This window comes from Mchenga conophoros, linkage group LG11 (assembly GCF_057382185.1).
Source record: "Mchenga conophoros isolate Kocher_MC1m ecotype Shallow Benthic linkage group LG11, M_conophoros_male_GT1.1, whole genome shotgun sequence".
Classification (NCBI taxonomy): domain Eukaryota; kingdom Metazoa; phylum Chordata; class Actinopteri; order Cichliformes; family Cichlidae; genus Mchenga; species Mchenga conophoros.
The window spans coordinates 20,910,735-21,054,913 of record NC_140536.1 but is presented as its reverse complement, the minus strand read 5'-3'; the positions used below and the strand labels follow the sequence as shown (position 1 = coordinate 21,054,913).

Below are 144,179 nucleotides of genomic sequence, written 5' to 3'. Positions count from 1 at the left end.
TGAGAGAGGAGCTGGGGCTGGGGGCATCACTGGAGCTACAGGCCTCAGTCTGGTTGAAGGCCCCTTCCAGTTGCCGCCGCCTCTGGATCCTGCTGTACTCCTGACGGAGGTTCTGGAAGATTTGCTCTGCGGGGGGCAAACAGGAAACAAGAAAAACAGGATTAAAAACTTACTCACACATGCTCCCAACACTGAGACATTTGATCGTAGAAATGATGGTCAGTGTAAATTATCTAGAAGTATTTGATGCAAACTTTAAATGTCCACATTTAAATAGCAGAATAAGCCAACTTTTGTTTTTCGCACATAGATTTGTTCCAGGAAAAAACCCTGCTTATTTTCATTAATCTGTTCTGTTGTTAAATTCAAGATCAACCACAAAGCAAAGTTAATATAATCCAGCAAAAAAACAAAGAAAAAACAAAAGAAAAAAACCCAGGAGAAAAAAACAAAAACAAACACTTTCCATGTGTTCTCTGTTAGCCAATATAGGCTAAAATATTGACAGAAGGAACAGATGTGCACTAGATTGACATTAATAACATGACTAACACAGCTGTAACACATACACAGCCAAACAAGGTCTTTTTTGGTTTTTAAATCTTATGACTATCATTTTCACTTCTCTTTCATACAGTTTCCATAATAGCAGTGTGTGAAGCCAAGTTACAACTAGTGCAAATGCTCAGACCTAAACAGCAACAGAAATCACTTCTTTACCAAGGTACCCAACCATTGTCCTTCTATAGTCTGTTTAGCAGTTTTTGTGAAAATGCAGTACAAAGTGATTAGTATTGTTGTACAAGCTGCATGAGTCATGCATTTTTAGCCTAAGAGAAACATAAGTACAGTAACAGGCCAGCTATATACTGTGCATCTATAAGTCAGTCTTATCAAAAAATATTACTTGGCACTAGGGCTGGGCTATATCATACCGTTCACGGTAATACCGGTGTAATTTTGGGCAACGATAGGAAAATGAAATATCGCGATAGAATATGGGTAAAAAGCGCATGCGCAGTGCCTTTGTTTACATACGCACATTGCGGCGACGCAGAATGAGAAGAGCGAAAGCGGATCATAAAATGAAACTTTTTTTATTTTATTTTTTTATTAGTAATATAAACATACAAACAAAATGCACCATATATTACAGATTCAGAGAACAGATATTTCTTACATATTAGCAACTTTCATACATAGTGAAAATAAAATATAAAGATGGGGTCACATAATTTAACAGGTTATTAACTCACTAAATCAAAATCTCCCATAAAGGAAACAAAAAAAGCAGCCTTTTTCTTTTTAACTAAAGTCAAAGATTTAACCAACAAGTTTAAGTCGTTTTTCCAGTAAGCTTCGTAAAATGAAACGGATGAACCAAAACTGGTTTGTAAAAATGCTGCAGCTTCACTGGTGTGGAACTGGTTTAGCTTTCGTCCGTCAGATACACAACAAAGCACTATTTTTGGTAGCGCATGCTAGCGGGCCGGTATTACCGTATTGTTTGGAAAATACGGCGCACTTAAAATCAATCCTTTGATTTTTCTGAAAGTCGACAGAGCCCCTTATAATCCCGTGTGCCTTATGTATGAACTCTGGTTGTGTTTACTGACCTGGAAACGATTTTATGTGCACGGCGCTCGAAAATCTGTCAAATGTTTCAGTACGACTTTGCTGAGCACCGCTTGATGGATTGTCGGAGCATTACGGCTATCGTAGGCAGAGTGATACGTACTGCGCTTAAACATAATATTACCGTATTGTGTGTGTATAACCTCTTTTTAAGTTTTGTGCATATTACACATGGTTATGCTGAGGATGTGTCGGCCAGTTTCCACTGAAATGCCTTTTGGTTAAACTGTCAGCGAGGAATTTGCACTGTTACATTTTTATATAACTTTAATGCACATAAAAAAACAGCTGCTTGTTTAAGTGAAAATACATTGATGGGTTTTTTTTGCACTAATAAAGTTGTGGAGTTGTAAAGTATTTTGTCTGGTGTCAATTATATTGTCAGTTATATCGTTATCGCAAATTTTTAAATGTATATCGTGATAAATATTTTTGGTCATATCGCCCTGCTCTACTTGGCACCAGTATATTAATGCAAGTAAGAAAAATGTGCTGCTTTTTAAGGTTTACCATCTGACACTTTCAGGTTGTTAGTTGGACAAAATAATCCCAAACACAATACCTCAAGTTCACCTTGACATGAAAGGTAAAAAAGTGTCACACTCTACTAATTCATGGATGTCCATCTCTTCCTTAAGTTGTGTCACAACAAGTAAATTTTGTTCCTGTACAGTATCTAAGAACTTATCGACTAGCACCTTTCCTCAGAATGAAGTCTATGTTAATCTGCTGTCCAGTGTTAAAAACAGCTAATATCATGGCCTGCATGCTCACATAACAAGTGGCGGGGTGGGGTGAGATCTACACAGGGGCCTGAAACTGAGCTGATAACAGAATATAGAGAGAGTAAAGTTTTCTGTAAGTCGAATAAGATAAAGTCTCGACACACTCTGCATCTCTATATGAGGAAAAGTGCCTTGTTTATTTTGGCTGGGGATAGAGTAAGAAGCCATTCTTTCACTTCAACCCACTCATCAATATGCTTGTTTAGACCTGAGGAGACCCAGAGGATTTACTGCGTTCTATACGGTTGTGCGGTGAACTGTTGTCCTCCGAGATGCATCCTCCTGTTGGATGTAGTCGCGCCTCTAAACCCTCTGAGCATAAACACCATCAGACCAATCTAGAAGGCACTTTTTTGTTTAGCGACTAATAAAACATCGTCACTGCAAACAGAACAATGTCATCTTACAGGCAACAGAGGCTCTGCAGCTTCGTATCAGCTGTATGAAGAGAAAAGGGATGTGGGACAATGTTTAAGCAGATCACTGTTTTGATGCCATTTAAAAACCACTGAAGTTGAAGAAGTTTGACAACAAACTGCAGAAACGGCAAAATGCTGAAGCTGTCCTGAAGACAAATCAAACATCAAGTTATATTAGTTGCTGAAAAATAAAGTGTGAAATGAACTAAACATTCAACAACCTGGCAGGGTTTTATGGCGGCCCAAAAGTAAAGGATGTGCTGAAAGGAAAAAACAGAATTAATAATTTTTATCATGGCAAACTTAATTCTTGGAAGCCAAAAGAATAGCTGAAATTATTTTTTTAGCCTTTACTATGAGTTATACCAAGTGCCACTTGGTAGATCTACAGATCTCCACGAACCAGTTTACTAGGGGAAACCTTCCACTTGTAAAGGGAACTCAAACTGACATTTGATCAAACAAAGCCTGCATGAATATGTGTGAGAAGACAAGGCCAGACGCTTAAAGTCAAATGTGTTGAAGAGTTCAAATGGACTGGTTCTTATATAGCACTTTTCTAGTCTACTTCAGCACTCAAAGCTCTTTATACAACACAACTCATTCACCTATTCATACAGACAGTCATATGAGTGCTACTTTTTATATCCAAGTACTTTCTAACATTCACATTGACTGAACATATATGAAGACTGAACTTGGGGTTTAGTACCTTGCCCAAGGATACTCTGGCAAGCAGACTGAAACAGCCAGGGATTGAACCACCAACCTTCCAATTAGCCGATGATCCACTCAACCACAGTCACTCCAAAAACCTTAGCCATTTAATATCATCAATTAAGAGTATCAGTGAGAACACAATCCTCTGAGTGCATGCTTTGTATGCATACAGTATCCACTGATCACTGGTCTTTTCATCTAAATGACAAGTGAAACCCCTCTCCTGCTGTATGTCACTTAAAGCTTTGCCAACTGCCAGTGCCTCAACAGGGTTGCTTGGCAACAATGACCCTGCCACAACTAGACCAAGCAATCAATCACAGAGACTTCCGGAAGCCAGAGCAACACTGTAGAGAAGCTGAAGGGCTAAGCAGTGAATATGCAGAAGATCGGCTAGACATGGACATGGTGGAGAGAAAACAAAGCTGGCTCACTTCATTTTACCCTCCACCCGTAAAGGGCGGTAGGGGAGGTAGGTTTCAAATATCTCGAATGTTGGGAAGTAGGTTGTGATGTAAGATTATACTCTCCACGTCCACGAGTTCACCAGCATCTGCTCAGGTCAGAACCACGTAAATATTATCGCACAGTAAGCACGAGGGTCTGTGCAGATGTCTGTATGCCTGTTTGTTTTTTGTGACTCCACTGACATCCATGTGCCCCAGGTGGTGGACTTCAAAGAAGTCTAACAAGAATGACTACTCTGTCATCAGGTCTCCAGGTAACCATGTCCATAAGAGAGTATTACCAAGGCTTTACTGGTAGGGAGGTTTCTGATGACTAATTAACTAGTCATTTAACATAGAGATCAGACTTTCTAACATCAGACTACTCAACTAATATAAAACACCCAAAGCATTCAAAACACTAATTAGTAAAGTTAAAAAACAAAAGCAGTATTTTGTATGTATTTTTTGAAGCTATCCAAAACCTTTATTTTTCTTGTTAATCATGTTTTAAAAGTTGCTGCACTTTGTGTCACATATAATGTAGAAAACACAATGTGAGATTGGTTGGCAGAGTTTAGCTAAGTAGAAACTAGTTACATGCAATACACTCTCATTGCTTCCATCTCACTCATCATGCCAATAGTTGGCTAGTGCTCTGCCAGTAAAAACAAATGCATTTCCTTGTGTTTGTAGCTCTGAAAACACTAGTATGGAGTTGGCCCCTTCTCCCTGCAATTCAGAAAACATAGGTGCTGTTCAAAATTTAGTAGCTCCAAGTCCAACATCAACAGCTTGGCTGCCTAGTGACGGCAGACACGCCAATTCACAGTATGCAAACAACAACAACCCCAACTACAGCGGGTACTCAGTGCAGTACTACAAATCAGGCTTTTGGATATTCCCAGAACTTTGATATTTTCTTTACTTCAGACTTTGTGAAAAGTCTTAACGACATATAACTACAGCATGTTAAAATGAAAATAATACACTACCAAGATAATGTGGTTTTTTTTATTGTCTATACAATGCATAAAAATAACCTATAATACATTAAAACAAGTAAAGAAGAACAAAAAAAAAAAAGGCAAAAATTCTCTATTTATTCTCTCTTAATATTTAATATTTGCTCTTATAGTCTGCACTACAAGTTGTTTTGATATAGTGACTCTGGTAAGTGAAAATGGTGTGGGGATCTGTTTAAAGCGCCTACATGTTTTGGTAGCAGTGTATCAATGTAATTGAATAAAATCACCATATTGGTACTTTTTCCTACCAATACTAGCCCTTTTATGTCTATGCATTTAGGTCAGTACAGACACTCTGATAAATAGGCTTCATTTAACACCAGTACAGAGTTTACTCCTGCACAGAAACACAATGGCGCCTTAACTACATTCAGACTGTGTTTTGGTGCATAGTCATACCCGAAGACCCATTCTGAGCCAGGAAAGACCCTGATATATTGTCTAATAGTATGCTAAATGTTCTTTTTTATGGTTATCACTTGAACTATGACCTGGGAAGCTTTCTGCCCAACCTATAAATTAACAGTGCCACACAGTTTATCCTTTTAAGTAACGCCTCTCAAGAAAACACTCCGCTCATTTGTCATCTTCGGGAATTTCACAGAAGTACAAGCCCAGACTGGCAGAGGAGAAGAGGTGTCCTATCTACAGTATGAAATGAAATTGCTTAAAGATCCACTGGCAACGTCCAATCCTGTTTTCTTGCCTTCTCGTCTGCACACGAGAGAACCTGACTAGCTGGAAAACATGTGCGGGTAGAGTTGGGTGGGAGGGATGACAGTTGACCTTTCGTTAAATACAAAGCTGCTTTCGCTTAGCACACCACATCAGAAAGGCAGCCTTGCAGAGCTGCTCCCATGGGAGGCCTCTTTCAGGGAAGATGAGCTTAGTATCAGGTATCTGGACTTTGTGTCTCTAAAGCAGGAAAATCTTCATTACTCCAAGCTCCTGAACTCTAATTCTTTTACAACACAGCCACGCTGTAATTACAAAACAAAATAAACAAATCAGCAGAAGAAGAAAAAGACTGTTTTTAACTGCCCCGTCTTCCCTCAAAACGAAAAACACTCCTTCCTGATTCTTTGGCTAGTTTCTGCTAATATTTACAGAGATCAAACACATTTCACAGCAAGCCAACCACCATAAACACCTGTATCTATGAGGAACAGGGCAGCTTCGCCTCATCTCTGACAAATATCATGCACTGCCCCCAGCCTCATCATACAATAATGTGTACAATGAAGCACATTTTTTCCTTACAGTCCAGACAACAGCAACAACAGAGACCCCTTTGTCAGAGATTGCGTCCTAACCAAACCTCAATGAGGTTTAGATCAACATTTTACATACAATTTCAGTATAAACTAATGTAACCCACACAAAGTACTGATGTAGGGCATTAAAAAAACAAACAACCCAAAAAACTGTTTTCTTTGCTCGAACTGACCATGAGGAAGTGTTACTGAAAGTAAATTCATGGTACCTCATTTATGTCCCTTTGCATGAGTCCCCCAAAGTGTTAACATTTTGTTGCGTTTTTATGAGAAACCGGGAGCATGAAAGCTAGCTGAAACTCCATCTTGAATCTTTTCAACAGAAGCTCAAATGTGTGCATTTAACCTTACTGCACAATGAGATTAGTTCTTATTTGATCATTTTTAAACTTGTCCTACCTTTCCACACAAGTCAATTGAATCCCAAGTTGCTGTGCACCATGAATTTATGTTCCATAGCACACGCAACAAGATGATCAGCCCATTCACACTTTGAATTTAGCAATTTGTGACAGATGACAGCAGTTCATTGAAGAAGAATTATAGAAAACACCTTGCATTATTGTTGCACTAATAAGCGCTGCTGCCTGCAAGCAGTAAAATGTTCAGTACATTTTTGCTATACATATAATTATCACAAATTATCACCCAGATGGTTTTCTATAGCTGTGTCCAAAACCAAGGACTGCATCCTCCTGAGGACGCATTTGTAGACCGATTAGGCTGTCCAAATTCGTAGACTCCTCCGAATGCAGCCGACAAATGCGTCGTCCTTTTCCCCGAATTTGAAGGATGGGTTGGGTGTGTCCTTCGTGGCCCACCATATCCCAGAAATCATAGCGCGGCCCAGCCAAACTCCAATTTCCGGCAATGGCGGCCGCTACTAAGTTTTAAAATTACTCTTATTAATCTTTCTGGGTCACAAAATAAACTTAACATATTTTCAGTATTTCAGTATTATTTTCAGTATTATTATTTCAGTATATTACAGTATCTACCCAAGAGGAACTGATAGCAAATGGAGGAAAAGTACCCAAAGGCAGACACAAGTAGAAGTTCTATATTAAGCTTTAGCTCTTATCAGTCATACATATTAAGCCAATCAGGAAGCAAATGTAGGTATTTGCTCACTTGTTTCCAAAACTTTCTATTAGGTCAGACTGAGACATAATCCTGGGGTGTTTAAATTAAAACTGAAAGCTAAATTCCAAAGAGTTGTGTTCAAACAATACTAGACAAACGTGCAGCCCAGCAGGCATACTGTGCAAACTGGGATTAATGTTCTGATGAATACAACCCTGACTAATAGCATATTTCTTTTTTCGAATATCACTCTGTTTTAACATCATCCATGTTGCTGTTCCAAGGAGGAAAAGAAAATGAAAACAGACATGCACACCCACTCAGTAGTTAGGTCAAGTAACACAATCCCAGCAAGAAACAGCAATAATAGCTATAATGATCAAGTCAAATCGTGTTCCAGCTGCTTAATAACTCAAGTAAAAATAATAATTAAGCCTTTTTTTATTAAAACTACTTCATGGAGGAGACAACTGGGCCAACAACAGTGACCTGGTGAATTTGATTTTCTCAGTTCTGGTAATTTTACTTTTTTGTTTTATAGCTAAAACCTTTCTAGAGAGTTCCAAACTGTTCAATAAGGAGTAAAAGCCTTGAATTTCTACATATCAGGAGCAGTTTTTGGGGTTCAGTATTTGCCAAATGATAGGCAAAAAAGAACACTTTATCTGCCTCCTGAGTCACATTTGTGTTTAAATCCAAAAAAATCTAGGGGTTTATAATTGTGTGGTTTTCTGCAAGTTAGAGAGCTAAATTAATCTTGCAATCTTTTTTTTTGGCAGAATTAACCGATTGATTAGGCCTCATGCTGCCATCCTGCCAAATATCACTGACTGGCACATACATTAAGGCTACTTGATGCAGTGGATATACACAAGCAATTAGTCTGGGCCTATTTGTGCACCCCACACACCCATCCAAGACTCACAGTGGATGGAGCTGCATTTTCAAATCAATGGGAGAGTGAAGTACAGGCATAAAGGAAATGAACAATGCCTTCCTCCATGCCTGAGGAGGAAAAGAAATGGTTGTGGTGCATAATGGTAACCCCCACCTCAATACAACACAATTGTGGCACTCTGGCATTGAAACTAAGGAACATTACCCAGGCACCTCCTAATTAATAGTCTGCAATGATGTGGCTGCTGCTGTGATGCCATTTGTCTGCAGGAGAGCCAACGAGCAGGGGTTAAAGAAGAAAGATCTGTTGAGTCCTTTCAGTCCAGTTTTAGTTAAACGAATTAAAGTTTAATGAAATATATTAAATAATTGAACGTGGTAACACGGCTGAAGATTGTCTGAGCAAAGCTTGTAAAAGGGCGTCATGTTTATTCAACTTCCCCTATCGCCATAGACTGTTTGAATTAGCCAAGCGAACAACTCTGGATCTAATTTTTTTTTTTTCACGGACAAAACAAATTTAGCCAATGTAAGCCAGCTCAGCAAAGAATAGGACGAAAACGGAGAGCTGCAGTGACGCCACAAGCCCCATACTTACAGAGTCGCTTCTACTTTTCGGTGCCTATACTGATTCATTATGATTGGTAACGAGATCTGTTCTGGTAAATCAGCGACGACATTCCCTTTTCCTGACGTTAGCTGAGGTAAGCTAACATTTAGCCTCCAACCCCCATTCAAGTAGCTAGCTATCCATTCCACTCCACCCAAACCCCCTCCCCCATGACACCCACCCTGAAAGGGAGAAAAAGCCGTCAAATTTGGTCTAAATCCATACCTGGAGTGAGCCTGTGTTCGCCGCCAGTAGCCGGAGGAGACATCGAATGCGCCGGGCTGTCGACCGCGGGACGGAGGCTGCATCTTTGAGGGGACGGAGTGCTAGAAGTCCCCGGTAGTGGATTGCACCTTCTCCGCTTGGGAGACTGGGGACTGAGGAGGGCCTCAAACTCCATCGACCGCTTTAACGTAGCTCCACAAGCCATTATAGCTAAACAAAACGGAAAATAATAAGCAGGAAGAAAAACGACCCGCAAACGCTGGGCTTTAAACACTCGTGTGTGTGTACGTTTAACGTTCCTCGATTTTCTTCTTCGCCTTTCTTCCGCTCCACAACAACGGATTTTCTTCTCTCAGTAGTAAAGCAACTGCCGACCCTGCCTGCTGAATTTTTAAAACGTCACAAAGCCAGAGCCTACCATTACCGGAAATAGGGGGGTCTTCAAATATTTACAACGAATCTTTCTGTGTTTTTTCGCAGATTTGAAATGTAATTCTTATCCAGAATTGCTTTTGTAATGTCTTGATTAATTCTAACTAGATTAATTTGTCGTTTTCACTTTTTTAATACGGCGCTTCTAGGCTGCGTTTTCCGGCTGTCTTACCCTGTTGTTGATGTTGATGCCGTTCCCTTGAACTTAAATTCAAGGTTCACGAGACGTCTCGCCGTAGAGTTCAGGTAAATTAGGTATTTTAAAAACGGACCCCAAATTTTTTACCGACATATGGAAAAATTTAGATTTAATATTTAGGTTAGGTTTAAATAGGTTTAATAATTAGGTTAAGTAACAGTTTAGAGCATAAATTCTCTACAACTGAGCTTTATTGTCACACACACACACTATCTATCTAAATTTAATCTGCTATGTCTTGCATTCAAACATTTGCGCACAGAGATAGTTTGCTATCTGATCTCTTAAAACACATCAGTGACCAAGCACAGACTCGGCAATAAGTAACCTATCCATGATTGCATTAGTAACTTTGGCAAGACTGAAAGAAAAGGTTTAAAAGGTTTACAAGATAATACTGAGGCCTGCTATGATATGTGGTTTGGAGATGATGGCACTAACAAAAAGACTGGAGGCCGAGCAGAGTTGAAGATACTAAGACTTTCAGTATTGGAAATAAGTATATCAGAGGTATAACATTAGAGAGGCCAGGCTAAGATGGCTTGGATATGTGCAGAGAAGAGATACCGAATATGTATTGGAAAAGGCTGTTGAACATGGAGACAAAAAGAGGAAGACCACAGAGAAAGTTCATGGATGTAGTAAAGGGTGAGATGGAGGCAGATGATGATGACGTAAATCTTTAAAAATGTATTAATTTCCTCCACTGTTGTATTCTTCATTTGTTTATTGTCAAGTTTCCAATCATTGTATTGCATTTTCCTCAACAATATAAGAATTTTATAAATACCACCTGATTGTATAACACTTTCCACCAAATCTTTATAAAATAACTTTATTTGTTTATATATTGCAAGGCTATAACTTTAGACTAGTTTAAAATGAATGTATACATATGATCATCCTTTACATTAAATTTTTGCTAATGATTAAAATTTTAATTTGATTAAATCGATGGCTCCCAACAGTTCCAGTTTTGCTTGGAGTGACAATAAAGCTCATCTTATATCATGTAAAAGAAAATGACCAAGAAATAACCATTTTGTTTTTGCATTCTTTTTTGCAGTTCTCATTTTGTCTTTCCTTTACAGCTGTGTGTTTTCATGCTTCTCTACAACTCACTCCCTTAGAGGTGGGGGTAGGTTTACTTCAGCTTGAGGTAACATCAAAGGAAGGCAGACTTTGATTACCAAGAATTGTAAAACCGATTCGGCTCTTTATAAACGCTTTGGTTTCAGTTAGGCGAAGAATAACAGGCAATTTTTTTTCTCAGCGTTTCAGAAGTCAGATTATGACACGAAATAATCAATCCTAATACTTCCTGAAGTAACCGAGATTATAATTTTTACAGTAATTGTGTAGCCCTACTTTTTGCTGCTGTAGTGAGAAAAATTAAGCCACATACTCGTTCCGTTCACCACCTGCTGCTATTTCTTCTCCAATGCAGTCATGTGCTTTACTGCTAGCTAATTTCACAGATTGTCTTCTGTGGTAGAGAGCGTCCCTTAAGTCATCCTAAAGACAGATACAGAGATGGGCCCACTTTATCAGATTAAAGAAATGTACTTGTGTAATTTGCTTTAAAAAAGATACAAAGAGTCGAGACCAAGTGTTATTTTTAATAAGTTCACACAATGGATGAAATAGGTGTTCTAAAGTCTAAATCAACAAGCATCAGCTCTGATTATCTACCTCTGTTACGCTGTGTGTCACTGTGAGTGTAACTGCATATCAGTGTGCGCTCTACTGCAGCTGCCAGCTTTTACTATCGCAAAGACTGTTCTAGTGTCTGTGCTCGTTCTCTTCCTAACATCTGCTCCATTCACCTCTACACACTGCTTGGATTTGTGCAGTGAGCATTGTGTGAAATTCTGTGGGGTCCTGGCATTCATGTGCAGATTGGCGACCCACTGCTTCCTCTGTTCCTGCGTGCTCTGGGTCATACACTGAAAAATAAAGAATCATGCTAGCAACAAATGGCAAACCCAAAAGTCAGCAGTTCAGTTCACGGAACCAGGATTTCATGGAATGCTAAAGTAGTGAGAGGGGAAACATGGAGGTCAAAGGTAAATGACCTCTATATGTGCTTAAATATTAGTAACACATAGTAGCATACATTTGTACAAAACAATTTACTTAGTCTGATTGAGTGCAGAGGTATTTATTTCCATTTAAATCTTTTGGGTGCAGTTATTGCAAAATGCTGAAAAAAGCTCCGTGTGTCCTCTGTGTAACTATCATTTTCTATTTTAAGCATATTAACTGGTAATAACATTACGGATTAATGGTCAACAACATACTTTATAATCTCTTATAATTAAAGTAATGTGTAATGGTCACATTGTAATTCCCAGGGTTTGTGTTTTGTTTTGACAAGTACTGTTATCATGTGTTGTTTACTTATTTACAAGCTTATTCGCAATTACAATAAAAAAAAAAGCAGTAAGTGACATTTCCTTGTATAGACAGATTTTATCCTGATCTACAGTGATGGTGTTGATCACTAGCTAACAGCTGTCGTGAAAACAAGTGTTTCACGAACTGTATTGCTTCTCTTTTATTTTAACGTTCAGCTTCCTTCACTTTCTCATGGTCAGCTGGTGACTGTAGACCATTTCTGAAATGGAGTCAGGTCTGGTGGTTCTGGCCTTGGGCATCTCATCATCAGATAAAGCAGTACAGTTGTCTTCTGCAGAGGGTAGTCCATGGCTTGAGTCTTCTGTGAGTTTTTTACACCTTCCCTTGCAACACAGCTTTTGCAGCATCCGCAAAAGAGCAATTCTTAGTTCTCGAAAGCGCAGGGCATACAGCAGTGGGTTGACTGAAGAGTTGACCAGACAGAGGGTGCTGCAGAAAGCAAAGGCTCGCTGTTGGTCTCGGGTCAGGATCACTGAGACATCTACTAGCATGAAAGAAAGCACAGGAACCCAACAGCCCACCAGTATGAGCAGAATCAGGCCAAAGGTGCGAGCCAACCGGATATCCATCCTCATGCGAGATTGAGCTTTTCCTGCTGCTCCCTGGAAGCTGGTCATTGAGCACTCATGGCGGTGGGCCTTCCACAGGATGAGAGCATAAGCCCCCAAAATCAGAACCAGAATCACAAGGACGAAGCTGGTCCAGAAGGCTTGATAGTGCTTATTGATGTATGGAAACAAGTTTGAGCAAGGTGGAGTAAGGCCTGTGGAACACCTCCAGCCCATTAGAGGTAAGAAGGAGAGGAAGATGATTGTACTCCAGAGAATCAGAAGGCTCAGCAGGGCTCTGCGCCGTGTCAGCAACACCTTGTAAGTCGAGGAGTGGTAGATGCAGATGTAGCGGTCCAGAGCAGTCAGCAGTAAACTTCCCACTGAACCAGAGAAGGCCATGGTGACACCGCCTAGCTTGAAGAGGTAGGCGCCTGGGCCATCTTTGAGATGAAAGAGGTGAAAGTGTAAGAAACTTATGGTGAAGAAACAACTGGCAAAGACATCAGCCAGAGCAAGGCTGCCAATAAACAGATAGGATGGCCGCTTTCGCAAGGTGGCTGTGCTAGCAATCACCCCAAGCACAAGAACATTTTCCAGTAGTGTGACAGGGCCTGCCAGGAAACAGATGGTGCCGATGGCTTTCCTCTCTTCGTCACTCAGGACCATGTAGCACGTCAGATTCACACAGGACTTGTTAACTAGGAGAAAAACACAATCAGTACCGTGACAAGTCTTAGCTGACCAGTCAACTGTACATACAGATGTCCTTTTTTTTATATAACACAGAACTGAATTTTACCATTAATGGAAAGCTGCATAGCTATTGTTGATGAGATATTACCTGTGTGTCCATGCTCTACAGAAGTAGCTTTCTCCCCGTCCGTCATTCCAGCTACTATAATTAGGAAATGAAGTACAAAAAAGCTGTAACAAATGTTACAAGTTATTTATGAAGCACAGATGTCTCTACAGAATCTGATCTTTCATTCACATCTTTATGTGTTAAGATTCCGTCACTTTGACGTATGTCACATTAGGTTGGACGGGACAGGTAACTTCCCGTGGTGAAACAAACAAAGCAGAAAACGGGATTACTTTTTTATCTTGTTGTCAACATTGAAGCTGGAGCTTAAAGGGAACATAAACGTCTCTGAGTCAAGACAGAAAGTCATTTAGAGGCCAAAACAAACACACGATCATCACAGTTTCAGCTGATGATGTTACGGGAGAGATAGTCGCCTGGTAGAACATGGTTTCAAGCAAGCCATAAAACACTTTGATTTTTACTGAAGGCTGAATTGAGTTTAAAAATACACAGAGATCTATCCTTGTGCCTGTTATGTTAAAAAATAAGCCAATTTTTCATCATGATATGTTCAGTGTTATAGTGAAATTTCAGCTACTATATCTCTAAAACATTTAGCTTTCCCATTCATGTCAGGAACATCTATGCACATCACATAAATGTTTATCCCCTAGGGTGGATACTCTGCATTATAAAATTATGTAGTTTTTGTTAGCTGGCTTTTTTTGAAATATTTCCAGACTGCTGTTGCGCCGTCACTGTACAGGAGCTCCATGTTGGTGCCCTCTTGTGGAATCAGAGGAGACTGTATTTAGTCGTTTTATCAGCGGGTGAAGGTCACAGTTGAATTAAATGATCTCCAGTGAAGTGCGTCGCCTGTATGCAATCAATAGATTAAAGGGTTTGTGGAAAGCTGAGGCAAAAACATTACATTGAAGTAAATTATGCTGTTATAAATGAAAAGAACTGCCTTTAAATGTTTGCACAAAGTGGCTTAAGATTGAGGATTTCTTTGTTCTTTTTTTTTTTTTTTTGGCGGGGAACAGCATGACTGATGAAATACAGAGGGTTTAATCAAAATATTCCTGAAGCAATATATTTCTAGAGCAGCTGATAAACACTCAGAAATTATATAAATATGATTAGGTGTGGTATTGTTCCAATTATACCACGCTATACTGTTTCCACTGTATCTGTGACACGGCCATGTGAAGACTATAAAAATTGCATATGTATGAGGCCAAAGGAAGCACGTATTGAGAAAGATCCTTATTGAGAGACATTTTATGAACATTGTGGTGACATGTGCAGCGTCGTGTGGCAATAACCCCTTGAGTCACTTTTGCGCCTTGACACATTGTTACAAAAGATCATGAACCCTTTGGGCAGAATTGGAATAAAAAAAGAATAAAACTACTATTTGAAGTCACTCTTCTTTTATGTATTGCAGGAAACAGAGACTTTATTAAAATAAGTCAGAAACAGCAGGTCAACTCTCTACACATTAGATTAGAAATATTGCAGAAAGCATATTTTTTTCTAACAATTTCACACTTGCAAAATGCCACTTAAACCAAATTGCTAAATCTCATATGTAAGAGAAAAATTTTAACTGTGTTAAATAAAGTTATAAGAGCTCACCTTCTCTTCTTTCTTGGCAAACTACTGAAATATCTGATTTCCTGCCTCTTAGCCGCAGAGCTGAAGCTGCATGACACGCAAACCAGCAGACGTGAGTACTGGTGTGCATGTGAAGGGAGAAGACAAGGAGGGTATAGCTGTGATGACATGAGGGGGCGGGAGCTGCTTAGACGACATCTGAGATAAAACAAAAACCAAGCCCACTTTTTGATCAATTATCCACTCTCTGTCACAAATTCCAATTTTCTTCTGTTTGTTTTTTTCCGTAATATTTTCTTAAACAGAAATAGAGATTACCAGTAGATCATTCAAAGATCAACCCTTTTGAATTTTGAAGTCTCTCATATATTTCAAGTATGCTTCATGAGGTTGGACTGTGGCGAAAAGCCAATAAGATTATTGAGTGTCAGATATCAAATGTTAAGTGTAAAAAGCATGATCATAAAAAAAGAGGAAGTGGGCCATAATCACATTGGGTTTTGCAGCATATTTTGCAAGTGCCAACAGCTTCTTATGGTGCCTAAATATCTCAATAAGAGAACTTTTGTTATTTCTAACGAACTACCTAAGGTCAAGATTGAACTGTCCTAGTCAATGTGAAGCCCTCTTTCAATTAGATTATTTCTATTTAAATAGCAATTGTTTTCCACCTCTTTTTGTTATTATCTTCTACTCATATTCATCTGACAAAACAGCATCTATCATAACAGAAATATGTGCGTATACCCTGTCCCTGCAGGATCACTTAGTTAATGCTTTACTCCAGGGGTAGGCAACTCCAGGCCTCGAGTGCCGGTGTCCTGGAGGTTTTAGATGTGTCCATGATCCATCACAGCTGATTTAAAGGGCTAAATGACGCCTCAGCATTTCTTGAAGTTCTCCAGAGACCTGGTAATGAACTAATCATTTGATTCAGGTGTGTTGACCTAGGGTGGGATCTAAAACCTGCAGGACACCGGCACTCGAGGCCTGGAGTTGCCTACCCCTGCTTCACTCATTAATTCTATACTCATAAAACATTGCTTGAAGGATTAGAAGAACACCTTGTTGCAGTTTATAGAAGTAAAGGAATTGTAGATAATAAAAAGATGGCTTTAATTCCTTGGTTTTCTTGTTTGTCCTGCAGTAGACTGCTGACTTGCCCAGGATGTACCTCGCCTTTTGCCCTATGAGAGCTGGGGTAGACTCCCCCCCCAACATGAGCCAGGAATTGGATAAGTGGAAGAAAACAGATGGTTACTACAGTATTGCGACAAACCCGTATAAAGATTTTTAGATGTAAAAGTTGGCATCCTGCATTTGGCTGGCACACATATTATGACAAATATGGTGCAAGAACACGGAACAGTTAAATGTGGATAGACATGAAACGTGTATTCTGCACTCACAAATAATCTTGTCACGATCCTGGGTCTTATGACCCAGTGTTTTGAGTTTTAGTTTATTTTGATGTTTATAGTATATGGTTAAGCTCATTAGTTTTTCTATTTCATTTGTTATTAGATTCCCCTTGTGTCTTCCAACCCCTGTTAAGTCTCCCTTGCCCTTCATGTGTTTCATGTCTGTGTCTTACGTTGTCAAGTGCAGGTTTGTCATGTCTGCGTCTCATTATGTTTCCTGTTTTATTTTGCAGAGGTCCGATGTTCCTATGTTCAATGTTTTTAGTTTTGCTCTCCTCTTGTGATGTCCTTATGTTCATGTGTGTCAGCTGTTTCCCCATGTGTTTCCATTTCCCTCATTATCCTCCTGTGTGTATTTAGTCGGTGTGTTCTGGTCATTCTTTGTCAGGTCGTCTGTTGTTCACGCCATGTTCTTTACACCAGGTGTTTGTTTAGATTTCCCAGTTTAGATTTGTGTTAATTTTGCTTCAGTTTGCCTTGCTTTTTGTTTGTACCTTTTACCAGCCTCGCTTTTTGTTAACATTCAAGTTTTGTTCCCTGTTCCTTGGAGTCTGCATTTTGGGTCCTTCTTGTCAATTCATACAGTCTGCCCTCGCCAGACTGCGACAAATCTGTTAGGAAATAAAAGTTGATTATGTTCATCTGGGCGTAGTGTTTTCAGTGGTAGAAACGTTTCATCACTCATTTAAGTGACTTTTTCAGTCTTAGCTCACTCCAAGTTCCCCCAACTTTATAAACAATGCATCTGCACAATGACTGAAACTTAATGAACAATGGGCTATGAGGTCAGTTCCTTGATCATTAATATGCAAGTTCTCATGATCAAAGACCATTTACCGAAGGCCTCTACATTAAAAATGCTACTTTTGGGATTTCCTTACCTGGATGATTGAGCATTCATCAAAACCCGTACAACAGACAACTTTATAGTTTTTTCCTCTGTGTGTGTGTGTGTGTTGCAATTCAATAAATCTGACTACATGTTTGATTTTTGATCCTTATATTTCACCACCAAATTCATTCTAATGTGAGCCACTCTACTTTGACAGGATTTCAAGTGTCCAGTTCAGCATTTTGAAATTGAACTAGTCAAATACTATCTGCATAGTGATAGCACTGACTCACTTGACCTGAAACCCTTTTATGTGAGTAGTCCACTCGCCCATTGTATTGTAGTACTGGTGGCAGTACATAGGGGGCAATACTAGGCAACCCTGATTCAGTAGGCAATATGACTGAGTCAGGAAACTGGCCAAAAGCATCAGACTAAAGGTGACAAGTTAAAAGTTTGTTTAAAGATTATTCATTAGAGATACAAACGCAACAAGCAGTCCACTCAGCAATGAGGTCATTTAATTTAGATTAAGTCCCATGTGGTAAAAATAGGCTGCATTAGTTTGACAACAATTTAATCAGATCTCTAAACCACATACCCGAGGCAATCTGAAATAAATTAGCAACCTATTTTAGCATTTAGAGAAAATCATGCGTCGGTAACTGGGTCTGACGAATTTAAGTAATATATCAAATTTCATGAAGGAAAGGAGTTAGTGTTCTACTACATGACTGTTTTAAAAGAAAAGGAAACAAAAAATGTCTCGCGGAAAGGCAGCGATATCTGGTGCACGGGCTGTGTCTTCTCCTACTTTGACCTGATAAAGTCAGCAGGACAGAAAGCAGGAAATGTGATTAGGAGCAGGCAGCACAGCTTCAATAAGATTTCTACTCGCTCACTGTCTGTCCAGGTGCAGCATAAACACGACAGACAACAGGGCAGACTAAAAGCTGAAATGTTCAATTATCTGTTGAACTGCATCATCCTGTTACACAATCCATTTTTAGAAATTGCCTTGGACACAAACATCAGGGCCAGCTCTGCTGCTTCAGACAGATTTGGATTAAATCCATTAATCAAATTTCCGCTCCTCATTTCCAGATTGCCAGACCCTCAGGGAGCAGTATCAGTTCACTGACATGAAGAACACAGGAAAAAATTATCAGGCAAAAAATCTAATTACTTGGATGCTTAATTCTTTAATCATGCTTAATTGTTTACTTTGTTTTTGTTAAATGAAAGGCTTGACTTCTAAATATGGAAATGAAACGCACCAAATGAAAATTGCAAAAGCACACAGATAAATCTAAATCTCTGACTCAAATAGCTTTCAATTACATCGTCATGGGAAACGGGGTGGAGTGGGTGGAGACGTGTGTCCAGGGGGGATTTGTGACAGAAGGATAGCAGCAGGTGATGTATGGTTTGGGGACGATTTGAAGATGGAGGTGGCAGAGCTGAAGATGCTGAGACCTTCAGTGGGAGTGACCAGGATGGATGGGATTATTAATGAATTCATCAGAGGGACAGCTCAGGTTTGACACGGTTTGGACATGTACAGAGGAGGGACAGCGAAGTGGGTTGAAAATGGAGCTGCCAGGCAGGAGTAAAAAAGGAAGATTCACGGATATACGTAATGAAGGAGGACATGCAGAGAGTTACATTCAGGTTCATAATGTTTTGGACAATAATACAGTTTTGTAATTTTGCCACTGTTTGTGTCTGTGCCCCTGGAAATTGTGCATATCACCAATTGTTTCCTCTTAGTTGCAGCTTGTTTATGGGTCTCTCTGCCTTCATATTAGAAATTAAGGCAACTTATAGCATCTTTATAGTAACCGAGGAGCATGCGTCATTAGGTTCAAGATCACGTGACTAACTTGGCCATTCAAGATTGCCCAATTTCTTTATGTTCTTTATGTCTTTATGTACTCTTGGTTTGCTTTTGCAGAGTGTTTTGGGTCGTTATTCATTTGTACTGTGAAGCACATTTTGACTACTTTTGCAGCATTTGGTTGATCTGAGCAGAGAGTATAACCCTGTGCACCTCAGTCACATCAATAAATACTAGTGGCCCAGTTCCACCGGTAGCCACACATGCCTACACATAACATATTTCACAGACAGATCATGAGCTGTTCCTTTCTTTCACCATACTTTTATCTTGTCATCATTCTGATACAAGTTCATTTTAATCTTTGTTGTTCAAAACAATCTTTTTCACACCTGTATAAAAATGGCTGTACTTCTTAAAATACATCATAAATTAAAGATTAAACTGTGCTCTTCAATCACATTTTGACGGTTCGATTTGAAATGTACTGTGCTGGTGTACTGTGACAAAATTACAAAAAAAAAAGTGCAACTGTCTAAAAATGTATGGACCTAACTGTATGTTTATTGCAATAACTGAGTGAGAGAAAGATATCAATTAATTATGACAAGGACAAGGATATTCACTTGCTTAAAAATTGAAATTTAACAGACAATCTAGAGCGTTGTTTACTTTCACTTCAACTGGGACATGATCAGGGTTCTTTTTGAGGGAATACGAAATATGAAAAGTGATAGCTACAATTTTTAATTCAACATGAGAATTATGAATGCCGCAGGAACCTCGATGGAGTTCACAGAGATATCTGTTTATCTGTAAAGAGAATATATATTTTAATAGGTCACAGCCACATCCTGTAGCGTTGACCAGACTTCCCACAACCCACAACTGCGTAAGTTCTATTTGTTTCTCAACAAGAGAATTAAAAACACAGCTCTGCTCTCAGGTCTGAGGCCTCTGACCTCTTCTGTGCCAACAGTCACACTCAACAGTCTTTTAACTGCAGTCATGCTGAAACGTGCAGAAGTTTCCTGTTGGGCCCTTACCCACCACTAACCGAGTCAGTTCAGCAGCAAATTTTATAAGAAAGAATAACTCCTGAGCAAGTTAGTGCACAGCTGAACAAGACGATACAAGGCCAGCCTATAACCAGGATCCCACTCCGTCAGTCACAGGTAACAAAGCGCCTGGGAATAGCATACCTTATCATAGTATAGGATTAGGACTACATATATGTATTGATTTGTGTTATCTATTTAAATTGGGTCACTGCAGTGGGTAGGTCATCAGGCTCAACGCCCCTCAGCTTATGTTAGCTTTGCTGCACACAAGGTCTTGCATTGCATGAATACAAGAGGTCATTTGTAATATGAAAATCTGAGTTCATAAAACTTGGATGACTCATTTGTAGTGTTGTGGAATTTTCTGTAAAAAAAGGTCTGCAACACTGTCAGCTGTGGTCAAGCTATTTTATTACTGCATGCATGCAGGAGAGTGAACACGCACATCAAAACATCACAGGTCTGAGTTACGAGCGCTCTGCCCTTGGGGTGTCTCAGCTCCTCTTTTATACCTTCACAAACAACTCTCTGTATCTTCCCAGTTACAACAGGTTTCTGTCCAATGGGCTGTTTCTGGGCAGAAAACAACTCCCACTATCTTTTCCCAGGAAGCTCTTGGCACTGGTCATCTTGGGAGTTTAGTCCTTCTACGCCCTAACAGTTAGCAGATAACATAGTGAAACGTCGTTAAGCAAAGCTAAGCAGTTTTCACAAGGTCATGCTGACACATACACATACTCCATCTAAGCATATGCATAAGCACTTAAATACTTTAAATGAGAATAATAGATATTTTCTATTAAAATAGTGAATAAAAATGACACCTGCCATGCACATGCATGCAGATGCAGAAAATTCTAATTATTGGATGATAACCTGCACTTGGTGTCCCTGCCCCCAAAAAGTAAAATGAAACCCATACCCGTGATTGCAAGGAAGTCATTAATAATTCAGAAATCATGCACTGCTATTTCTGGTGTGGTGATGCCAGCATTAGTCGAAACAAATAAGGAGTTAAATGTATTTGTAATTTAAACAGCTTGTTAGATTCATAAAGCTGTAAAATAATACAAGTGAATTGAGCCTTTGCTCATGTAATGACGGAAACTGGGAAACCTGAGAAATGTTGTTGAAAACTGCCATTATTTCTCATCTTTTTTGTAAATCAGTGGTCTGTTAAAAGTCACATTTAAAAAAAAAAAAAAAAAAATATATATATATATATATATATATACACACACACACACACACACACACACATATATATATATATATATATATATATATATATATATATATATATATATATATATATATATATATATATATATATATATATATATATATATATATATGAAAATAGTTCTGTCAACTACACGTCAACAATAACTTTTTCATCTGAAAAGGTATTTTTTCCTGTTTGGTTTCAGTGGTTCATTCCAAATATGCTCTGTGGGCATTTTTCACAGAAAACCATCTGCGGCTGGCACATCTTCAAAAAAAAAAAAAGTGTTATCTGAGTGTACCAACTTCATCTGCGCACTGTGGTGCTAACTAAATAAATCTTAAATAACAGTAGGGATGAGAAGGACCTCCAATTTAATGTGCCTGTTTTACCCAAACCCACTTATAGATCAATTTCACCATGGGTTTCATTTTAATATTTAAATTCTGTAAATTATGTGTTACTTTTATAGCATATTAAGTTTCTTTGTTAAGTAACTAATGTACAAGGTTTAATTTGAATATGTTTACTGAGTGTACAGATTTTCTTTATATGTGTTGAACTTATTGCTGAGCTGTGTGAAACTGCTTCTGTACTTTCCCCACTTCCCTTTGTGTGGGCATATGACAAACATTTTGCACCATTCAAGTTCATATTCATAACTTCAATCACTTGTTTGTAGGCCAACAGGACTCTGTAAACAATCAGGCCAATAGATAATCTGTAATTTTGTTCTTTTTCTCTGTGTGAGGAAAAAAGTTTCCATCCAACTTTCCAATTGTACACTATCTGTGTGACGTGTTGACACTGCTTGGCTTCTGCAGCCAGTCAAATATGGCGAGTAGTCCTTTCCACCCCCCCATGTGTTTCTAGCGACCTACCCAGTCTCTGGGTGACCTACATAGCTGACTCTTGATTGGCACAGCCCCATTTCAGAGATTACTTTGCTTTGGGGAGTGTCCTGCCTTGCCATGGCCTTCAGCCTTCAGCAGCGTTGTGCAACTCTTTAAAAATCCAGGCAAGAAAAGAAGGCAAGGCCTCGATGACACAGAGCGATGACACTTAGCCCTGCCTGCGCTCATAAAACCTACTGGAAGACTGCCATGGAAGTCAAACCTCAAAGTCCTTTGAAAAGATTGGGAGGAAAAGTGAGACCAACATCAAAGGGACAAACAGGGTAATATATGTAATATAGCCCCCCAACCCTTATTAAGACCTCCACCCAATGAATTTAAATAAAACAAAACACTTTTGGGATGGACAACCGCTCATAGACATTGTTATTACAGCCTGTTGCTGCTGTGTCAAGTGGGCATAAAAGGGGTTAACCTGAAAAAGCAAGAAATGTGATAAAACAAACCAAAACAGTTTCCTGTGGCACAAACCTCAGTAAATCTAAACACTGGACGTGTTTACAACCTAACCGAAGGGGTAGCGGACATGCTTGGTGTCTTGGTGTTACATAACACTTAACTGCCTCTATGCTCACTCTAAACCTTTATGTAATGTTTTACGTGCCATCTCGGGTATTTCCTGTCTATTACGTTAACTCCCAGAGCCCGAAAGTGGTGTTTTTTTCCTTCTTTATTTCACTTCTCTCGGGAAATACCCGAACTCCAACAAAGGCAAGGAGAGGAGGGTCGGCAATTAACGTCACCAGTCTGGCAACAGGCAACTTGTCGACTGCCTCTTCGATGATTGGTTGTTTATTTCGTAGTCGCTTTATGATTGGTTAGATTTGCGTTGCAAGGGAGTACATACCGCTGCTGTAGAGTCCATTTTGTCGCAATTCTGAGTCGGGAGAGAGAGAAGTGAGATCTCTTCACCGGCCTTTAACACCAAATAAGCTTCGAGAGTGACGGATTTGTAGGAGATATAGTTTGCTGTGCTTCCTACATAGTCCGTAGAGGGAGTTTAGAAGCTAACTGTAAATTCTTTTCTGACGAAAGGCTTTAACAACCAAGCCTGAAGAAGTCGGTAAGAAACAGTTTTGTACCTCGTCGCCATATTAAACCGAGTTTCTTTGTTTTGGTTCTGTGCCAAAGTAGAGCGTCCTAGATCATAAAAAAAACGTTAGAATTTGAACCACTGGATTTGCTAATTAATTAAATGATCCTATATGAAGGGTATACAAACTATTTCGTTTTATTATTAATTTACTACACAAGAACAAGGGAAAAATTGGCCGCAGTTTAAGCCCAGCCTGAGCAAACAGGAGTGGGCTATGATGTCGCACTTTTCTTACATAACATTTTCGTGTGATAATCGCTATAGATTACAAGTTATATGCAAGGTTTTTATAAATGTAATGGCGAGGAAATGTCATTTTGTCGGTACTTCAATGTTATGTAATAGAATATTTGAAGAAAACGTCAGTTCCCAGTCACACGTCACAACACTGTGAGCGCTATTGTTATGTTGAGTCCTGTCTATTTAGCATATCTAATGGACGTTAAGTCCTGTCAAGTTAGCATATCTGATAAGCGTTTTTTGTTAATGCCCTGAAGGGTCGGCGACTTCTTGGAGTATCGTGCGCCGAGGTGAATTGATGTTCAGCTCGGCTTCACGAGAAAACAACGCTTATTGGCACATGAAAACCTCAGACCCTGCTGGACACAAATGTGCAGCGAGAGGTAGACAGAAGACTACTTCGAGGACCTGGGGCCCGATTGGAGGAGAAAGATTGAAGAGAGACGTCTACTCGGTTAACTTTCTGACAACAAAGAGGTGAGCTGGCGCTGTTTTCCTGGTGTCCGTGTGGGGGATGGGCGAGCCTCGCTGTCTGGTGTTTCTGCACGTAGTCTCTGTACTTGTTTTTATTGTGATGTGGTGCGCCTGTGCTCGCGGTTGGTAGTCAACAACTTGCGCTGTAATTGCATAGATTATTAGCGTGAATAGAAATGTATAACCAGAGTTTATTTTTAATAATACTATTCTCACAATTTAGGTGACACGTAGAGCAAAAGCAGTATGGGAGGTGGAGAGAGGTACAACATTCCAGTTACCCACCCTGAGCGCCCTTTGGCCAAGAAGAACCACCAGCTTGGCCGGGCAAAGCAGCGAAGCCGTGACCAGAACGGAGCAGCTGCATCCGTAGGGGGGGCAGGGGGCCTTCACCACCACGGCCACCGACGGAGCGAGAAAGGCGCTGCCTACCACAGGTCTCCAGAGACACGGCAGGCCGTGTCTGCAGAGAAGAATGCTTCTGTCCGTTTTTCCACCAACTATGATCAGAACTGGGAGGGTGCAGTGTCTCATCTCAACACACTCCTGGCAACCCAAGGCAGCCCAAGCTATGCAGGGCCTAAATTCAGTGAGCCACCTTCACCCAGTGTTTTGCCCAAACCCCCTAGTCACTGGGTGTCTTTCCCTATCGGCTCCTGTGACAACAGGGAAGTTATGACCTTCCAGCTCAAGAGCCTCCTGAAGGTGCAGGCCTGATGGGGGTGATACCAGTTCTTCATTTAAAGAAAAAAAATAAGCCAATGCATGGACCCACCCACCAGGAACGCCTCAGTTCTGTAGTATTTTTAGCTCTTTTCTTTTTCTCTCCTTTTTTTGGCTGACCTTCAAAGTTGGTGGATGCTTGACAGGAGCAATGTTTTGCAATTCCTGTTTACCATCCATTTTAAAAAAACTGATCATTTAAAATTTACAGAATTGCAGCCTTTAGCGGAGTTTCTGTGACTATGACAAACTGGATATTCTTTGTACTTATGTTTTGTTTTGTTATTTTTAATCTTGGCTGCCAAGGCAGATTGAGTGTGCTTTTTTCCCCAAACAAGGATGGTAACATTAGTCAGGTAAATTCCCATCACTTTTACGGTCCACTTCTTTGGACAGACATGGTGTTTCATTTATGTTTCTATGAAGAATGATCTTTGGAGTTATCTCCTTAAGCTTTAGGTGCTAAAGCAGGTTCATATTTGTAGCAATTTTATTTCTTTTAATCAAGGGCCCACTGTTGTTTATATATCACATTCATTGTTTGGCTAAAGAAGGCACTCAACTGCAGTTCTGCAGGGAAAAAAAGATATTTTACAGGAGATGAGCTGTAGTGTAACTACAGGTTAATGGTATAACCTCAAACGAAGGGTAGTAAGAGACCATGGCACACTGGCTTTGGACCACCAACTCACGTACCCTTTTTTACTGCGCTGTGCGCACATGCACTTGGAGTTGAGTGTGTCCAAGGTCTACAGCACTCTTATCATAGCATTATTTTGTATAAGTGCTTTCTGTTGTGGTTGTTGAAAGATGTATAATGTGCTGTGTATAACCAAAGCAATGTTTTGCTTTTCTTTTTTTGGACATTTGGGCAGAAGGCAGTGTTGCCATTTCCACCTGCCAACTCGAAGTGAATGGTTTGACGTCTCCTTGATCACCTGTTCTGATCAGTACCGTTACTGCTCCTCAGTCTCTGCCTCTTCAGGACAGTGCCTGCAGCTCCAACATGCGGAAGGGGGCCTTGCTTAAATGTGGGACTACTGAGTTTTGTTTTCTCAAAAAAACCCCACATTGCCTGGCCCTGTTGGCTGTATGCTTTTGTGCACAAGGCGAGACAGAGCTAAGGAATGTTTCTGAAGAGGCCCAAGCGCCTCAATGTGAGACAGGAGGCTGGTGTTTACAAATTAAGTCTCAATGGTTAACTACCCCATAATCAACAGACACTTGCTGCCTGTTGTCTCTTGCACTTCTGTCCCTTAACCTTCTGCACTGCAATCAGACTGTTTTCTTTTTTTCATAAGTTACAGGCCAGGATGCTGTTCAATTAACGGAGGCGTAATTGACTATCTTCTATGGATTCTCTTTCAGTTCTCTGTTGAGGCTCTTTGCTTTCCCTTTGCAGAATTGGAGCCATTCATGGCCAGCTTAAAGATGACAAAACAAAGTATGAAAGCTTGTGAGTTCAAGAGCCATGTAAATAATGAACTGTATAAAACATTTGTAGCATATGTACATTTGCAGGCCAAGTTTGTGGCCTGTTTGACAAAAGTATTTTTAGTAATAACACTGAATGTATGAGACATGCTAAGGTCATGTCTTGACTTCAATACTGAAGAATATTTTTGTTAAAAAAAAAAAAAGCTGCCTATAGCATCTATCAGTACCCCTATACTCTGATCTTTCCAGAGTTATTGCACATTTTTTATTGTGTATTGTGCAGTGTAGGTTGAAAGATGCTAAATGGGAAAAACAAGTAAAATAGAAAAAAAAACTCCCAATTGGACTCTAGGAGACTTGCATATGTATAGATTTGAGTTGTGAATGTGCTTACAATGGTGTGTAAGCATAGCACTTTTTTATTTTGTTTTATTTTTTACAAAAAAGAAAAACTGTGCCTAAGTTAAAACTCATACTGAAACTGACCATAATCATTGGTGGAAATTCCCAAGTTGACCAAATATTTTCCAGACATTTTCAGTTCTTGGCTGTTCTTCCGCCTGCTGACAATTGAAAATGTCTATTATTTTAATTACTGCCTTTTCTTGGTTCATGTAAACCTTTTTTTCTTGCCCAGACTAAATCATGCATGGCAGTCTCCATATTCAAAATTTTAATCAGTGAATTGGCTTTTTAATTTGTCCCTCGGATGAAATGTCACCAAGAACAATGAAATGTGCCCTGTTTACAATTGGTGTTAATTTGTTACAAAATGTAAAACAAGAAAGCACTCTTTGAATTGATGAAAAACTTGAACGAAAAAAAAAAAACCTCAAACAAAAAATTAAATCCCCTCCCCTACCCCCCTACTTTGTGTTTGAGTATTTTTGACTTGATATAGTAACACTTGTTTGACACTACCTTTACAACACAGCTTGTTCAACTAGAGCAGTGTAAGAATGTATTTATTGTCAAAAGATATCAGGTATAACAGTTTAAACAAGGGAGTTACTTAGGGACACGAAAAACAATTGATTCTTATCTTTAGTATATTATTACATAACAAAATGACTCTGGGTACCAGCTGTATCAGCATATCTTTCATTGTCACAGCAATTACAATAACTATAGTATACAAGTTGGCCTGCTGAAATTAAACCAGACCAGGGCATGTTGTGAATACTGGCAAAGCAGGCCTTCAGTTTAATTTAACACATGTACACAAAAAAAAAAAAAAAAAAAAAAAGCAGGAGCCAAATGTGCTTTTCTTACAAACATAACAAAATTGTTTATTTACCTTTGGCAAGAGATTCCTCCGTATTCAAATAAATGAAAGCAGGAAGCACAAGACTCCTTTCACACATGCACACCTTTCTATAAATACAACCTTTTAACATGTCTACTTGCACCCTGGTCTCTTCATAAAGGTCACAACAGCAGTTCTTAACACAGTTGGACCTTGAAGCATTCAACTTTGAGTGCATGCAGTTACATTGATAGATAGTGACGCACAAAATCATTGCTCTGCATGAGTTCCATAGCTCACTACAGTAGTAGCTTATATCCAATCTTTTTTTTTTTAAATTTACAACTTTAAGGTATTCTTCTGTTACAAACTTTCCCAATCCAGAAGGTAGCCTTCTCTCTGTGTGGGAGGGAATTGGTGCAGTTCTCAGCAGCAAGAGCAGGGAACCAAATGTTATACACGCTAGAGTCAATACTGATAATGCTTGTAGCTACAAAAGCAAAAAATCTTGTGCACACATACTGTGGTTCTCCTGTCACTGCTGCTTGTACGTCTGGGGGGAAAAAAAAAAAAAAAAAAACCTGGGAGGAACGTAACAGAACATTATTAACCAGTTAATTAATCATTAACCAGATTAATGAAGCCAACAATGTGAAGTAATGCATGTCCAAAATGGCTAGAGGTGAACATTAAACAGAAACCTCTAGAGAAACATAAACAGGGCTTTGGAGAACAGTCTGTCAGTGGCCTCCAGACTTGCGTCCAGCCCAGGACCTGGAGCGAGAGCGTGACCGGGACATGGATCTAGAGTAGGAGCGTGATGGGGATCTCCTGACAGACTGTTTCTGGGATGGGTGGAAGTCTTCGGCAGGGCTGTGAGACCTGGACTGGCTCTTTTTACCTTTTGGTCTTGACCTGGACGCTGATGGGGAGCGGGAGGTGGAGTGTGAGGCCGTTTCATGGTGCGTTCTGTGGTGGTCACTGGGAGGAGCTTTGTGCCTATTGGGATTATCATTACAGTTACTATCATTACAGAGTACAGTGCCATGTTTATATGATTACTGAAATACAAGAGGACAGAAATGAGCCCACTTGTTATTTTCATGGCTTCTGCTTCTTCTGTGTCGGCTGTAGGATCGAGAGCTGAAGAGGGAACAAGAAAACAAAATTGCTGAGTTACTGTACAGTTTGAGTGAATTACTTTATATCCTTACAGCATGGCTTGCCTACATACAAGCAGTATATGGCTTCCTCTTTATTACATAAATTGTTTCCTGCAGAAACTGCCACGCTCGGACATCGTCCAAAGTTTCTGTGTACAAACCTGCAAACATCATGCCCTCTCACACGCTGCGCATGGCCCACACAATTACAGGAAACTACATTTATGGCACATGTCACAAGCAGATCATAACTAAAACATAGTCACAAATAAATATTTCACAAGAGGTGGTAGACTCACTCATGTCAGCACATAGAAATAAGTGCACAACAGCCACCAGGCACACAGCACATTCGTCTCAGAACACTGCAGAGTGTACAAGCTCTCCTTTAAAGTTAAATGACAGAGGGGAGGAACCACAGCAGGAACTGGTCTTATTGTGATTGGTCACTTTCAAAGCAATGACACTCCAAACTTGCTAAATGACTGCTTTAGTTAACTGTGTTGCACCAAGTTGCAATCAGCCAACAGCATGAGAGCCATTTCAGACTGTGTTCACTTACATTTTGGTAAATGAAGTTCACAGAATTGTTTTGTTTTTGTTTGTTTGTTTGTTTTTGTTGTTTTTTTTAAAATGTAATGACAACTTTCAATTAATTTAATATTTAAATGTAAAAAACAAACAAACAAAAAACAGAATTCCAAGGAATGTATTGCATATCAGTTTGTAATTATGAGGAAATTAATACTAAATATAGGCTCTACTTTAAAGTTCCACCAGAGAGACGAGTGATACACCCACCATGTTTCCTCAATCCATCATTCACCCATCAGTTTTCTTTACCGCTTATTCCACTCAGGGTTGCAGGGGCAGGATATGAAGCCTATCTCAGGGTTGAGAGGTGGGCTATAACCTGAATAGGTCCCCAGCTCATCATGAGAATAGCAAGTTGCTAATTTGCATAATCCAAAATTGCAAGATAGTCAACCGAGCAATTCTTTGAGGGATGTTGAAAAGCTGGTTAAGCTCTCGTTTCAATACCCTTGACATATTAAACAGTTATAAACGTAAAAGACAGTGAAAGACAGAAACCCAAACTCAAGTCAGTCACAAGCTAGTGCACTCCTAGACCAGAGTCTAGATAAATGGGAGGGTTACGTGTAGAAGGGCATGCAGTGTAAAAACTGTGCCAAATCAAATAATTTTAATGTGGATCTATCTGCTATAGTTAAAAGTACATTTGTGAAAAAGCCACATTAACCGCTTGTTACGTTATCATTAAAGTAGTGGCCAGTCGCAATAGCTAATAATCAAACAAAAACGTTAAAGTGAGGGATAAGAAGAAAATGAGAAAAAGTCCTGCCTGTATAACGTCCTAATTTAACAGAATAACAATTAGTTATGTCTAAAAAGTGTTATGTTCGCAAAATCCCAGATTGAAGCTGAGAAAACAAACAAACGAAAACAACAAACAGTCATATATATACGTAAAATTCTGCCAGCCCCTGCAGTACCCCACCCCCACCCTTTGTATTATATACGTGAATACATACATGTAAACACAAAAGATTTCTTACAGCAGGCAAGTTCTGACAGGGTTGTAGCTCCTGGATTAGGTAGATTTGATGTGTGATCATGTGTATGTTTTAATGCATGTTTTTGTCTCAGGTTTTGTCACAAAACAATTTCAAAGCCAAGTCACAGCTGGCTAAACTAAATGAGACATTTTTCAAAACATTTTTGTAAGTAGAAAAGTTAAAGTTTGTCATTTTGTCCACAATTGCCTACAGTCTCTCTTTAAACCACTATTTTCTCTGCTGCAGTGTGCAGCTCGTTAGATCCTCAGCTCTGGTCTTCAGATCTAGTTCAACAAACCTCTGGATTCTCTGCTCGGTTCAGCTATTGTTCCCCTGACACTGCACAGCCAGTAACCTGTGTCGTTCTCCATTTGTCCATAATAAGTTGTGACTCACTGTCCACAGGCTGCTACATTACTGATGACAGGTGGCTAATGTTGCTATCATTTAGTTGCTAATAGTTAAACGGCAAATGTTAGCATGTTAACATTTATGATAACTCCAAATTCCTGAAGTGTTGTTCAATGCTCTCCGGTGGCAAAGAGGGCAGCTATTGGCCCTTCTATAGCTTGACCAGCCTGTGAAAAAAAACTTTTATTTTTATATTATTAAATATTGATACAATTAATATAACACTGTATATTTTATGTTGTGGATTTGGATTGCATAACGTTACTAAAGCTTTGATATAAATATGGGTTACTAAACCCTATGTCCCCATTTCGTTGAGTCACCCCTGTTGCAGGTATTGCTCTGATATAAAGTAGGACAGCTGCTTGCAGCTTTTAGATAGCTGCCTAATCTAAACATCTTATCAGACTAAGCTAACAGCCCATCTCCATATTTTAACTTCAGTAGCTTTACTGTAGATTTTCCTTGTGGAAAAAACAAAAATGAGGATGACTACAGAGTTTGCTTCTCTTCACGTTGAAGGCTTTTAAACAGGTGGTTTGATGGAGAACTCCCACCAGCTTTTTCCAAATAAAGGTTTTAATAATGCTTGCAGGAATAAGTGCTGCTGTTTTGCACACTAGAAAATGTTTGCTTTAACCCCAGCTGAGCTCAGCATCTCAGTAACTGCTCTGCCTCTGCACTGTCTACCCACACAGAGCAGAGGCAGAGTGCCAACTACCCACACGGCATCTCCCTGATAAACTATGACAGCATCTTCCCTGCTGCTGTTGTGTTATCCGTTTTTTTGTTGAAAAATTGGGGGCTGCTTGGGCTCAATGTTGTAATATTTTTTTAATTTGCACATGTGCGCCAGATATATTTCTATTGCATATTTATTTTTAATACAAAACGTGTGTGAAACGCTTGCACTTACATAATGACATCTGAGTGCTACAGAGTTTAAACAAAGCAGAGAAGCAAAAAATTTGCATTGAGAATTTTATTTATATTCATGTTACTCGAATTGTTGCAGCCCCAGTATGTACACACACGTCCCCCCCCCCACTCTATTGAGTCATAAATTGCCCCTCCATCTTTCCCCTTTCTTTTTTCCTCCTCCTTTGCAAGTGCCTGCTTTCAGAGCTGCAAACATCCATAGAGCACTCCTTCACACTCACTACATTTATATAATTATGTTTTTGGTGAACTTTAATGTCTTATATTCCTTAAAAGGCGTAAAAGTTGCCAAGAACTCACTCTCTAGGGCTCTCAGACCTCCGAGGGCGACGGTCAAAAGAAGGGCTCCGGGACCTGCGGCGATCATAACTGCGACTCCGTGATCGTCTTCTGCGGGTATCCCGATCATCCTCATAGCGAGAGAAACTGCGAGGGGAGTGGCGCTCCTTGGCCTTCATCTGATTAGGGGCTTTATTGACAAATCCACATCAAAAGGTTATGTAACAATACAACACATTTCCCAAAAGGAGATGGTGCAGTTAAGCTCAAGTAGGAATGCCAATGGGTCATACTCTTGCGGTCTCCCTGTGCAAACTGGATCTCAATCTGGCGCCCGCAAACCCATTTACGATCCAGGTTGTGAAGAGCATCTTCTGCATCCCGGACATCTTCAAACATGCTGGATTGTTAAGGACTTTTAATTTGGAAAGGTGGAGCTGAAAGCTGCACGCATGCAATAATAAAAAAAAAAAAAAAAAAAAAAAAAAAAAAAAAAACAGCAAGCAGCTGCAACACAAGTAAAATAAAAAGCAAACACACAAAAAAAAAAAACACCACACAGCTACTGGATCAGTGAGGCCAAAAATGTATAAGAGTAATTCATCATCTCAGCATATTTCTTTCATTTATAATTGACCGTCTTCCGTAATACCAACTCAAATTATGTAACATTAAAAATAGGCCCATTTGTGACTTCAAATTGTGAAGACAAGACAAATACTAATGGTGATCAGATTGGGTAGGATACAAAAAGTCTGGCTTGTTACCTTTAACATGCTTGACCTTCAGCTTGATCTTTATAGCCTTGGCAGAAGAACTTGAGGTTTCCTGCTTGTCTTTGCCCAATAAACACTTTTCTTTTCCTCCCTTTGGTAGACAAATGGAAGCCTGGAAGCTCTTTTTTGTCCTCTTTGTATCTTCATGCTTTTGCTCTGTCTTTATTTTCCAAATTCCACTACTGCTTGTCGCCTGGATGTCTTTGGCTTGAATCTACTCTACAACCGCCTTTCAACTTTCTTTGGTGTGGGGTCTCCATACCTGTATCTTTACCATTCTGAGGCAACAACAGAAGAAATATTGGTTAGGAGTATATTTAATGCTAGAAGCATTAAAAAAACAAACAAAAAAATCAATTACATTACAAAAACTCCTCTTAAAAGGGAAATATTAAATCAGGTGTTACTCAATTCACTGCACCCAACAGATCAGAGTTGATGCTTTACAATCCATTAGTGAAAAAGTACAAACATAAACTGAAAGAATAAAGGATATTGAATGTAAGCAAATCCTCTTGGTCGTCGTGTATAGAAGTCAAGTGGAATGTAGACATCTACAATAGGCCCATAACGACCAAACTCACGCCGTAAATCCTCTGGCCTAAAGTGTCATGAAATAAGCACATTTATTCTGCTGGCTACCATATGAATTTGGCTCGAGTCCAGTGTGCAGCACATACACAAGAGTTGGCGCCAGCAAAGCATCGGACATTGCTTAACAGCAAATAAACCGAATTACTTTCTTACTCATAAGGAAGTTTCCTCATCAGGACATTTAAGGTGAATTTGTGCAATTTAACCAGAAACTGTCTTTTTCACATATTCATTGCGGCCATAAAACCCATATATGGCACTTTTCACAGAAGTGATTTTTTTATTTTGTGAAATCAACCACACTTAAAAATCTACTTATTATCTTTAATAATAAGTACTTTAAGTCATACTATTCACATTTAGGCCTCTAGATTATCAAACAGAACTCATTACGCTAATTTCCAAATACATTTTTTATTTTAATCTTGGCAGCAGAAACAATGTAGCACAAAGGCAGTTACACCTTAGGGATACCAATGTCCCCAGTTAGGAAGCATAACCCATTGTGAATCCATTTGACCTGATTTGGTGCCAATGTTGTAGCTGGCATCATGACATTCGTCATGGCATCTCCAGGCTCGCTCACACCTGGCACATGTACTCACTGTGGACTTGCATCCGTGAAGACAACGGGCTAGTTCTAAGTGTTGTCTGGTAATGCCAAACACAGTGTATGGCATGTGAGCACATGTCTTACTAAAGGATGCCCTACATAGTCTTTGGTCAGAAACATACACATGAGCAAGGCTCTGTTCATCTTCACACAAAGGAGCAGATACTGGTCCTTTTGCTGGGTCAATTCCCTTCTATGGCCCCGTGAAACTCCCCTGAAGGAATGGGCTGTCTTCTGGGATCGCCTCAACAGTCTTGTGGAGTCAGTCAGCACTCCTGACTGTTATTCAGTCAGAATAATACCAATTCTATTTGAGGGACTCTTTGGAAAGGATACGCATTGGCTAAAATTTCAAAACACTCAAAAGACATTCTGTTTAAAATAAAATTTAAAATGCCTTTACTCTCATAGCACAGTCAAGCAAGTGCCTGAACTTTTTGTTTAAGCTTAAACAGCCATGCCCTGAGGATAAAGGCCTTTTGAACTTAATTTGAAAACAGAGCACCTTGAAGTGCATTGAGATCCCTTCCACTGTCTTAAGCCTGTGCTGGGAGACAAATCAAACCTCGTGACAGGGCTTAAAGATGTGCAATCCTGTAAGAGGTGGACTATCTCTGTAACTCGAATGGACCACAGTCTTATGATGTCAGCAATGACATGGGCACCAGCAAAAAGTAAAACAAGAAAATAAGTGAGAGGGGATATAGAGAGAGAGAGCAACGGTCTGTGGCCACCACCTTCAAAACCCATTCTGTCGTATTGTTGCCTCTCCAGTCCACCTGTTATCACTTTCACGTGCACCAAAGCAGATAAAATGAATTCACTATTTATATGCCCGAAGTTTTAATTGGCTGTAATGTTCAAGTGTTGCCTTAATATTTTTAATTATTTTTTTAATGATAGGAAGGACATAAAATTAAATTCCATAATTAAAAAGTGCATAGTGCAAAAGTGCGTAAACTACAGATATTGTAGTTTACTTGCAGGAACTGCTGCTGTCCAGCCTTTAGTTCAGTTTCAAAGACGTATTTCAGTCGTTTATTTTTTTTGTCCCCTCAGACAGGTCAGGGTGTAGCGTTAACTTCAGTAACAACACGAATGTTTCAGCTTCTTATTTCTAAGTATTACCAAATATTACACGGTTGTGTTGTCCGTAGCCAGCTTCTCTGTCCGGAGTCGCTCTCTGACCGTTAACGTGAGTTTCCTAATGTTGATGATGACATCACGTTGACATGTTTGCTAACTAACTAGCGTCACATTTAGCCTGACCATGCCTGCTTGCACGCCGGCGGGGTTGAAAGTAACAACGTACCTGGACTCGTCGGCGATGTTTCGGACAAAAAGAGATGTATTCGGAGGCCTCAGGTATCTCGCCATTTTTCAGCGGCCCGTTGCTACTGTAGAGAGGCCGTGAATTCGTGTATTGCAGCTATCTGTACCGCAGCTGAGACAGGCTACGTGGTCAGTCAGAGCGCTCTCTCGGCACTGCGCATGCCTAGAAGTAAAACACGACGGTCTCTCTTGCTCTCTTTCTCAGACCTCAGACAGGGATATCAAACTGACAGTTTACATTGTGGACCACATATAGGCTACTTTGAGCATAATTGGATCAGTGAAACTCCCTCTTCCTGTGAATGTAAAGAGGTTTAATTGCATTACAATTAAGTAGCAAACGAAATAAGTTTGTCAGCACGACTGGAAGACTTAAATGTGCAAAATTAAAGAAAAATATTTAGTTCATTACTGAGACTGTCATGTAGTTATAAAGTTTTTGTTAATTCAATGTCTTTTGAATCCACAGAAATTCCTATGGTATATAACTGCCATTTAATTGTTGATCTATTATTTCATTACGTTATTATTGTGAATGGCCAAAGGGAGGGTCCTCATCAGCAGGAAATGTAATACAGTTAAAAGTCTAAAATCTGACCTTATGTGTGACAAATCTGTTTCATACTGTCTGTGATTATAAGAGAAACATATGGCAATCACAGAGTCCTGAAATTAAATGTAATTCCCTAAAAGTTAATGTTTTAAAATATTTGCCAAAATTTCCCTAAAATAACCTTATAAGCTTAAAGCTTCCTTAAGTTTTCACCTTAACCTTTCCTGATTTATAATTACTTTTTTATTTCATCAAACAGAAGCCAAATCCCCACACTGACCATAGAAACTGATTTATGCCTGCTCAAGCCCCCAGAACTATCCAAACCAGTATCACGGCATAGCGTGCATTAGACCCGCTAGTCCACTAGAGGATGGTGTGGACGTCAAGCCACAAGCACATTTCTCAATATAGCCGACATGGCAAACACAACTTTTATCAAATGCTTCTTTGCATGGATATCTTTTGTTTACCTAGTTAATATTTTATAAAACACGTTAGACACAGAAAAAAGGCCTCACAAAGCAATGACCTTATTAAGACCATTGCAAATATAAGGGGACAGAAATATGACACACGCTGCTCTTTTTAATCAACACTTTTATTTAAATAGACACTGCTTTTTTCGCTGCCAAGTTTATATCCGTTTGCTCTTTCTGATGAGAGTTGTCGACCCAATGGTCAAAGTCTGAAATTGGATAAAGAAAAGAAAACACTTTTAAATTACAGACAATATTAAGATTATAATCCAGCAAATAGTTTGTTTGGTTTTTGATGCTGCTACTGTCTGAATTCTGGTAAGGTGGACTTTACCTCAACTATCTCTCCTCCTTTGAGCTCTTGGACGTGGTGGAACCTGTCAGTTTTGCAGACCAGTTTGCCGCCCTCAATATTGACAATGCACTGCAGAGAAGTGGAAGAGACAATACACATAAAGAAACCCTCAAAACAGACAAGAAAATGAATTTAAACCCTTCACATCTTCAGGCCCACTAACATGTCATTTTATTTTACTTTACTTTTCCAGTAGGAAGAGGAGTATTCTTAGACACAGATGGCCGAACTTTAGTCAAACAGAAGCAGCAGATGCAGCAATAAGTGACCAATTTAACAGTGGTACTGTTGCCATAACACAAAATGGGGCAGTTTACTAAATATGAGTATGATTCACGAATAAAGAGAATGCAGCATTTTTTTAGTCTCTCAAAAGTTGCATCATCCTGAAGTAAATTAGCATTCAAGATAATATTTCATATAAAAAAAGAAGTTAAATAAAAATGAGTAACCTTGATCTTCTTGCCGTCCATGGTGGTGATATCAGCCTCCTTGCCGATGGTAAACGAGTTGGTCACGGACTTTCCGGGAGTCTTGGAGGTGATGACAAAGTCATTGCCACTCTGCTTGATCTCAGTGATTGGCTTGACGTCCTTGGCCACTTTGATGACATCTTCTGCGAGCTCTGTTAAGCAGAACACATGTATATTGTTAATTTATGCACAATAACCTACAACTTCAGCTACTGAAAATAATCGATTTTTTTCTTTACCGCCCAGCTTTTTTCTCACCCATGGCCCTGAGGAACTCCTCATAGTTCTCCTGAGCATAGACCTGCCACGTTCCACTGAAGTCCATGTTGTTTAGGTCTGGCTTCTCCTTCACTGAGGTGGCGGGAGGCTGAGGCAGCTGTGTGAAGCTCAACACAATGTGGAGATTGCTAGCGTATGCCCCACCTTCTTATACTTGATGGTATAGGGCTCCCAGTGCTATGTCTAATGAGTAACAATGTCCTCTGAAGTAATCACATGTTTGAATAACCTGGAGTTCATTTATACCTATGTGGCGACACAGCGTTCACCAAAGGTCAATTCATATTGGTAAATTTAGTAAATTCAGTAAATTTAGCGTTTAAGAGCTTCACTGGTGTGAAAGATGTGCAGATCACACATGGACTTAGCAGTAAAATGCATGCCAGCCTATTTCACAGCTTGACTATTTTGATCCTCATTAGTATTATAAAGGAACAGCTATTCTTCTTTGAGGCTCCACTTGCAATTTATGACAAAGGATCTGAATCAGCAAAAGAGCACACAAACAAAGAATCGAACCTTTTATCAGAAGGATATCAAATCGTAGAGGAGTTTAAGGATGAAAAGAAGAAAATGCTAAATGAAAGCATTTCATAAACATGACTAATATGCAGACCTTAACTGAACCTCATTCACGTCTCCAGCCTGCTAATGTAAATCTACCACTCTGAGGTAAAGTAGAAAGGTTAATGACACTGCGGACTGTTTGCTTCCAGAGTGGAAAAGAAATCATTCATTGCAAAATCTATTTTAGAAGTAATCCACTAGAGAAAAATTGCTGTAAATCCCTTTATTCACTACACACACACACACACACACACACACACACACACACACAAAATACAAATCTGCTTCAACAGAAACTAAGATCAGAGTTTAGGGTTTTTCAAAAGCACTTAAAGCGAGACTTGTTGAAACTGTCAGCATGACCAAAAGCAGATAAATGACAAAATGCAGTCCAAATTCAGTGCTAGTGGAGCAAGTAAAAGCCAGCAAACTAGCTCCGTAATGTCAATTACATATCATATCTATATGTATCTAATTGCTTACAGAAAATGCTACCATTGTTTACTGCAGAACACTGGCTACTATAGTGGTATTTTATAAGATAATCAGCCAAAAAGAGTTTCATTAAGCAAAATACTAGACACATCAAATAAAGTAGAAGCAAATCCTGGTGTAGAGGATACTGTGGTTTGTTTGCAGGAAATTCTCAAAAGTAACATGTGCGCAGATCTTGGTAAACCCTCACTCCCTGCAGAAATATCGATTTTTGACTCAGTTTGGAGTCCTAACTCAACTCCACTGCATTAGCTGGAGGTTTCTCCCCATGCTTGTAAACACTCACGGTCACGTCAACCGTTTCAGAGCCGTACTTGTTGCGTACAAAGATGCTGTACTTTCCAGAATCTTCCATGTTGACATTGTTTATAGTGATGCTGCTGCACTTGGGCGCCTTAGTGATTGTAAAGTGATCCTGGCTGAATATCTCCCTATCGTTACGAAGCCAGAAAATCTCTGGGGCTGGTTCGCCATCAATGTAGCACGTCAGACACAGAGACTGAAGAGAAGGAGCAAACAAGATATGAAATGGCAGGTCACAGAGAGAAGCACATATGCAAGATTTAAACAGTTATTGTACCCTGCCCTCCATAATGGCTACCACATCAGGAAGGCCTTTTGTCACTTTAGCCCGATCTGAAACAAAAAGGCAAAAATAACTCTCTGCTGGCATATGATATAGAATCTTTTAATCTTTGCCACGGAAAGAAATGTCCTGGGATTAACACATAACCTATCACTCACTTTTCTCTGCAATGGCCAGCTGCCTGAGGGATGAAAACAAAGGGTTAGATCAAAATGAACTGCACAGTGTCAGGAAACGATAATCTGTTTTCAAGTAAAACCTCTGTCTTTTGGAAAACTGTTCTGTCAGTGTCAGTAAAAGCCTAGATATCTCATCCAGTGCATTGGGTGTAGCACTTACTTTAACCTCTGGTGCTCCAACAGAGCGTCATCAAAAGCTGTTGGATGTTTGAAAAATAATCACAATAAAAAATCTGGGGAAAAAACGATCTCACAATCTAAAACCTTTAAACTAAAATGACATTTGCACTCACCTTTTCCCGACAGGTCAAGAAACCGTTTGTGTGTCTCTTTGCCATCAAACATCTCCAATGTGTATTTTCCTTTATCGCTCTCTGTTGGGTTGAAGATTTCAATCCAAACCTTCTGCATGCTGCTGCCAGGCTTTGTTCTGGCTTCCTCGTCAATCCTCTTCTCTCTAAGCATGGAGAAGAGCATGTACACAGTTATGTACTGCCGTATATTAAAGTTACTATATAATACAGTTATGTTAGATCAGTGTGGCAGCCAGTGAGAAATGATTTCCTTTACATCACAGCTAAAGCATTTTTAGCACTGATTAGTGCAAAGAGACTAATGAAAAATGGAATGGCGTTAAGGAGCCTTTAAAATATTATCATTTGCTGTTATCATTGAATGATCCAGCAGGGGGTGCTAGCAGTTTAAGAATTTGAAGGCTGTTTCCAGGCTATGTTCTTTGTAAAGCATATGAGGAGGATGAATAGGATATTTTAGTGTGCAGATTTGCATGTACACATCAAAGACATCAAGGCTCTTTTATTTTTAGGTCTTTAACATGTAGCTGTTGAACTTTATTAGACGTTTTACAGCCTGTTCATGTAAGGGAAGCAGCCTCAGACTTTCCCATAAAAACAAGTGTTGAGGTAAATTATCACGCAGTGGTAGATGAAGTACTCGGACAGCGGTACTAATATCACAGTTCTCCATTACAACGTACAACTATTACAATCCATTACACTGAAAATGTATTTATGGCATAAACAGAGGTTAATAGAGCAACTTGTTTCCTTTTACTGCTTTGCTATTGATGTGCAGGATAGATATATATAGAGATGTATAGAGAAAGTATCAAATTCTGGGATTTAGGAAGAAGATTCATCTTATTTTAGATTAAAATTACTTCATTATACATATATATATATACATACACATACATACATATATATATATATATATATATATATATATATATATATATGTCTATTTTAAATTAAATTATATATATATATATATATTTTTTTTTTTTAATTAAATTAAATTATATATATATATATATATAATTTAATTTAAAATAGACATATAACTATTTAAAATAGTTATATGTCTGAAGCAGGTATTGGATGTTAGATCAGAGAAGTGTTCTCTTTGTGAACTCACTTGAAGTACCAGCTGGTCTTCAGGAAGCTTATGTAGTATTTAAGTGAGCAGTAGAGCTTGAAGCCTTCACCGGTGCTCTGAATCTTCAGTGAGCTGGCTGATATCGCTATATGGGGGTGGGACTCTCGATTAATATAATAGCACATTTTGGATATATTTTAGCAATTCAAAACAAAGTGTTTGTTATCTGGGGTGCTCGGCACAGTAATATTCTGGGCACGGAACAGCTAATCAACATGGCTTTCAGGTGTATTATCCCCATCCCGACACAGCTCACCTGATGTAGAAAACAAGCCATTGGCACATTTCACCAAGATTGTTCTTCTGAATACGTGTCACTTACCGCACTGTTTACTCAGGTGCTGGAGAAGCTTGTCATACTCTGCAAATTAAAAAAAACAATCATCCATATTCAAATAGATTTTTATATTTTATTTTAAATGACTAATTTCCATGATAAATCAAATAACACAAAAAGCAGTAATATTTGTTTGGCTAGAAAATCAAGTATCACCTTCATCCAGCAAGTCCAAGGTGCTCACATCTTCTCCTCTCCCGTCTGACACCACAGCTCTGTACGAGCCTGCCTCTTTCTTTGTAACCTGAGGGGGGGAAAAAATCATCTACTGTGTAAAAGTTAAACATATTCAGAACATTCACCATTTAGTATGTGATATCTGTGAGAACCAAATATTTGATTAAGAGGCATTTCCAGGGCAAGGCTCACTTCAAGGTGAATCTTGATTCATCTCAAGGTTAAGACTCATGTAGACTTAATCCTATAAATGTCAGCTGTCACTCTGTTTATCTCCTTTCGCTCTCTACATCAGCTACAGTGTGATGATTCATACTTGCCTTATCTGAAAATAGAACAGGACACAATCATTATGCATACCTGTGGGATAGTAAGCACGCTGACCCCTGTTGATGGATCATACGCAACCTGAGTCACCTCCAAACCATCCTTAAACCACTTGAGAGATGTTTCCTTTTTTGCATTTGTCACCTGCGTCAAGAGAGATAAACAACACCTGTAAAAACAGCACAAAGTGTTCTCAAAAGTTGGTGCAAAAATTGTGGGTCCTTTCATCTTGTTTGGGTTATGTTAGTATTTTAGCTTTGGGTTACAAGGAGGCTCATATGTTATTATACTGTCACATTTCTTTTCAGTCACTCTAGACTGCCAAAATCCATTCAAGTTAGAGTTATAGGAAGATAATTATGTGCCTAAATAATTTCAGTTTTAATGTAAGAAATTGGATAAACTTTCAGGGACTGCAGAGGTTGAAATGTTCCTTCACTCTTTCTTCACAAGAGAATACAAAAGATGGTGACGATAAGAAGTTTCACATTTGCATTTGGAAGCTGTGGCTATGAAGTCTGTAACATTTGGCCAAAATAGCTCTCAAGTAAAACAGGCTGTCCAAAAATGCAAAAATAAAACAAGTCTGCTACAGAGAAACAAGAACAACCAATGTGGCCAGACAAACAGTTCAGTTAGTTCTGATAAAAAAAACCCAAACAAAGAATGATCACCGGTGAATTCAGCCACATTAAAAGGCAGAGAGGTGGTTCATCACTGAATCCTTTAAATGATTAAAAATGACCTCATCCAAACAAACATTTATCCAAATGAAGAACACGATCCAGGAGGTAGGCACACAATTTATCAAAGGCTACATCTGCACTAGAGCAAATACAGTGCTTAACAAATGTAGTAGAGTACTTATCGCAAAAACAAGAAAACACAAGTATTCAAAAAATTTGTCAAAAACTCATTTGAAACTAAAAATCGTTGTTTTTTTATTTGGCAAATAAACCATTTATATGTTTAATTTTATGTTCATACCCACATTTGAAATTAGAAAGTAAAACATTCAACCACTAAAATGATTTTTTTCATTCAGAAATGCAAGTAAATAACTGTAATTTGGCATTTTAATAAAAAAAAACAATTTTTAAGCTTTTTTTCTAAAACCAGTAATTCTGAAAATTCATGAATAACAACAAGAATTATATTATAGCATTAAAAATATCATTTTAGTTTGAGAGCTTCCACAGACTGGTAGATGGAGATCTACAGGAAAATGCTTTGGTGCAGCTGTGGCATAAAACTTATATTGGGTGATGATCTAATACATTTGCAATTTATGGACAAAAGTATTGAGCCACATCTTTGAACCACATGAAAATATAATATAGGGACCTAGCCATATATTTTGCCTTTGTGGAAGAAAAGACCTCACTTTTCTTCCATATAACACAATCAGCTGTAAGTGGTATTATTGTAACATGGAAGCTTAAAGGAACCAAAGAAACTAACTATTAAAGCACGTGGTGTCCTACTGACCCAACAACTGAGTTTCAAACCTCTTCTGGCATCAACATCAGCATAAAACTCTGTATTAGGAGCTTCATTGCATGTGTTTCCATGGCCTAGCAACTCCTGTGTATCCCAGTACTTTTGTCCACATTGTGCTTATTAATCACTACGAGGTGAAAACCATTCATCAGCTAACTGATGAAACAGGCCTCTTTGGACAGATTAAAGTGGAATGACAGAAAGAAAAAGACGAGAAGGCTTGGAACAGCTCAGACTTAAAATTGTTGATGTGACAAACATTAGTCAATAAGTGATAACAGAGTTAGCATAATACTACTAAAATGGTTATAGTAGCACTATTTTCTGGTGGTTAGTATAAATGAGATATGTCAGTATTCGGACATATAATATGTAAAAATATAAAAGTACCTTGCACTTCAAAATTAATTCACAATCCTCATTTACACTCCAGGACAAGAATTCCTGGAAATAAGGACCTTGGAAAACAAAATAAATGATTATCCATCCATACTGATCATTTAATTTATTCAAAACACATCATTCATAACAGTATGTTCAGTACACGCACAGTGGTAGGTGTCTGAAATATGAATTATGGTATGATTTAATCAGGAAACATACTGCAGGAAAGATTTCCCCAGCTGGTTTTTCTTTTATAGCTTAGTATTCTGCTTGTAATAGACAGAACGAGTTCTGTGGACTTTGGGTCTCACGTGGACTTTGAATAGTGGATTTGATTTGAGATATTCTGTTTACACAAACAGACACTGGGACATTGGCCTCTACACACAAAAGAGTTTTAGAGCAGAACCTCTCGTATCAGGTCTCAGAGCTCAGGTGATGAAAACAGAGAATTCAGCGGCACAGGAAGCTTCATGTATGCAACTCTCTAATTTTAATATGTTTCTTCAATACAGCGATTATGAACGCCTGTTGCAACTATTAGCTTTCACCTTGGAATGAGATAAAAAAAAGTCTTTTAAAGCAACAAGGCATCACTGAATGAATAAGATCAGTTCACAAAGACATTTCTCAGCATTAGGGCAAACAATCATCATAGAATATCTGCGCCACTGGCTGTCGTGATGGTCCTTGACTGTCGGCTCTGATTGCATTAGTTGTTTTTGATGTGTGGAAGATTTCTTACCAGTCTTCCTCTTGTTGTCATGTCGGATTGCATCAGCCAAGGCCAGCGTCTCACGAAACTCTGACAGAGACACAGACAGCGTCAGACTGAGTGCAAGAATGAACCCAAACAAGATCGAAATGACATTTAATCAGATGAGAAGTGATTTCAACCTGTTGAAGTTGTATTTATACTATAAGGCAGCGGTCCCCAACCCCCGGGCCTCGGACCGGTACCGGTCCGTGAGTCGTTTGGTACCGGGCCGCGAGAGTTGAGGCTCAGGTGTGAAATGTATGGTTTTCAGGGTTTTTATCGGTTTTCAGCGTTAGTTTGTTATTGTTTTTATCGTTAACTTGGATTTCCTGGGTCTTTTCATGTGTGTTAGGAATAAATCTTCTTTTTTTCGGTACCGGTACTAGTTTTATTTTGTTGTATTTATCCGCGACACCTTAAAGGCCGGTCCGTGGCGCAAAAAAGATTGGGGACCTCTGCTGTAAGGAATATAATATCTGTGTTTATATATCCTTTATCAATATAGACACACATGGCACACATCAGCAAATAAAATCCAATTTTTACATCTAAGCACTATTAAATAAATCACCTAAAGCTGCACGAAACAATATCAGCAGACATTTTTTTGAATGCTCTTTTGCATCACCACCTTTTCAGATCATAGCACGTCAATTTCTCTCCACAACCAACATGTTCAACAAGTTTTCCATTTTCTTCCACTTCTCGATGACCTGCGCATGAGGGTAAAACTCACTAAGTGGGGGTGTGGTGTAAAAGTGAAGAGAAAATCTGGAATCAACAGTTCCCATTAGCTTTTTTGAGCTTTTTATTTTTGCAATGCAAATAATATAAGTTATCTGAGATGTTTGCATCATTATTTTTGTATTATTGTTGAATGGTTTTCACCCTTTTATGTGTGTTTCTGTGTTTCTAAATTATTAAGGGAGGGAGATGTATTTTAGTTAAGGCTGCATTTTGGGTTTTTTGCAGTAGCGTGTTTATTTATTCATTAAGTACCTTTTGTGACATGCCTGCTTTTCTGTGCAGCTCTTCCTTGTTTATCGGTCCTCAGATTTAGCACTACTCACTTAATATGAGAGAATGACTTACTTTTATCCACAAAGACCAAAGTGAACTGGTTCTTGGCGCGGCCGTCTCTCAGCTGTGCCGTGTACGAGCCCTCATCCTCTTGAGAGAGCTGATCAAACAGTATCTCCACCAAACCTTTGGCCTTGTCAAAGTTGATCTTGCGGTGCTGCAGAAAAGCAAACAAATGTTGCCACACATACAGCACACCCATCAGCTCAGATGATCCCAGATGGCAGGTGAACGTGCTGCTTGCAACTACCCTATAGATGGCTCCTCGTACAGAGAGAATACATCATGAAACAGTCACATAAAAGCATCTGAAATGCCATGTGCACACTGAAGATGAAACACTTCTTTTTTTCTATAACACATGCAAACACGCAAACAAACAGTGACACAGAGAAAACAGCCTTTGAGCTCATTTTCACGGCTTTTATGCTCATCAAGATAAGTGTATGCCTTGCATGTTGATAGGCCTCAGTGGTGGATGTGATTTGTGATGTATGGCAAGCCTAAGGGCCCTAATCAGCTAAATGGCTTTTGAATTCACAAACCTCAGCTGTGATCATTTAGAAATAATGTGTAATCAGTGCTGTTCAGATGGAACTCTGATATTGGGAAATAATGGAATAAATGAAAATGAAATACAAGCGATAAATGGAAGCTGCTGAATATAAAGCAGCGGCAAACAAACCAGGGCAAAGAAAATGTAGCTGACAGAGTTGTGAAACCGCAATAAATATGCTGCCTTGTATTTGTTTTTCTCTCTGTGCACACATCAATGCACGGTTCAATAACTACAATGGCAGCACTGATTATTCTGTGCTCAGTGTCACAACACATATAAGTTTGTTCACATTCAGTTTATGTTCCTTTATGATTATAATGTTTCTTTATTTTAGGCGGTCTGACTTTGAATTGCACTTTTACATTTTCCATATTTGGTCTCTCATTACATTACATTACAGTAACATTACATTAGTTTATCAATAATAGGGTAAGGATCTTTTTGAAATAGCTTTTTTGCTTCCTTGTTTTTGTTGCAAATAGTTACTGAGACAGAAATTTTCTTTCTTTCTTTTTAAACCCTGACCCTTATGTGACATAAGGTCCAAGTCTCCATGACCCTGGATGGATAAATAGTTAAAAAATGGATGTGTGTGGATATACACTATCTGTGCACTTTATTAACTGGACCTTGCCAGTGCGTGGTTGGGCTCCTTTTCACCTTCAGAACTACCTTGATTCTTCATAGCATAAACTCAACAATATTTTGTAGACATTTCTCAGCGCTTTTGGTCCATATAATGCAGTTGCTGCAGATTTGTTGGCGACACATCCATGATGTAAATCTCCCATTCCATCACATTCCAAAGGTGCTCTATTGGCTTGAGCTCTGGTGACTGGGGAGGTCATTTAAGTACAGAGAAGTCATGATCATGTTTAAGAAACAGCTTGAGATAAAGAGAGAACTGCTGAAAAGAGCCATAAGAGGATACTGCTGTAATAAGGGAAGGACATGGCCAACAAGTGTTCTTAGGTAGGCTGTGGTGTACCAAGTGGTTGTTTTAGCTACTGTTGCCAACCTATCAGCTCAAAGCAGTGTGGCCATTCTCCTCTGACCTCTGCTATCGACAAGTATTTAGTCCAGAGAATAGGCGCTCACTGATATTTTCTCTTTTTTGGACTATTCTCTGCAAACCTTAGAGATGGTTGCACAGAAAGCTTTCAGTAAATCAGCAGTTTCTGAAATACTTAAATCAGCCTGCCTGGCACCAACAATCATGGCCACATTCTAAGTCACTTAATGTCCTCGGGATTCCCATACGCTTGTTTGCCATACACCTGGGGTCATTTTCGACCTGAGAACAACACAAGGGTTTTAAATCACGTTTCTTCATCAGTCTGATGCTCAGTTTGAACTTCTGCAGGTTTTCTTGACCATGTCTACAGGCCTAAAGCCAGTATATTGCTGCCATGTGATTGGCTGATTAGATATTTGCATTAATGGACAGGTGAGTCTAATCAATTGTCGGGTGAGTGTAATATATTTCAACTAGTTGTGTCATAGGAAGGAAAAAGGAACATTTTTCTTAATATACCAGATTTCAAAATTTCAAAGAGCTATTTCTTCTTGCACTAGAAGGTAACATTAGTTTATGTTATTGTTTTAACTACAGATTTACTATCCTAAATTATATTTTCCTGAAGAACATTGTCCAAATTTGTTTCATGTGCCTTGCCCAGATGTTGGCTCTTTCCCCCACATTCACCTGAGCTGATTTTTCTCCTAGACTATGTAAAATTAGCACAGCTTCCAGGCCTGTCTGTAGCCGCGCACACCTGCTCTTCATCTTTGTTGATAGCCTCACCATCCTGCATCTCAGGATGTTCGTTTAAACAGTAATTGCTGTTTTGAATTCACACTGACTTGTCATAAACACAGATGCTTGCACCTACACCTGATTATTTTCGCCCGGTAGGGTTTCATGACATCTGCAAATTTCCCACGTCGTGAGCATGAAAGGGGGGAATTTTCAGCAAGCTTTGATGTCACTACCTGGGGATTCAAATGTATTCTATATTACGTAGCAGAAACGGAAAGCTGTAAATCTGGTTTGTGGCCACTTGAAGAATCTGAAAGTGTGAACAAGCATGTCTGTACAGCATCACAGATCATCACAGATAACCCTTAATTTAAACCATGACCAAATTACTGTGTAATTAGTGACATGTTTCAGCATTTCATATCTGGTAGTTTGTTTTACACGCCCAGAAATATGGAACCAAATCATTCAAAAATCTCATGACAACACTGAGCTTTTAGTCAAACTGTCCAAAAACCTCCTTCCTTTTCCCAATCACGTCTTGATCCTGATTGAAAATGTCATGAGGTGTGTCAACAAAGATGCAAAAAAAATTTAAGGACTTCACAGAAGAGTCTTGAATGTGCAGAGAATCCAACTGTACTTAGACTAGACTTCATTTCTAATCTGGGTCTGCTGTGTTGGATTATGGGATACCGATATCTTTCGTAAAGGATGAATCACCTTATTTTAATGTGATGACCTCCTATTATGGCTTTCATGCAAATATTTCCAAGTCACTTCACTCAAATAAGATGTTTCCTAGACAAACGAGATCACAAGTGACCTCTACTCACTCATTTCGGCAGATTGTCAAACCGAATTCCTCAGATATTGATGTGGGCTGGCCCAAAACTAACCTGGCACAGGTGATATAAACTGCAGTTCAACACTAATAGAGTAACCTTCAGCAGCTTAAAAAGTGGCCCATTGGCAGATTCTTACATTAACAACGCTTAACCATTTAAAGGTCAGCAATGGTAGTATTTCTCAGGGTTTGTGAACTCCTCAACTCTCAAATTGGCAAGGACACAGGATAACCAGATCAGTGGCTCTTACCGGCGTGCTGGAGATTTCCCGGTCATTGAAGATTAGACGGAGCTCAGCTGCATTACTCAGACTCTCAGTTTGAAGCCAAAGCCGTACACTGCCTTTCTCAGAAACCTCCACCTGCCAGGCCGACTTCAGTGCAATCACTGCCAAAGATAAATTAAAGGCAGATTAAGTGATCAATATGTCATGAATAAATACTAATAACACTAATTCCAGTGATTAAAATAAGCTGATAGCACAATGTGAGCTCTTCCTCATATATTATAATGTCTTAGCAGTACGTACGCGGATTTCTGACTTGCCAACTGAGTTCTTTGAGCCGTTCAAGATCTGGAAAAAAAAAAGTCCAACAGAAACTCAAGGTTAATTATAGTTTGATCTGAACACTGGTTACATAATGCAGTTGTATTGTCAAAGTACTAGTGAATAGTGCAATAGTTGAAGATCAAGATCGATTGAGACCATCTGCTTTGCTGGGCGAGTGACCTTGTGGAAGTGGCTGTGAGCAGAATAATTACTCGCTTGCGAGAAAAGCTTGATAAAGCTTAAAATTAAAGGCTCTGTATATTCCTGCTGCCGTCAGCTTCTTCAATAACGCAAGAGACAACTGAACATTTTTCATTCTGATGAGTGTTACATTTAGAAAGGGGCATGGGGTGCTCGCAAGTTTACCACTTTACCTTCAGCTGTGAAATCGTAGCTGGACGACTGCTGGGGGTTGTCGCTCATGTTCACTGTGTAGAGACCCAGGTCCTCCTCAGAGGGGTCTGTGAAGGTGAGGACTGACCTGACAGACAATGAAAAACAAACGGATGCATGTACAGAGATGCTGAAGCTGTCTTATTCCACCACATCTCAAACATGCGCTATTGAACTGAGCTCTGGTGAATGAGATGATTTGAGCTTTGTGACATGGCGTGATGTCCTACTGGAAGCAGCTATCAGAAGATGGGCGGGCTAATGCTGTTCATGCCAAATTCTGACCCACCATCTGTATATCGCAGCAGTAATCCAGCCTCATCAGACCAACACTGTTTCATAATCTTCTGTCTTCCAATGTTGAGCCTGTTTGAGTCCTGACCTCAGTTTCCTATTCTCACGAGTGGCACCTGGTGTGGTCTTCTCCTACTTGAAGCCTATCTGGTTCAAGCCTCGTGGTGTTGTGTGTACAGCGATGCTCTTTTTTATACCTCGGTTATATCAAGTGGTTCTTTGAATATGAAACTGAAATGCACCGAGTCTTTTTTACCTTTTTTAACTTCAAACACACTTTCCCGTTCATAAATGCTGTTAGACATTTTCAGAGAAAAAATAATGATTGCTCCACATTGCACATGAAAAACCTACCTATTCGTCTTGGTTTCTGCTCTCACTCTCCCAGCACCAATTGGGTCTGTGTAATTTTTGCTCCAGAGGAATTTGCTCTCATCGTTCATCTCAGCAGCTTCGTATCCCAAAAATATGAAGCCATCATCATCCACACCAATCTCAATGTTTTTGGTGCCTGAGAAAGAGAAGCCTGCTTAGAAGGGGTCGTGTATTTCACTTTATTCTACAGTGCTTCTGGTGTTGTAGCAGCATACGACTATATAAGTAATAGTCCATTTAGTGGCACCAAATTGAACATAGTGCATATGTTGGATAGTGCATATTTTTCACTGCTTGGGTGTACAACACTATCCAAAAGTCTTGGTCCATTCCTCATTTATATTTTGCAAGGAAAATGAGAAATAAGGGCATGAATGTATTGAAATGTGTGAATATAAATGGAAACACATTAGATAAGGCAAAAGTTTGTGCAATTTCAGGGAGCCTGAAAAATCAATGTTTATTCTCTTTTAAGCAAGCTTTAGTGTGCTTTCTTTAAGTGGACTTCAGGAATACTTCTATAGTGACTTTCAAAGCTCTTTTTTGGATGTTGGCTGCCTTTTGATGATCCCACACTGCTTCAATAATGTCCAGGTCGGGGCTGTGGGAGGGCTGATCCATGACTGTGTTCCACTGTGTGTTTTCCTGTCCAGGTGTGCTTTCACAGCATTGGCATTCTGTTCAGGATCATTGTCATGCTGAAAAAATTAAGCTATTGCCAATCAGACACTCCATGGTGGTTCCAAAGTGCAGTGATTTACACATTAGCATAACAAATGAAAAATCACAGTTGGAATTTGGGACGAGACATACACCCCTTGGGGGTTCCATAAGGAAGGACATCTGGCATAAAAATCTGTCAAATAAAATATGTTTAGCTACTTGCTGTGGCAACCCCATGAGCATAAGAGAGCAGCTGAGAGTAGCTTACCACTAAAATCCATCAAAATCTATAATTTTAGTGGATCAAAATCAGGCGTGATGTGAATCAAATTTAACAAGCTCTTGGCACTTCTCCGTCTTTTCTCCCTGTTTTCTGACTTTAAAAATGAGTTCTGACAGCCACTCTTTCATTGAGTAATTTCTGAAATGGTTTAAGGATCAAATGAAAGGGTGGATCCATCTCTCCGGCCGTGTCAGGTCTTTGCTGGACTTTTCTAATTTTTTAAGGACATAATTGTCATATACTGTCCTTCCACAAAGCCTTAGAGCTACAGCTCAAGTCTACTTAAACAAATTACAAGGAACTCTGTGTAAAGTACTGCATGTTTTGCTGGATATAAAATGAAAATAAAATGTATTTTTATTGATTTATTTTTAGGAAATCCACTTGTTTGCTTTGTCGTATAGAGCTAAAGCTGTTCCTGTTTCCTGTGTTAATGCTAAGCTGGGTTAACCATCTCCTGACTCCTCCTTCATATCTGACAGACGAATTTGAGATCTTTGCTAAGATCTTTTGTTCCTTTTTAAAAACTCATCAAAAACAACAAACAAGTGTGCAGTTTTCCTATTATTACATACACATAGGAATTTTAATTTGTATAGTTTGTCTAGAAGCTTACCTGGTTGTGTCTGAGCTATCACCGGCTCAGACGGCAGAGAGGCATGACCCACGCCAGCCTCATTGATAGCCGACACACGGAAACGATAGGTCTCACCCACCTGAAGTCCCGACACCTGGATGTCATTAGAAACACATCAAATATTTAACAGTCACTGTCATAATTCATCACAATCATTTAAACATTTTTACCCCCAGACTCACAAAGTAATGAAATTCTGGTATGGAGGTCAGAGATCATTTTTACACTGATAACAATCCAGTCATAGGCTAAACCACACCGTCATCGCTTGCCCTGTCACCTGATTAAATTTTGAACATGCTTATACTTCGCTCACCTTGTAATGCGTGTCAGAAATAGTTTTTTCACTCAGAGCAGTCCAGTTCTCTGATTGGTCACCCTGGCTGATTTTGAGCAAATAGCCAGTGACGGGGCTTCGTCCTTCATACAGTGGAGCAGCCCATAAGAGCACCAGGGAGCCGTTTCTCACCTCCCTGATCTCCAGGTCGTAGGGGCAGCCTGAGAAAGAGGAGAACAGATCATGGACTTTGAACACAGGGCAACAATGTGAGGCCAGAAAAGTTCGGTAAAAGTGCACAGACACAAAAACAGCTTGTCTTTGTCACAGTGGAAAGTCATTACAGAGCAAACTATAAATAACAATAAAGTCAAAATGAGTACAATGACTTTCCTTAATCTACCCCGACTGACTTCATCCCAGAATGTGGTAGCTAATTTGCTTAATGATTTTGGGTCACTTTTAAATCATTAATGGCACAGAGGAAAGCCCATTTGCCAAGATTAACGAGCTGCACTTTAAAAGTGGCACATTTGAGAGCGCCTTTTTCCATTTTCAATATTAATGGCACACAAAGCTGATATGAGCAGAGTCAGAGTGGCTGGGATATCTACTGAGCCTCGACTCTGGACTCTAGGTAACCTAAAGGGAATGCCTGGAGACACCGCTCAGCGCTGAAAATGCATCTCTCCTGCATTAAGTGTAGCCAACAGGCTTCAGATTGCTCTAAAAACATTTTCTACTCTTGGAATTGTTTTATTGCATTGAGAATAATCATTTCAGGCCTGCACGTACCACAGCTGTTAAATGTCCAAGCATTTATTTGGAAGGGGCAGCCAATCACAAGACTGAAAGGAAGCTGAGTTGGCCTGTTTCAGATGGAGGATAAACTGAGAGGCAGCATCAAGTACAAGATAAGTGTTATTTTGAATCATGCAAAGCTGATGGTAGAGTCTACCATCAGCTTTAAATAGGCCTGTGGGTGACACATCAGTCCAACGTCAATCAAAAGTAAGAAAACAACAAAATTATTATTTATTGTTACTCCATTAAGAATGAGTCAAAACATAAAGCTAAAACTTTAACTGATTTCATTTAACAAAAAGATAGATACTACATTATTTCCATCATTAGTCATTTATTGCTTCAGTGACTTTTTCCTACTTTTTCTGTAGTGTTTTCAGTGTCTTGTTTTGGGATACCAACAACCATCCATAGCAATATTTGAGCACAAGCCACAGATGATAAACACATAATGAATTCCACTAACTGAATCTAACCACAGGCTGTTTTTGTAGATACTGTGTTTTCACTTGACCACTGACCTGCGCTTTAATGGCACAATAAGCAAATAAGCACATTTTATTCTGAAACCAAAATATGTATGTATGTGTGGTGACCACACACACACTTCCACTGATTTATATAAATGGGCCCTCAAGTTGATGGATGGTCTCAGATGGTCACAGGAGCCAGGGTCAACAAACAGAGGAAACCGAATGCCAGGAGGGTACTGATGGAGGCACATAGCTCAGGGGATAAAACAGATTTGTGTATAAATGTAACAAACAACTTTTAATATTTAAGTTCTTACAGTTACAGTGCAACATGCAAATTACATTGTGGAAAGTGAACATAGATTTGAGCACTGATCAAAAGCTTTTGTTAACATTTTCATATAAACAGAGTTATTTATTTCAGTAAGCTGGATCCTCTTTAAAATAAATAAAGAATACATTTTGTTCATAACAAAGACAGGTCCAAAAAGCTTCTAATAGCTGCAGTTCCACTAATGGATTCAAAAGTGACTCAGTCCCCACTGACTCCCATGTTGAGATGCCTGACTTCAGAGATAAAATCAACATGTTTACAGACTGCTGAAAAAACATGACATGGTTACAGTTAATTTCCACTTCAAAAATAATTTATGGTCAACCTTTGCATTGTATCCCAATATAAATGGTATTATATGAAAAAGGGTCACTAACTATATGTGTTGTGATGGAAGAAGTGTTTAGGATCTTTAATTAAGTTAGGGGTGTATTGTTCAATGGGCTAATTCATGCGTGAAAGGGTTGCTCACATAAATAAACCAGCGACAAGCAAAACAAAGTGCAGAATTGATGATTTAAACATTTAAGCACTTTAAAAGTAAAGCATGCATAACGGAAATTTAATTTCACCTGGCTCTGGCATCGTCCACTTCTCACATAGGAAAGCTTCACTGGGTTCAGACGGTTTCCCGATGCCGACCACGTTGGCAGCAAACACACGGAATTGGTAGAAATGTCCGCTTGTCAGGTTGCAAACCTGCAGAAACATTTACAGTACACTTCACAATGTACCTGTGTCTTGGGGTAATAGAGTGATTAAATCCCCCCCCCCCCCCCCCCCCGGTATTAAATATTGCTATTAGTTTATGGCACCTTATTGTAATACTGAGTTGTAATATTACTCAGATCTTCCCAATTGTTAAAGCAAAGCTGTTCCCTGGTCATGAAACTGGTAAATACATAATTTATTATTGCCATATTACTTGTGTATTGCCATTAGGCTGTATTTGTTTTTGTTTTCCTTAAATTGATTTTCTAAATTATTTTAATACTGTTTCTAAGAACATCAGTGTAGTGTTATTTATCTGGCACAAACAGTGATTCAAGCTTTTATTCATATAAATCAAAACCAAGTACTTGAAAACATGGATACGATGTCCCATCAAGCAGGGACAAAAAGCTCCCTCATTGAACAGTTAAAGCCTCTTGACTCAGGAAGGCATTTTACGACATATTTTCTCTGGAGATGCTGCCACAGCATTTTTCTGCAGCCTGTCCCCAGACACTTCTGCTTTGGAAAGACAGGCGAATCAGCCTTATTGATCGCCTCATTGATCTTTCTATTCACAGCCACTTAGACTTTAAGGCCCTTATCGGCGCTGTGAACACTTGTGAACCTCTGCTTCTACTTTCAGCTCTCCACCAGCAACTAATTGACACAACCACGGAGAGCTTTCTTCACTGTATCTAAAATACGCCACCCGACACCTGCTGCCATGCTCGGATCATCAAGCTACAGACCCCTGTGCACGATGGTGCATGGGCCCTGTGCTCATGGCCAGAATGCTCTCTGGACAATCCAGCCTGCAACAGTCTGCAAGTTCCTTTATTAACTAACGATCCCGCTCTAACCACACTCAGGTGGAGCAACAATCATGGTATTAGACTGAGATAAAGCCCATCCCAAGTAATGACTGCAAATTTCATCCACTAGATGGCAAACAGGATGCATGTGATTATTAAAGAACTATTTTCCATCCTCCAGCGGGACACCTTTTTTTATAGAGAGTTTTATCAGCAAAGCATCTGCAAGGTTGGATGATGAAAGGCTGAAAACATGACCTGTACTTCACCTAGACTTGAATGTATCCATATTTTTTCTTTTGCAGCTTCTCTACATTTTAGGTGTAAAATATCATATTTTCTATTCCACTGTATTCATCTGAAGTTTTTTTTTGTTTTGTTATTTTGCAGGTTAGGAAAGATATTTCATTAAAAAAGAAAGAATAAAAAACTGTTTCAGATTTTTATCATTTTATCTTAAAAAGCAGTCTAGACAGTTTTGATGGTTATATTTAAATATCAATTTGAGGCTCACAGAGAACCCTGTTAGTATAAGTTGATTTATACTTTATAACAAGCAAGCTACAGCAAAAGATTAATTAATATATATTTATGCATCAGACTTAACAAAGCAGTGTTAATGTGTCACTCAAAATAGCATCTGCTCTGGAAAAAAAGTGATTTTTTTCTTTTATTAACTGGTAAGTATATGCATATGATAATACTTCTGTACTGTAAGTAGGATTTTATATGAAGAACTTTCACTTGTTACAGTAGTTGCACAGTATTTGATTGATACTTCTACTTAAGTGAGCAATCTGTGTACTCGTTTTAGTTAAGTGAGAGAAAAACAGGAGGTTAAAGTCTGTTTTTGTCTTCTAAAATGGGCTCCTGATGGTCCTTTGTGACAGCTAAAGCAAAGAAGCTTCCAAACCAAAATCATGAGCACAGCTCCAGACAGAAAAGCAGCCCTGAGCTCAAAATTGCAGCACAATCGATGTTCTAATGACTCTAATTTGCATCCAGGAAGCCAGCAACTTGATTCAAATGAAGGCTCACGCCGATTCTGTGCTTCTTGAACATGCAATGTTGAAAAGGCTTGTTTAGTCCAAAAGGGGGCGCTGCATGTTCTCATCACAGGGTTTCTTCTTCAGCAAAAGGGGTCTCCAATCCTCAAAAGTCTGCACTTTGCAACACGCGGGTCTAATCTTGATTTATGGTGGCACAGTCATTTTCGTTCTAATTGGCTTTGTCTTTGTTTTTCCCAGGAGCTAAAAACAGCCACTCACACATAACACATTTGCACAATGTCTAATTACAGAGCACCTGTAATCTCTCTGAGACAGGTTAAAGATTTAACTTTCCTCTGGGTCTCCATGGACACTGCTTGTTGCCTAGTGACACAGCCAGTGCGGATGAGGGAGCTTTGGCCGTTATTGCCATTATTTAGAGGCAACTGCAAAATCCAGAAACAACTTTTATTATTGTTATTATTATAAAAGTCCTTAATTCAAGGACTAGCAAGTGACTAGAAATCTCTCCGTGCACTTATTCTTTTTTTTTATTTTCATCCAAAGTATAACAGCATGTTTTTTGTTTTTCGGCTGCTGTCAGTAAGTGGAAAACATGCAAACTTATTTTCTGCTGACATAAGGAAACACTGCATAACGCTAGCACTTTTGTATTGTTTATGCTGTCCATACTAACTGTACAATGTTTGATGACTGTATGAATATATCATAATAACAACAATGAAAACAATACCAGCCTGCTGTTTTGCAGGTACACGTTTTACCATGTTGGCATTCTACCTTAAAGCTCTAGGCTTACTGTCTTAGCTGCTAATTAGCACAGACAAGACTGGAATCAGTGTTGAACCAATCTTGGTGCTAAATCGTGCCGCATGCTAAAGAGGACGCCGATGTCTTGACATTTTTAAAAGCAATCCATCCAAACAGTTTGACATTTTTCTAATTTAAAAAAATTACAACTGTACACAGCAATTGACTATAAAAAGGGGATGAGCTCTATTTCCCAAGGAAGTTGAGATCCTTCAACATGTACAGCAAAATATTGGAGATCAGTCAGCTATGGAAAGTGCAGTCTGCTTAACTGTGGTCTGCTAGAGAAGCATCGTAAAACCTGGTGACAACAACAGACTGACTAAACTGATCAGGAAGACCGACTCTGTGACTGGCTGTAAACTGGACACTTTTAAGGCTGTGGTGGTGACGAGGTCACTGAACAAACTGCTCTCCATCATGGATAGTGCTGACCACCCTCCACAGCACTTGCTGGACAGGCAGCAGCCGCACCCCTTACCTAACAGACTGATGCGTCTATGCATTGGAAGGTTGCTAGTTTGATCCCTGGCTGCTTCAGGCTGTATGCCAACTAATCTTGAGCAAGATACTAACACCAACTTGCACTCGGATGCATCCATCTAAGTGTGGAATAAAATGTTGAGATGAATGGGTTAGTGAGTGCTCTGGTAGAGTAGAAAAGCGCTATACAAAATGGGTTAAATAAAGAATTTCTAATGTTAACTTATCATTTTAAATGGAGAAAAATGGTCTCTTTAAAAACTGCATTGCAAAGTCTGCTCTGCTTTCTGTGCCAGTCTGGTTGACAGCAGACATTTCACTGAAATCCCAAAACTGTGCCTGTGTCTGTAACTGTAACCAGACCATCACCTAAGTCAGCACTTAAATTTCAGAGAAATGGTCCAAAACTTTCAGTATTACCCACCTTGAACTGGCGCTCTTTGACAGGTTTGACGTTGACCTCTCTCCATATTTCCATGCCCTTTTCCTTCTGGTCCAGATAGTAGCCACGTACAGGGCTTCCCCCGTCAGAGAACGGAGCCCTCCAGCCCAAAACCATCTCTGACCCAGTGCATAGCAGAAGGACGATGGCAGAGGGAGCAGAAGGAACATCTGGACAAGCAGAAGGAATTGGGGAAAAAAATACATATAGATGAGAAAGTCTCAGCAGGCACTCCTTCTTGCTAAATAGACCAAAAAATGCCAATAACTCTCTGGCCGACAACAGCTTCTGTCCAAATTTTCAATCTCACAACTCTAGGCCTACATTAGACTTTCTCCAATGATAACGAAATAAATATTCACCTCATATTCTATTTGACAAAAATGCATTCCTCACAAAGAATTGGATTCAAGCTATTATCCCACAGGTAATGGTAGAGTAGCAGAATAGATGTGAGATTATTCTGACAGTGAGTGCCAAGCGAAATGAGTCATAACTCTACTATACTGCAGGCTGCAGAAAGCATATTATCTGAGACTGCAAGAAGGGTCAGTGGCTTTTCATGTATAGTCAGTCTCTACCGGATTAGTCATTTGGTAGAGCTTACTTGACAAAACATATAGACTGTTATGTGACAGGATCACAATTTCCGTTAGATATGATAACAAGAGCAGTGAACAGTGATGTGCTATATTAATGCAAGCTTTGATTTCTCTGCCTTCTTTGTTAAATATTTCCTAAAAATGATTTTGCACTACCTAAAATGCTGCAACTATGTGGAGGACACCAAATAACAAATGTAGGGTGAATGTTGGAAGCCTTTCATTGTCCTGCTTTACAGTGCATATGCATTAACGGGGAGGACTCGTGAGGCTGCAAATGAAAACTACCAGTGAAAAACAAAAACCCATTCCACCAAGACTGAGTGAAAGCTGAGAAAAAGCAAAAAAAAAAAAAATTTAACTGTGATGAGAAGTTTACAAACACACATTATGGGCATGAATGTCATGATAATTTGGTGTTTTAATGATTGACCAGGTCAAAGAAATCCAGAGTGGAGTGTTTTCACAGCGTAGAACTTTAATAACTGAGGGCAGAAGTTTGAATTTGTTTTGGATTTTCTATAATCCACACATGGTCAAAATTATACATAGAGGCTGAAAAATACACATACATTCACTTAAATCTTTTAATAAGTGGTGCTGAAGGTTCTACAGTGTCTTTTTAAATGACAATACAAAGGCCGATTAACTTCACGTTATTGATCTTGATTGACTTCAGCTGGCAGTTTCTCTTTTCTAACATTGAAAATGATTTATTAGACGGCACTTATTCAATTGACCGATCAGATCCATGGGGAAATCTGAGGATTTCAGTGAAGATCTAAGCAGAATTGCAGATTTAAACAAGTTGTGAAGGAGCCATTTGTAAACAACTGCAACAGATTCTAAGATTATCAGTAAAAACAACTGTACATAAGTACAACTCATTTGGATGAATCATCACTTTGCTTGGAAGAAGACTCAAACGGTCACCTTCAGGTGACAGGAAACTGATTGGGATGTTCAAGACAACCCAGGAACCACCGAGTCTCAAGCCACAGGAGCTGGCACTGCTGGAGGTCTACATCACCATGGAGAGGATGTTGACTAAGACAGAAAACCCTGCTCTAAAATCAACACCTTGAAGATCAACTGAAATGTGTAGCTGCCCTTAGGCTAACTTTACACTTCACTAACGGCCTTCTCAAAGCCCTGGCCTCAACCCTATTAAAAATTTGTGAACTCCACTTAAAAACCAAGAAGCCAACCAATTTAAACTCCACCAATTCTGCCAAAAAGAGTGGTCAAATATCCAGGTTGAATTATGTCAGATGTTAAAAGAAATCATTAAAATCTCCAAATTATTATGACATTCATGCCTATGATTAGCATATGCATATCACAACTGTATACCAAAGAAACCCCTGAACATACTCAGCACTCACTGCCATTTAAACATTATAATATAGTGTGAGTGCTCTGAGTTAGATGCTCAATAACAGAATTACAAAATATTTACAAAATATTTAGTATTTTATGTTTTTGTCTGGCAGGCATGCTTACGAATGGCTGATTTGACCATGATGGGTTGAGACTCATCTGAATAGCTGCTGTTTCCTGCTCGGCTCACACACTTTACTCTAAACACGTAGTCCTTCCGAGTCTTGAGGCCATGGACTGTAAACCTGAGGAGAGATTATGTTCAAATCACATATATTGCAGTTGTGCATTTTCTATGATATTCATTTCTATTTCTTTTTGACTTTATGTTTTTAATTCAGTTCATTTCCAGAGTTGATTTGCTGATTTCAGTTAGCTTTTGCAGTTTGAACATACTTAGTTGTAGTCTAATTTCAGTGTAGTTTTAGTCTTTTTAAGTATTCATGTGAGGTGGGCCAGAGGCAGGATTTAGAACAATTACTATAGATGTAAAATGAAAAGAAAGAACTTTTTGAAAGCAGTCTCTTAGGTGTCTAAAGCCTCAATAAATATTCCCATCAAAGGCTCACCAGACAAGCTGTCATAACAAATTTGACCAATGCTAAAAGTAAGACTAAAGAAATCTGAAAGTAATATTGATGTTATTTTCAGTGTTTCTGCTAAATTAAAGAAACATCTGTTTACACTTAAAAAGTTTGTGTTTTATTTTAATTTAATTCAATTTCTTTTTATATCCACTGTGAGTTTTAATATTAGTTTTTGTTAACTATAATAACCTTTATTTATCATGCATATCACTTATAATTATCTGGAAATGGCCTATGAAATGAGATCATTTTGACTGTCACTATAACTTAATTTTATTCATACTAACATTTTACCCACATACCTGTTTTTAGCAAAGGGCTTGTTGTTAACTGTCTTCCAGTTGTGTTTGCCAGCTTCACTGTAGTACAGATAATATCCCAGGATGCCGTTTTTGTCTTTGGGCTCTTGCCACTGCACCAGCACAGAGGTGTCCGTGTCTCTAATTGCCATGACAGAGTGAGGTGGAACTGGCACAGCTGGTGGGAATCAGATAATAAACAAAAAAAATATCAACTAAAACCACGAAACTTAAAATGGTAAAAGGAAAACTGACTACAAGATAGAAAACACCTATTTTTCTGTCAATAATCTCCTCAGGAGTTGGCCCACAGTAGAGCTTGAAGTAACTTTGTTGTTTTCTATACTGAAATAATCTAGAGTAGCATTATAATTCAAGGACTCTATCATTGCTTCCCTGTCTTGTTTGTCTTGTGTATACACACATGCACTCACACACACCTACACTTGATCTACAGGTCCTAGAAATGCCTGTGTGGGCTCTCTCTGGGTGATTCTAACACTGGCCAAAGGCGTGATCATGAATGGTTGTCTCTCCTTATCTCTCTGATAACCAACCTGTCGAGAGCGTACCCTGCCTCTTGCCCCACGTCAGCTGGGATAAACTACCACACAACCCTGAACTGGATAAGAGGTAGGAGATGGAAGGACTTATTATAATTTAACTTCTGGTTTCTTAATATAACACTGGCACCCCTGGTGTTTAGACTGGTTCTAAACCTTGCTTTCACCATGCAGCTTTAAGCCACTGGGTATGAAATCTTCTGGGAAAATGAAAAATCACTGTGCAACCAAAAAAGGAAGATGACTTTTGTTTTTCCCAGTAGCTACTGGCCGTTTTCTGCACATAAAACACTGGATTCTATAGGGTGCATAGTAATAACTGTAAAAAAATCTACCCTTAAAAGGAAAGAAAACACACTACTGGTATATAAGGCAGAGAAATATTATTTTACGTGGACTTACAATATCATTACTTTTTACTGCTACAGTTACATATCACATATTCTTGGATTTAACAAGTGATATCTGCCCAGCCAACCCTGGTCGGTGTTTCTGGGGCAGGTCTGCCAAAAAGTAAATGAATAGACTCATCATATATTCATATATAGGTACAATATAAAATTATACCTATTGTTGTGCATCAAGATATTCACATTCTGATTTTCAGACATGTAGAGGACCCCTTTTCTCTTTTTCTCTTTTATTTATGGGTTGTTCCAAAACATCTGCCACTTTGCAATGAAATGTTTTTTTTTATACAATAATCCATTTCATATGTGGGAAACCTTAGAGGTTATCAAAAACACCGCTTTACTTTGTTCCACCTCCACTGGGGGTACCTCCAAATTTTGGGAACATTCCACTGAACTAAATATTTTAAGAGGAAGAAAATGCACTCAACACATTTGTTAGAGCACAAGGGTACATACAAAGTTGTTCAGAACCACTTACTGAAAACTTTACTTTTTTTTTGCAAGAAACTTTCACGAATTCTATGAACCAAGCACTGAAGCAATGAAAATAAAAACCTTAGCACTAATTTCAGTTTTTTTTCTGTTAAAATAAAAAAGTAGTGCATGGCCATGTTTCAGTATTGTTGTTTGGCTTGCTTGTGCTGTGTTGTTGAATTGATACATTCAATCACATTGAGAAAAGTAAAAATAAGGCAGGTAGGTATTGCTTATATGCTAAAAATAGGTCATTTTAGGTCATTGGTAGGCATGTATGCTACCCCCCCCCCCCCCCCCACCCCCACATAGATGTGTTCTAGGCAACTTAATGACGTTATATTATATATAATGCAAAATGTTTTGTAGTTTTGTAGATATAAATTAAATGTTATTCTGGTCAGACAAAAAAGGATCCAATGCTTTTATAATGAGTCTAAGTGCTAGAAACAGAACGCCTCATTTTATCCTGATGCTAAGTGGTTGCTAGGCAACTTGACCATGCAACAACATCAGATACCGATAAGAACCAGCAGGGGCCCGAGAAGTATCTGTGCGCCAACATGCGAAGTCAGTGGCCAAAGACACTAACAACACAGACAAGGATTTGTGTGTTATGGTAATGTTATTAGACCCATAAGATACGTCTCATACTGCCATTTATTTAAAATGATAATTATATGGTTGATAAATTATTCCTATCGAGCCCTCAATATTGTACTGTGATCTGTTCTCAATAAGAAATCCAGATAATCTATTAAACCACTGAAAACCGAGATAAATATAGCCACATCATTTCTCTTGTAAATTACTGTATGAGTGAACATGTAGAGTAGGAGAAATACAGTTCAGTGTGGAAATGCTGAACAATGACGGCACTCTTTAAAATCTAAGTGACCTTTACAAGAGGCAGAGTAATAAATGGCTACCGGTACATAACATATTTAATCTCACCTTGTGCCTTTCCGAGGGAGATCGGTGTGCTCGGCTCAGAGGGATCACTGACACCATACTTGTTGACTGAACGCACTCTGAAGTAGTACTGCTTGCCCTTCACCAGGTCAAATACTGGGAACCTGGGAGAGTTTACCACCATGTCCAGACTCACCATCTCCCAGCTGTTTTTTCCTGTCAGGGACTGAAACAGGTGGGGAATTAGATTAATTTCCAAAGTGCTGTCTATCTCAAGGACATCTTCATAATTCAGGATCCTTAAAATATGCAGGTGGATTCAATCTGCACAGTTTGGAGTGACAGACAGTGATACTTTGATTTAGAAAGGCAGAAATATGAAAAAAGGAACAATATGCCAGGAAAAAGTTAAAAAGAAGACAGATGGGTAGGTATGCAAATTGTAGACCGCCAGTTTGTCATCTTGAATTTTTTTCCTTTTCATCTTTGTCAATTAGCCATCATCATGCAGTGTCTACATTATAGGCTACATTAACGTAGCTGTTGTCCTGCTCTGTATTGCCATCATTTCTTTCCCCAAGTCTCCGGTGAGAAACGGGTATGTTCCCAGAGATCAGTGATTATAAAGTGCTTGCTCAAGGGCGAATATGATATTTGAATGTTCTCTTCATTATATAAGAGGAAGTGAAGCTGTAGACTTTTAGTAATTTCAGATGCCTGTGACAGATTTGACAGTTTTATTACCTCAGTAACTTATAAAGCTTCAATAAAGATCTATTTCCTGTAGCAGTTTTTTTGATTATTGGAGCTAGAAGCTGTTCAGTGCCTGGGCTGATATTAGAGAGCCTTTAGGCCTCCTACTATTGTAAAGGCCAGGGGCTGTCCACACACTCCAATATGTTGGAGAAAACTTTTTTGACATCCCCGATAATGCCTCTGAAAAATTTTTTTTAAAAAAAGGTTGCTGGATTAGATGCATGACTAATTTTAAACCAAACAAAGCCTTTTAGATAACACATCCAGCCAACAACCAATCACTAGAAAAAATCTCTGCATGCAAGCAAAAAAAAAAAAACACAACTCCTGATGCCAGAATATGTGGCATGTAAGAGCAACATCAAGGTCTGCTTGTTTTTAATAAGATGGTAAAGTTTCAGTTAAACTGACAACACCGCAGTATATGTGGGTGTGTATTTCTTCTCCTTCTGTCTGTTTAATTAGTGCTGTTGTCAGCAGCCTGCTGTTAATTTGACTCACGTTCCAGCTCCGGACTTCCCAAACAAAACAAGGGGGAAGTACTGATGCAAGAACACTGATTCTTGTGTTCACTGGATGTGAAGGTATTACTAATTGCAACTGTGGTTAGCTGGATACGTGTAAATATTCATATATGAGAGAGCATTATATACATAAGAAACTTGGATTGGAGCCCATTCGCCTTCAGAAGTGTCTCAGGTCTTTGTGACTCGAATTCAACAAGGTACTGGAAAGATTCCTCAGAGATTTTGTCACGTTCCTGGGTCTACTGAACTAGCGTTTTAAGTTTTAGTTTATTTTGATGTTTATGTTTAAGTTCTTTAGGTTAACTAAGTACACTTGTTTATTAGATTCTCTTTGTGTTTTTCTACCCCTGTATTTAAGTTTCTCTCACCCTTTATGTGTTTCATGCTGTGTGTCTTATGTGTCAAGTTTGCATTGCTATGTCTGCGTCTCATGTTTCCTGTTTTATTTTGAAGGTCCGTGTCCTATGTCAGTGTGCTTCCTTTGTCTCGTTATGTCAGATTAGTGTCAGCTGTTTCCCCGTGTGTTTCCACATCCCCTAATCGCCCTTGTGTGTATTTAGTCTGTGTGTTTCTGTTCATTCATTGTCAGGTCATGTGTTGTCTTTTGTGCCATGTTTCCATATTCCTGGGGCCCATTCTTCGTACCTCGCTAAGTAAGTTAGCTGGATTAGATTGTTGACGATTTCGCGTGATCTTGGATCGTTCGGTTCCCCGAAGCTCATCCGGGACTTGCTGTCATAGCAACAGAGCCGTAAGCGTAAACCTGCTCGGGAGCAGGTTTACTTTATGTAAACAGGATTAGATCGCGGCCACGCAGGTATGTCCGCTTCATTTATACAAAAGCAACAGTGATATTCCACCACTGTTTCACCATAAATAAATAACATCAATGTAACTAAAGATAATGCAGCACTTGATCCTTTTATTGATGTCACACAGATACATACAGGTCATTCCCTAAAAAAGGGAAATGTACTATTAACATTCTATTACATGTATGTGATTATTACAGATGTAATTCATATTTCAGAGTAGTAATTGTAAATTACTTCGTGTAATCAAGATGAGAGACCACGGCTATAAAAGCGAAGGTGGATTTGGGAAGTCTGTCGCAGCCATGTCCTGTCCGTTTACGCGAGCAGCCCATTGCGGAAGGTGCAAGATTGATGAGGAGAGTCCCCAGAATTCAGCGTATATTACGGGATAGACAGGATCCTTTAGCTCAGCGCGACAGTGTGCTCATTGAGAGATATCGATATTCCCGTGAGGGTATTATTTACTTAACCAACTTGTTGACAAGGGGATGCAGGACCACCACCTGTCTTTTTGTGCTCTGCCCTTTTCTTGGTTGCTGTTATGAACAAACAAACAGAGTATTCCAGGGTCTCTTTCCAAGAGACGACAAGCAATATAAGTGATAAATATTACCATTCTGTAGAATATTCTTATATTTCACTTTTACTTGTTCCCATGTTCTAGTGGGTCCTGTTGTGGCTCTAATGTGAAAGGGGATATAATATAACATATTATAATATAATATAATGTAATATAATATTGGGTAATATAGTGTGATATGATAAATCTACCCTACCGCCTACTGGTGTTGGCCAGAGGGGCCGATGGCGCGATATGGCAGCCTGGCTTCTGTCAGTCTGCCCCAGGGCAGCTGTGGCTACAACCGTAGCTGCCTCCACCAGTGTGTGAATGTGAGAGTGACTGAATAGTGGCATTGTCATGCGCTTTGGGTGCCTTGAAAAGCGCTATATCAATCCACTCCATTATTATTGTTATTATTAAATTACTTACGAGTTTAATTTGTCAGCAACTTCCTGCCAGCCCTCTCTCCTTGCTTTTGCAGCCTTTGCAGTGTTCCCTTGCGTTTTAATTAAACTCTGAAACTCCTGAAATCCCTCAATCAAGAGTTCTTGCTCTGCTGCCGAAAAATACCGAGCTGAGCGCGCTCCTTCGACATTTTCGCCGACCAATCAGAGGGTTGCCGATCAATGTTTCTACTATCGATGCGTAGACCCTTTTACGACACCCAGTGATCTCACATTACTTCATCCAGCTGTACTAATCGTCAACAGCAGGTGTGTTCGGCGAACCGGATTAGCGAACTCACGGTTAGCGCGATGATTTGATCTTGGATGTAGTAAGCGACGTACGAAGAACGGGCCCCTGGTATCTTTGTATCCAAGTCAGGTTTCATGTTTTGGTTGTTTTATGTTTATCTTTAGTTTCCCCAGTTTAGTTTCACGTCTGCCTTTTGTTTTGTAATGTTTTACCAACTTGAATAAACGGCTCGCTTTCTGTCAACATTAAAGGTTTGTTCCACGTTCCCTGGTGTCTGCATTTTGGGTCCTCTTTGTGAATTCATACAGTGTGTTGCTGCATACTGTAACAGAGTTTGATCCATATTGACGTGATAGCATCACACAGATGCTGCAGTTTATCAGCAACACATCCATGATTCAAAGCACAGCCATTTAACTCACTGTAGTATTAAAGAACCCAGTTTAGATGGCATGAGCATTGTGAAAATGTGTACACTGTGGTCATAGAGTGATAGACATGTGCTGTTAAGAAGCACCACACCATGTGGTCTTCTGCTGATGTAGCCAATGTGCTTCAAGGTCTGACATATTGATTGTTCAGAGAAGCTCTTCTGCATAACTTGGTTATAGGGAATGGTTATTTGAATTTCTGTTGCCTTGCTGTGAGTTTCAGCCAATGTCTTCTGGCCTCTGGCATCAACAGGATATTTCCACACAGAGAATTGACACTTACTAGACATTTTCTTTTTTTTCTTCAGACCATTCTCTTTAAACAACTGGGCTGGTTTTGTGTGAAAATCCAAGTAGATTTGCACTTTCTATAATACTTACACCAGCCCATCTTGTGACAACAACTATTCCATGTTTAAAGTCACTTAAATTCCCTTTCTTCCCAATTCTGTGATTGCGAGCATCTAAATGCATTTAGATGCTGCAATGTGATAAACGTAGATATATGAACTTGAAAAGATTTACTTAGAGTAGCCAGGTGAGTTTATATCTAATTGTAATTTAAATGTAGATATTTTTTAATGTCTTTTACCATAGTAGGTGCGTGTTTGTTCAGAAATCTTAAAGGTGTAGATGTTTTCTGGATCATCGCTTCCTTAAGATGGAACTATTAATCCAGCATCTACAGAGCAACATGAAACTTTTGTTGGAAACCTGAAGGTATAAAAATCACTGCTCTATCAGGTCTGGATTGCTCTCTGTCGTCTGCTGAGGTTTTAAGTTGCTGAATACTGTGGTTGCCAGCTAGATGCAATCATTGTATTCTGTTTGGTACAGAGTAGGTAAAGTACATCAAGTCTATTGTTGCTAAAAACAGCTGTATGCATGCTGCAGGCAACAATGATGTGTGATGCTATGTGACTCGAGACTGAACCAAAACACTAAAGCTGCAGTAAAATGGAAGCAATTAGCTGAAACATGATATACTGCTTCGTAAAGTGCAGAAGCTGCAGACTCTGGTGAAAATTCCGCTGGGTTTTCAACTTACACAGGCCCATTACATTTTCTTAATCTATAATTATGGAGTTAAGGAGCTTCGGCTCAAATGAATGTTTAACATTTTACTGCTGTCCATTTCCCACATATGCATATATTTTTAATTCAGAGGCAGGTCTTTTTAAAATGAAATAAAAGCCAATTTGTAAAACTTCACAGAAGGTAATCAGTCTCATTTCTCAGATTTGTAAATTAAACTGTATAAGTTTATCTCAATTATCCAGCCATCTTAGAAATCTAAAATCTAATCATGATATCCTCATCTTTCAGTTTTTCTCCTCTTCTGGCATGAACAGTTATCATTGCGATTTTAGTTTGCAGTTCTTCAGACAACATATCACATGACTTCAGATTAACCCTGACTCCCAGAGCAGGCCACTTTTTCAAATAGCGGATCAAAACAAATCAGCTTGATAATAAACCTCTGATATGTTATAGTGACCAGTTTCAAGTCGCTGTGAGGAGATTTTCTACTGGCTGCTACAAAGATTGGAGATGTTTCTCCAAGTTTAAATTATGTTCAGATGTGATTGATCTAAAAATGATTTTTAGTAGATGCACTAAAACTTCACTTATGAGCTCATAAGATGAAAGAAGTTTAACCAAGACCCTCGGGGAGGCCTGCAGCCAATCAGAGTCTTCTAAGTTGTTGTAATATGAATATTTATGTGCCGTGACTGACCCGCTCCACGTAGAAGGTGAGCGGCTCCCTGCCTCTGGGTTCAGGCTCGGTCCAGCTCAGCACCACGTAGGTGTCGCTCACCTCGCAGGCGTGGACATTTGTGGGAGGAAAAGGAGCTTTGATTCGACCTAGAGAGCAAAGACAGGAGTAGGAGGCGGAGGATGACAAATGCAAAAGTTAGAACAAGGTCAATGAGAATGAAAATCCAAAAAAGTGTTGGCTGAGAAGCTGCGTTTGATTCTCTTTCTCTTAAAATGCTTTGCTGCTGAATGTGTGCACAGCACCTGGCTACCCCAGTCTCACCTCCTTTTCTAATACCTAAGTATAGCAGATAACATGTAGTCAAATACTTTCAGTGACACTCCAAATGATTCAAGGACAATAGAAGTGTTCAGGTTTAGCCAGAAGTGTCCCATCTGTCTCTGCACGTTTGTATTTTTAATGAATGCTGTGAAACTGTGAAGACATACACATATTTGTGTGGTATATGTGAAGAGAAATGAAAGTTTACTGAGAACACAGATATTATTAAGCAGGCTCATCGGTGGTTGTACGGGTTTTCTCAGCGGGGTAGATGAGAGAGTAATTATAACATATTTCACCTCCTCTATTTAATGCATGCTTGCATTTCTTTCATTTGTTGCTCCAGAAAGACAAGAACAGGCTAAAAGAACAACTAACACCAGTTTTACATTTATTATAAGAACCCAAAGATCCCTGATAGAGCTCTATAAACAAACAAACAAACAAACAAACAAACAAGTACACAGTAAAAGCCAAGCCATCACTAATAACCCCACACATGTGCTTCATAATGAGCATAACAATGCCTCCAGGACTGAGTTTTAAAGCACAGGCTTGCACAACAAGCCAACAATACTTGGTAATCAAATGATCAAATATTGTCCATAAGAGGGATGTTAATCACAGTGAATATTTTTTGGTCTCTAAATGGTTTATGTACTTTGCAGCTTTACTGTTTTTGCATTTACATTTCTTTTGAACATTTATCTGTTTATTCAATGCTGTATTGTTTGACTGTTGAATATGCTAATTTAAGGGAAATGATTTGATTTTTGTGGCTCTTAAAGTGCTTAATCAAACTCTGTTTGAAGCCAAACAATATAGTCATTTTAATGCACTCTTTTTTTTTTTTAAACAACCAAGCAGTAGGAAAATTATGTTTAATGTGCAGCTAAAATGAGCATTTAGGGACAGTAAGTGGAATGCACCTGATTGGTGAAGTCAGTCACCTGACCTCAGTTCAAAAGAAGATGACTGCAGCACATCTTTAAATGTCAAACATAAAAGTGTTTAGCATTTTATTATTTACACGTAATGATTCAACATGGCAGACTGAAGTTTTCTCCCATACGGTGTGTATACTGTACACAAAAGGAAATGAACAACAATACATGTCTGGGAACTGTGGCGAAGATTTCTTCCTGTTAAAATGGAGTTTTTTCTTCCCACTGTCACCAAGTGCATGCTCATTTTGGGGGGGTTCTCTGTAATATAGAGTTCTCTGAGGTAACCATTGTGACTTTGCGCTATTTAAATAAAACTGAAATGAATTTCATAAAACTTACAACCTGACATCTTTGTCTGCTAAGTGAAACCAATGCCAACTTTAACCTTAATTCTTTTTTCAGTGATCATATGAGGTCATTAAAACCCTGGGCTCCTATAGTCTTTGCACAGTGCTGATGAATATATGGCCTCAAACATAATGAATACAACATCAAGATTCAATTCAATTTCAATTCAATTTTATTTATATAGCGCCAAATCACAACAAAAGTCACCTCAAGGCGCTTCATAGATACAGAGAAAAACCCAACAATCATATGACCCCCTATGAGCAAGCACTTTGGCGAAAAACTCCCTTTTAACAGGAAGAAACCTCCAGCAGAACCAGCAGAACCAGGCTCAGGGAAGCGTGGGGCCCTCTGCTGCGACCGGTTGGGGTGAGAGAAGGAAGACAGGATAAAAGACATGCTGTGGAAGAGAGACAGAGGTTAATAACAGATATGATTCAATGCAGAGAGGTCTGTTAATACATAGTGAGTGAGAAAGGTGACTGGAAAGGAAAAACTCAATGCATCATGGGAATCCCACGGCAGCCTACGTCTATTGCAGCATAACTAAGGGAGGATTCAGGGTCACCTGGTCCAGCCCTAACTATATGCTTTAGCAAAAAGGAAAGTTTTAAGCCTAATCTTAAAAGTAGAGATAGTGTCTGTCTCCCGAATCCAAACTGGAAGCTGGTTCCACAGAAGAGGGGCCTGAAAACTGAAGGCTCTCCCTCCCATTCTACTTTTAAATACTCTAGGAACAACAAGTAGGCCTGCAGAGCGAGAGCGAAGTGCTCTAATAGGGTGATATGGTATGATTTTGTAAATCAGGGTCCCCAAGATGAAGATCAAGCCAAGATTAGCTTGGCAGTTCAACGGGATCGATTCAAAGTACTTATGAAGCCACTTATAAAAGTACACTGTCATTTTTATATTTTGCTTTTGTTGAAATTAATAAAAACTAGCTAGCTGTTTCTCTCAGTTTACAGTTTTCCAATACCCTATTTTATCTACAACATATTTAACTTTAAATGCAACTCTAAATGTAAACTTACATAATACAGAAGACTTTGAAACTAGAGCTTGAGACCATAAACTCAGTAATAAGGAAGAGTTAGATGCCTTTTTTATTAACTACAAAAGTCACATCCTGTTTTGGTTGTGACTTTTTTAGCTCACTTTTCTAATCTGGAGGCTAGCCTCCCCTTTTCAGAAAGCCAAAATAAGGGAGAAAGTTTCCTCTTTCATTGAACTTAGAGACCATAATTTAGTGGCTCTCAAACTTTTCATGCCATGCACTCCACCTTCAAAAGTCAAACAAAGGTCAGACCTCCAAACGTCACAATTTTTTATAGATCATAAATAATAAAAAAGGGATCCAAGTTTAATTTTAGAGGAACAAAGGTCAGTGAGACAGCATTAGCAAACTACATACATCACATTCATTCGGCTTAGTTTCTCTCCAACCCTCCCACAGCTCTACAGCATATAACCTTTCAAATATTCTGATTCTTCATTCTACACACAACATACAATCTGGACAAGGGAGTGTCCGAAGTTATGTGTACTGCAACAGAGTCAGTCTGGATGGAGACTGATCTTAGAAGTTCAGGATGTTGCAGTGCTATGTCATTTCACTTCTGTTAAAAGCTGCACACATGCACTTCTTTGTTATACATGTATACACTCCTTCTGCTCTAAACCTCCTCTGGAGAACACAATAAAGAGAGTATAAATGGACTCCCTGTGCTACATGTTTTAGATGGCTCCACAAACACAAATTCCTCCTCCCGCTTTCCTTTTTATCTGTCCGTGGGTTACATTGCCAAGGTTATCAGCCCTCTTCACAGGCATTCACACTAGCTCGAGCCATTATGTGCATTTACTAGGACACCGCCAGGGATTGTTCATTCTTTTCAGTTCTGTAAATGGAGCAAATGCTCATTGCTACAGTCATTCAATTACTGCAGCTCATTGTTAAATATAATATGAAGATGCATTAAGCCACAAACCCCGAGGGATCCTGCAGGCATAAAGGAGGCACCATGCGTGCCGGTAAAACATGGATGCTGTTTTAAATCAATGGGGAAAATGTTCAAGTGGCTTGTTTTTCGGACAAAATTATGCACTGAAATAAAAATAAAGGTTCTCACCTTCCAGTTCATCTTTTGTGATAGTAATGGTCCTTCCTCTGTCCACTGTAACCACTGTGAAAGGAGAACAAAACAGATAGATATAGGTTGAAGATAGAGAGGATAGAAAGGAACGTGGTACCAGGGTAATGAAGTTATATATGAGCTTGCGATAACAATATTATTGTATTAATGTTAGAGGAGCAGCCACTGATAAGAAAGTCAGACTCAGAGAGACACAAAGAAGTGAGCTAGACCGACATGGGAGGATGGAGAGCAGGCCGGAGGCAAGTCAGCCTTCTGTCTGTCCTTCATCTGTGTTTAATGATCCACAGCATCTGACCAGAGTCCATCTGTCCTCCCAGTTACACACAGGCACGCACACACTCCACGATCCACATCGCATCTTATTAATTGCTCATTCCAACATTACACCGTTGACCAAACAGAAAAGCTTTAAAATACGTAATCTTTTAGGAAATAATGTGTTCTACCCCACAATGTAATTAAGAAGCTGTCAGAGAAACAACTGCAAAAGCCCGCGGCTCTACAAAGTGAGATCTAAATCTGCACACCTACATCTGTTCTCTCTGGTAGTGCTGATTTCCTTGCAGGTGTAACATGGCAACTGAGGCAGATGAGGTGAATAAACAGTAGGAACGAACTGATAATGCATTGTTGATGCTCCCTGTAGTCATTTGTAGATGCAGATGAGTGACAAATTAAAGGAAAAGCCTGAATAAATAAGTGGGGATACATAGTGCACGCAGATGCGTCCATGAAAAGGCGCAGGGGTCGCTCAATGGCTTGATGTGTTCGAAAATAATGTAAATCATATGCTGCGATCACAGTCAGCAACAACCCAACAGCTGCATACGATTTTGAGCCCGATTTCAGACAGAATTGCCCAATGATTAAGCTGCATTTCTATCTTTTTTTCTGCCATTAGGTCCACTCTAACTAACTACAAGCGAGAGGGAACATATTTTTTCTCTAATCACTCACTGGAGACAACCATATCCACCTGAATCCAAAGGTATTTTAAGTTGTTGTCCTTGGGGCAGGGTGCTAGCTATGTAAAGTACCCCTTGATAACAGTGGTAAACCCACCCATTGTGCTGATTTGGTAGGCATTTGTCCTCCAATAGCACTTATGGAGCAACTGCATTTGCAAACCACAGTGCTTGATTATGTCTGCTATGTTTAGTGGAGGAATTTAAACGTTCTTTGACTCTGGCTCTCAAAAGACCATAAATTGAAATATGTAGAAAAGTGCTGAAACTTCAAGGATCTTTTCTAGGAAGCAGGAGTCTGTTCATGTGGAGCTATGAGTCAACAGCTCTTGTTTGAAATGTACTATATAAATAAAGGTGACCTAACATTAGTCTGAATGAAGGAAATAATGATACACTGACACCTTTTCACTCTGGCACACGCCATGTTTTCCTCTCATTACCCACAATGCAGCTTGAAAGCCAACAGTTTAGTCAGAGATTTAAGTCAGTAAAGTCCAGATGAAAATCTCAAGGTATGAGAAGAAATTCTTCTTCCTTCTGACTCTATAATCTTACATTTTTGGTTTTCAAAGTAGATCAACTTTCTCTAGAGCCAGAAAAGCATCTTTATGCATCTTTTGTCAGACATCCAAAAGTTCTACCAAAGAAAAACACTTTGATGTGTCATGCAAGTTCCCCCATTTTTACAAACCACATGAAGTACATGAACCTGACAGCTAACTGATAGGACAGTTTTAGTGCCTGTGATCTTACATCATCAAGGCTGCCCAAGAGACAAAATGACATCTTAGAGACTGGGAACATTTTCTTTATTTCTTTATCTTTTTTTATGAACTCAAACAATTAATTAATTATGATTAAGGAATAAATACAACTGCATCGCAAAGCCTGATTCAGTAATTTAAGGAATTTCAGGAGAGTGTTTTTTCCACTTGCTAATTGATCGGGGAAAGTTCCTCCACTTAAGCACTCATGCATATTTGTTGTGCATACTTTGGCATTATTTATGATATCAGACGCCAAAAAGACAAAGCTCTTGAGGTATTCTGCTGGTCAGGTTTAAATTTCACTCCACAAATAAATTAGACGATGCAGGAAAAACCAGCAACATTAACACATTTTAAAGCTTTTTATATGTCAGTGTTGATGTTTAATGTGTTACCCATAGTCCTGGTGTGTTCCAGGGGGTCTGCAGTGACGACGGGCTTCGTGGCTTTGGAGGGGCGCCCTGCACCGGCCTGGTTCACACTACGTACTCTGAACTGGTACAGAGTTCCTTCCTTCAGCCCAAACACTGGGTAATGGCAAATCTTTTGAATATCCACATTGCAGCGCACCCACTCACCCTGGCTGAGGTCACATCTGAAAAGGACACACGGTGCGAGGGAGAAGTCAGTCCTGAAAATACAGTAATAAAGAAAAAAAAATTGTACAAGAAAAACAAAGAACTAACCCATTGTGTTTGAACAACACTAGGTGCAGTCTGCGGGGTACAGTATTATAACACCAATTCTGAAACACTTTATCCCACATAACAGCCAGTATGTACGCCACAAAAGAGTATAATTGTGACCAGAGAGCATCGCGAAAATAACAAGGCTCCAAAAACAGAACAAAAATGTTTTTTAAGTACAAGTCCAGGCTCAAATTGTACGACATCAATGACAAACTGTTGCCACTTTTCTAACCAGACGGGGGGGTTGCTAGGGAACTGGGAAGTATCCTACACTTTGTTTCGTTGTTCAGTAACCAGTAGCGTTTAGAGCTGTGTGCTGTGACTAAAGAAGAAAATACACAAACGAACATGAAATGCAGAAATGCAAATATATGAGCACACATGTTCAGGTGATCCTGACTGACTGATTTTGGTGATAGCTCCAGTAGCTGTTCTCCTCAGAGAGCCTTTGAGTCTGCTGTTAACACACAGTTGAGGGTTGATAATTACCATGTATACCATCCATCTCATTAGGGCTCTGCCAACTTAATATGTCCAATTCAAATTCCTCAGCAGCAGAAGCACACAGAAGGGTTAGCAGTGTAGGCTTACTGTTGGTCACATGTTGACTTGCAGTACAGGAAATCACTGAGAGTCCAATCTAAAATAAGCATTTTAATGAATGCCAAATCAACGTGAGCTCACTGTAGGAGATCCAATCTCTGTGCTGGATATTTCTGGCAATGAAAACCTGTAATCTTTTCGTCAATACTTTTCTTTCGTTGTTTTACTGAATTCAAACATGCACACAGTCTGAAAAGGTAGCGTAGTCAGACTAATTGTCTCACAGTTCATCAGTTGATTAAGTGCCTGTTTAAATGACATAATCAGCTGTCATTTTAATTGATATTTAAATGACATGATAAATCACCAACCAAAGCAATGACTTAATGTAGAAGCTTAATGTAAAAATCAATATGAACACAATGAAAAAAACAAAACAAAAACAGTTCTGACAATCGAAATTTCATCAGTCAATTTTCAAGGTTAAAAAAAAGAAAGAAAAAGAAACCCTGACATTGCATTTGCAATATGTAAAAAACATGAAGGTGACTCGATGCCATGGTTTGCTGTGTGGCAGGCAGGATGTAGGACCCAAATGCAGGACTCACGGACAATGAAGGAGTGAACTAAAGAAGGCAGCATTATTTTGGCTGTAAATGACTCTTCATACAAAAAACAAAGCCTTAAAGCGAGGAACTAGAAATACAAACTAAAATCAAAACACTAAGACACTGGGAAGCTAAGGAACTAAACTGGGAAACAACTACAAGGAGCATGGAGGAAAAACACACAGAGTAGTTAAGGTACAACGTGACAGCACACTTGCTCAGTGTGTGTGAGGACTACAATACACAGGTTGAAAACCGAGAGCATGGAAACGGGTGGAAACACAGCTGGGACTAATCAGACGTAACGAGACAGGAGTAAAGCAAAGCTCCAAACACTGAACACAGAACACAAGACTATCAAAATAAAACAGGAACCACACGACAGGCACAAGTGCACGGACTTGATACTGAACAGAGGGAACACGGAGCACAGGGACAGGAGTGACATGAGACATGACTGACTGGGGAACAAGAAAATAAACATGAAGACAGAACTAAACCTACACTGAACATAAAGGGCACATGAACAAAAACCAAGAACTAGAAATCAAGAAATACTGCAGAACTTAGAGCGCTAGAAATACAAAACAGAAACCACAACACTAACAGTGATAAACCATGATGTAATCAAAAACTAATAATAACACAAAACACTGGGTCACTAGGACCGTGACACTCTGTCTTCTGGACAGTGTTGTGTAATATAGAAAATGATAGGAAAAATTTGTCCGAATACAGAGGTGGGGTGTACCTCACCTCTAGCCCTGGGACATGCTCGGGTTTGTTGAAATCTAAAAGTGTGTGGACACATTTGGAAAGAAAGTGCAGATGGATGTGATTGCACCAAAGCTGTTAAATCATTAACTTTTTAAAAGGGAAAATCTAGAAATCCTAAAATATACAAAGAAGCACATTTCTATGTCAACAGGATAAACACCTGCTCAGTGGACTGTTGATTTGCCAACACTGTCAGCTAGTTTTCAAAGGTCTGAAATAAACTTTCAGTGTCAGCTTTCACTTTGTTTTACCCGATTCATTTGAACCCAATGGAATATTTGAAGTAAGCGGTACATCGCGATTCTCACCGTTCCACATAATATCCCTGCACAGGTGAAGCTCCATCAGCGCTGGGCGGCTGCCAAGTCAGGAAAACGTAGTCCTTGTTCACGTCAGACACCTGCACTGCGAGAGGAGACGCGGGACCGCCCACCACTGCAGCCGATGCATCTATGGATGTCAGCAGAGAGTCAGTTAGCGAGAAGAAAAACGGCATAGAAATATTCAGCCCCCAGCTGTGTACTAATAACTGAACTGAATTTGTGTAGTTCTAATGAAAGCTGAATGAACCAGTAAACAAGTCAAACAGGAGCAATTTGTCCCAGCTGACAGAGAAGTTTGTGATGTGCTGCTTTTTTCACATTATTTGGAATATATTTATTGGATTTCCAGTTTAGCACTCAACTAAATCGTTTACTGTGGAAACACAGGGTTTGTTTTTCCAACAAACAAAGTAGGAGAAAGATAGTGAGCCAAAGGAGGAGGAGATGTGTAAAACCAAGGGAAAAAGGAACTGGAAAGTTTAATAATAGGATCTACAGCAATCTAGTTCATGCAATCGATTCAAACATATAAGCCTGAAAGTAAAAAAAATGGCCACCAATCCTGGGTTTCTTAAGTTTTCATGTCTGCAAGATTTTCAGAAAATTTGACCTCTGACCTTGAGGTCAAGATCACTGAGATTCCTGTCCAAGATTTTTAGTAGATGCACCTATGGCATCAATTTGAAAATCCTACATTGTGTCAGTCTCAAATGATCATGTTCACAAAGTTGGGCATTCATGCAACCCGCCTGCCAGTGACGACAATATCAAAAACGAGTTTTGCTTTGTTGACCTGCTATTGTGTGTTTCTCCTAATGACCAAAGGATTATCAATGATTTTAAAGTAATCAATAGTTGCCACTCCACATGTTAAGTTACTCCAGGAGATATTCTATATAAAATAAATTCTGTGTGCTCAAATTGGAAAGATTAAAAAAAAAAACAGTGTCTCAAGTACCTGATGTTCTTTGATCCAGTTTTTTTTATCCAAAAGAACATGTGAACAAATGTAATTCTTCCATTTCAGAGCCATTAGTGACAGTTAAGTTATGGTTTATTAGAAAATTGTTTAGATAGAGATGGAATCATTGCTAAAAGACGGGGTGGTAGAGAACGTATAGGTACAAATAAGACCTTCCATGAGCTCTAACCTGTTTTGACCAGCCACCTATTCCACATGGTGATCTCCCTGGAAAGTTTACCTAAAATGCACCTTTTGAAGTCTTCTCCAGCAAATGATGAGAAAACAGATCAAAGTTCACCAGTAGCAGTCGTTTTTTTCTGATGATCTACATCACAGACCCTGCATTAGTGAAGTTTTGCTACTTTAAACTTGATATATCCCACGACACTGATGCTCAAAGCTGGTTATGGAAAAAGCTGTTCTGAACACAAACAAGACTTTGGCTTTAGATTTTGATATTATAACAGATCAAGTGTGTGTTAATCTCTGAACTTTCAAATCTCCTGCCGTCTCAAATTTGACACACACACACACACACACACACACACACACACACACACACACTTGTTTTCATGTCTTAGTGAGGACATCTGTCTGTCAGCATCTGACATAATGCTTTCCCTCGCTGCTCACCGCAACCCTAACCATGAAACCCTTACCCAGGGGTGTCGAACTCCAGGCCTTGAGGGTGGGTGTCCTGCAGGTTTTAGATCTCATCCTGGGTCAACACACCTGAATCAAATGATTAATTCATTGTCAGGCCTCTGAAGAACTTTAAGACATGTTGAGGAGGTCATTTATTAATTTAAATCAGCTATATTGGATCAAGGACACATCTAAAAACTGCAGGACACCGGCCCTCGATGCCTGGAGTTTGACACCCGTAATTGTACGTAATTGTAACCTTGACACCAAAACCCCATTTTGACCCTCAAAAATGTCTTCAAACTCGTGGGGACGGGAATTTTGTTCCCATAAGTGACTGCTGGTCCCCGCAACTAATTTCTGTCCTCACAAAGATGCCTAAACATGTACACACACACACACACACACACACACACACACACACACACACACACACACACAGACATAGCGAAAAGGACAAAAAAGAAATGAAGAAATAATTCAAAGCAGACTTGAATAACATAGCGTGACATGTTTGCAAACCTTTTCTTGATGCTGAGAATAGATTGTTGTTGTTTTTTAACAAAAGGCTTAAGTCAACATTTAAATAGGAAACATATCTCGTTCCTTTTTAAATGCGCATCCACCAGCCACCCTCGCTCCCATCCTTCATTTCTTATTTGTTTTTTATTGCAACCCCCCCCATTTGTAATGCTAATATGATGGCTGAATGATGGAAAAAACACACATTCAGAGACCTTCCCTGATTCCAAAATTAGTACCTACAGCTCTGGTGAAAAAAACGAGCTCCCAAACAAAAGAGAGAGCGAGTATCTCAAGTATTTGAGATTTACCTTGCATTAAGTGTCCGTATATGTGTGTTTATTTGGGCTCAGATGTGTTATCGATGTATGTGCACAGGAGCTCATGAATGATTCAGAGCACTTCATGCTGTCGCTGTGGGACTTAAGGTTGAATACATACATGAACAAGCACTACAATTACTTTAAAACACAAATGGTGCTTAGATTTCAAGTTGATGACTCAAGTGTGAGCTTCTCTCTGGTTTATTTGCATGTCGAAAGAAGAAAGTGGCATATGAAAAATATATACTTTCATCGAACAAAGTTAACAAGCCCTCGACAGAGAAATATTTTGATTGATGGTGCAATTTCCCTGTGTGAATCAGTTTGCTGAAAGGAAATGAAACTAGAACCAAAATCTGGTGAATACAAATAATGTTTGGAGGAATGTTTGCTCTGAACTCGAAAGTAAAAAAAGACGATTATATTTTCCAAAAGACATATATTTTGTACGCACAGGTGACAAGATCACACTTTGTCATTATTTGTCATTTTGCCGAGGACTGAAAACATCACATCAAACAAAGCGTATAATTTGAAAGACAGCTGGGCAAGTTCTTCAAAGAAGACACTAAATATTTGAGGAGTTTCTGATGTGATCTGACACCCACTTACAAGCGTGGCACAATGCCTATGAGTGGCTTTAGGAAGTCGTTGAAAACAAGCTACGTACTTCAAAAAAAGCAACGTGTCTGCAAAATGAATCATACATTTCATCATCTGCTTAGATAAGCATTAACTGTTACCACTATATATGTTATTATGTAAATAGAAGCAGGTAATGCCTAGGCAACCTAGGTACTCATGTTCCCAAGGCCTATTGTTGTGAGGTTTGACGATGATCCACAAAAAAATTGTGGATCATATAAAATTTTTACTGATTTTCAAATTTGGTGCAAATTTGACGTTTACACCCGATTTTCACCAAAATGAAATCAGTTGAATCTGTTATTAGCATCTACCATCACATAAAATTTGGAAATTATTTTTTTGAAAACTGTAGATGCTAGATGGCTAACAAACAGAGAGCCAGACAAACAAATGCAACTGATTACATACTCCCTCCCTTTGGGGGGAGAATTACTCACTTGGCAGAAACTCAATGCATCTAGGAAATCCAAAGTTCAAACCAAGCATTAGAACAGAAAAGAAAAGTGCTTTAGCTAACTTTGAATGTGCCATGGTTGTTTGTATCAGACGGGCTGGTCTGAGTATTTCAGAAAATGTTTTACCTACAGAGATTTGCCAACATCTATAGAATTTACAGAGAATGATTGAAAAAAAGAGAAAATATCCAGAGAGTTGCAGCTATCTAGGTGAAAAAGCCTTGCTGATTCCAGAGTTCAGAGGAGAACCACCAGATTGCTTCGAGCTGTCAGCTATGACAAGAAACTGAGGCAACAGTTCAAACAGGCTCCCCATATCTGAACAACAGAAGACTGAGAAAAACGTTAGTTTCAATTTTCTGCAGCTTTTAGATGAGAGAGGTCAGAATTGGATGTAAACAACATGAGATCATGGATCTCTCCTGCATTATTGTTGCTGGCCATGTCCATCCCTTTATGACCACCCTGTATAATCTTATGATAGCTGCTTCCAGCAGGACATGATGGCCTCCACAGTGACCAGATTTCAATCCAATAGAGCACCATCAAGACTTAGTGGAATGGGAGATTTACATGATGGATGTGCAGCTGACAAATCTGCAGCAACTGTCTGATGCTATCATGAGTTTCCAGCACTTTTTTGAATCTATACCAATACAAATTGAAGCAGCTCTAAAAGTAAATTGGGTCCAACCAAGCACAAGCAAGAGGTAATTAATACAATGACCATTGATGGTAAATATGCTTAAAATGAATTCACATTCAGTTATTTTAAAAATGTTTGCAAAATTTGTAATATGACCAAGAGTGCTGGGCACTTCAAGGAACAAATGAAGAGCACTCTGTTTTCAGATGCATGTTCTGCTTAGGTGTGTTTGTAAAAACAGTGAAAATGTGGGATATTACAAGACTGTGACTGGTGGTTATAAAAGAGACGTCAGAAGGAAAGAAGCACGTGGTCAAGAAATTTCTTATGTTATATTGAAATAATGTGAAGCTCTTGTGTTATTATTTAGTTAGAGTTTAGTTGGTTTTTATTCTTTAGTTTAGTTTCATCCATATCTCTGAGTTTATGAGTCTTTTCCTGTCTTTGGTGTAAGTCTGTGTTGTCCTCTATGTTGTACTTTTAGCTGTGCCAGTACTTTCGTCTCTCCTTTGTCTGTTTCATGTATGCGCTTCCACGTTGTCAAGCTCGTGTTGTCATGTCTACATTCTATTATGTTTCCTGTTTTATTGTGAAGAGTCCGTTCCATGCTCAATGTGTTTAGTTGTACTTCCCCTGTGGCATTCAGGTTCATTTGTGTCAGCTGTGTTTCCCCAGGTGTTTCCACTTCCCTCATTACCCTTCAGTGTATTTATGTCTTCTGTCTTCACCAGGTCAAGTCACATCTTGTCACAGAGTTTCCTTTCGCCTGTTCATTGTCCATTTATCTCTTGTCATAGTTTTTCATGAATCCTGTTCCGACCATGTTCAAGTCAGTTTTTATGTTTTAGTTTTTCCCCATTTAGGTTTCAGGTAGTGATGGGCAGATGAAGCCCCATGAAGCACTGAAGCTTTTCATCCAATTGGTTCACCCCAACGCGAAGCTTCATGAAGCTTCATTTGCTCTAGCAGGACACCTACTGGACGTAAAAATAATAGCTGGCATGAATTTGAAGAGTGTGGCATTTTGCACACAGCCTGTAAATGTCAACAACAAAAGGAGTGTGTAAAACACCTATAGTGTAGTGATGGCAGTATACTGTGTATATTTATGCTGGCAGTATGGAAAATGATTATTTGCGGCAAAGTTCGAACCGCTTCATGAACCAGTCACGTGGTACAGCCGGGCAGCGAGGCTTCGGACGTCATCATTTTCAGCTCCTCCCATAAATGAAGCAAGCCTCGATACGCGCTTCGCGGAAACGCCCCCTCCATTACTCGACACACGCTCCGAAGCCTCGATACAGAACGTCCCATCACTAGTTTCAGGTTAGTTTTTTTCCAGTTTGCATTGCTTTGTTTTTGTTTCGACATCAGCCCAGATATAAACGGCTCGCTTTTTGTTATACCGCAATTTTTTTTTGTGTCCGCATTTTTGGTCCACACCTCAAACACACCGGCCCACCCCCCCGTGACAGTTTTTAAGACTACATGAATGGTATGTTGGGTTTTTTTTTATAATCATGATGATCCTTTTGAGAGCCAGCTGAGGGTTTCCTATTGTTTCTAAACTTTAAGCTAAACTAATGCATCTGGAGGTTTTCTGTTTGTTCATGCTAAGCATTTGCACATGAAAAGTGGTCTTAATTTTCTCTCAGTGAGGCTGTGGAGGTATATTTTCACATTAGTGGATAATTTTGAAAGCGCCAAAGCCAGCTTCAGTATTTATATTAGATCCATTAATCTTTGGACTCTAATGCATTGATAAATTGTAAGTGTAGGCTAACATTTTAGAGTATTTCACCTGTGAGATAGACAAAAGCGCTGTGCTCTTGGATTCCATCCGTGGTTCTCAGTCTTGCAGTATAAAGACCTTCATCCTCCTTGTGTGCAGCCCTTAAGGTGATGACGGCCTTGGTGTCAAATGTTTTAATCTCCACATTGCTGGATTGATGCAGTTGTACACCTGGAAAATAGAAAAAGCAAGCTAAAAAGTCAAGAATAATGCTTTTATGACCCATTACTTTCATTTTACCAACTTCACTGTTCAAAAAGGTCTTTCACACCACTAGACTCGAGGTAATTAATGCTTTAACTTTAACTTCTGGCTGTGTCCCTTCATATTTTAATGAGGCCATTATTCACCCTCTTTTAATTTTAGGAAAATTTCAAAACTGCCTTCATTTCCAAAACATTATAAAAAGTGTTGGCCAACCAACTACCAGAAGTTTGAACTGTTCACAACATTTTAGAGAACTTTCAGCCAGATCCACTCTACTGAAATTCAAATGAAATTTTAGCACATAAAATGAGATGAAATGCAGGTAACTATTCAATCCTTATACTCTTGCGTCTGTCAGCTGCTTTGACACAGTTAATCGTAGTACCCTGATTAAGAGATTTAGAACGTGGGTGGGCATTTTGACTTATTTTCTTCCCATCCCTCTCATTGGAGTGTTACACTTGCTTTTGCTAATTTTGTGTCATCTCCTGCTGCTTTATCCCGTGGTGTGCCGCAAGGTTCAGTCCTGGGACGTATCCTGTTTGCTCCCACTTGGACACATCCTGAATAACTTTGAAGACATTTCATACTATTGTTATACGGCTGACATTTCATTGTACTTGTCTTTGAAACCCCAGAATGTGACCAAATTATCTGTTGTTCAAGACTGCATTCATATTATAAAGGACTAAATGGTATCCTATTATCTGTTTCTCAATACACAAAAACTGAAGTTATGATCTGTGGACCTGACATCTTTGTTCCCAAAAGTAATTAAAATCTTGGACCCTTGGGATGATTTGCTCTGAGTAAATCTAAAAGGTCCTAAACCTTTGGCGATTAGAGCCCTCCATCGTCAGTTGCCTCCATACATCAGTGAGCTACTACAGCCATATATAACTTCTACATCTCTGAGATCTGCTGATCCTTGCTTGATGGCTGTCCCTAGAGCCCTAGATCTGTGCTTTCTCTGGACCTAAGATCTGTGTTAATACATTTTTAAAAGAAACTTAAGACCAGCTTGTGCAGGCTTGCCTTGATTTAGTTTTATACCATTTAAATTGTTGTGTATTCTCTTCTGCAAAGCACTTTGTGAACTTTGTTCTTTAAAAATGCAATATAAATAAATTTTACTTACTTAATTACTTTGTATTTGCAACACTTACCATCTCTAAACCAGCTGACATCCTTCTGGAAGAGGAGCAGAGCTGAGGTGAATGAACACTCCAGGGTGAGGGTGTCGCCCTCTTTCACCCAGGTCGGAGGAAAGGAGGTGCCAAACCGAGCTTCCTGTTGAAGCTGTAAGGCTAGAATAGATGGGAGGAATGGAGCAGGAGTAAGAACACACGGGTGATAGAGACAGAAATGTCTAAAAAGACCATCTAATACAGACTAGAAAAAGACCCGCTGCTTTATCCAAGCACACACACACAAAGCAGCTATAAGAGAATTCCCCGGGGGAAACGTCACAGGACAGCAGAAAAGCTGCAGATGGCACTCTTTGTTTTTAAGTGAACAGTTCCTGACAAGTTATTCCTTGAGCTGCCTGTCATTCTCTGCCTTGTCAAAAACAGCAAAGCAATACAATCCGGACGTGCAAGATATGTGTGCCATGAGGTCTCGTCAATTCCCATTCTCAGGGATGAATCTGAAAGATTGTGACATGCTTCTCATAATGATCTTGTTCTGCTTAGAAGTCCGGGCTATCACAACAGTGTGCGTAGAATTATTGAAACACACCGCAAAGATGTTTGCTTCCCATCATTCAAGTCCTGCATTTCCCTCAGTGCACTGATGTTATGATAAATTTACCGCAGTCACGCTTTAGTTTGAGTGATTTGTTTTGGAAAATACAATCAGCTCCATATGAGATAATCAAGTATCAGTTACAAAAAAATAGCAGCATGCAATTCTTCAGCACATTCTCCTAGCAAGCGGCCCCTGATGCCATTACAAGCTGATAAAGCTTCATTCAACATGATTGCCACTTAATATCTGTGTGTGTAGGGAAAATATTGGATTGTCTCGCACCCACATGGTCATTCCTCAGAAGCAATAGTGTAATACATACATAAATTATATTGCTCCTGACTTTTCCAGTTTTGCTATGTCTTTAAAATCCCTTTAAGATAAAATAAAAATCAGCACATTTTCAATAGAAATCTTGCTTTCTTTAGAAACGCGCACATTTGCACAGTCAGTATATGAAATCTGTCGAACCTGACAAGAAACACGCAACATCTGTGCACGATGATGACAATGGACAGAGTTGACTATCAGTAAATTTTTAGCAGTGCATACATGGGTCACAATATTAAAATAGCTCTTATCAAAAAAATCCAGCTTGTTGAGAAATGATCACAGGCCTTTGCTGTCTGAGACTGGTATCCTTGGGTCCTGTGGGTTACAAGCAGGGTTTTCAAAGTGTGGCCTGCAGGCCAATGAGAGCCCTTGGTAACCGTTGGGAGGCCCGTGAGGGCAACAACAAAACACTCTAGGACTGGATATTTCCCTCATTCACTTTATCTAACAGCTCAGAGCAAAACTAAGGGAGCTTTTGTCTTTATTTACAACACTTCAAACATTCTCACCACCCACCAACCACCACCACCACCACCACCACCGAAGCATATGTTTGAGCCTTCTTCTTTTGGGATTTTTCTTTTAGGCTTGGCAAGTGTATATATATTATATACATAACAGTAAAATCCACATGAATACCAGGACCAAAATGGGCTTGGGACCAGCATTAGGGGTACACAGGGTTGTGGCCACCTGTGGTTGGGTTATGTTTGCAAAAGTCATTTATATAAGTGTTAAGTTAAATCTGGGCACTAAAGCTACTTGGAAAAGGTTGGATGAAGATGGTAATTTGTGAAAATACTAACAAAAATAAATTAAAAAACAAGGGGAAGTTGAAGGGACATTAACTAATTTAATATAAAACTCTAAAAGTGTATATATTTTTTCAGGATGTCATGTTTTATACAAAAACTAGAGGTCCTTGTAAGATAAACATGTCTATGTCAGATAGCTGTTCCTGGCAAAACCGCTTCTTTGGTTTGATCAGATTGCGAGCATATATATGTATAGAAATTATGTAGTTCTAGGTTTAAAAAGTCCTGAACCCCACACATGGCAGAAGCTAATCTAGGCCACAGAGTGCCACAGCTAGTGCGAGGTGCTCCGCAGCTTGAAGCGAAGTGGGATAAATCTCCCGCTGTCCCTGGAATGAAATATACATGACTGTCGTTTCTGCTCACTTGGAAGCAAGTCATTTTATCCCTTCAGTAACTACCCCACAAATAGTCTTACTTATGCCTGTACATCTATGAACACCCACACAGAAACATAAATTCCCGTGATATCCAAACAGCATCAGTGTGCAGCTCCCTTTCATTCCTCCCATGTCTTTCTTTAAGAGGTGCCACATGCACAGCAGAGCCAAACGTTGTGTCAGTCTTCAAAGTCACTCAGCCTGCCCTCGTTTACTGATGGAGGGAGGAACTTCAAAGGGTGGCAGAGAAAATGAAAGGGGACACTTTTCATTAGGCACTGGTGTGAAACTTACCGGAGGTCTGCAAGCGCTCTGAACCAGCCACGGCTCCTTGATATGCTGAATCGCAGGGCGGCAGAGCAGGACAGATTGGAGAGTGGCAGGCAGGGTCAAAAACAGAGAGAAAAGCAGTGAATGATACTGTGAGACTGAAGAAGAAACATGTTTAAAAAAAAGAAAGAAAGCAAGAAAAGATAAAGCAGAAGGCGAATCAAACCTGGCAATGCCACATTTATGCAAGTCACATCTAATATTCCCTTTAACCTAAGGCTGTGTTAAAGCCTGAAGAATACCTGTGAAATGTAGAAGAAGCCTTGAAGTGTCTCAAAGTCATTAAAGTGAGCTGAGCATTCAGGAAGTGAAGCCTTTTCATAAAAGGGCAGGTAGGTCAAGGTAATAAAAAATAAATAAAAAAATAAATAGTTTCTGTAACACTGCTGCGAGGCAGTATAGCTCACTGTAGATGTTATTAGTCACTGCTACACCCACTGTCTCATTTTAATTTATTATGCATGAGCACTGCAACGGGACCTGTTTTTCTGATCATTTCCGTTGATGCTGGTTCTCTTACAAACACCAAATTTACATAGAGACTCAGATAATGAGGATAGAAAACCGCACCATGGAGACCTGAGGCATTAGGAGGATGGAGATACAAACATTTGGTCAAATTTAGCTAGCATAGCATCTGCACCCTGGGCACCTTAATGATCATCTGTGCAACAACATAAAGCAAAAAAATAAAAAATAAATGAAATGCTTTATTTGTCATAGCAGGATTTCAAAATATGCACTTATGTTAGCTGTAAATGGACTAATGAAGAAAAACATGCCTGTAAGGAAAAACCCAGCGCTACATTCTTGGTGCAATGTAAAAGGAGGTTTAAGTAAATATTCATGGAAGCTTGAGGTGCTGGTTAAATTTAACGTTTGAACTTTATTTTAGTTAAACACAATATCGTCTTCTTCTCTAGTTTCTCAGTGGCTAGCCAAACCACCTGGGATGTCAGGGGCGGGGCTTCTTTAATCTGAAAATAAAGTTAAAGTTAAACAAGGTAAAAAATTATTTAAAAAACTCAGTTTCACTTACTACTTTTATTCTACTTGTCAAACTAAGAGGTGCATGGCTGACAGTTGGACAGGCTGCAGTTGAGACACTTGTTTCTACAGGCTGTTTGTGCAAACTTAAGATGTTCTTAAAGTGCTAGGATTTCCTTGCATGGCTGATGTCAGTGGTCTTGACTCGTGCATCGTGGTTTCATAATTAATCCTTTATAAGAATATTTCTTTCAGGTTATGGTTTTGTTTTTGTTTTTTTGCAGTAAATATTTTTTAAGATGTTTTAGGTGGTGTTCTTCTTATGCTTTGACCACACTTCTCCAGTTTCCCCAATGTTTTTAAGGGTATCCTGCATACCACGGTGAGACGTTTTCAGCTAATACCTCTTTCTGAATCACCTTGTAGGTGCCAAAATACTGTATCTAACTCGAGGAACTAGCTTAAAAATTGAATTTAAAATCGGTTCTTTGGTAACTTGTCTGTTATGTGTAGACAACATTCAGATGTTAGGGACAGAATTTGGCATAAAAGGTGAAGGCATGAATCCATCCTGCCTTACATCAGTGTTTCTAGCTGGGGATAGAGGTGTGATGCTGTGGGGGATATTTTCTTGGCACACTTTAGACTCTTTAGTAGTAGCTGAGCGTTGTTTAAACACCACAGCCTACCTGAGCATTGTGTCCAACTCAACATGACCACATGTAGCCATCATCTGATGACTGCTTTCAGCAGATTAACACATAATGTCGCAAAACTCAGATCATCTCAAACTAGTTTCTTGAACATAACTGCGAGTTAACTGTTGGCCTCCACAGTCACTAAATCTCAATCCGGTAGAGATTGGGATGTGGTGGAAAGAGAGATTTGCATCGTTGATTTGCAGCTGACAAATCTGCAACAATTGCATATGCCATCAGGTCAATCTGGACCATTTCTGGCATCTTGTTGAATCTGTGTTAAATAATTAAAGCAAAGAGGGTTAAACTTTTCCACTGAGTGTATGAAAAGTATGTTTATGGGGAAAATAAGGAAGTTTGAAAATGTTAGAAGTGTGAGATCTAAAGTTGTCACGGCTGGCGGAGCGAGCCGTGTGGAGTGGAGGAAAAGGAGGACCCAAAATGCAGCAAACTGATGATACGAGTGAAGTTTATTTACACGGTGGCAGTGGCAAAAACAGGCAATGAAGCATGAGTAATGACAAACCTAAACTGGGAGAAACTAAAGAGCAAACCTGAAATCTTACAAAACGGAGAGCGGAGCAGAGAGACGCAGACCAAGGACCAGGATACCAAGAAACACAGATGAATGCAGAGATACGCAGAAATACACGGATGAGTGCAGACGAGCCGACGAGGAGCACAGGCAGACACCAACTATAAATACACACACCAGGTAATGAGGAAATGGCACACAGGAGGGGACACAGCTGGAACTTAATGGGCATAACGAGACACAGACCTACAAAGTAAAACAGGAAATCTAGAACCCGAACCGGACACAAGGGGGGAGGACACAGAATAACTAGAACAGAGGGAAATAGTCACAAAACACAAAACGCTGGGTCAACGACCCAGGACCATGACAGTACCCCCCCTCCAAGGGCTGGCTCCAGACAGCCCAAAACAAAAACAGACGACCAACCCAGGGCGGGCGGCGGGGGCCCAGGACGGAGGGACCAACACCGAACAAAACAAGCTCCAGCGGACCGAGGGAATTGTCCAAAACAAAAACACACATGCTGGAGTACCAGGACAAAACACAGTTCAGGAGGCCGGCCCAGAGGCTCACAGCTCAGAAGTCCAGGACAGTTTATCTTCTGAGGCCGGCCACGTCGGCGACGCAGATCCATAAGCCGACCGAGCGGAAGGCAGCGGTGGCGGAGTGGAGGCAGTTCAGGGGGCCGCCCGTGCACACGGCAGCGGCGGCAACAGAGAAACCGTTCAGGCGGCCGACCGTGCGGACAGCAACGGCGGCGATGACAGAAGTCTGGAGGCCGACCGTGCGGACGGCAACGGCGGCGTCTAGGAGGTCGTCCATGTTGACGATGACGCTCCACCAGCGGCCTGGCAGATGACCGCCGATGTCGAGGCGGCAGTTTGGGACCCGAAGGTGGCGTGGCCGTCGCAGCACCAGACGAGACCGAAGCAGAGGCTGGACCAGACGAGGCAGCTGATGAGGATGCTGAAGCCGGGCCAGGCGAGGGTGAAGCAGAGGCCGGGCCAGGCGTGGGTGAAGCAGAAGCCGGGCCAGGCGTGGGTGAAGCAGAAGCCGGGCCAGGCGTGGGTGAAGTAGTGGCTGGACCAGGCGACGGCGTGGGTGAAGACACAGAGGCCGCAGCTGGCGAGGATGGAGACACAGAGGCTGCAGCTGGTGGCGATGATGGGTCTTGAGGCTGGACGGGCTCCTCGGGCCCCCCAGCAGGCGAGACAGGAGGCTGGACGGGCTCCTCGGGCCCCCCAGCAGGCGAGACAGGAGGCTGGACGGGCTCCTCGGGCCCCCCAGCGAAAACTGTCTCTGGACCAGTGGGCACCGGGGCCCCTGGAACACACAGGTCAGAACCAGCAGGCGCACGGGCCTCTGGCAGGCACAGAACAGAACCAGCAGGCGCACGGGCCTCTGGCAGGCACAGAACAGAACCAGCAGGCGCACGGGCCTCTGGCAAACACAAAGCAGACTGCAGCTGCACAGAGCATCGACTCAGCTCAGGCAGCGACAGCCGGATGCAGTCCTCAGCTGGCTTCTTAACCTCCAGGGGTCCAGAGTCGGCCGGGGGCTGGGACCCAGCCTCTGGGGAGGCCCTGGAGTGCGTCACAGTCTCTGGGCTGGCCAGCTGTTGCGGACTGACTACTGCGTTATGTGGTGTGTCTCTCTGCTTGACATGAACAGGTGAAAAACAGTGCTTTTCCGGTTGGATGGACTGGACTTGTAGTACAGGCGGAGCTGGTGAAGATGGTGGCTGAGCTGGTAATAACGCTGATGAGTCTCTTGCCAACTGAGCTATTGACTGAGCCACGGATTGTAACAAGGTGTCTAATAGGTCTGGCTGTGACTGTAATGGAGGTGGAGATTGAGTGGCTAACTGAGGTAGCGGCTGCAGGGCAGCTAACCGAGCTACCGGCTGGGCAGCTGGCTCAACAAACACAGCCCCGGAATAAACAGTCATGCGAGCTGGCGAAACAGACGGAGTGTCTTTTCCACTCACCACAGCCGGCAGTTCCGAAGTCCCAACCTCCGGCTGTGGGGCGACGCGCCGACGGCGCGATCGTCGCTTCCTCCCGGGCAAAACCTCCGGCGGGCCGGGCAAAACCTCCGGCGGGCCGGGCAAAACCTCCGGCGGGCCGGGCAAAACCTCCGGCGGGCCGGGCAAAATCTTCACCGGCGGGCTGGGTTGGGAAGCGGTAGCGGCTGGAGGGTGGAGGTGAAGTTCGTTAAGGATGAAGTCCTGTGCGAGCGGGTGAAGAGAGTCCAGCAGCCAGGAGTGAGCAGAGATGAGCTGCTGTAGCCTGGCTTCTACAGCGCGGAGACACTCTTCCCCCTCATGCTCGAGCCATAGGTTAACCAACCTGGAAACAGAGTCAATTAGTTCCTCCCGAAGCTCCTCGGGAGGTGCGGATGCCGCTGGGTCCATGTTTGGTCGGCTCGTACTGTCACGGCTGGCGGAGCGAGCCGTGTGGAGTGGAGGAAAAGGAGGACCCAAAATGCAGCAAACTGATGATACGAGTGAAGTTTATTTACACGGTGGCAGTGGCAAAAACAGGCAATGAAGCATGAGTAATGACAAACCTAAACTGGGAGAAACTAAAGAGCAAACCTGAAATCTTACAAAACGGAGAGCGGAGCAGAGAGACGCAGACCAAGGACCAGGATACCAAGAAACACAGATGAATGCAGAGATACGCAGAAATACACGGATGAGTGCAGACGAGCCGACGAGGAGCACAGGCAGACACCAACTATAAATACACACACCAGGTAATGAGGAAATGGCACACAGGAGGGGACACAGCTGGAACTTAATGGGCATAACGAGACACAGACCTACAAAGTAAAACAGGAAATCTAGAACCCGAACCGGACACAAGGGGGGAGGACACAGAATAACTAGAACAGAGGGAAATAGTCACAAAACACAAAACGCTGGGTCAACGACCCAGGACCATGACACACAGTTCATTTTTTCATGCTTCCGATGTATGATCTCGAAGGAATTGCACTCAGGAAGCCAGAACTCAGGTTTTATTTGAAAATGGGAAAAGATAAACTAACAACAAAAGAGGTAAAAGTTGTGTAAACCAGGTTTGAAAAATGTTCAAACTAAGTCAAATAATTTACTGTGTCAGTGTCTCATTGCCAGCCTGACTGAAACTAGACTCTTCAGTGTTTTGGGGGCAATTGTACTGTATTCCATCTTTGCTACTGGTTTTTGAGCAAAGCTGACTTGAGATGAAACAAGAAACCACTCACAGTTCACCACGAGCGTTCCAAAGGTCACAGCTTCACCCAGGAGACTCTTGGCTACCACTTTGTACTCGCCAGCATCATCAGGAGAGCACCTTTGTAGAAGATATAGAATGTCATCTGTTTGTGAGTGAGAGTTGAAAGTGGGTGAATTTCAAGCCACAAGAGATGTTGAAAAAGCTGTGACCTCTTTTCATGTGCTGGATTTGGGTAATAGAAAAAACCTGCAACACAGCACGCACATGTACTTCTTAATTGAACCGGCACGTTTTATCTCATAACACCACCATTTAATTTCCTTATCTTACCTACAAGTAGCTTCAGTTTCTTATTCCATTCCTAATTTGTCAGTGGCAAGGTCAAGTAATCTGCTGCGTGCCCTATCTTGCACACTTCCATCACATTCATTCCAGTTTTCCAGACTTAATTAGAGATTTGAGCTAGTGACCCACCTTCTGATCTCCAGTGTGTTGAGACCAAATTTTTGTTGAAGACTGTAATTCCATGGTCGGTCAGATATTATCAGTGGCTCACCATCCTTGTACCTGCCGAAAAAGTACATAATTTTTGTTTTTTGAATATCAGAGTAAATGAACAACAGGCTGTACTTGGGTGGTTTATGCTCCTGCCTACTAATTACTCATGCACAGCTTTCATAATCAATTGTTAGTTTGGCTGAATGTCTGACGACTACAGGGGGTCTTTGATCTGTTATTCTGTCTTGTGCTGGGCATTGTTGAGGGCAGCTCATTGGGCTTGATGGGTCCCATATGGGGTAGTGAAACTCATGAGCCACAGGTTGTGTGGATCTCATAGCTCATGAATACTAAGCATACGCAGTCTTTTCATCAGCTAGTCTCACAGCAGCTCAGGTATCAAAGTCGACAGTTTGGCACATTGCCTGAATTAACACAGATTATTTCATATTAATACTGCGTGCAATATTCAGCTCAGGGTTCTGGACAGCAATGTCATGGCTCTTGGTCTTTTTGGTTTTTTGCAAGTAAGTTTTGGACTTTTAATGTAACCTTTTGTTTATTTTGGATCAATTACATATTAAATAATGATGCAATGTAGTGCTGCCACTAAGGACTGTTTTATTCATAGAAGATTCATCTTTCTGTTTTTGCTCTGACTTCCCAATAACCAAGGATATTCAGTTAGCATGGATATAAAATATAGAAAGCAACAAATCATCAAACTCAAGAGACTAAAACCAGAATGCTTGCTAGCTTGATAAATGACTTAAGAAGTAATTTTCTAAACCTGTTTGTTTTTGTGTGTGTTGATAGACTGATTATTTCAACTCTGATTATATAACACACAGTTTCTCCCCAAAAGGTACAACTCTGCAAACAGTTTATTCTGCTCTAACTTACTCTATCCAAGCGAGAAATGAAATTAAAGGGACACAATTATGCCGATGACCCCATGTCAGATTGAATAGAAACTTTTGGACAGTTAAAGAAGCAGTCACAGGGGGACTGGCATGGAGGAAAACAGCCATGGGTGGGCTGTAACAGGTGCCTGGTCTACAATATACAGTATTCTCAGTCTCATGTTTTCCTTTTTACATGCCTATGATTCAATCAAACCCCAAAATACAAATGGTTTAACATACCAGAATAAAATTCCCCTTCCACTTAGTGATGTTAGGTCAGCTGTGCCATTAAACTTTTTTTATGATTTTTGTTTTTTAAGTGCTCAAAAAACAAACAAACCTGTCACTTAAAAATTGTTTTTTAGTAGATTTCAAAGTCTGCTATGATGACAGTCTTTTTCCTGCTTTCCTGCAGAGCAAGATCTCAGGCAATCCAATTGTTCCTTAGGCCACCAATCATCAATATTTCATTGAGAAAACTACTATTACCTAAATAAAAAATAAATGTATAAAAAGGATTCACAGCATGTGTCTGTGAAGGTTCTCAGTCATCCAGGTCATTGTAGTCTAAGGAGCTTGGAAAGAAAAGCGTCTGGACTTCTTTAAGTTGCTTGAAGACATTTCACCTCTCATCCGAGAAGCTTCTTCAGTTCTAAGGTCAAATGGTGGAGAGTCCCAGATTTAAACCTAGTGTACTTCAGACCCAGCAACACACTCAGACAAAAACTGGTTCACCCGAAAGACAAAACTCTTAAACACAAACTTAACAATGTGGTGTATGCTGTACAGTGCAGCAAGGAATGCCCAGACTTCTACATTGGAGAGACCAAACAGCCTCTTCACAAGCGCATGGCACAACATAGAAGAGCCACCTCCACAGGACAAGACTCAGCAGTCCATCTGCATCTAAAGGACAAAGGTCACTACCAATGTTCACATTTTGGACAGAGAGGACAGATGGTTTGAAAGAGGAGTGAAAGAAGCCATCTATGTCCACTGTGAGCGACCATCTTTGAACAGAGGCGGTGGTTTACGACACCAACTCTCTGCCATCTATAATCCAGTTTTGAGATCCCGTCCCAGACGCCTTAACGCCCACTCACATCCTGGGCCATCTGACCTCAGGAAATCACATGATAGGGTGGGGCTAGGTTTCACAATGAACTCACCCGAAACTCTGGCTGATTGTGACCCACACCCGTTTTCACACCTTGGCTCATGTGATTAGGTAGAGGATCATCAGGGGGTCCTTTGTCCCTCTTTGGGGGGGAAACTCCCACTGGGTTTAAATCTGGGACTCTCCACCATTTGACCTTAGAACTGAAGAAGCTTCTCGGATAAGAGGTGAAACGTCTTCAAGCAACTTAAAGAAGTCCAGACGCTTTTCTTTCCAAGCTCCTTAGACTATGATTCACAGCATGAAAATTTGCTGTGAATAACATAAACACACGTGACACATAAACACCTAAAGCATAAACAGACTTCCTTATTCCTTATATTTATTATATGTAGTTATTTATGAGATAACATGACAATGCAGTTCAAAATATACACATTTTACAATAACAAATTGTGGATTCCTCTTTATGTCCTCTAGCTGCTGTGCTGGAAGTTTCAGAGTGTTCAATGGTGAACCAGCTATGCTGACGAATGTTTCTCCTGTTTCTTCTTTACTTTTAAAATGTTCATTTATCAGCTGGAACAAATGCAGATATCGATATGTATGGCTAGACCAGAGGATAGGAACCCATTTCCCCAGGATATTGCACCTTGTGTTATAGACAGAGACCAGCTATGTATGTGATGTGTGTCTGTTTCTAAAAAGGGTGGATTTTCCAAGTTGAAGGATACTGCATGCTCACAGAGTAGTCAATTACAGGGTCGACCCACCGTAAAGCATACCCTGCTTTTTCCTCCTCAGTGACTGTAATGGGAACCGTAATTTATTAAATAAGCATCATGATGCGTTCAGTGAAATTTGAAATCAGTGACAGTGTCTCTGAATTCAGCAGCAAAATGTCGAGTTCACACATCAAGAAAGCTAAAGGGCTGTTTTCCTCAGACTTTTAAACAATCTGGCTTCTTCATTTAAACCCAAGTAGTCGCATCTTGCTGGCCATTAGAACAAGTTTTATGGCAATTAAACTTACTTACTGTTCATTTATAATGTTAACAGTATAAAAAAGTAGTTTCTCAACTAAAATGCTTAGAACAAGTTTTGTGGTTTGTTATTTTTATATTGGTATTTATTTTTCTTAAGTTGGTCATGATTTTGTAGGAAGAGCGATGCTCCTGGATTTTTCAGTTGTAGTTTTTGGCCCTTACAGCTCCACAAGGCAAGGCACATCTGGTTGTATTATATTCAAGAGAGTGTAGACATTTCTACAGCATATCTACAAAACTAGACAAGTGACATCATAGGTTAACACCACAGGATGCAACTTTGCCCATGGTCCTGTGATTTTTGTGGGGAAACTGCACATTTTTAGCATAAAGAATGCAGTAGTAGAAAGAGATGAGGGTACTCACCATGTCACCTTTGGGGTTGGACAGCCCTGGACAGTGCAGGAGAGTTTCACACTCATGCCTTCCCAGACAGTGTGAGCCCTCAGAGGGATTGGAAAGTCTGGGGCCTTCTGACTCAGTTGCTCCAGGTACCTCATGTGGGCAGATGCCTTCATTTCTGCCTGAGGTACAGACAGAGTGGTGAATTTATCCATGGAAGGAAAACATGTCTATAAATATTTATTGTAGATAAACACACTGTATTTTTTAAATATAGCAAGTCTCTGTGCTTTGGCTGTCATTAAAACAAGCGGGAGGACCAAGGAAGGATGGAAAATTATATATTAAAATTAGGAACAGTAATCAAGAGGGAACCTTTCTGAAAAATATTCTGGTTGTTATCTACCAATCAGAAAAGCGGTATTTATTTAAGGTGGACAAACTGTGGCACTTTTTCTCCAGAAATGCTAATATCTAAACAGTTTTGTAGTCTTTTGATGAATAAAATAATGGGATTCTTAAGACAAATACTTGACTGTACCTGTTTGCGAAGAGCTATCTTGTTAACACGAGTGCGTAACAACTGCTGGTTCCTGATCACATCGATTTCCACCCTCTCCGCCTCATTCCCAAACATTGTCCACTGCTCTCTCTCATACTCTTCATCAGCAGCCATGGTTTCTTTTAGGATTTCCCTGTTGGTGTAAACCATGAAGTAATTTAAATTTGTTTGGTGGTTATTTATTTGCTGTTTCATAATGTTGGATGATTTGTCCCGAGTATAGTATTGTAAATGTTGTTGAAAAGAAACAACACTACTACTACATTGCTCCATCCTGCAGTAGCTTCTTTATAACCTCTGCAGGCTTTGATGTGTTATATATGCCATGCTAGGTCCCAGATGGGTTTTTTTTTTTAAATCTTTGTTTTTTTACTTTATTGCCTACATTAACTCTACTTGTGTCCTTGTTTGGGCATTCAGTAGGACAGTAGTGAGCAATTAATTTTCTCAAAGGGTCACTGGGACTGGTTTGGAGTACCAGTTATGCTAATGTGGCCTCTTGATGTAGTCCACAACAGTCCAAGTCGCTTGTGTGGCCTCTTGGGGAAATTAATGGCCCACCCCTGCACTAGGAGGTGCCAGATTGCCATTTTGGTTGTCTCACTAACTCGAATCATCCAATAGATCAACAGATTTAGGTCTAATATTACTGTAGTTTCTGTAGGTGTTTCTCTCTCCAGGCTGGGGTAATTAATCCCAAGGCAAACTTCGACTGCAGTGGACAGAGTTTTCTGTCTGGGTTGTCCTTACCAAGGATGATTTAGATCATTCTGCTTAAAAAGTGAATTTTCAAAAACAATTTTCTCTCATTAAAGCTCCAAAGTTGTTAGCTACATACTTTTTTTTACAGCTCTCTTTTGGATGCTGTTGAGGCTTGTGCACTGTGACCGATAGTTATGCTGACACAGGGAGATGTAGCTGGTGCCTGTCTGCTAAGCTTCACCTACATTAATTAGATTCACTGAACTGGACCTCCCAAAGGTGTTTGTGCTGTTGGTGTGAGTAGCATGTTAAAAAAACACCTAGCATTCATCAGAGGTAACAGCAGAAACGTGAATTGCAGGTAAAATTTTAAACATGTTTTGCAATAGATGGCTTTACCTTTTGAGAGAATCCAAATAGCGTTTCTTTTTCACTTTAAGAGGGCCATAATACAATTTCAGTGTGTCCCACTTCATTTACAGTCAAATGCTAGTTTTATGATATTCGTCAGATTGTCTTCTCAAACGCTCCTTGATGAGGTCATTAGTTCACTGCTCAATTTGTAGCTTTCTGTCATTTCATATAGCACGCTTCTCGCACACGTTCAAAGGCTTTGAGGCGTCGGTATTTATGAGTTGTACATCAAGCCCGGCTGCCACTGCTGATTCACATCACTGTAAAAACGATGCAACGCTTCTACCCTGAGGAACACCTCTTCAGGAATCCTTCAGGTGTGGACAGTTCAAAGCGACACTGTGTCGTCGGCCGCGTCACATCCTTGACTTGCCTTTCATCGGGCTGGTTGTCATGGAGATGCAAGGCAGTTGTGATAGTATATTCAGTCAGAAGAAGCAAATTTAATGTTTTGGGTTTTTTTTGTTTTTTTTCAGGGCAAAAAGGTGACACACTAAGTAGGAAAACTTGCGTTACTAGCAGAAGAGGATCAAGGCTTGCTTTTGATTAGTCTCTTCTTTTGTGTTAATCTAAGTGTTTGTGAAGTTACAAAGTTAATCCCCACCAGCTCTCAGCTCTTGAACCTGTGCTCTGATCTCCTTGTAAGCTGTTAAACAAACCAGACACCTCTTAAAAAATTAATGAAGCCTTACTGGTAGCCCATGCACGTTTGCATGACATATTGACGGTATGAATATGTATACATCTCCTCTGTACATCCAGTTAATCCATTTGAATAGATATATACATACTGAAACATGCTATCATGTAATTATAGTTATTATGAATACTCCTCTCTCATCATGGTAGAGAGGATGTGCATCTTGAAGCATTTTTTGACTGACAGACCCCAGGGCTTAATTATTTGCCACAGCAGAGAGAAAGACTCTTAAATATTCACACGAGCACAGTTTTTAGTATTTTTTGCCACCGGCTTGTTTAGCAAAGTGTGTTGGTGCTTTTAATCTCTGTGGGTTCAGATTTAAGCCTAGAGTGGAATGAACCACTGGATCACATCGAGTCAGTGGGCATGAAGAGGTTTATGGGTTTATTATTTCTCCAAAACCTTTCCTGTCTCTGCAAAGAAAAGGAAAAACGTTCTTGCCAAGACAAACTGGGCATGCATGAGTCAGCTGCATAATTTATTTCTTACCTATGTGGGGAAGATACTGGAGAGACCATTACGTGAATCTGATAGGAACATGTAGTTGCCAGCACAGAATGATCTAGCACATTTGTTTCCGCACAAATCAAATCGAATGTTAAGCTCCCCCATCTTGCAAACGCTAAAGCAGAGGTCTGGAAATAGTGTGCCAGTTCTCAAGAGCTTTCAGCTTCATCCTTCCATCGTTTCGTTTTTGGCCCGTAGAGGTCAGTCATCTTCAGCTTTTTCCAGCCTCCATCCTAAACTATCCAACTACACTGTGTTCATCTGAGCACATCTGAGGAGAAAGGAAGTTTCAAGATGCACTTCAGAGGGAGTCGACCTTGCAAATTTGCGCGGTAGGGTTTGGGTCTTAAAATCTGAAGGTGACACAAAACTGCGGCATTAGCTGAGCATGTTTGTGGATGGATAGTCACTGGTTGATGAGATAGGAGGGTTGTCGTGGTGATATGGAAGAGGGGACATAATGAGATGCTAAGTTGGCAGGACTACATCATTGCAGCTGAGGCTCATTACTTTCAGTTGTGTTTTGTCTTTCAAGAGGGTGTGATTTCACCCTCGATGACTTCCCCTCTTTTCACTCTTGCTACTTGGCAACTGTCTTCTACTATTTCTAATCTGCTACTTTAATACTCGTTGTGACCTCTGTTCATCTGTCTATTTACTTTTTTCGGCCACTTGCCAGCCAGAGCTTCCTTTCATGGCCTGAAGAAGGAAATATCTTTTATTTTTAGCACTTATGATGAAGTCTACACTAGCGATGTCAAATCCTTTTTGACACAAGAGTGTAATCAGGTTGTGGATAGACTGGAGAACAGGAAACTGGCTGCTGCTAAGCCTTTAAATTTGAAAGTGCTATTGACTTGCAACACAGACACTACGTGACCCAGACAGGACAAGGTGCCCCTAGAGCAGAAGAGGGATTTTAGAAAAGCAAATCAAGTCACTAGAGGCAACAATCCCTCAGCGTGTGTTCTCTGTGACCTAAACCTCTCTATTCTGGGATTACTTTTAGATATGACAGCCGAGCAGTAATCCTGTCCTGGCAACATGACCGTAAGACACTTAGAAAGAAAAAGAGTTCATACATGTCATCAGCAAAATCCTCTTATATTCTGATTCACTTACTAAGTTAAAGACCATGTGTTCTGGCAAAAAAAAAAAAAAAGTCCAGCTTGAGTACCAGAATATTTATTCTTTTGCTTCGTATATGAAGTCCAACACAATTAACCAACATGTCTTTCAAATTGACCCACAAACCAGTTTTATAATTCCCTCTTGAGCACATGGAGGCCTTTTTTCTTTAAAACCTCATGCTCCTTTTGGCAGACTGCCTTCACTCTTCACTTGTTTGAAAACCAAACCGTCTGCTGCAAAGATGCTGCAAAGATAGGCTGTTATCAATGGACCTGACTGCACCAGACAGGAGAGCACTATGTAGGTGGTATATGTTCTATAAGTGGAAAAAAAGACCTTTTTTATTTATTTATGTTTCTTTACTTTCACAGACTGTTTGCAAAGTCCTTATACTCAGAGTCATAAAGTGATTAAAAAAATTCAATATCTTTTAAATTAAAAACCAAACTAGTAGGTTTAATCTGCAGTAGTCTGTAGATGTTAACTACATAGGTAGTTAAGTGAGTAACTGGGTAGGTCATCATTTTATTGGAGAGCTAGCGCGGAGAAACAGTCGGCCATTTGCCCTCACTTTCATACCTGTGGTCAACTTATAATCACTATTTAACTCAGCACCCATGTGTTTGGACTATGAGAGGAAGTCAAGGGCCCCCAGGAGTACTCGTGCAGGCACAGCAGAACATGTAAACTACACAGGCCATCACATTCAAGCCAAGGGCTTTCTTGCTATAAGGCTAACCACTGCCCCACTCTCTGTAAATGAACCAGAGTCAAAAATGAAGATGTTCGATAGCTTGAGTTTATCAGACAATCATCAGTATCGGCTGACTCCTATCTTAGATTAGCTGTCATTTGAGCGTGGCGGTAGTTGATGTTTATCAGTGGTATCCCATCAGTCTTGATCCTGGTTACAGTTTCATGCATTTGTGTGATGAAGGGTTTCATGAACATTAAATAAATGGGGAAACAAATATTTATTATAATTAAATAGCAAAAACAAAAGAGTTTTATGGACTAACAAATAAAACAGTGCTTTGTGCTCTACATCCCTCCACAGGATGTGAGACTCCCCTGCTTCTATCTATAACCACAAAAATACAAACATATCTAATATCCTTCTTCTGCATGACTGCAGTTGAATAGTTATTGCTTATTTGGTCCATGACATCAGCCAGCAAATGAAGGGACCCAGCTGGCCTTTTATAGACTGACGAGAACGAGGGAAAAAACCCTGATTTCCGTTGTTTACTGAGATTCTCTATTGACAGAAAAGCTCTTGTGCTGTATTAGCTCGCAGGGCAAAGCGTCAGTGGAAGTTGACCCACTCTTCTTCCTCAAATAAACTGGAGAGAGAGCATGATAGTGACGGAGAGGCAGGGGTTTTATGACATAAACAGATCATCCAGGAAGGAAGTCCTCAGGAAAAAAAAAAAAGTGGAGCCTTGTTGACAGTGTGAAGAGACTCGTCCATGGTTGCTGCCCTTTTTTTCATGCACTGAAGATTCATCCTGCGTTAGAAATCCCCGCATCAAGACTTGCAGATGCAGGCTTCTGGTTTTTGTGAGCCTCTGCTACTAGGACTATTTAAAGGATCATGTGGTTGCTCTCACTTTCTATGCTTTTGAGTCCCATTTTTGAACCTCAAGGATGTTATTGTTTTTTTTTTTTTTAAAGAGGATGAATTGACTGCATCGTCCTGCAAGGTGATATGCATTTGTTGATAGATATCCATTGAAATTCCCAGGACACATTTCACTGAGCTTGACTCGTCTTATGGAAGTATTGAATATTTACGACACTAGAATTAACACGTTTCAATAAAGACATTCTTGTCTAGTAGTTCATCCACAATTATTAAAATGTAAATGCAAGGATTTCAAATTTAAATTAAAACATAATTTAAATGTAAAAGTATTTTTCAACAAATTACATCTGTATGAAGATGATCTGTGAGCTGTTTTGTGCCTCACCATGTTCTGTGCCGAGGGAAGTTGTCCATGTCGAGGACCTCTTTGACTGACATGACATCACCGGGTATGATAGGAAAGACACCTGAATAGGAGGCCTCCTCATCGCTGTGACATCCAAAGTGTTGTGGAGGACAAAAAAAATAAAATAAAATAAATAAAACAAAGCATGATTAACATGCGCAAATCATCAAACGACACACAAAGGTGACAGATTACAAAATAGATATCTTCCCTTGTCATCCTTCACAGTTATCTATTCTGCTGATAGAAGGATATTAGCACGCCTATTAACTTTGTCACGGATTATGACACAATATCCAATCTGTTGTTCATCAGGCCATTATTCTCCTCTGCCACTAGAAAGCAGCACTGCCTCTAATATCCTCTAGCTGAGAAGCACAGGAGGCCGTGCATCAGAGAGTGCTTCGGTTAATGTAGGCAAATACAAAGTACATGAGGGTTCATTTATTCAGGCGCTCCAGGGATTCACTTTAAAGCAGGCAACTCTTATCTCAGTTAAGAAAACAACTTTTATGCATCTTTTCTGGTTCCTGTTGTGAAGATGTAGCGAAGTAAACAATGGCAAACCAAAAATCAAACAAGACAAAGGAAATTGCAAAGAAAATAAATCCATCACAGGCAGAACTTCTTTGAAACACATCCTCTGTAATGTTTGTCACACTAATATACCCTCTGTCACTCTGCAGCTCTGGGGTAAACCCAAAGCGTGGTTCATAGGATGGTGTAGCATGTTTGTCACTATTCAGTTTATACTACTCCTGTGTTGTCAGTAGTATTACTGTGCAAGCTGCTAAATTGGATTCGTTACTATTTTAAATGGGAAATACAAAATACTGCTTTGTTAAAACATATTTTAATTTTAGCTATGACCCTGTGGCAATGGGATACGAGCTAAAAACAGGATATTAAACACAGTGGTAGGGCTGAAACAGTCGTGTCTTCAGGTTCTTGTCTGTGGGCAGTAAAATGTGCAGTGTTTGCAGAATTGTAGCCTTGTGCTTTATGCGATTATTCAACTAGCTTCATCCCATGTGGGGTTTGAAAACCCTAATATAGCCATTCGAGCAGAGCAGCATGCGACCTCTTTTCTCCTCGAGTGTGAGAAATGTCATAACTGCACTCAGCTGCTGCTTCTGCTCTGTCAGTGTTCCCCTTTTCCTCACTGGTGTACAAACACATGTTATTATTGTGTTTGTCATCAAGAGGAACTGCGGTTGGTGACGTTAAGCTCATGCAAATGTATAGGCGAGTTTATTGGATTGTTTAAGACACGGTCACAGCCATTTGAAAGTTTTACTGGCCACTATAGTGAAGAGTAAAACTTCAGGCTCTACAGTATGTTTGATTCAGGTGATGGTTTGGCTGTTTGAGCTACATTTAGTGAGGGGGAATATACCAGATGAACTAAACATAAACTGCAGTCACTGGTCACATACAGGAGAGTGTAAATATTGATGCACTGCCAACACTTCTCCTAGTTACCGCCTAGTTATCGCTTCATCATATACTACTCCACCAACCCCCCCATTTGTTTATATTTTGCTTTCAAGAATTATTTATATATATTTTTTTCTAACACGGTCTTTTACAATAAGTCCTTAGTCTTTCTTACATTTTTTCAAAAGCCTTCTTTAGACACTGGATGCTTTTCACTCATTTTTGTTTCACTCCTTTTAGCTGTCTCTATATAACAGACAACGTAGCAAATTTTAAGCCAATTTCAAATCGTGTCTTTAGACAAAACCGATCATCATTACCTAGCCTAACTTGTTTCCAAATTCTTTAGTTGACTCTATAAAATATCCCAAAAAATAACCTAATTTTACAGATAAAATAGTATTTTTGTCTATTAGCTGATGACTTAACACAGCAGTCCCCAACCTTTTTTGCACCACGGACCGGTTTATGCCCGACAATATTTTCACGGACCGGCCTTTAAGGTGTCGCGGATAAATACAACAAAATAAAACTAGTACCGGTACAGAAAAAAAGAAGATTTATTCCTAACACACGTGAAAAGACCCAGGAAAACCGAGTAAACGATAAAAACGATAACAAACTAACGCTGAAAACCGATAAAAACCCTGAAAACCATACATTTCACACCTGAGCCTCAACTCTCGCGGCCCGGTACCAAACGACTCGCGGACCGGTACCAGTCCGAGGCCCGGGGGTTGGGGACCGCTGACTTAACAGATCTCAGCAGCCTGTGCAGTATGTCTGTAAAAATTGAGGAACCTGAATATGTGGAGGACAAAAGAAAAAGCGGTAGGCCTGAAAAACCTATCTACGGTAGATGACCAGCATCTGAAGGTAGTGTCCTTAAAAAATAAGAAAAATAAAAACCCCAATCAAAACAGGACCTGAGAAATTGGCCTTCCTGAACCTCAACATTATTGAAACAGGGTGGGGTCATCTTGCAAGAGAATGGAACAAAAGTTAGTCAAAATCCAAAATGTAGCGTTGAAGCATCCACCAAGATCCATGGAGAACTACACCTACAGACTTCGAGAAAGAAGTTACAAGAAAGCATTGCAAGAGTTCAGGCTGTGTCGACGAAAGAAGGTGTTCATAACAAATAGTGATTTTCCCGCACATCACTGTAAAAACTCTGTTTTTGCCTTTTATGTTTTCCATGTTTCAGTAAACCGCTGCACCTACTTCCCGTTTTTCTAGTAAAGAAAAGACTTTTGCCCAATTATGCAGATATGTACATTTCTGAGCCTACACTGCACCACAAACTCTGTCTGAATTTCCAACATAAAACTGAGTCGACGTTATCCACAGTATGTGCACCACCATGGAAGGAAAGAGGCTTTTGTTGTTGTTGCAGTTGTGAAACTGAATAGCACATTTGTAACACGAGAAGCACAAATTTGAGTTTTTTCCTTATCTGAAGACGAGGCTTACTCTTTTAGAATAATTGCAACCTCAGTGAGAGGCTATTTTATAAGTGCGAAGGCTTCCCTTGTTTTTCTTATGTAATGAAAACCTTTTCTTTTTGTTTTTAGGAATATGCATTAGCTTTTTTGGATTCCTGTTAATTAAAAAGCTGCTGCTCTTATTCTTCCTGTGAAGTAGTGTACGTTACTTTACCACAGAGTCCCACTGTAATAAATAAAAATCTCAAAATCTCAAATGTGATGCCAGAACTGTATTTTTATCCACCTGCGTCACACAAACCCCGACCGTTGCTGTTAACATCTAGCCTCAAGCATTGCTTTCAACAAGTCATCTTACAAATGGCAATGCAAATTGACGTGACTTCTCTTTTTCTTTTGTTTGTAATCTGGGAAATTTCCCCATTTCACGGTGCTGAGAGAACAACTTCTGCTTTTGCTTTCCTATAATTGTATTTTCTTTCTATTGTTTGGGCTCCCATTGAATGTGTGTACCACTGAATAATGTTGTGTGTGGCTGGGTAGTACATACATATATATATATGTGTGTGTGTGTGTGTGTGTGTGTATAGATATATGTATACATGAGGGCACATATAAACAGGAACTTCCAAATGCATGCAGTAATCCATGCAGGCCAAAAATGTCATGCCACTGCTGTTGGTTGAAAGAGAGTGGTTGTTCGTTTGTGTTTACAAACAGTGGGCTTCCTCAAAATATTAACTTGGTGTAACTGGAAGGAGGAAATAAAAAAGAGGGAAACTTGATGGAACTGGACGTTCTGTTATCGCTGTTTCATGCATGTCAACATACTGTACAAAGACTGTTTTGTGCTATTCTACAAATACAAAAAATGAAACCACTGTAGAGAAAACCGTTCCCTTCTCTGGTGTTGGCTAAACCTACCCAGAGGCCACTTTGCTCAATCTAACATGAAGATAAATTTGAGTGTGCTCCCACGAGCATGTTCTAAGTATAAATTTCACCAATGCACCTGCTCCCTCTCATGCTTCTTCTTTTAAACAAAAGGAGACATGACCTCTAAGTTCAGCTGAACTAAGCTAGATGGAATAATTGCTTATTTTCAACTTCCCCGAGGAGAAAAATTGGCCAGTTCCCTTTATTCTGCAATGGAGATTGTAGACCCACAGGTTAGCCTAATTTAATAACTCACTACAGCAAGAGGGGTGCATGAAAATGAAGGCAAATTTGGCTTGAGAGTATGAGTATATGTTGACTTGTACCTGTGTGCCTGCTTTCATTTGTGTTCTGCCATAGTGTAAATGGATAGGCCTGCTGCATGTGAGTGTGGGCAGCCAAATGAAAAGAAACAAAAAAAGTTATAAAAAAAACCTTTTGAGAAAATTAAAATGAGGCAAATAACAATGAACCAGACTTGCAATCTAATCATTACACATGACAGTTTATAGTCGGTTAAACTTTAACCTTTTAATTTAATTTTTTTGAAACTTTAGAGTTTAATAAACCACTGACAATTTTATTTATAAAATGTTCATTTCCATATATAGCTTTCATTTGTATCATATTTGCTACGTCTTGAATTTGCTTTAAAATGGTTTTTAGGTTTTTCAGGAGAAAAAAATCACATAGTTGTAGACGTCTCAAAAATAAAACTATATTTATCAAATATGATGGACTGGGTGTTCATGGGTTAGACTGAAAGTCAGCCTTGGACCTTGAGATTGTTTTTAGATGTTTGTGTAGCAGGTTAACTGAAAGCTATTCATTTCCTGCTTCAGGTAATTTTCATGCTAACCACAAAGTAGCTGAACTGATGCATCTGTACACACAGGTGTCTTAATTTATCCGTTAGCTCATCCCGCTGTTGTCTGCTTATCATATGATCAAGAGTTTATGTTTAACTTTAGCCTTTAAAACCGGCTGTAGTACAATGTCAAAGGGACTTCTGGTAGAAAAGACTGAAATATAAAACTGTTTGCTTGTGTGCATGTGTTGAGGTCGTTTTTTGATTGAATGTGTCATTGAACCATGTAGTGAATCAGTACTAAAAATGAAATTTACATAAAGGATACATTTGTTTTATAACAAAGATGCATACGGATGTCCTCTGTTATCAGTAAAGCTGCAAGGAGTCCTCATCTTAACAAGTTGCTCAATCTGTTAATCCTATATCCTGTTTATTTCTTTTTAATACTATACAGAAAGCTGCGTATGGTGCGAGACAGTTCCACCTTTTTCAAATATTAATCAGTTTGCTTCATCAATTTTAAAGCCTCAAGCTGCACTTTCCTATTATAGTGCAGTGAATTTTCTATTGTACTTTTTGTTTAAATTGTCTCTTTCATTTAAAAATAAACGTGCAATAAACAATACTGCACATAAAGTAAAACAGAACTAGTTATTTCTAGAGTTTTGCTTGTGAAATTTGAGTTTGAACAGAAGTCTTCATGATATGACAACACAAACATTATGCTTATCAGTTTTCTGTTTTTGTATTCCCTCAAGCTGTTACTGTGAGAGTGATTACGGAGCTTCTTTTAAGCCACTTTTTAGACTCTGAGGTGTCCCAGAGTTAAGAGGAGTTTAACTTAGATCCTGTATAGTAAACAAAAGTACTGTAAAGTAGCTAGTGCTGGCCTTCATAACTGCTTTCGGTCTTTGTGTCATAGAGTGAACAAGGTACCGGAAACATTCCTCTGAGATTTGGCTTGACATGATAGCGTCACACCAAAGCTGCTCTACTGGATTGAGATCTGATGACTGCGGAGGCCATTTGAGCACAGTGAGCTCATTGTCATGATCAAGAAACCGGTTTGAGATGGTCTGGGCTTTGTGACGTGGCATCTTATCCTGCTCTAAGCAGCCATCCAAAAATGTACACTGTGGTTATAAAGAGATAACTGTGGTAAACACTAACACATTGTTTAGTATTTAAACAATGTGTACAAAAACACCTCTGCAACCAACCCCACCCTGAATATTTCCTCTTTTTTAAATCGTTCACTGCAAACTGTAGAGATGGTTGTGTGGGAACATCCCAAGTAGATCAGCAGTTTCTAAAATCTAAAATGGGACGATCATAGCTCAAGAGTTGGCAGTTCGTCTTGTAATCGGAAGGCTGCCCGTTCGAGCCCCGGCTCGGACAGTCCCGGTCATTACGTCCTTGGGCAAAACACTTCACTCGTTACCTACTGGTGGTGGTCAGAGGGCCCGGTGGCGCCAGTGTCTAGCAGCCTCGCCTCTGTCAGTGCACCCCAGGGCAGCTGTGACTACAATGTAGCTTGCCATCACCAGTATGATGTGTGAATGGGTGAATGACTGAATGTAGTGTAAAGCACTTTGGAGTCCTTAGGGACTAAGTAAAGCGCTATACAAATACAGGCCATTTACCAATACTCAGATCAGCCTTTCTGGCATCAACAATCACGCCACATTCAGAGTTACTTACATCATCTTTCTTCCACATTATAATCTTTTGTTTGACTTTCACCAGGTCTTGACCATGTTTCCAGGCCTAAATCCAGCGAGTTGCGTCCATATGATATTTGCAATAATAATCAGTTGAACAGATGCATCTAATGAAGTGAATTTCATGTGTATGCAGTACTTATTGATCACTGATGACAGTAAATCCATGTAAAGGCCACATGTTTGAGTGCGTTTAGTTCATTATATTGATAAGTAGTGGTTTTTAAATGAAAGGGTAAAAGATTATTCCTCCTTATCTGTGCTGTTAGCAAACCCCATGAAAAGACAAAACCAACTCTTGATTATAATGTTTTGACCTCACTAAGCCTGTATTTTCTATTTAAGTAATAAAAATGGAAAATAAATCATATGAAATTATGCACAGAGCAATGCTAAAAGAAACAGTTACTGAACAGTCAAATAATCACCAGAAACAGACCTGTTTTGGTGAGAGCCGTTGTTTCAGATTTTTTTTTTTCCTTGGGGGACGAGGTGTCGATGTTCCCTAAACACCCTAGGCAACTAGTTGTTTTAGAAGTGTAACAGAAAGCGATTTCCAGCAAAATTATCAGAAGTTCTGATCTGACAGACTTCAAGCTTAACACTGCATTTTTGTGAGCCCCCAGCAATACACCTGCCAAGTTTGAAGTAAATCGAAAGAATAGTTGCAGAGAAAAGCGGAGAACACATACCACACATAACACGATATAAAGAGGTTCCTGTGTTTATTAGCGAGATGAAGGAACATGCCACTTAGTGTAGCTTGTTGAGATTTTTATAGGTTTTGGGCAACAAAGAAAGCCTTTGGCAGAAAAGAATAAATTGGATCTGATGTCAAAGATAATACCTTAGTTCCTCTTTGGTTGTGGCATTTCCCGAATTTTGTTAAAATGAAGATAAATATTATCAAATTAATTCATTATAAATGGCATGCAGTGATGTTGCTATCACTGTGTGTCTGTTTGCACCTTGACGTGAAGGTCCTCTTCTTGATCTGGGAGGACAGCTGCATGCTGTGAGACATCTGGGACGACTGCTCCTCCTGCTCTCGATGCATCACCATCCTGGTTTCCATGGTAACGCCCCAACCGGCACCTGGGAGTGGAGGGGAAGCTACGAGTGAGCATGCAGAGGTGTGTAGGAGGTAATGTGATTGTCAATAGGAGTCAGTCGAGCACTAAAGGCACTGTAGCCTTAGCCATGAGGGTATCTGTATTAGTAATCAGCAACCTGAAGCTGGGTTTGAAATTGAGTTCAGATTAGTTGCACGATTATGCATATGTTTACAGTAAACACCTTTATCTGTGTGCTTTAAGCTTTTCAAAAGCAATAGATTTATAATGGGAATAATCAGCCCTAAGTTTTAATTGTATATAGAATATTTGTCGTAGTGCTTAAATCTCTTATGATATTATATTGAAGTGACTACAAACAACGAACAAGGTGAAAATAATAATAATTATATTTCTAAATCTACAGCAATCAAAAGAGGTTATCAAACACCCAATACTATTTCGATAAAGGGGCTTCAATCCAATATGTCAATGATACACTACAGAGAGGAAAGGAAACTGTTCAGAATCCATTTAATACATCAAAACCGATTAAGCATTTTAATATGTAGCTTTACAAAAACATTTGAAATACTGCTGGAACTACTTTTTTTTTCATTAAGCTGCTGATTATCATAGGCTCTTGTCGTACAGGTCTAGAGACTGAATGGCGACTGTCTAGCAACCTGTGGTTGCTACGGAGAAACATATATTCCCCAACCAGCTGGCAAGTGGTTGCTGGAGGTTTTTTACTGTTGCTAGGTGACATTGCTTTCAAAGAGATAAACTGTGCTGAAGAAGTCGCTGACTTGTCTGCAGACATTCACCAGCTACTCACTAAGTGGTTGTTACCCTTGTAATGCAAACTGGAAACGAAGACTGTTTGCCTTTTGAAATGTTTTGTGACACAACTTTTACTTTGAAGGTGAACGTTCTCTATTTTCTTGTTTTTGGCCACACTTTTTTGTAATTTCACTACAGCTCTGAGGTTAGTTTGCAGGTTCTTGTGTCAGGGTTCCTGGGTCGATGACCCAGCGTTTTCAGTTTTGAATTTTGCCACTGTTTAGTTTTCACATTTTATGTTTTACGTTTGCCCCGGTCTGTGTCCATTATGTTCTGTTCCACTTCCTGTGTGTGATTAGTCAGATTCAGTTCAGCTGTGTTCTCACCTGTCTCTCATCATCATCACTCCTGTGCATTTAAGTCCTTACTTTCCTCCAGTGCATTGTCTTGTCATTGCTGCTGACAATTCTGCATGTGTGTTTTTCCAGTTCAGTTAGCCAGCCAGCCAGCCATTCAGTCAATCAGTCAGTTTCAGTCTGTTATATTCCGTTCATCCTGCCTTTGTAATAAACACTGTCCTTATCCTTCATAAATCCTACGTTTGGGTCCTCTCTTCCTTCTCTCCACACTGCGAAGCCCTGACATCTTGCAGACAAGTTAGTACCTTTTATGCAAACTGCAGTTGACCATGGAGATCTGCTAGCAAGAGGTTTTCTTGGTGCTCCACCCAAATTGGCAACGTCCAAAATCACTTGCAAACCGGCCAGGGAATGATCATTTTCCCCCAGCGACTGGGGTTTCTACTGGGCCTCTAACTGAAAATTGAAGCTTTAGTTATTGGGTTAACCTATAAATTGGTAAAATAGAAAAGAAAGCTAAAGAAAAGTGAAAACCTACAATTTTTTTGTGTGTTGTTCACTGTCCAGCCTACTGTGTTGTGACATGTTGAAATGGTGTGTTATAGTGAATCACCCCCTTTTTTTCAGCAACTGAGCCTCAGTTGGCCATGGTGTTGCACACACCCTGTCCATCATTAATCATGTGTTTGCTCTGGGGAGGTGAGTGCAGAACGCACCCAACAAACAGAATCAGGTCGTGCCTGAATGATAGCTTCATTCACCCATTCCCAATAGCAGCCACCTGTGTTAGCAATATAAACAAGCGCAGTGTGTTATTTCTTCTCATCTCCTTCAATTGCATTGTGGAAGAGGTTTGGGGAACAGGCTAATATGCTTGCAGGTCAGCTGATTCCCTTGCTGCTTTACTTTATTTTATTTTATTTTAGTTTTTATGCGTCTCACTGCTGCCCAAGGGGAGAGGTTTGTTTGAACACAGAGGATAGTAGGTCAACCTCTAGCACATTGGAATTGATCAATCTCCATGGGGAAGCCTGGATCCCCAGGCCCCTGGAGGGAAAGCAGATAAAGCAAAGTGGCTCTATTTATATGCACCGTGCAATTTTTTTTAAAGTCTCTGGAGTAATGTGAGAGCTCATTTTCTAGGTCTGATGTTAATAATAAAAATCTATCAACCTGAGACAAAACAAGGTAAATGATTCACTGTTTTAAACATTGACGGGAAAGAAATTATACAAATACATCAGGAGCTTGACTTGTGGTCTCCCAGGAGAGTAATTAAAAAGCTACATCCACTAAGGCCATCAAAAGACAAGACAATTAAGAAGTTCAGCTAGCAGAAGAAGCAAGCAAACATTTTCAAGAGAAACAAGAAGAGAAGGGAAACCTTTTTGACAAAGCAAAAACACTAGCAATTAGCTGCTATATGCAAATGTACTGTAGAGGTACAGTGCATGCATTTTACTCAGGCTTAGTATTATTAGGTACTCTAATTCCTCAGCAACTGATGAACAGCAAAAAAAGCCTTGCTTGCTATTTGTGTTAGATCTAGCTAGTGGCTGAGGAAATGGAAATCCCACTCACAGTTTCTCTTGTTGCCAAAGATCTGTAGGACGAATATATTCCACTTCCTTTTGTCTCCCTGTCTCACTCCTTGAAGATGCTTTTCAGTCTTAGTGTTTCACCTCTCTTTATTGCCTTTGACTGTCTGTCTGTCTTCATCTACTGTACCTCACTCTCTCTATGTCTCTTGAGTAATCAGGGTGACCCTGAACTCTGTGTCCTTCACTGCCAAGTATGTCGACAACACAATGCTGTCTCATTCTTAAGTTGGTAAATATAGACCAATGACACCCCTGTGTATACTGAAACGTGTGTGTACACACACACACACACACACACACACACACACACACACACACACTGCCAGATCGATTTAGAAAGATCTTTGTGTACAAGCAGCTAAAAGATGAGACAATAGCTCCCTGTACAATGAAACCCCAACAGCTGAAAGTAACAGCTGGAACGGCCTCAGGAGAACAACTGGCTGTGGTAATACTACAAACTGCCACTAAAAGAAATATATATTTATTTCAGCCCTCTCAGCACTGTTCCACCTGGGTACAAATGTTAGAAAATTAAAGGCTAAAGCACTGGGGAGGTAGATGCCCATGGTGAGAGAAGGAAGATCCAAAGAGAACGGGAGAAAGCGAGGAAGAAAGACATGATAGTTGAAAACAAAAGCAAAAAATAATAAGTAGTATTTGAAAAGGAAACAATCTGTCACATTAACAGTATGACCAGTTAGTCTGTTTTTAAAAGAAAGCAGTTGGTATAATGCAGGCTTCCTGTGTGATTGCTCGTGAATACAGAGCAAAATCTTTCTACTGTTAAAAGGATTGCAATGACTTTTGGTTCAGAAAATAATGATGATGATGCCCACAGGATGAACCCTAATTATTGTCACCAGCATTTCATAATTTACACACATCCTCAATAGCTTAGCATAAACGGCAGTAACATTTATGGCCCTCTGATGATTAATGTACTAGAGTAGCTTCACTTATACTTTCTAGCCCCTCAGTTTGCAATCTGTTTAAAGTAAAATGTTTTAAATCAGCTTTCCTCTGATTGGCTACCCAGTCAGTGTTCACAGAGATGACCATATTAGTGGTATCTGCTTGCAATGACATCAGACAGGGCCAAGAGTTGAAAAAAAAAAGTTTGAAACTTAACCAAAGCAGTCCGAATCCTGAACTTTTGGCTCACAGGAATACTTGTACATATAGTCACCTTATCTGTGGGTGTATGTGTACTTTTAATCTCCTTTTAGTCTTTTGTTTTGCTACTTGGAGAATGATAACACGTTCAAGGACGAAACTAATTTGAAACCTGTTACACAGGATTGTGTTTTTGTGGCTGGCTTTAGTAATTAGTTCAGTAAACACTGGATAAGTTTCAAACTTTCCAGAAGTTTCCTTTCATGATTTGACTTCGAGTTGATCCTCTGCAGCACGACTTTTTTTCACATTCTTTCCTGCCTTTCGTTTGTTGTCTTCGCCACTGTTTCGTCTCATTAAATATGGCACTGTATTCCCAAGAGTTTATTGGAACTGTGTCTATTCATGTTGCTCTCAAAACTTTTTATCTCTGGAAACATAAACTTGACTGAATTCCACTTTTTGGACATTAAATCTGCAAACAATTTAAAGGAAATTGACATTTTACTATAAGTGGTACAAGATTTTCTTGTGTCTAGTGGTCATTTGACTCACAGAGACTCAAAGCATTCATCGTTTAAGGCCATAGCAGTGTATAAAAGGTTGAGGAGTTATTTATAAGCTTTTAGTTGCCACACCTGCCTCTGGAATATCAGTGCACAATACAAGCTCAGGTTGCCAGGCTTTCTTTTCTCATACATACATGAGCAGTGACCGTCTGACTAAGAATAACTGCTGAGACAAAGCAGCTGAGGGCCATCTTTATTAGTTCCTCTTTCTCTGAAGGAGTCCTCAGCTTTAAGGTTCACCAGGACCATCTAATGTCAGTGCCGTCTTATATTTTTACCATAACTGCAGAACAAAGAAGAGGCCTTTAACGTGTTTTCTTGGATCCTCAGAGAGGCATGAATGATTTAGCACGTTTGTTACAAAATTGCTGAAGTGCTGTCATGCTCAAAAGCTCGATGGGAGCAGCTTCTGTCTGTTTAGTGCCTAATTTATTTAGGCCACTTATGCAGATCAGTTTGTTTGCATGTTCCCAGAGTAATAGCTCTGGGAACATACAGTACAGTCAATTACATTCAATTACTACACGTGCCAGGTTAAACATGTACGGGAAGCCAAGAGGAAATAAATATTTGCAGCACTTTCAGAATGACTTATGTGTTATTAATCATTAATGCTTATTCACAATTCATGCTTGGACTATACTTTTACTTCTTTGAAGTACGAATAAAAGCCCAAATTCAGGGGGGGGGGCTCATGGAAATCATATCATTTCATCTGAAGCTCACAAAGCGAGAGGTTGCATTGACGAGAACTGTTATATCCAAGCTGTTTCTTCTGACTGGTCCAGAATATTTTATATGGATCAGTGGTGGCAAAAGGAAAATTAGGAGAAGCTGTATTAACTGATTTAAAGACAATAATTGATAAGAACCTACAATAAGAGCGAAAACTCAAACAACTTCCCAACAACTGACAACCTGAACGCAACAATAGATTAAAATAACCCACATTTCTTGACTTATCTGATCACAGTAGAAGACTTGGAGAGAATAAGATACTAGGCATGACACTTGTGAAATGCCTTGAAACTGCAGACTCCTTGCTCTCTACTGCTGCTAAAAAAGTTACTGCAAGCACCAACTAACAGAGAATACAACTAAATAGATCAGCTTCTTGTCACAGATACATGAGCCGTCTTGAGTCCTCTAAGAAGGATGTGATACTCGGCTTGGTGGTGAGTCATCGGCCTTTGTCAACAGGTACCTCATCACAAGCAGACACTTTACAGGTGTGCAGTTGACATTAAAATAAAAGGTGGATGTGGTTTGTGTGACTGAATCACAATGTTGTCTCTAGTTATTATTAGGCAGTGTTTTCAGTTGGACTTGGGAACTTTTTTGAGTAAGACTCTAAAACCTCATATCAGAGAAAGTTCTAGCATACGCCAATCCTGGAGGCCAGGTATTTCTTTCCTTATTTTGCAGTTCATGCTTACAGTAAATCTGGCGTGACCTGAGCCAGAGGCAAGAATATGAAAGGATACGAGACATTTCCTGCATGGCATTACATTTTTTCATGTGGGGTTGTTCATGTTTTGATAAGCAACAATGTCATGTTATTATTTTCTGATAACATATGATGAATTACTCGGTTTTTAATGCATTTAATCTCATTTAACTGAATATCTCCCATCGTCATGTGATACCATCAGTTTGTGTCATCATATTTACCTTTTGCGCCCTTGAGCAAATAGCATAGTATGCCGGGCTTAGTAATGAGAAGTTTAGACACATTACACACCATGCTGACAAGAGGCAATGTGCAAAAATGCACGACACTGTTAGGTTCAGACTGAATGTTCTTCCCAGTGCTCAAAATTAATTTGGTATCAGTTTCAAGACTTTAGTGAGTGTTGTTCCACTGGGAAACTAAATATTACTAAACTTTCTTTGCTATCTTCTCCCCCAGTGGTGATCAGGCCCAGAATAGAACTTAATGGACACCAAAGTCTGCAGGATGATCCATCATTTCCTGGCCTGCCTTGACAGCTGTTTCCATGCCTTTTTCTAATCAAGGGCCCATTACGAGATCATTAGAATGCAAGAGAGGAAAGGAAGGGGGCGAAGTGATTGGTTCCAATTACATGCAGACTTCTATTTATTAAATGACATGGTCTTGACGAGATGTAGGTGCCCTCTACAAGGGGATGGCAGGAAAAAGGACGCCAGTTGTTGTCAGTCATGTTGTTGTTGGATGTATCTTTACTTTTAAAAAGGCTTGTCACCACAGAGCCAAAAGATGATCGTCTCCCCTTTATATTTACTAGTTGGCATTAAGTAGGTAGTTTATTAATGCTAAATAAAGCTTGTTTAGCTTTTAGCTCTTCTGAATTGCCACCCAGATCTAATAAAGAGGTCTGCAGGTCTTGCTTTAGCTGATTGGTGAAGCAGTTTAGTGTATGAAGAGCTGAGAGAGAGATTAATGACGGCGTATCACCTTCCTTTACTGCCTCTCAACAGACTGACAACTTACAAGAGCTGACTGATGATCGGTGCTTTCAAGTTGGTGTTAAATGGTAAGTGGACTTTTGAAATTTTCAGGTATCTGTACTTTGCTCGAGTATTTCTTTCTTTTTCTTTTTCTTTTTTTTTTTTCTCAACTTTTTACTTTTACTTCCTACATTAAAAAAAACAGTACTTTTTACTCCTTACATTTTCATACTTTAGCTTCGTCTATAGTGTTTATGTTCGGGAGTTAAAGTGGGCAGGAAGCTCCTGGTGACTGTAGGACGTGCTTGAAGTACTTTAGCATTTAGCTAGCTCCACAGAAGAGGAGTGAGCATGAAGCTAGTAACAATTTTAAGTAGCAGGTAATTTCAATTTCAACGTTTCTATCAGCTTAACAAACATCAGCAAACACACAAACTGTTTGTGTGCAGTTTGTTGCTGAGTGTGCTGCTAGCTGAAGGTCCAGCTGCTGTGAGACAGCTGTAGGAAGACAGACACACAGGGGAGGAAGTAGAGAGGTTATATTTAAAGGTAAGAGCTGCTTTTTAAAATGCAAATGGTCAGAGTTGGGTTTACATCAAATGCAGAGATGAATTTGCATTGAAGCGGATGAGCCTTGGATTAATTTACTGAATTGCAGCTTCATACGGTCTTAGTGTAAAGACAGTATAAACAGTATAGTGTCAGAATAGGGGGTGGACATCAGACATCATAGCTTTTAAAACTGTTGACATCGTTTTGAATTCAGTTGTGTAAATCTAATATTAGTATAGCACAAGGTTCATTTACCTTTGTATAAAAATTATTAGTAGGATTCTCCTTCAAGGAGCTACTCTTACTTTGATTGCATTTCAGAGCCTGTACTTTTTCACTTTTACTTGAGTAAAAACATACGTCAACTTTTAATGGAGTATTTTTAACTCAGGTGTCTGTACTTCTACTTAAGTAAAGAAAGTCTGTACTTTTGCTACCTCTGTTCTTTTCTACTCTACCTGAGCACTCAAAGCACTTTTTAAGCCTAATCTACGTATTACTATTCTTATGACTCACAAGAACTCATATTTTACAAGAATTAAGGTAGCAATTTACTCTGACATAGGAAAATTAATCAGTGTTGTATTCTTCTTGTATAATCTTTTCTTAAACATCAGATTTTGTCTTTGATGTTTAAGGAACGTAAATAACTGATTTAGCTAATAAACAAATGAGCTCTGTGTGAGTAGAGTTTAAAGTTATATTAATCAAAAATACTAATAGAAAAGTGTCTTTATCCAGTAACACAATCCTATCACTGCATATATATATATATATATAGAAATAACAAATGGTATACAGTGTACATTATAAAAGTACAGGTCATCGAGAATCAATACATAATCGGCAACTGATCAATTCAGGCAAAAACAAAACATCCAGTCACTAGGGAACAAACTGTATTCCCTCACCAGTTGGTAAGTGCCTGCTGGAGTTCAATGGCTTTCCTTAGATGGTTCCACACCAGAAACTACCTTGTGATTACTTTGGTCACTAGCAAACTGATGTGGTTATTCATAGTGTGCCTTTAAGATACCATAAAGTCTGTAAACAGTTGCCCAATGGTTGGCAAGCTGTGGTGAAACTTGAAAAAGTGCAGCGCAAAAAGGTAAACGGGGAATGTTTGCCTTCAGAGTAAATGTTGTGCCTTACTGCTGCAACCGAGAAATGCTACCAAAAAAAAAGTACATCTTTTAGTTTGAGGGCAAAACTTTTCCATTTATGGTTTAAGTTGGCTTCTTCCATGCTAACCATTGGCGAGTGCAGCCATCTACTTGCATGCAAAGTTTTTTGGTGCAGCACAGTATACCTCTCTCAACCAATTTCACCTAATAACTGCCACAACTCATTTTTCTCTAACAATCTGTGGTTGCTTGGTATGTCTGACAACCACTCGCTGGTATGCTTACTGGTCTCTAGGCCTGTGTAACTTAGGCCCAATGCAAAATGGCAAAGATCAATTTAATTCAGCTAAATGGACTTTTATTTGGGTTCAAAGAGCTTCACAGGCATAAAAAAATCACTTATTAAAGCAGAAATTTATACAAACATAAAAACCATCAGAAATACATACCTACAGAAGCGCACACGTAGACATGTAAATAATACATAGTCAAACATAAAATCATGTCAAGCACAGAAAAATATGAAAACAATCTTGGAAGAAACAAAAGCAGAAGGTCAATATGATATTGATGAAAAATATATCGATAAGCCCTGCATCTACCAGACTTTTAAATGTGGCTGAACCCAGTTGCTATAGCTGTTGTTATTAATTGTATGGACTGTTTAAATGCCAGATTAAAAGTTTCTTGTTTCAGAGTTTGGGGCTATACTTTAGGAAGGCTGCATCCCCAATCCCCAAGAATATCAAGCTATTTATAGCATTATCTTTGTTAAACATCTTGTTTCCCCTCATTCATTTTCATACTATTAAGACACATTGCTTTATGTCTTATATCTGTAAGTAACTGGCAAGTCATACACACTCTCTTGTGTAAAAAGACAAACTATTTTGCAGTCTTTTATTAGCTGAAAGTTTACTTTCTCTCTCTATTATCTTATGAGGATAATGAGAACCTTTAATGAAGGACCTTGAAGATCAGAGTTATTAGCTATGAGGCATGGATGCATTTCAATAGACCCAATTAACTCTCTGCACCTTATCAGAAAAGACATAATTAGAAAACAGATGGCTGCATCTGAGATTGGAGGGATGTTGATAGTTTTATGACGAGACCCCCAAACCTATAGCTGTTATGTACGGAGCCCTGCAGGGGACATGGGAGAAAAAATTAAAACTGACTTTTGCGAGATCTCGCAAAACAAACTCGGGATCTCGCAAAACTTTTGCGAGATCTTGCAAAAGTTGAATTCCAACAATGGCGGCAGCTACTTAGTTGTAATATTACTCTTTCTGGGTCACAAAATACACTTTTAAGATATTTTGAGGCGTGAATGTAGTTGTGTAAACGTCAGATACCTGCTCGGTTTACAAGACATCACATATTTGCAAAAGTGCTCCGACGTTTTCGGAGATCTGACACCCACCATCTCGAAGCTAACGGGAGGTCGAGACCAACTACAGCCGGGAGGAACACCGCTTTCCCGGCACATCGTGCCTCGACCTCCCGGTTGGCTTCGAGCTGGCGGCCTCCGAAGAATGCGGCTAAAACTTTTGTGAGATCTCGCAAAACTTTTGCGAGATCCCAAGTTTGTTTTGCGAGATCTCGCAAAAGTTTGTCTTCATTTTTTTTTCTCCCATGTCCCCTGCGGGGCTCCGTAGTTATGTTCTCTGAGCATCTTCAAATATATTTTCTTCAAATAAGTTTTTCCTCTTTTTGTTGTATCTCTCCAAACTAGAATTTTGCATTGCCTGGTTATACAAAAGATAAATTAGCTGAACATGACCCAAAATAACACTCATAAAGACTGCTTCGCAAACGAAATATCACAGGAGCTATTAAATATTGAGATCTCTATTAAATACTTCAACAAGGACGTTTAAGGTCATAAATTGAGCATTTTTTGAAAAAAAAATTTTTTAACGCTAAGCTAAGCATTATCGTAACTGTGAAGGCGGGTGGGGCAGCATGAACACCAAGTTTGTGAATGCAATAACTAAGAGACAACACAGGATTTTGAAACAAATACCATCGATGAAACTACTAAAGATTTTGGGTGCGTTTGAATCCCAGTGACCTTGAGGTCAAATTTTTTTTGAAATGTTATGAACATGATAGCTCAAGAACGAGGGGAAGTAGGACTTTCAAATTCATGCTATAGGTGCATTTACTACAAATCTCAGTCAAGTTGCAATCCCAGTAACCTGGACATCAAGGTCAGAGGTCAACGTTTCAGAAAATCCCTAGGATTTTCAAATTTAAACCATACAGTAGGTGCTTTTATTAGGAGGCTGAGGGGGAGCACTGGCATTTTTTTTAGAATTAACAATATTGTAATTTATATGAAAAACAATAAGAAAAGAATTGTAATCAAGGTGTTTGTTTCTGTAAATACAATCAGCCTTTGAGTTTTCTGGCAATAATTGAAATGGGCAGTTATTTATGCAACTGTCTAACATGGTTGCCTGCGTGTTGTCTTAACTTAAGTGGCCCAGGTAGTCAGTCTGTCAGTATATTCATTGATCCAGGGGAGGCACACTCCCTCAACACTGTCTGACACTCATTGGGTGCAGAAGCATTGGGTTCATCCAAACTGCTATTCCCCATTGCAGGTTCTTTTATAGCTGTAAGACTCGAGGGTTTGCCCTGAGATCTCCTATTCAATCTTGTCAAGGCTTGAAAGTGGAGAAAGACGGCTTTCTGACAGACAAACTACTGCTTGTTACTGCTCCTAGTTTCTTTTGTACATCTGTCCAAAGAGGAGCCAGATGGGGAGATGCGGGGCACGAGCTTGAAAGCTTGACAATATGCTCTATGCCATGACTTTCTAAACACAACAGATAGAAAAACCCTAATTTCTCAAAGACTTTTTGAAACACCACGGCTACAGTTTAAAATCCTCTTGTTTGCTTTCCTCACTTCTCCACAGCACAGTTTGTTCTCATGTAGGTTGTTGTCCTACTTTCCTTCCTTTTTCTTTTCTGGGTGTTACCCAGTTTCTTTGTCTCTCGACTACCCACTTACTCTTACACACAAGATCCTTTCACATACATTTCATTGTTGTCGGTCTACTTTAGTTTCTTTCTTTCTTTCTTTTTTAATTTTGTTGGAGCAATCTGTTACTCCACTTATTAATCAACCAAAGAAACGGAAAGAGTTTTGAAATATTTGCAAGCCTTGCTCACCTTTGTACGCCCTAACTGGAAAACTGCGATTGTTTTTAATTATTTGTTCCCTATGTAACAACATCCCTAAGGAAATTATGTAAATTTGTAAACCTGAACCTTACTTAGAGTTTCAATCTAAATTATCTGACTTTTGATTTAATTTAGTGCTCAGTTCAGATAACATACTCATAGTACGTGATTTTAAGATCCATGTAAATGCTGAAAACACTCAACACTGCATTTAATCTATTATTAGACTCAGTTGGCTTCTCTCAAAATGTAAATGAGCTCACCCACCACTTTAAATAAGCCCTGGATTTTTTTCTGAAACTGAACATTTAGCAGTATTACCTGAAAACCCTCTTTTGTCTGATCATTTCTTAATAACACAGCAGTGGGGAATAAATCTCATTGCAGTAGACGTCTTACTGAAAATGCTGTAACTAATGTATGTAATTCCTTCACTTTTATCTTCAATGCCGTGTGCCAGTAGAGTGCAGAGCAGCTACCTAAACTCTACTCGCACAGAGGTCAATTATCTTGTTAACAGTGTTAAATCATCACTTCATCCAACTCTGGATACTGTGGTTTCTCTGAAAAAGAAAGCCTTAAATCAGAAGACCCTTAAAGCAGAGAACCTTTAGTCTGGAGAGGAAATAGCATTGCACTAATGTAAAATATCTTTGTTTAGCCTGGAAAAAGAATGTGTTGGCCTATATAAAGCCCTATGTAAAGCTAGGACTTACTGTTCATTAGTGTTTGGATGGAAATTGGAACAACCTCAGGTTTTCAGCACTGTAGCCAGTCAGCAAGGCTGACAAAGAGTCAAAACTCTGTTGACCCAAGCATTCCTTTAAAGCGAACTAGTAATGACTTCATGAATCTCTTTTCCAAATAAAAATTAATCCAGAACATAAAAAAATATTCATAATGAGCAAGCAACTTTGAATACTACAGATATTTATTAAGGCTCTCCGATTGATCTTTCTGAGTTAACTTTAGTAATCACTTTCAGCAGCTAGATTCTATTCTGACAAGACTGCGCAGCGTAGCTCTACCATTAATTAACACTTTGATCTTGAATATCATCAATCTATCTCTCAACGCCATAAGTCTTTAAGGTTGTGGTAATGAAATCATTACTTAACAAGGCATTGCTTAACCTAGATTTCTTAGCTAATTCTTAGCTAATTTCAAAAGTTCTTGAAAGCATAGTTGTAAAATATTTATAGTAGTATAGTAGTCATATTTACTCCTCTGCAGAATTGAATAATATCTGTCTAGTAGATTACAGTTTGTTCATGCAAATGGGGAGAATTCCTTACACATTAAGGTTAATTATGGATGCTTCCCTTAAGCTTCTCTTGCTTGGGTCTCTGTTAAATCCAGAATCAAATTAAAAATCCTTTCCCTCACATACTAGGTTTTGAAATCTAATCACCCATCTAATTTTAAAGACCTCGTGGTACCATATCACCCCAGTAGAGCACTTTGCTCTCAGACTGCTGGCTTGCTTGTGATTCCCAGGACGATTAATAGTAGAGGGGGGTAGAGCATTCAGCTTTCAGGCCTCTCTTCTGAGGAACCAGCTTCCAGTTTAGCTTCAGGAGAAAGACACTCTTTACTTTTAAGATTAGGCTATACCTTACATTTTTGATAAATCTTATAGTAAGGGCTTGATAAAGTGAGCCTGAACTCTCCCTTAGTTTTGCCTGGGTCAAAACTAAGGGGGCTGCTATGATGCATTGATCATTTCTTCATCGCTACCTCTTTTAACTCTTTGTGTTTTTACACCACACTGCATTTAATCATTAGTAGTTATTAAACTCTCTTCCGCAGCATGTTTTTGTCCTGTCTCCCTTCCCTAAACACCAACCAATCATGGCAGATAGCCGCCCCTGCTTGATGCTTTTTCTGCTGGAGTTTTCTTCCTGTTAAAACACTACACTGTCGCGAAGTGCTTGCACATAGAGGGTCATCTGATTGTTGGGGTTTTCTTTGTATTATTGTAGTGTCTTTATCTTACAATATAAATCACTTTGAGGGACTATTATTGTGATTGGTGCTATATAAATAAAACTGAATAAAATTGAACTGCTTTTCAGCTCCAGCACTCTACTAATGTTAAACAATATCTACTTTTCCCTTTATGTTTCAGACCTATTCTCTCTTCAAGAACTGATGAACCCATTCATTTATATGTAAAGGGCAGAGCAGGAGCCCCATGTTCATTCAGACGCTTGTATTTGGATGAAGAGAGTTGCAGAACACCCAAGGGCTGTGAACTCTATTGCACAAAATACTTTGTGTCTACTTGTTTGCACAGAACAGCGAAGCAAAATTGAACCTTAGCTATCAGCATCATCCACTAATGCAGGAGTTATATTGTTCCTTTAAAAATAAAGTAAAACACAGTACTAGTTTTATAAAAGATACAAGATAAACAAAAAAGCCCTCATGGGGAAGCTGTCTGGACAACCTGGCATTATCTTTGACTTTTAAAACCAATAATCTGCTGCACAATCTGTCACATTAGACGGTATCACTTCTTTGTTTCCATGTAGCTGTCTAGGTGCTTTACTTCTGTGTCACACATTTCCAGGAGCTTTGGATTTCAAGTAATTTTTACCAGGCAGCATGGTCATAAATCTAAGCTTCTGACATGTTCATAATGTAAGTTTGTGATGATATCGTGTCTCAGGATGTATTGATTTAATTGTGTGGTTATTTTTCATACTGTGTGCGTGCGTGTGTGTATGTGTGTGTGTGTGTTTGTAAATAAATTTTGTCACTGTCCTACAAAGTGCACTCTGCAAATTGTGTTTCCATGATATATGAAGCTGCTCCTTTTGTTATATTGAGGGCATTGTTTTTGTTACTGATGCAACTTTGAAATTAGATTTGCCACTACTAATTTGGCTTTGAAACCTGTATATTACATTGAATGATTTATCATATCTTGACATTACCTTCAAAATATAATTAATTTTATTTTGTTTATTTTGTCCACTTAAGCCCCCCCCCCCCCCCCCCCCACTGCCCCCCAAAAAAAGAAGAAAAAGGAAAAAGTCATAGTACAGCGGCGTATAGTAGTTACAATGAATCTGTTATTCTGATTAGATATTTAAGGCTTGTTTTGAGTGAAGCATTGCATATCACTTACTTTTTTCTTTGTTTCCTGCTTATAGGTCAGCTTTTCATTGGAAAATATCTTATTAGCATATCTGGTAACAGTTGTATAACTAAGCTAACAATGGCCATTAAATCTGAGGTGCGCACAAAAGCTTATACTGTATCATGTCTTGAAGTTAGCTACACTTTTACCCTTTTCAGTTTGAACAGTGAATGGAAGGATCATTTTCTCTCCTAGCTACTCAGAAAAAACCCAAACAAAACAATGGACTCTCATTTTAGGCTACAGATACAGTTGCCAACAATGCTGTGTATTTTTTGTATATAAGCTCAAATCACAATCAATTGGGTCAGCCCTTCTTAGATTCTTTAGGCTATAATTTAAACTACCCCCTCTGAGCGTGCCTTCTAACCATTTAACCATTTAATGACATTTCTATTCTCAGTGTGCAGTCTGTTGCTAAATCAGTGCCACTTGTGATTTTCAACATAACAACTGTTTTTTTAAACTGTTAAGCACGAGACTTTTACAGCATGTTCACCCAGGCAGAAGTAGAAAAACAAAGCTACTTTATCATCATTAGTTGACTGAAAACATGCACTTAGCAACAGGCGGTTGAGTTGAACTTTGGATTCTTTGCACCGTCCACATCACCTCTTTATTACGTGACGAGGTCAATGTGTACGGCATGTTGCAAGAACTTTCAGTATGTTACAAAACAGATGCAAATTTATTTCGTTGGCATGGTTTTTTCACATAAGCACTGTCTAACCAATATTTTGGTTAGTGAATGCCCATTAATCAAAACATTTCTTAGACATTTCTTCAGAATATGTTCAGTTTTCCCAATCAAGCTTGCATACAGAACTGTGTCTCTGCTACACTCACACTGCAACAGTTTCTAAGGAAGTTCTCCAGTATATAGACATTTTAATAATTTCCAGTAATAACTCAAAACTGAAAATGACACTTTCACAAATTTTACTGTAGAACATGTTACTCAATGGTTGTTATTAAACTCTTATCTCTTAATGCTACTCAGACTTGCAAAGATGAACTTCCAACATAAACAGTAAGTGGAAATTTACAAAGTGTAAATAAAGAACACAGACAGATTATATATCATCTGTTATAAAACAGACGTCTAAAATGTGCTGTACAAAGTTCATTTGTGACTCACATCACATGGTTTCAACACACCTGACATTATTACTTTATAGGTGTATTTAAAAGTCTGCACTGACGCTATTAAAAGCCTCAGTGTTATCTACATGGCGTGCGTGGAAACCAACGCCACCTTCTAATATATGTGATACCGTCTGTTTCCTTCTGCTGGAAGAACAGCAAACATTGAGTTCGTAAACATTGCGATGAAAAAAACCATTTCTTTTTATATACATAAATGTAGCCATTTCATGAATTGTAAATCTGTTAACACTGAAACATGCTGATGAGAAAAGAAATTGAATATATTGTTGTCCTGCAGACATTCAGTCATTTTACTCCCATTTTAAACACCTCAATATGTGACAATAAGTGTCGGGCTCAGTCTGCTGCTGTGTTCAGCCACTATGCAATCGCATTTGTTTTCCCATCTAATCTTTAAGGCTGATCGCCCACATTGTATTTTAAAAATGACCAGACTGGATTTGTGTATTTAGGGTTTGTAATAAGTTGCAACATGTTGTCAAAGAGATAACACACAAACACGCATGCTTGTGATGTGTCATTAGAGTTTTGGGAGTTATTAATAGTGTGCAACTTTTTCTTTTTGTTGCCCATTACATAAAATGTGAGATATGCTATGAATTCCCTAAGAAATGAGATGTTTGTTGACACCTATTCACTTCACTTTAGACATTACACAATGACATATTCAGAACAGAGTTTGGAAGGAGGTAAACTTTGGCTGTTTAACCTCATATAAAATGCAAATTATGTTGTTGTTTTTTGTTTTTTGTTTTTTTTTAAGTGGGTTTTTTGGCTAAAAAGTGACAGTGACAAAGAATTTGCAGAATTTATAAACAGCAAATGCACCCAGGCTTTTAAATGTAAACCCAGTTAGTTTCTACCAATATTTTGCAATTGTCAGATAATAAATAAAAATATACAAAAATATACGATACAAACAGGAAAATATGCCACGCATAGGAGTGAAATGTACTTAACAATTCAGAGGCAGTTCTCCATCTTGAACAACACAGTGTGTTGCTAACCCACCCATCTACTGGATTTCTGCCTCCAAAGTACTGTCAGTACTCCCGTCAAAAAAACAGAGAAATGTTCTCTATAGTTATTCAAGGACCGGGATGTGTGGGTGGGGGTTAGGGGTCAATCAAAGTCTATTATTCTTGAATTCTTATTGTCCAACTTCCCAGGAAAATTGGTCTTGATTTCTCTTCTTCTCCCTGGTCTTCAACTTCCTCATTGTCGTCGTCTTCCATTTTGGAGCCATTGCAGGTCCACATGTAGTTTGTCCTTCTGCAACTGTCTATAATAGAAGGTCCGCTACATAATTCAGGCATCCAGTTTTGCTTGTATCCTGATTCAAATGAGACATCACTCGATAGTGTAGTCTCACATTCCTTGTCAGAATCTGGAATAAGTGGTTGAGATGGAGAAAAACGGGTGGTGCAGTATGAGTGGGTCGGTGTCGTTGAAGAGCTATCGTCACATCCAGAATCGGACCACTCTGAGCTATTTAAGCTGAGCAAGGAAGCTAACGATGACTCATCCATAGAGGGTATGAGGTCTGATAGGAGAGGTTTTCTCTCTTTGTTTGACAGGCATGTTGCATCACTATTGCTGCTCTGTGACTGAAAATTGAGGAAAGGCAACATGAGTTTTCCATTGATATCCCGCACTGTGTGCAGCAGCAGCTTCCCATCTGGGTTGGTGTCACAAGAATCAGCATCCGGTAATGGTCTTTCACGTTCAGTGACAGCCTCCTGAATGTCATCATTCTCTTTAGGTAGAACAGCCACAGAACTGTAGATGTCAGAGGACTGGGCACTTGTGTCCTCAGAATTTGGAGTTCTGCGTGTTCCTGTGTCCACAGAGGAGCCAGTGTGGTCTTGCCAGGGAGGGAAAGGGATGTCCTGGGGGGAATAGCCTCCATTCCAAACTGAAGGCCCATTTTTATTCATCTGGATTTTGGCATAAACTATTTTATCCATGTGAGGGCATACCTCGACTTGAGAAATTACAAGAATTCTATCTGGATCCTGCAGTATCTTAGGGGTTTCAGAAGTGGTTACCTCCTGTTTCCAAAACAATGAAGCGATATGGATCAGTCAAACACACACGATTTGAACAATTGATAAAAGTATTTTTAGGTCTACCAAGCTGTTTAGAAATCTGTAGTTAATGCTACATTTTTTTAAAATTAATTTTTACTGAGCCTCAAGATTGTAGTACAGAGGTATAGATGTAACAAAATCACAATGCTCCTTTTTATATATACCCCCCCCCCCCCCCCCCAAAAAAAAAAAAGAATGAAGTACATCAAATTTCACCATATTTAAAGAAGTGCACCTAAAGGGCAATTGCTCGCACAAAATTAATCGCCATCTCAACAATACGGGTATACGTTGACTGCCAGGCGAATGTCAGATGGGTATGGTTTTCATTTTCTCTAAATGTTTTAGCAATATATCCCAGTTAATGCTACGTTGATACAAAAAGCAAAGAGAGCATACACAGACTACAAAAAACACCTGTTACCAAACCATGACTCACTGCACATGCTCCTTTGACTTTACTAAAACAACACCCACAGTGTTTCATTGTTTGTATCTTAAGTTGATGCTACACTTTATCAAACTGAATCTGTGTTGAGTTAGTGATGTGCAATTGATATTGATTTTCCGGTAAGACAACATTTCCTTGTGTGACAGTAAGGAAGGACACAAAGACACAAAACAATGGCCTTACCAGTGCTTGTGTCATGCTCTTTGACTTTCCACCTTTCACATATTTGCACGTACACATAGCTGATACTATGACTAAGGCAACCACACCAGCCGCAATCAAGAGAAGCCATTGCAGAAGCATCCACGGATTTTCTGAAATAGAGGAAAGGTTGTTTGATAGACATGTTACAGGAAAATGCTTGAGCACTTAAAAGCAGGGAGCTATAAAACTTCCCAGGGTGACGTGCATGCTTAGGAATGTTCTCAAGGAGTATCCTGACTACACCTGTCACACAGAGCACATGAATACAGACATTCCTGAATTTCCGGTATGTAGAAGTATTTTCGAGATGAACTTGAATGATAGTTAACTGTAACTCCTCTAAAATAATACAGAAATGGATTTTCTGTGAAAACTCCTTTGCACTTGTGGCTTTTACTGTCATATATGGCACTAAGGAATGTACACTGGCAAGCACAGGTGAGAACATTATCTTTGCAAGTCCAATGTGTAATCTTATCTCTTGCCTAATCGAGTTCACAATAATAGGGGTAGATTTTTTTGAGATTTAAAAAGATTACGTTTTTAGTACAGATTTACAGAAGGAACAGCGTGTTTATTGTGTAGCCTCATTTTCTGCTTCATTGCAGTGCCAGTGAGTGCCTCATCTGTGTGGTGCAGATGCAAAGGCTTTAAGAAGCGCTGATTTATAACAAACTGTCTTGATTTATTATCAAACACTGCAGTCACTCGAAGAAATTTGTGCAGTCTGATTAAAGTCAAATGTAAAAAAAAAAGCAGCATTTTCAAGCATCTTAATTTTTGCATTTTCTCTTCAGCAGGTGGACCCTTGAAAGCTTCCTATGGGGTTGTCAAGCAGCACACAATTTTCTCAAGTGAAACCTGATTTTTGTAAATATTATCAGGGTACAGGAGTTTTAAAAAAGGTACACAAGTATTAACATCCAAAACTGACATCAAGTTTTGTTGTTCAAAAACAGCCCATCATAGTTTGAATACCAACAAACAAACAACCAACATATTCATGTTTGAATAAAATGATATTTTTATATGCTGTTGCCATTATTGTGCTAACCTGGCAGTGTTACACAGAAGGAGGCGCTCTCACTGCTCGGGCGACCCCAGTCAGAAGATGGTTTGTAGATGACTGTGCCGCAGTATTTAGACTTCTTCTTTAAGTCGATGCTGAACTGGCCAGTGTGGCTCTCAAAGTGCTAGAGGAAAAATACGTTCATATTAATGATAGTTGTGTAATCACAGGTTAGAGCAATCAAACACATTTTGCTGTGTTCTGTTATAATGTACAGGAGAACTAAACATGAACTAATGGTAAATGCTTTTTAAAATAATTTAGAATATGTTTCTCAGCTTGTTACGAAGTTTAAAATCCATGTCAGGGGCCCACTTACAATATAGAGATCAGATTTTATCCAGATCAAGCTTCAGTTCAGTTTAAAATTCAGTTATTCAAAGCCAGTGTGGATTGGTTGTCATAGTAAGATAACCAAAGCCACGAAGTCAAACACAATTCGAAAGCAGGTTTATTTAATGTAAACATATTGGAACAATAAAGGATGTCGTGGCATCACCCGACCGTGACTGTCTTGACATTAGCAAAGGCGTTCACATGGAAGAGAGCACTGCATAATTTGTCTCGATCCTTTTGTCTTGATCCATAGTAGAAAAATAACACTTAGGCAAGGAGAGAATAATTCAGTTATGTCATTTTCTAGCAGTCCATATTTGGAAAATAGATGGGATTTCCTGCCACTGCAGGTAATCAGTTACAGAAGAAAATGGAATCAGCACTCCTTATTCACAACCCTTTAAAATGGCCTTTTAATGTAGCTCTTAGTTTTTTCCCTGATCTTTTGCTTTGGACTCTAATCTGATTTTTCCTATTTTGTGTTTGCATTGTCTCCTTGTTTAAAAATACTTAAAACTCAACCCTATTCTTATGCATTTGTATGCTTCAAGCTAGAAAAAAAAAAGTTTCTAGTCAACAACATTAATTTCTCTATGCTCTTTAGTAGTAAAATAACATACAACAACACCCACCCCCAATAATCAGAGCCCACTTGACAAAATGATACAGAAGATAAAAATACAGATATGCAGTTAAGCTCAATACTCATGTTGTATTTTTTTTTTTACCCTTTTATTCACATGAAACATAAATATAGCTCCCTAACGTCTGCTAGTGTTTGTTAGTGCGTACTTATGAGTCATTAGTCCTTAGCAAAATATGGCAGTGCAGTGAAACATTATAATATGTCATTGATCACTCATTTACACTATGCTTAACTTTCTTCTGATCACTTAGTTGTTGTGTTTGTAGCTTTCCAAAAACGTGTTACCAACAGGGAAGTTGAAGATGTGTCCTCTGGTGGTCATAGTATTAAAAACATTCATAATGCACTTGAAGGCTGTTAATTTACTCTTATCAGGTGTTATAAATGCTATAAATACTATCACTGAATGGCTAATATTAGCCAATATATATTGGTTGGGCTCAAATAATAAGAATTACCAGAGTTGAGCTTTTTTTAATGTGTGTAGACTGGTTCACTGTTCTTACTGATACATACAGTTGTTGTCATCAGCAAACAGTAGTAGATTAAATGTCTATATTTTTTAAATTTATTGTAATTTTGGTTTCACTTGTGCCGTATTTTACACAATACATAGATATGCACACAGTATGTTTTATATTGTAAATTCCCACTCACCGCTGTAGCCCAATCTGGGTAGTATAAATTCAAGGTATAGATAAATTTAGTCTTGAATAGCACTTTTCTGCCATTAATGATGATGTCTGCAATGGAGACTCCATTTGGTCCCACAGGCAAGGTGACATTAACAAACAGAGACGACTCTGTTGTGGATGTAGACAAGATGGGTGGACCAAAAATAGCTATGGAGAAAAGATGAAGATGGGGAAAAAAAGATGAATCGATGAATATTGCGATATAATAGTTCTTACTATAAGATGCAAGGAAATGTATGATTGAGTATGGGTATTCTTACTGTGTTCTGAAGGTTTAAACCTTGTCTCAGTGGAACCGTGAGCTCTGCCATTAACCAACACCTTAGCGTGGTAAGAAACATCATAAACAAAGGGCGTTTCTGCCGTCAGGTCACAGTACAGGACGGTGATATTCTGACACTCGTCTTTTATCTTGTATGACTGATCACTATCATCACTGTAAAGAGAGTAGTGCAATATAATCGAATTTTGATAGCAAAGTATATTAATTATTCATTATAATCCTTGTATATTATAAAAAGTTGTGAAAACCAGCATTCAAGCACTGAAAATATTATGCGCCTCAATGGCTGCACTGAATTCACAGAATTCTCCATAATCATTTTACCACACATACGTTTTTTTTATTTGAGAGAGACAAATGAGCATTTTGTGTTAATAAGAAACCATTATCCTGCAGGCATGCTAGTCTTTCTCTGCAGCTAAAATGAAGCTGAAAATCACTCCAGAAATTTCAAGTGACAGTAGCTGGGAGAAAAGTCAATTGGATAGGAGGAGCACTTGACATTTGTCTAAGAAACTACATCATGATTAATTGGACAAGATGACATTTCCACTTTGTGGAGGCCGTTTGTAGAGACTGATTGAAAAGAGTAAAAAAAGAAATCAGCTTGGAAGCTTCATATGAGTATTGGAGCTCTCTTTAGTGACGAAAGCAGCATAGAAACAAACACGTAGGCTGCTAATCACTTGTAACAAGCCTTATTTTTTTGGAGATATTTAGACGTTCCTTAGAAGTTTTCTAAGCCACACAACAGCATGATAAACTTGACTAACTGTGGGATTTTTGAGGCACGTTGTGAGTCACTGTGTTTTTATAAACACACATGTAGGGGAGGAGAGAAAGGGGGAAAAGAGGTGGTGAGGGAAAGCAACAGAGGGGCCTCTACTCTTTGCAAAATAGATTTCTAGATCCTGACGGATAAGAATGGCAATTTTCTATGTTTTTGTATGAAGAGATCCAATCTCAAATCTCCAAAAACCGTCATCAAAAATGTATGAATCATTAGAAAAGGCCTGAAATCAGCTTAGATTTTATCAGGATTTACTCAAAGAGTAATTGAATATTTGTTTTTGTCTCTGCAGTAGCCTGTATGTGAGCTCAGAAACAGAACAGTATTTTTCCACTGCAGTGGGGTAGTTCATGGAAGGACCATTAACAGTGTGTGTCTGTGGCAATTTTAGTCTTTTTTTAAATGTCTTTAGTAAACATACAGAAATGATAAAACAGAGATTAAGATTATTTTACACAAGTCATGTGAGCAGAGGACATTTGTAAAAATAAGCAAGGTTTTGTCCAGCATGCCATACCTGCCATCGCAACACTACATCTATATACAACCCTAAATCATGTGGCACCCAGCCCTGTGTTCTTAACTTGTTGTCAAGTTGCATTATAACTTTTCCACGACAGTTTGTAATGAGACACCAGCAACACTTGGCAAAAAAGTGTGTTTGCATTGGCCCCTTATATCAGAGCAACAGTGCAGGGAAAGTACAGCTGTCACATAATCTTGCATCAATCATGCTGGACTTACTTCTTGTACTTGACACTATAGAGTAACCTTTGCCCTGGAAAATCACTCTTTGCAGGATCCCAGTGGAGTATGTTATTGAAATTCCTGGAGTTAAATTGCACTGTGACATTGCCAGTTGAGGATTCTGTAAAGACAAAGGGAAAAGTCTGTCAGTCTTTTGCTACAAATAATAATCCTTTGTTTGAATAAGTGATTTCTTTTGATAGTATTTTTAAAACCAATAAATTCAAAATGAGTCATTTCTGTTGCTTTTTCTTAATACAGCCGGTCTAAAAGCATTCGTGCCCTCAGCTAATACAGCTGCCTGAATTTTGAACTAAAGAGGGTAGCAGTTACCCAGTATAACTGAACTGAGCACACACTGGATTGGGACTGCGGGGAGATCATTTAAGATGGGCTTTGTTTCAACAGGTGGCTGAAACTCAAGAAGCTCTTGGTTCCTTTTCCAGTCATATCTTTGATACATGGATATAAAACTCGGCTGTGACTCAGGATGGGAAACCATATCCTTTACAAGCTGCATTTTGGAGTCAAACCATACGCACAGATTTAGTGGTTCAACAGCGCAGATTGTATTATTATATTTCAATTTTAAAGTGCATGAAGTTTATCGAAAGCTTGAAATTTGGACACAGTAAATTCAGAATTAGCTTTTTTTAAAATTAGTGGTTCAATGTCATCTATTAAAGACTCCATTTTTTTTTTTTTTTTTTTTTTTTTGTGGTCATTTACAATGGCCAAGGAGTTCTCGGTCACCGAAACTCTTTCATTTCAAATAAGAGGGAATAACTCAATTCTGCAAGTGTTTCTTTTTTATTTCTGCTGTTAGAAAATAATGATCCATTTAGTGTAAGCCTGCCTCTAGTTGACACCTGTAAATAAGAGAAAAAGATCCAAATTAACTTGCTGTACTCACCAAAGCAGAAAAAGAGAAGCATCATAATGTTCATGAACCACATCTTCATCACTTATGTGGGCTCCAAAAATTCCAGGTAGTTCTGCTCTCTTTTAAGTAAAACCAAAAAAATACAAAAAAAGGGGGAAAGAAACACACACACACACACACACACAAACACACCTGCATAAAAAAGCTACCTGATGTCAGAAATCTTCCCAAACAAAACCTGAATGAATGTGAAAAACGCTGTTAAGTCTTGGAGCTGAATAAAGTTTCAAAGCATTTCCCTGCCTCTGCTTCTCAACCATCTCTGATGCGATCTAGGAAAGGAGTGGCTTTACTCAGGTGTGCAGGTGTACTGGACTTTGACTTGCCATAACTTTGTTCCTGTTTTTCTTCTTGCTATATGTCCCGCCCATTTTCTGTTTCCAGAATTACAACTTCCTTCTTTCTTCCCTCCCTCCTCACCTTGAGTCAGTCAATCTCTCTCTGGACTTGTCTTTCAGGTTTTCATGGTTTACTGGAAATGATCGAGATTTGAAACTGGAAAAAACAGAAAGTGAAAGAAAAAAAACTTTGCGTATATATGGGTCACAGACCACTGTTATATATGCTGAAACAGCCCAGGGTTGACACTTATAACACACAGTTCAGGCAATAAATACATAGATGTGCAAGTTATGTCACAGTTTCTGTAAGTGTAGTACTGTCTGATTCAGAAAGCTGTGGGATATGTGCTGTGGAATTCTACCTGTTTTGGAGGTTACAATGAAAAGATTAAGGAACAATGCCCAGTGGTTACAAGATACTGGCTCATTCACACAGATCATCTGCCAGTAGGCTTGGCTGGTACTAGAAACTCATTTTCTTTTGTTCTTTGCATGATTCACAGTTCCATATAAACCTTACTTATAGGCGTTGGACCCTCTTAGTTAATTCTATGTGATTTTAACGACTCTACCTTTGAGGCAGGCTTTGCTTGCTTTAAACCAGCTTTCTTGTGATTGGCTGCTCCTTCCATACAGAAGTCTGCCCTCACAGACATACATCACATACATATATAGACGCTTATGCCCCATCCATCCATCCAAAAATCTTTTTAATTAGATATTAGCTTCATATAGATTGGTTATAGGTATTATTTTTCATTTGTTTTTATTTGAAACATTGCATAAGATTATCTGAAATGGTTTGCATCCTGAAAAATAAAATGGCATGTCATCTATAGCAAAAGTTTGCTGATGGTTGAAAATCTGTTAAGTTCTTTTCTTGATTTTCTGACAACAACAATTATAAACAGACTGGAAGAGAGCAACATTATGAAGTAAAACAAAAGTTAATTGTAAAAGTGTACTTGATATTAAACTCTTTATGCTGTACTGTTGACATAAAATGGTTGCGCACGAAAGTCAATGGCTCAAACACAGAAAAGAACGGGTGACTGATCACGTGAAAAAATGAATGCAACCCAAGTTCGTTGACACAGCTATCGCTTTCAAACAGAGGCCTAGTAGATTGCCTGGTTAATGTTTCTCATGGCAGAGAGTTTGATTTGTTTGAACAGGAAATACATGGTTATATGGCTTGAATATCCTTGTCTTACACTCATCAAAAAACAGGCTCCTGGCTCCTGAAAAGAAGTGCGTAAGCTAAGTTGAAAGCTTAATGGGCAATTCATGGGTTTCAGAGTTCAAATTCCTCAGCCTAATTTTAGATTTTCATCTAAATTTTTAAATACATATTAAAAAAGTAACCAAGGTTACCAAAAGATTTTATGATTTTTCGCTCACTTAAATTAATGTGTAATCTCTTGGCGACAAGCGGCATACTAAACAATTAGGCACTTTATGACAATATATAATGAGGCAATTAAAATTTTGGACCAAAAAGCTATAGGGGCACAACTTAAGAAATTAAACATGTTAAAGTTTGATAATTTTTATCACATTCACTAATCCAAAGTTAACACATAAATATTTACATAATCAGGCTACCCTGGTACTCAGTGACCTTGTGGTTCCTCTTAAAGTTCTGAGTTTAGAAACACTCAGAGCACTTACTGAAAATTATGAGATGTGTGTATTTTTTATATATAAATTGCTTATGCTATTGATTTTAAAGTCAGCTTAGGTTCTTAACGTTGTGGTGTTGTGATGTTCATGCGACATATTTGTCCCCATTCATTATCTTTTTTTTAAATATGTAGGCAGACATCTCAAAGCTGGGAGTGCCTATTGTATATAATAGGAATGCAGTTATTATGCAATATTGGATAAACGTGTTAGGCATCAGTAGCTCTCACAGTTAAAACAGACGCCCTGTTTGAAGGGAAATGTAGTTTTACGTGTTGATGCAGTCATGCTTAAGTGAACTTTGGACTTGTAAGTCTTCAAAAACATATTTATTTATATAAATGTTAGATACTCATAATTTTTTTATCCGACAGACAGACTTCCGGCTCACAGGATACTTACTGTTAAGGTTGTTAAATGTACAGCCAATCTTTAATCCAGAAACACTGCAGGTCTCACGGGGAAGCAAAGTGATCACATTAAAATATTGTATGCCACTCTGAGCTTTAGAGTCATGAGTTTCATCGTTAATTGCTCGCTTATGTGGCAAAGGGCAAATCATAATCAAATTTAACAAAACAACAAGCTGACAAAGACTGACTTTGAGAGTTGGGAGTCTGAGCCTTGAGTTATGACCGTAAGTCACAATTTAAAATGCTCCCACGATTTGAAAAGCAAAACTTATTTCTACTTGGCCTCTAACCCTCATTCTTTCCCTGTTTTAATGTGATTAGATTTTGTGATGGCGGCCTAGTTTTCTGATAAATTATGCATGCTCTTATAATCTGTGGGCTTGTTCAATTAAAACTAAGAAGTAAATGTCATTGTTTTGCTTTGCCTTCCCACTTTTTTTGGACAAAATGAATACATTAAAGCATTGAAACCAGCTCTTAGGACAAAGTATATACATGAGGTGTAAATGAGAATGATTTTGAAATCCAAAATGCTCTTTTCTACTACATATTGACATATAGGTGATGGAATCATAAACACAGAAGCAATATCTGTAGGTCAGGCTGAAGTGTTTTATGGTGATTTGATGTTTGCCCCTGAAACTAATATAGACTATTTTGCTAGACTTCTTTACTTTGACAATAAGGTTTAAAGAAAAATACTAAAAGCGAGCAGTTTGCTGCTGAAATACAAGCCTGAGGTTCCCCCTCAACAGAAAAGTCTTAAGTCTTGCGTAAACATCTTATAAAGATGTCTTTTTTAAAAATCCTTTACAGAATGAAACAAAGCATATCAGGAGTTAACACAGATCGCATGCAGTCTAACAACCTCTCTTACTAATTTAAGTCTCTTTCTTCCTAATAACTGTATGTACACAATCTGCTTATCATTGCGTTGTTTTCAGTGGGTTATGGTCTATGACACCTTATTGTTGACAACAACATTTTGGCTTTAGTGCTTCAATGCTTGCCATGACAAGCACTGAAGAAGGTGTAATACACAATATACTAGCCTTGAAGTGGCTAAACAACGAAAACAGACTCTACTGGGCTGTCAAAGCTGATGTATGACTCTGCTTTCTGCATCTAGACACTATGCTAAAGAGTAAGTAAAGGCAAAAAAAAGAAGAAAACAAAACAAACAAAACCACAATATAAAAGAAATCTGTGCTTGTACAGAGTTTCCAATGACTTTTATTATAAAAAACGTTATTATTATTTTTTTTTTTTTGGGAGAACATTTTGTTTGTGAAAGAATCTTTGCTTTTCCTATTGTTGTCAAATTAAATTACAACAGGAGAAACAAAAGCTGTGATTTTCTTAGACACAACCTGTGGAAGAGATGTGATGCACTTCTGTAGCCTCTTGCACTTCAAGAACATCATCATTTAAAATGACTAATATGTTTCATTTGTTTTCTTTGTTGATGATCATGATCTATCTTTAATTTTCACTGAAAGTGAAAAAGCAGATTAAAAACCAGTGGAGTAAAAAATATATTGAGTTCAGGATCAGAAGCATCTTTGATCAGTCAGCAGTGTCATTCATTATTTGACAAAACTGAATACACAGAGAATTTTCCCCCCCGCTTTCTACAACAATGCAGGTGTAAGGAAGCATTGCTTGTGCAAAAAAGCCTGATTATCCCAAAAAAGCATACTGTAACGAAATATAAGTAAGGGGAAGACAGCCCTATTCATACTCACACATTCACACAGTCACAGGGAATGAAGGAAAATTAGAACACGGTGGAAAGAATAGGAACTGGAAACAGGACAGAACAGGAAATGAATAAACTAATATAAACAGTAACTGGATTTAAGAACTGAAAATTGCAAATCACAGGAAAATGACAGCCTGCCCCTGATTTGCAGCTCCACCCTGTATTCTATAGTAAAAATAGCTAGTTATATATCAGAATCAGAATACTTTATTAATCCCCATGGGAAATTATTTTGGTTACAGTGCTCCAGTACAAACAGTAACACAGACAGACAATACACTAAGTAAGGAATGGCACAATATATACATGTATGTATGTCTCAATAAGTGATATATATGTGTGTGTGTGTGTGTGTGTGTGTGTGTGTGTGTGTGTGTGTGTGTGTGTGTGTGTGTGTGTGTATATGTCACTTATTGATAAATAGCTGAATAAGAAAGAAGAGCATGTGCAAAAAATATAGTAGGTTTTCTTTATAGTTTTTGGAAATGCTTGTTTTGTCTATAGTAAAATTTCTTAGTTTTTATTATTATTATTATTATTATTATTATTATTATTATTATTATATCCTAGTAAGTATGAATACTACCAACATTTCTGGCCACAGTAAATGTAGCATGAAAGTTACGTGGCACATTGCTGCCCATCCACCTCCTTTATTTATCCAGGAAGTGTCTTGAGTTACACTGTTTTATGAGAGACTTGGCCAAAGTGGCAACTTAAGATGGGCGTTGCATAACACATTGTGCATTTTCCACTAAAACTGCACACAGTACTGAAAACAGGGCCCGAGAGACATGACGGATACAATCTTCATACACTTTTATATAATGGGTGCTACTTGCTGCTTCACTAATTCTGCTAATTATATTTACCCCCTTTTTGCCACCTTCACCCTTTTATATTGTTCTCCCAACAGTCCCTTTTGAAAGACCTCAAGTGAAACTGATCAGCCCAAAAAGAAACCTCACGCACTTGACAGACGAGCTGCACTTCTTCAATACAAAGAAAATATGTGTCTCACGCAATGTTTGAGCGAATGAATTTGTGAGAGGCAGGTCAAAAAGTAACCTACACACAGTAACCTTATCCAGCACAAATTGGGTTAAAAAATACATTCTTTGACTTCTGCATTAATGCCATTTTAAATATATATAAAGCTCCTTTAGGCTCATCAAGAACATAGACAGAAGCTGAACAATTTAATTAACCACAACAAGGAGGAGAGGAGGTTATTATAATGAGGCTTGAATGTATACTCTCTGAAAAACTATAGCAGAAAATAGATTCTTCTAAACAACAAACTCGCTAATGGGCAAATAATGGTTTTGTGATGTGTGCCCTTTTCGTAAATTAATGAGAATATTTTTTTGTTGTTTTAAATGTAAAACTCATCTACCATGTGTCTTGAGGCGAAGACCCTTGGCTTGATTGGTAATGTGATTTGCATGGTGCATGCCTGGCCTATTGCCATGACATTATCCAAACCCATCAATTAACACTAGATCATTATAACTTTAGCAGGAGGTGGAGGTGTTTGAGTGCAGCGAGTCAAAAGTGGAAAACAGCTGGAACATTTACTTAGATGAGATGGGAATCTATTGGTGAAATGCATGTAGGCCATGTCTGCTTTATATTGCAAGCACACAATGCATTCTGCCCTTCACAGAGTCTTATTCCAACACAGGATTGTTGATGTGGACCGGATTTCTTGATGCAGATATTATGTTGCTTGAATAATGCATTACAACCACAGATCCCTGATCATCAGCTGTCAGAAGAGTGAGGTTGTATCCTTAAAGAGATGAGTCTTTTTAAAGTGCCCATGTTATGCTCATTTGCAGATTCATATGCTTTTCCAAGAGGTTTGCTTTGTTTTGCTCCCACCGTTTTAAGATATGTAGATCCGTCTCTTAAACTAGTACAAGCACACAAAACATAATGGAAGGAAAATGAAAAAAAAAAAAAACACAGCAGAGGTTTTTCTGGGGAAACGGTAATGAGACGGAACAGCTGAGCAGCTGCAGAAGTGACAGAAACAGGATTAAGACGTGGAAGATCTGTCAGCTTTGTGGGGGAGAGATGCAGGTATGTGTGTTTTAATTGCATCATTCATAAAAGACTGAGATACTAAGATACATATTTACTATTAGTTTGCTACGGCTGTCCAATTATGTTATTCTCCCCAAAATGGCTTCCACTGTTTTTTATGTGTTTTTTGTTTATTTATTTATTTTTTTGAGCTTTTGCAATGTTTTATTCTGCTTTCATTGTGTTTTGTGCTTTCGCAGCATTTTTCTGATTGCTGGTGTTTTCTGAACTTGTAGTGGGTCACTGTAGACACCACCCCAGGTAAAGAAAATAGACAAATGAGTTGATGAATTATCAGTTTTAAATAATGTTAATGTTTATATCTTACTATACCACACCATTTTTTTTTATTGTGTGCAAACTCCTCTTGGCACACAGGTACATCCCCCTTATCTACTGTATATCCGATACCTTCATGTCATTGCCTTATCTAGCAGCCACCTGAGCTAAAATGACCCCATGTGTGGCACCTTATAAAAACATTTTATCGTTTTATTTCATGATAATTGAATGTAATTCATATCCACAAAACTTTGATCTATGATTGATATATTATGATGCCATCATGTTGCCTAGAAACAACCTCAGTGACTAAAATCACAGACCAAACATGAAATATTGCCATCCTAGTCCTGGTTCATTGACCCAGTAGTTTAAGTTTGGTTCTGGACTTGTTGTTTATTTCTTTGATAGAAGTTGTCTTGGTCGTTGTGTTTAGTATTCTCTTGTGCTTCTGAGTTTGTAGTCCTTGGTTTTTGTCTTGTTATGTTTGTTGCCCTCTCCATCCCTCGGTCCCGTTTCTTCAACTCTGTCATGTTTGTTCCTCTTCCTGGGTCTAGTCTGGGTGTCTTGAGTCCATGTATGAGTTTAGGTTTTATAGAAGTTTCTAAAGTCTCTTTTGCTTTTTGTGTTGTTGCCATAGTTTCATATATACAAAGCTAGTAAAGAGTATCAAAAACTTTGTACAGTAACTAATACTAAAACTTACTTTAAACCAAGTTAAAAATAAAAAAAATAGACTTAAAAAAAACTAAGGGTATTTTTGTATTGACAAAGCTGAAACAACGGGAAGACACGTAGGAAATGTTTTTAGTTGTTGTCAAATTTTTCAGGGCAACCAGCACGAGGCAGGTTTAGTATTATGATTATTGAGTTTGGGATGTCACACAAACATCTCAGTGTTTGGATTAAAGTACTCATTCAAAACTTGCTCTTGCCCCTGGTAAATAGCCTGTACAATTAAATTGCACTGAAAACGAAAAAAAAATCAACAAAAACTCAAAACATTATTAAAAACATAAATAAATAAAATAGAAAACTAATGCAAAATACCAAACTAATAACCTTTTGGGGGGCAGCAGTAAAGTATCAACACAATAACCACATTCACTCAAAATGTTTGCAATAAATTGGATCAAATGTAAGAAATAAGTTCAGGTTCTGTCGTTATGTGTTTTGTGTGCTCACAGGGGTGGTGAGCACATGTGAAGTGGGAGCTTTGAGTTTCCTTATTTCAAACAATAATGCCAACAGTGTCAGTGAAACAGCAATAATAAAACAATATGTAGATGCAACTGAAACTTTGTGGCTATGTGAAGCATAACTTACATAAAATTGATGATGTGATAGTCTAACCATAAAAAGTGATCACAACAACAGAACATCATGAACATCATGTTATGCAGTCCTGTGTTTAATCTGGATCTTCGTTATGTGTTGTTATTTCCAGTTATGTGTGCGGTCTCTGAAGTCTTTCATAGACTATCGTACTCTGTTGACTGTTGGTTCCATTGGTTTGGTCTTTACTGAGCCGGGATGGAAATGTGTAGGAATGTTTTGATGTTTAATGCAGTCTATGCTTGAGTTATCATAGCAGAAGCAACTCAAGTGATAAAAAATGGTCTGCTAAGCAGCTTCCTCTTTGTTTGGGGGTGTGTGTGTGTGGGACCAGCCTGTAGGGTTATGCATATGTGTTACATGGTAAAGTAGATGAGTTACAGAAGAAAAGCCTGTACTACAAATGAGCTGTTACAAGGAGTTTGCAAGTAAGTGCTTTCTCAGGGAAGCAATAACTGCCTTCGGCAAGAACTTTGTAACTTTCAGACCTTTTTCTCACACTTAAAAGTTATATAACACAACGAAGAAAGGGGTGGTAGTGGTTTAATCTGCAGTTCAACATTGCACACAGATCTTTTTAATGTGTGCAGATGCATGCTTCCATATAGACTCTGTCCATCTAGTCTAGTTCTCACCCCATGTCATAAAAAATTACTGTGCTGTTTGAGATTTTATATAAGCTAGTTGTTTCCAAACTTGTGTCTTTATCCTGCTGAAATGCTGGTGCCTTTCAGACACCAAATATTGCTTTAGCTTTAGTATCCCTACTTTAAACCATGTAGACTTAGGTTAGCACCAATTCACCAGTTCTGTTTTATCTTTTTTGAGCTATTCTAATTCTACTCAGAAAATTGTTGCTGTGTGGATCTCCCTGGTCTCTATCCTGAATGAGTTGGGCAACTCAAAGGGAAAAAAATGTGAAAAGGAGCCAAGCAAAGGTTTTCACCTAACATATTTTACAGCTTTGAGTTGATATCTGTCTAGTTATAATCTAAATTCTACTTATGGTGAGCTGAAGTCATAAATAAAACTCTCTCTCTTGCTAGCAGCAGAAGTGCTTTTTATTGGCCACATTTTAATGTACCATGAAAAAGTGACACTTTTTAATTAGAGCATCAAGTCAGTTAAACTTTTGGGATATTGATCTGGTCAGTTAAGTAGTAGAGGGAGTTGTTAGTCAGCTTCAGCTGCCTTGTTGTAAATAAAATTAACAACACGTGCAGTAAAGGGGCAATAATTAGGGTCAGTGTCACTAATGGTAGAATCAGGCAGTGCCTGGATCCATACAGAGGTTGGACAGGTAGTCCAGGTCCTCCAGGATATCACATCAACATCACAAGAATGTTTCTGTGTCTCCCTCCCACAGTCTTGAGCACATGGATGAGAATCCAGGAGATGGGGCAGCTCTCCTGACATCCTTAACTCATCAGCAAGACCGGTATCTGCTCCTTTGTGCAAAGAGGAACAGGATGAACACTGCCAGAAATCTCTAACAGGTCTTTAACCAAACAGTTAGAGGGTGGCCCGAGGCCCCAACATCCTCTAGTGGGCCCTGTGCTCGCTGCCTGGCACTGTAGAGCCCAACTGGCATGGACAATAGAATACCAGAACTGGCACCATTGGTCCACCACTGGGGCCCTGTGCTTTTCACAGAGGAGGTTCACCCTGAGTACATGTGACAGATGTTAAAATGGTCAGGAGAAGCCATGAAGAACATGCTGCCTGTAAAATCATTCAGCATGACCACTCTGGTGGTGGGTCAGTAAAAAGGAAAGCAAAAAGAAAGATACTGTTGAACTTAATGGTAGATAAACCATTAAGTCATTTAATGTGTACTACTGTATGCTGTATGTATGTTACATGCTAATTTACTCTCTGCTTAATAACACTGTTCTGAGCAGGGAGAAAACAGGTCTGGGTCATTGAGCCAAAGCTTGTTTTCTCATTTAAATTGCTCCGGCTCAGCTAAATGGAAATGTGCTGCAGATCTGTGCCTCAGTCCATGTAGGAGCAAACATTAATCCATTAAGTAAATCAATGATTATTAGAGTAAAGACAGCCAATATGCAGCAAACCTGGCTGTGAGAGTTTTCAATGGCGGCCTTGTCATTTTTAACTCAACATTAGTGAGAGTTGTGAATCTGAAGCAGGCACCTTTGAGAACCAGGAAGATACAGGCCTAGTGGCAGAATTTACTTCAGGCCCCATGCGTCATCCTGGGTTGACAACTACTATCAATCTTTCTTCCCAGGAAAGCAAGTATATTGGACGTGGATAAAAGACAAAATGCATCACAACAGAATAATTCGTAAACGAATGCAAGCCCTTGCTGGGCTTCTCTGAGGATACACAAATCAAAATGTGACAATTCTAAGGCC

General features: G+C 39.3%; 7 protein-coding genes across 7 annotated transcripts in view; 1 reads left to right on the top strand and 6 right to left on the bottom strand.

The window, feature by feature from the left end:
* The window catches only part of akirin1 (akirin 1), a 12,978-nt gene extending 3,466 nt beyond the window's left edge, over nucleotides 1-9,512 (bottom strand). Inside the window, exons 1-2 of the mRNA XM_085291424.1 lie at nucleotides 9,123-9,512; nucleotides 1-126 (exon numbers count right to left, since the gene is read on the bottom strand). The exon at nucleotides 1-126 is cut by the window's left edge and continues 21 nt beyond it. Coding sequence (XP_085147550.1) covers nucleotides 1-126; nucleotides 9,123-9,327 — 331 coding nt within the window. The 5' untranslated portion in view covers nucleotides 9,328-9,512. The remainder of the gene's footprint in view (nucleotides 127-9,122) is intronic.
* A 1,846-nt stretch (nucleotides 9,513-11,358) lies between these two features.
* On the bottom strand, nucleotides 11,359-15,317 carry cnr2 (cannabinoid receptor 2). Its single transcript, XM_085290343.1, has 3 exons — nucleotides 15,169-15,317; nucleotides 13,564-13,646; nucleotides 11,359-13,420 (listed from the first exon to the last, which is right to left on the bottom strand). Exons 1-3 carry the CDS (start codon nucleotides 15,315-15,317, stop codon nucleotides 12,333-12,335), a joined length of 1,320 nt encoding a protein of 439 aa, XP_085146469.1. The 3' UTR covers nucleotides 11,359-12,332.
* Nucleotides 15,318-23,296: 7,979 nt separating this feature from the next.
* Nucleotides 23,297-27,276, top strand: pnrc2 (proline-rich nuclear receptor coactivator 2). The gene is made up of 3 exons (XM_085291423.1): nucleotides 23,297-23,500; nucleotides 24,031-24,250; nucleotides 24,471-27,276. Exon 3 carries the CDS (start codon nucleotides 24,494-24,496, stop codon nucleotides 24,962-24,964), a length of 471 nt encoding a protein of 156 aa, XP_085147549.1. The 5' UTR covers nucleotides 23,297-23,500; nucleotides 24,031-24,250; nucleotides 24,471-24,493; the 3' UTR covers nucleotides 24,965-27,276.
* Nucleotides 27,277-27,356: 80 nt separating this feature from the next.
* On the bottom strand, nucleotides 27,357-35,481 carry srsf10a (serine and arginine rich splicing factor 10a). Its single transcript, XM_085291422.1, has 6 exons — nucleotides 35,318-35,481; nucleotides 33,295-33,399; nucleotides 32,316-32,419; nucleotides 32,044-32,212; nucleotides 28,746-28,796; nucleotides 27,357-28,652 (listed from the first exon to the last, which is right to left on the bottom strand). The coding sequence occupies exons 1-6, from the start codon at nucleotides 35,380-35,382 to the stop codon at nucleotides 28,394-28,396; spliced, it is 753 nt and encodes a 250-aa protein (XP_085147548.1). The 5' UTR covers nucleotides 35,383-35,481; the 3' UTR covers nucleotides 27,357-28,393.
* Nucleotides 35,482-36,473: 992 nt separating this feature from the next.
* fabp10a (fatty acid binding protein 10a, liver basic) lies at nucleotides 36,474-37,615 on the bottom strand. Its single transcript, XM_085291421.1, has 4 exons — nucleotides 37,456-37,615; nucleotides 37,177-37,349; nucleotides 36,704-36,793; nucleotides 36,474-36,578 (listed from the first exon to the last, which is right to left on the bottom strand). Exons 1-4 carry the CDS (start codon nucleotides 37,520-37,522, stop codon nucleotides 36,528-36,530), a joined length of 381 nt encoding a protein of 126 aa, XP_085147547.1. The 5' UTR covers nucleotides 37,523-37,615; the 3' UTR covers nucleotides 36,474-36,527.
* A 143-nt stretch (nucleotides 37,616-37,758) lies between these two features.
* On the bottom strand, nucleotides 37,759-112,479 carry myom3 (myomesin 3). The gene is made up of 37 exons (XM_085291420.1): nucleotides 112,324-112,479; nucleotides 109,517-109,643; nucleotides 102,178-102,282; nucleotides 96,730-96,883; nucleotides 96,213-96,370; nucleotides 92,755-92,847; nucleotides 92,309-92,397; nucleotides 86,801-86,845; nucleotides 84,396-84,536; nucleotides 83,032-83,193; nucleotides 77,013-77,154; nucleotides 74,483-74,682; nucleotides 72,326-72,379; nucleotides 68,599-68,726; nucleotides 63,116-63,299; nucleotides 60,715-60,889; nucleotides 59,949-60,070; nucleotides 57,826-58,013; nucleotides 54,145-54,271; nucleotides 52,001-52,182; nucleotides 51,664-51,778; nucleotides 50,081-50,237; nucleotides 49,414-49,520; nucleotides 49,019-49,063; nucleotides 48,740-48,876; nucleotides 45,336-45,480; nucleotides 44,232-44,291; nucleotides 43,493-43,560; nucleotides 41,636-41,746; nucleotides 41,255-41,342; nucleotides 41,084-41,122; nucleotides 40,741-40,846; nucleotides 39,597-39,760; nucleotides 39,464-39,500; nucleotides 39,283-39,305; nucleotides 39,119-39,174; nucleotides 37,759-39,037 (listed from the first exon to the last, which is right to left on the bottom strand). Exons 2-37 carry the CDS (start codon nucleotides 109,621-109,623, stop codon nucleotides 38,768-38,770), a joined length of 4,284 nt encoding a protein of 1,427 aa, XP_085147546.1. The 5' UTR covers nucleotides 109,624-109,643; nucleotides 112,324-112,479; the 3' UTR covers nucleotides 37,759-38,767.
* An 11,896-nt stretch (nucleotides 112,480-124,375) lies between these two features.
* ifnlr1 (interferon lambda receptor 1) lies at nucleotides 124,376-134,221 on the bottom strand. The gene is made up of 7 exons (XM_085291419.1): nucleotides 133,868-134,221; nucleotides 132,952-133,075; nucleotides 131,395-131,570; nucleotides 131,097-131,281; nucleotides 129,443-129,581; nucleotides 128,368-128,498; nucleotides 124,376-127,694 (listed from the first exon to the last, which is right to left on the bottom strand). The coding sequence occupies exons 1-7, from the start codon at nucleotides 133,914-133,916 to the stop codon at nucleotides 126,780-126,782; spliced, it is 1,719 nt and encodes a 572-aa protein (XP_085147545.1). The 5' UTR covers nucleotides 133,917-134,221; the 3' UTR covers nucleotides 124,376-126,779.
* Nucleotides 134,222-144,179: the final 9,958 nt, after the last annotated feature.

Excerpts from the sequence above, each read along its gene's own strand:
- cnr2 (XM_085290343.1), bottom strand. The coding sequence starts at position 15,317 with ATGTCATCACAGCTATACCCTCCTTGTCTTCTCCCTTCACATGCACAC. Across the intron at positions 13,647-15,168 it reads TTGCCAAGAAAGAAGAGAAG|CTTTTTTGTACTTCATTTCC; the intron begins GTGAGCTCTTAT and ends CATTTGTTACAG. Across the intron at positions 13,421-13,563 it reads TGTAGAGCATGGACACACAG|TTAACAAGTCCTGTGTGAAT; the intron begins GTAATATCTCAT and ends TTTTTCTCCTAG.
- ifnlr1 (XM_085291419.1), bottom strand. The coding sequence starts at position 133,916 with ATGAAGATGTGGTTCATGAACATTATGATGCTTCTCTTTTTCTGCTTT. Across the intron at positions 131,282-131,394 it reads GTTTAAACCTTCAGAACACA|CTATTTTTGGTCCACCCATC; the intron begins GTAAGAATACCC and ends TTTTCTCCATAG. Across the intron at positions 128,499-129,442 it reads CTTCTGTGTAACACTGCCAG|AAAATCCGTGGATGCTTCTG; the intron begins GTTAGCACAATA and ends CCTCTATTTCAG.
- myom3 (XM_085291420.1), bottom strand. The coding sequence starts at position 109,623 with ATGGAAACCAGGATGGTGATGCATCGAGAGCAGGAGGAGCAGTCGTCC. Across the intron at positions 51,779-52,000 it reads TTTCTGACACGCATTACAAG|GTGTCGGGACTTCAGGTGGG; the intron begins GTGAGCGAAGTA and ends AATGACATCCAG. Across the intron at positions 39,038-39,118 it reads TAGCCATTATGGAGGGCAGG|TCTCTGTGTCTGACGTGCTA; the intron begins GTACAATAACTG and ends CCTTCTCTTCAG.
- fabp10a (XM_085291421.1), bottom strand. The coding sequence starts at position 37,522 with ATGGACTTCAGTGGAACGTGGCAGGTCTATGCTCAGGAGAACTATGAG. Across the intron at positions 36,794-37,176 it reads TGGACGGCAAGAAGATCAAG|TGCATTGTCAATATTGAGGG; the intron begins GTTACTCATTTT and ends ACTTCTCTGCAG. Across the intron at positions 36,579-36,703 it reads AAGGAGGAGAGATAGTTGAG|ACTTTGACCATTGGGTCGAC; the intron begins GTAAAGTCCACC and ends ATCCAATTTCAG.
- srsf10a (XM_085291422.1), bottom strand. The coding sequence starts at position 35,382 with ATGGCGAGATACCTGAGGCCTCCGAATACATCTCTTTTTGTCCGAAAC. Across the intron at positions 32,213-32,315 it reads TGCACAGGGAGACCGCAAGA|CCCCTAATCAGATGAAGGCC; the intron begins GTATGACCCATT and ends TTGTCAATAAAG. Across the intron at positions 28,653-28,745 it reads AGAAGCCATGAAAATAACAA|GCACAAAGCTCCTCCCAGTG; the intron begins GTGGGCTCATTT and ends TAATCCCAATAG.
- pnrc2 (XM_085291423.1), top strand. The coding sequence starts at position 24,494 with ATGGGAGGTGGAGAGAGGTACAACATTCCAGTTACCCACCCTGAGCGC.